The 138,496-nt window shown below is 55.6% G+C and overlaps 4 protein-coding genes across 6 annotated transcripts; 2 read left to right on the forward strand and 2 right to left on the reverse strand.

Annotated features, from left to right (window-relative positions):
• Positions 1-228: 228 nt before the first annotated feature.
• XRN2 (5'-3' exoribonuclease 2) lies at positions 229-32,683 on the forward strand. Of its 2 annotated transcripts, XM_039569262.1 has the most exons (31): positions 280-368; positions 961-2,544; positions 4,615-4,742; positions 4,832-4,943; positions 5,227-5,338; positions 6,091-6,149; positions 6,229-6,318; positions 7,303-7,375; positions 7,468-7,518; positions 7,676-7,833; positions 8,223-8,297; positions 8,390-8,523; positions 8,610-8,667; positions 8,757-8,864; positions 9,517-9,561; positions 9,849-9,980; positions 10,994-11,112; positions 13,289-13,424; positions 14,976-15,083; positions 15,170-15,259; positions 15,741-15,813; positions 16,592-16,675; positions 17,275-17,372; positions 17,457-17,536; positions 18,670-18,726; positions 19,281-19,349; positions 19,449-19,583; positions 20,423-20,550; positions 24,163-24,223; positions 28,588-28,726; positions 31,911-32,683. In XM_039569262.1, the coding sequence occupies exons 3-31, from the start codon at positions 4,702-4,704 to the stop codon at positions 31,971-31,973; spliced, it is 2,688 nt and encodes an 895-aa protein (XP_039425196.1). In that variant the 5' UTR covers positions 280-368; positions 961-2,544; positions 4,615-4,701; the 3' UTR covers positions 31,974-32,683. The 2 variants fall into 2 exon arrangements, with proteins under 2 accessions (XP_039425195.1, XP_039425196.1); XM_039569261.1 differs by lacking the exon at positions 961-2,544 and having other exon boundaries at positions 229-368.
• A 2,492-nt stretch (positions 32,684-35,175) lies between these two features.
• Positions 35,176-36,309, reverse strand: NKX2-4 (NK2 homeobox 4). The gene is given in 4 exon segments (XM_039570024.1): positions 35,176-35,254; positions 35,256-35,314; positions 35,348-35,835; positions 35,940-36,309. Coding segments are annotated over 4 exon segments (996 nt in total).
• A 19,075-nt stretch (positions 36,310-55,384) lies between these two features.
• NKX2-2 (NK2 homeobox 2) lies at positions 55,385-63,231 on the reverse strand. 2 transcript variants are annotated; one of them, XM_039570102.1, is made up of 3 exons: positions 62,910-63,231; positions 56,595-57,365; positions 55,385-56,230 (listed from the first exon to the last, which is right to left on the reverse strand). In XM_039570102.1, exons 2-3 carry the CDS (start codon positions 56,848-56,850, stop codon positions 55,671-55,673), a joined length of 816 nt encoding a protein of 271 aa, XP_039426036.1. In that variant the 5' UTR covers positions 56,851-57,365; positions 62,910-63,231; the 3' UTR covers positions 55,385-55,670. The 2 variants fall into 2 exon arrangements, with proteins under 2 accessions (XP_039426036.1, XP_039426037.1); XM_039570103.1 differs by lacking the exon at positions 62,910-63,231 and having other exon boundaries at positions 55,385-55,819; positions 55,922-56,230; positions 56,595-57,534.
• Positions 63,232-89,731: 26,500 nt separating this feature from the next.
• Positions 89,732-95,459, forward strand: PAX1 (paired box 1). The gene is given in 6 exon segments (XM_039567968.1): positions 89,732-89,792; positions 90,578-90,976; positions 90,979-91,182; positions 92,455-92,600; positions 92,791-93,004; positions 94,870-95,459. Coding segments are annotated over 6 exon segments (1,059 nt in total). The 5' UTR covers positions 89,732-89,788; the 3' UTR covers positions 94,962-95,459.
• Positions 95,460-138,496: the final 43,037 nt, after the last annotated feature.

Here is a 138,496-nt window from a genome sequence, read left to right on the forward strand (position 1 = left end):
GTGCCCTCAGGCTTTGCTTTTTCCCTCTGGGTGTCCCTTTCGTGCCCCAGGAGCTGCCCAGACACGTTTTGGGGGGAGCCGTCCCCTCACGCCCCCCGCTTCCCCTCAGGCCGCCATTGCCGTGCCCTCAGCCCACACCTAAGATGGCGCCGGCGGCGCCGCGGGCGCGCGCCCCACGTGACCGCGCGTCCCGCCCCCGCCCCTTCCCGGCGTGCCCCGCGCCGCCCCCCGACCCCGGAAGTGCCGCCGGTGCCGCCGGTCCCGCTCGCCGCGGCCCGTCCCGGTCCCGCGCCATGGGGGTCCCGGCCTTCTTCCGCTGGCTCAGCCGCAAGTACCCCTCCATCATCGTCAACTGCGTCGAGGAGAAGGTGAGCCGGCCGCCCGGCACGGCACGGGCCCGCCGGCGGCCGCCCCGGGGCTCGGCGGGGCGGGCGCGGGGGGTCGGGGCCGGTTGGGCCGCAGCGGTGCAGCCCCCGGTGCTGAGTCCCCGCCGGGCCCCCGGGGGCTCCCCCGGGGCTTTTCCAGGGCGGCTCGGTGGGTGGGCGGGCGGGCTGGGGCTTTGTTTGGGTGTTGTTTGGGGTTTGGGGAGGTTTGGGCTCTCGGAGTTCTTCTCCGGAGCTGTAATCCCGGTGGAAGCGGCCGCTGTGCGGGAGGAGTTATCCCAGCCCCTCGCTCCTTCCCGCTGGCGCGCGTGAGCGCTCCTGGGAGGAATGCGCACGTGGAGGAAGTGGGAATGGGCGCTCGGAGCGGGAACCGGGCTTCTCCTCCACTTTCCCCCTCTCCAGCCGCTTCGCTGCAATTCCAGCCCTTCCCGGCTCTGCCTTCCTGCGACTTCGGGCCGGAAAAGTGGGATTCGTGGCGTTGGTGAAGCTTGAGTAGGGAACGGGGGGGGGTGCTTTTTGCTGTTTCCTCTCTGTCTCTCACAGTCCCTGCTTTTCCACAACTTTTTTTGGGAATCAGAAGCCGCAGCAAGCTTCGGGAGCGCAGCTGCCTGTCTTGGAACGAGTGAGAAAACGCCAAGGAAGTGGTTTAAAGCAGCCTGAGGGTCTGGAAGCTCCTCAGCCTCCCTGTTTCCAGGCGGATCCTGCTCCAGGGATGGGCAGCACAAGGAGGCAGGGCGGGAAGGGGACTTTGGAGGGGGAGCTGAGCTGTGCCTTGGAGCTGCAGGGGGTTCTTGGGATACCCACAGGCGCTTCCCTGCTTCCTCGGGCTCTCAGCCTCCTGACTCTTGCGTAATCCCCACAGCCGCGTCATTTGCGGGTCTTACTCGTTGTTCTGCAGCTCCCTGCTTTTCCCTGGGGCTTTATTGTTTGGAGAACCGCCCCAAGCCTGGAATGTCACGCTGCATCCGAGCAGGTGCTGGCGCTCTGTAACCTGGAGCAGCCTCAGGGCAGGGTTTGTCTCGTTGCTGGTGTGTTCTAGCCCAGGATAAACATCTCCTGGCCGGACAGGGAGCTGATTGTTCCAAAGGCATCCTCTGAAACCTGGCTTGCCGTAGCAGCAGGAGGAGGTTTCGGTGAAGGCTGTGGCACAGCTTTGCTGCAGGGTCCCACAGGTGCCTTTCCAGGCAGTATTGCAGCTGAGATGATGTTCGTTTACGTGGGTTTTTGTGGGCTGGTTCCTTCAGGCACATCCCTGCAGCCGCGGGAGTGTTGTGCCATCCTGTGGGACGCGGTGGGAGGGGACAGGGAGGATGGCAGCAGGGGGGTCTCCCTTGGATTTACTGTGCCCTGAGCATGGCAAGTTCTCCTCCTCAGGGCTAACTCGGGGTGTTTCTGAGAAGGCAAGCTCTGGAGTTCCTGCTTCCCAAACTGCTCCTCCAAATAATTTGTGTTCTCTTTTGTTGGGTTGTACCGGCTGCATTCTGCCCTTCCCGAACACTGCTTTGCAGAGTTCAGAGCTTGTGCCAGGGCTTCTGCCTCTCTGCTCCTCCTTCCAAGGTGTGCCTCCCCTTGGGGAAACGCCTGGAAAGGAGATGAAGTGTGGGAGCTTCACGGTGGAGGAGATGGGGGAAAAGAGGGCAAAGGGATGGAATTCCATGTGGAGGCTGCGGAGGTGCCCGGCCTGCCTGCAGCAGGATGTTCAGCTCTGTGCTTCCCCAGGGCGCTGCCGTGCTTCGGGTTCAGGCAGTGAAACAGAGGAGGTTTGGCTAAAATTGTCAGTTGCTCTTGTGGTTTTATTGCAGCTGTGATTTCAGCCCCTCTCAGCAAGCTGGGAGGTTTATCTTACCTGTCCCTGCAAGAAGTGAATTTTTAATGGGGGATAATTAAGATCTAAGAATCTGTCTGGAAATTTTTATAGAAAAAGGAGGAGGTTGTGGGCTTTACAGTTTTTTCCCTTAATGCTGAGCGCCAGCAGCGCTGGCTCTGCTGGTCTCTGCACCAGACTCCTGGGTTGTGTCATCCCTGCTGTGAGCTGTCCTGAGGCTCTGGGAAGCCCCGGTGCAGGGGCTGTGGTGGTGATCCAGCTGTTCCTGGATAAAACCCTTCCAGACCTGTCACCTGAGAGCAGCCAGCATTTAAGCAGCAGTTACATCCGTAACAGGTCAGGGCAGTTTCCTCTGAGAGCAGATTTGCCCTTTTCGGCACATTTATGAGTGTTTAGATTTATCTCCCTGTAACCGAAGCTACTCTCACGTTTAGGCCAAACAAAGGTTTGTGTAGCCCTGGTTTTACTGATGGTGTGTCCCCTTTTTTTCGGTCTTTGGTAACTGAGCTTGTAGCAGCCGAAGTTCTTTGTTAAAATAAATGGGGGGACACAACCAATTCCTTGGGTTCGATTTGCCGCCAGTGAAGCGGCAGCTGCTGCTGTCCTCATCCACGTTGCCTTGTTCCAACTCAAGAGCACGTTGCAATTACAGCCAGGACAGCACACGGATAAATCGCATTCATTAACATTTTTTTATATTCAAATCTGGTCATAAATCTGAGAGTGGACTAGGACAGCAGGGAGAAGCTGTAGTTTGTCTTACTGTAGATGAATTTAAGCTTCTCTCACGATGTCATCAGCTCCGTGTGTGTTTTAGGATTGCTGTAAATCTCTCTAATCAGAAATTTTGTATCTATCTTTGTAGCTTGTCTCTTTGAAATATTGAAAAGTTGATCCTTGTTCTCTTACCTTGCTAGATTAATCAGATTTAAGAAAAAGAAATAATCTTCTTCTTAAGCTGAGCAGGAAGAATGAGAGGAAGATCTTGAAGATAATAAAAAATCCAGGAGAGAATATTCTTAACCAAATGGACAGGAATTAATAAAGCTGCAACTAAAGTATCACGTTTGAAGATCTGTTTTCAATGGTTTCAATAGAGGCCGTGGATGAGAAGCGAACAGTTTAGTTATATCACAAGAGATATCGCTGCCAGATGCTTCAGCCTTCCAGCAGGCTGCTGCATGAAAACCCCCACGGGTTTGTGAAGGGGGGCTCGTTTCCTGCCTCCCGGGGCTGCCATTCCTTCCAAATCCCCTTTAGCTCGGGGGAGAGCGTGGGGGGGGCATGCAGGAGACCCTGGGGGGTGGCCTGCAGTAAGGTACAATGTTTGCACCCAACACTTAGTTTCTGCTAAAACCACACCATCTGAGAGTGTGTGTGTGTGTCCAGAGAGCTCAGCAGAGGGAGCAAACAGTGCTCGGGGATGTCATCTGCCAGCATAACTGGGCCAAATATAAATACCAGAGAAAGGCTTTGGAGGGTTTAATTTTGGCCTTTTAAGAGGGGGATAAGCTCAGCCAGTCCTGCTGCTGCTTTAAGCAGGAAAATTGTCCAAAGTTGACAGCATGATCTGTAAGTTTTGGGGTTTTTTTCCTTCTGAATCCATGTTAGAGATGTGGGGAACTCACTCAGTGAGTAGCAGGCAGTCTGCAGACAGAAGTTCAGGGAAGTGCTTGATGTTGGCTCAGCAGCAGCTTCCAAGCTCCATGTGATGGGAGAACCGGCGGTATCCCGGTTTTCCCTGTCCCGTGCAATCCTGGGACCATAGCCTTCACCTCAGAACACGCCACTCATTTTTAAACTTGGCTTTATGCCCAGCTGCTCAAGAGCACACTTTGTTCCACCTTTGTGGTGTGTTATGACCCGTTCCAGCCAGAATTCCTCTGAAAACCATCAGGCTTTTCCTTGCTCGGCTCCTGTCACTTCCACACTGTTGGGATTTAATCCGGTATGTTACAGGTGTGGCTGGTGGTGTTGCCTTGGAAGGGAGAATCAGAGTGTTGCTAACTGCCTTTTAACCAAACTAACCACAAAACCCAGCCACAAACCCAACAGCAGCAAAGGCCCAGACAAAACAAACCTGAAGTTAGGGTGAGGAAACAAAAGTGACCGTGGTTGTTGGGGGGTGTTGAAGGATCCACTGCTGAAATAGTTCAGACACGCGGGTGGCTCCGGGTGGTTTGGGAGGAAGGAATACCGAGGGACACGGGAACTTCTCTCGTCAGCAGTGCTTTGTGGTTGAAAGCAGCTGTAGGAAGCGGTGCTGTTTAACAGTGAAGAGTTCCAGGTGATGTGGCTGCTCACCGCGATCTTTTCCTTCTGCGGCCGAAGTAGGATTTTGTGAACCTGTGTGTGAATAGCTGCTGGTTATTTGTGCTGAAATCCTTGTCCTGACTGCGTCCCCAGGCCAAAGAGTGCAATGGTGTCAAGGTCCCCATCGACACGAGCAAAGCCAACCCCAACGAGGTGGAGTTCGACAACCTCTACCTGGACATGAACGGCATCATTCACCCCTGCACGCACCCAGAGGACAAGTAAGGCGCTTTGTGGGGCTCTTCACAGGTAACGCCTGCCTTCACTGGTGGCGTTTCAGGGGTTAAATCGAGTTTGCTCTGTGTTTTAGGCCGGCGCCCAAAAACGAAGATGAGATGATGGTGGCGATTTTTGAGTACATCGACAGGATCTTCAACATTGTGAGACCCAGGAGACTCCTTTACATGGCCATAGATGGAGTGGTGAGTATGGACACCTTCAGTTCCCAGCTGTAGAATCCTCGTCTCCCCTCAGTACGGCAGAGTCGTGGAGCAGCTTGTGCTGGAGGGGACCTTAAAGATCGCCTGGTTCCGCGTGGGCACGGGCGCCTTCCACCGGCACAGGTTGCTCCGTCCAGCCTGGCCTTCAGTAGGTCTGATGAGAAATCACCTCTGTCAATAACTTGTAGCCTGAAGCAGCTCTCAGGACAGGAGACATTGTCCGGGTGTCCCAGGTGACCCGAGGTTTTCCATACTTTTCTTTCAGGCTCCACGTGCCAAAATGAATCAACAGCGGTCCAGGAGATTCAGAGCCTCAAAGGAGGGCATGGAAGCTGCTGAGGAGAAGCAAAAAATCCGACAAGAAATTCTGGCCAAAGGTAGGGCAGTGACCTTCTCAGGGGCTCTCCCACGAGAAGCACCTTGTTTGATCGCCGCGGCAAGGTTTCGAACGGGGCTGCGCGTGTGCGTTGCCGGGAAAAGGGGAGAACAAGCCCGGGGAAGGCTGGATCTGTGTTTTCCAAAGTTAAGAACTGAGACAAAACAAAATGTCATCTTTTTCTTCTTCGGTCTCCTGCCTGAAATGAGTTTGTGTTGAGTGCTCTTAATTCCTTTTGAAAATAGATTGAACAGAAGAGCGGGGATAAATGCAGTGGGAAACAACCGAAACCCTTATGGAAGGAAGTACACGTTTGTAGGGCTTGATGAAAGGAGGATTGAGGCTTAAAAGCAGGGATCGGATGGAAGTACTCCCGCACAGGGTTAATGAGCTGCCAGCAAGGGGAGTTACTTGACAGTGGAAGCTCTAAATTCACTGAGGAAACAGAAGTCAGAGCAACTTTGAGGGTGGTGGTGACACAGCTGGAGTGAGAGGGGAGTGTGCTGCTGCTGTCTGGGCTTTGAAATCACTTTGCTGAAGTAACAACGTTCGTAAACGTGGTAACACCTGTAGGGTGGAGGAGATAGTACAGTGGTAAGAGCTGGTTTCGTTTTGTTTTGTGGGAATTTTATTAAACAGACTGGTTTCAGTGAGTTAATTATTCCCAGGGGAGCTGTCTGGGTTTCCTCATGCAAAAATGTTGGCAAGGGTCCATCTGGACGTAACTCAAAAACTCTGTTTCTGTTGCTCCAGGTGGCTTTCTGCCTCCAGAGGAGGTGAAGGAGAGGTTTGACAGCAACTGTATCACCCCGGTGAGTGGCCTGGCCCTGTAGCCAGCGGTTGCCAGGGGCTGAATGAAGGTTTAATTTCTTCCCTCCCAACCCTTTTTAGGGAACCGAGTTTATGGACAATCTCGCTAAATGCCTCCGCTATTACATCGCCGACCGCCTGAACAGCGACCCGGGCTGGAAGAACCTGACAGTAAGTTCTCCACTTTCACCCTTGAGGGAAATGAAGGAGCTCTTTGGGATCCAGCTGAAGAGCAGTAGAAATTGGACAGGTTTGTCTCTTGGCCTGGCTCCGAGCTGTTACTGACAGCAGGCTGATCTGCACGTCCTGCTGGGACTTTGGAGGTCCATTTCGTGCTGATAGCTCCATCTCCCAGCACCATTTGCTGTGATTTCACTGAAGGGCCAAGGTGTGCTGCTGAAAGCCACAATTTCCCCTCATGGGAGACAGGGCTTGAGGAATACTTTTTCGGCTGTCAGGGAAAGTGTGAAGATACATTGTAGTTGTGTTTTTGGCGCTGTTTTCTCTTTTCTAGTTGCTCCCTCAGCACGGCTGCGTTTTCTCTGTGGCTCTAATGGCGGGCAGTGAAAACAACACACGCCAGCTTTCTGGGCTTGGAGATTCTCCCCTCTTCTTGCCCAACCGCTGCACTCCCCCGGTTCTGTGCACACAAGGAGCAGAGCAGGCAGGAAATGCAGCTGCCTGTGTTATTTTGGCATGAGCTGACCATTCAAGTGCTCTAATGTGAGGGGCGGTTGGCTCTGCTCGATTCCCCCCATCAGATGGGGGTTTGTGGACACTAATGCTCGTCAGGATGGCAGGGAGAGGACGGGGTGACGAGGTCATGTTCCAGTGCATCAGTGAGCTGAATCTGCGAGTTCTGCAGTGCTCGTTTCGTTGCCCTGATGGTTTATCAGGACACGTCCAAGGTGACGTGATTGTTTCAGTGGAATTTGAATCAACGTCAGCTTCAGCCTGGAACTGCCAGAGGAAAGTGAGGGTCTCTTCACTGGTTCCATGCTTGTAAAATAATTTCATCCTAAGTCACGTTATTTTAGTTGAGGCCACAAATTAGAGTTTCAGGTATTCATGAGTCAGGTGCTGCGTTCAGTGCATACGTTACTGGTTTTTTCCTGCGGCATCATTAGTTGCTGACGTGGTTTGGATGTTTTTCAGGTTATTTTGTCGGACGCCAGTGCTCCTGGTGAAGGGGAACATAAAATCATGGATTACATCAGGAGGCAAAGAGGTAAAATTCCAATTAATGTGGACATTTTAAGGTGCGGTCAGTAAGAACTCACTTTGCACGACTTTGACAAAATGCAATTTTCTTTTGTGCAGCACAACCAAACCACGACCCGAACACTCACCACTGTCTGTGTGGGGCTGACGGTGAGTTCCCTCTTGCTTTTGTGGTTTCTGGGTGATCACATCAACGTCTTGGTTGAGGCAGAACCTACTTTGCTTGTAAACTTTTTTCTAAAAAAAGCCCCAAAACTCAATGATGTTTATCCTTCATCACGTTTTATTCTTCTCTCTTGCTCGGTAGCTGATCTGATCATGCTTGGCTTAGCTACACACGAACCAAACTTCACCATCATTAGGGAAGAGTTCAAACCAAATAAACCCAAGCCATGTGCTCTCTGTAACCAGATGGGGCATGAGGTTAAGGATTGCCAAGGTCTGCCCAGAGAAAAACAAGGAAAGGTAAGAATTTTGCTGTTTCTAGGATTTTTTTAATCTGTAGTGTAGAAGGCGATCCTCAAATCGTTCTTGCTGTTGATTTTGGCTGAAGCGTGGTGCGAATTGTTATTGGGAATACCTGGCTTTCCTCTTGGAAGTAAAAACACAAAAGTATCGTGCCAAACCTGACACCCTCCCTTGTGGTGTTTTGTCGTTCGGGGGTTTTCCCACCGAATGAGAAACAAGGATCAAGAACTAAACGTAGGTGCAGAGCAGCAAGGTGCACGCTTGGCACAAGGGCTTGGGAGCCGGTTCTTGGATCCCTGTTAACCCCTCTCTCAGCAGGCCGTGAAAGTGGGGCTGGAGAAGCTCTGGGATGCGCTGGGATCTAACGCGAGTCCCCTCTGTTTTAGCACGATCAGTTCGCCGACACCCTGCCGATGTCGGAACAGGAATTCATCTTCATCCGCCTGTGTGTCCTGCGAGAGGTGAGGTGCAGCAGCCGCTTGCTGTGAATGCCACTTCAGACCCTGGGCTGCGTTTCCTAAGCTCCTTTCTCCTGTGTGCGTGTGTGTTGCAGTATTTGGAGAGAGAGCTCACGATGGCCAGCTTGCCTTTCACCTTTGATTTTGAAAGGAGTGTTGATGACTGGGTCTTCATGTGCTTCTTTGTGGGGAACGACTTCCTCCCTCATCTGCCATCTCTGGAGATCAGGTACATGAGAATGTGTTTTCTTTCCCTGCAAGAACGGCTCCTGTGCTTTTAACTGGCGCCAGTCTCACCCTGTGGTTTGTGTTTAGGGAGGGAGCGATCGATCGCTTGGTTAACATCTATAAAAACGTGGTGCACAAAACCGGGGTGAGAGTCCTTCCTCTTCCTTTAAAAATACCCGCCTGTGTGCTGCAGAGCGGGCTTGTTTCTCACCTCTGTTGTTCTCTGACCTGCAGGGCTACCTCACTGAAAGTGGGTTTGTGAACCTGCAGCGGGTCCAGATGATCATGCTGGCTGTTGGGGAGGTTGAAGACAGTATTTTCAAAAAGAGGAAAGACGACGATGTAATTATTTTGTTGCTGCTCTTACGTTCTTGGAGTTCGGTTTTAATCGCTTACTGTTAGCCAAAGACACTCCTTTAAGAGAATAAGGAGAAAAAAAAAACAAAGCCAGGTTTTGTATTTTCTTTGTTATAATCGCTGGTGAATTCTTCCATGCTCAAAAAATAATCTTGTGCTTCCAGCTGAGCTTCTTTTCCTGGAAATGCCAGTTTGACGTTCAGGTTTTCAGTTGGCCCAGGAATCACAGAATGAAAAAAACCTTTTCTCGAGTTCTCTTTCCCTGTTTCTGAGACTTTAATGTGTCTTTGACACTTTCTTTGGGCAGCTCTGCACTGCAGGCAAGGAGTCTGTGTCCTTTCACACTGCTGTCAGCCCCGAGTAAGGCTACAGCTAAATTTAGCAGATGGTTTAAGCCATTACCAGAGCTCTGGGGCTTTGAGTTCCCAGCTGGTTTTTTTCCCCCATAGATTTTCAGGGTAGGGTTAGGAAATTCCATCCCATTTCTGTTGGGTTTACAGACACAAGAATTGACCCATGTCTCGTTCAGAACATTCCCTGAAAACCTTGTGGCGTGGTCAGTTGAGGATTATAAGGAAACCATTTTCCAAGGAATTTGTGTCCTTGACTGACTTTATTTCACTTTGTGTTTGTTTAGGATAACTTTAAAAGACGGCAGAAAGAGAAAAGGAAAAGATTGAAGGTAAGTGAACTCCTTACCCAGTGCAGAAACTAGCAAGAATTAAAATGTCTACTTTTGTTTCTGGAGGTTGGAACTGCAGGTGTGATCATGGTGTCTTCTGGCCTGCGTGTGAAGTTTAAAAATTTTAAATTACGTTGAGTTTTTTTTTCTATTTGGATATTTTAAGAATGGGCCCTTGTGTATTCAGTTCCACATAATGTTAGTCTGACAGTTGTGGGAGAGCATCACCTCAGTGCTGGGGAGATCACACAGCTCTTTCAGCAGCCTTGTGTGTGTTTATCTTGCAGAGGGATCAGCCTTCCTTTATTCCTGGTGGCCAGTTTTCCCCTCAAGCCCTGGGAAATCGATCCAGCCCGCAGGCAATCAGTAACCCTCGACAAGCTGCCTTTGAGATGAGGATGCATGACAGGCAGAACTCTGTGAGTACATGTTCAGAGGTGTTGGCACAGAGAAAGGAAATACTCCAGGCACCTTTTTCTCTGCCCCATCAGGTTTTCTTGAAAAGCTGACACCTAAAACATTATTCTTCGAGGAAGTGGCTTTTAATGACTGATTTTTCTAAGCCTGCTTGAATAAAATTGTCTTCTTCATTCCTGCTTGGAATGATGCTTTTCCCTGGGGAAAGGAGAGACTCGGATGAAATTTTGGGCAAGGTGGTGTTAGTGAGGGAAGACAGAGAAGAAGTGCTCTGCTAGAAGTCCTGTTCACTTTAAATAACAATTACGACAAATATTTTCTTTCTGGGTAGAGACCTTCATCCAAGCAGCAACCAAATTAAAAGTTCTTTTCATCACAAAGATGTCTGTTCTGTCTCTGAAGTCAAAGTACAATGTGCTTTTCCAAAGTATAATTTGTGCTGCTCTTCCCTTTTAATCCCGAAACGTTTTTTGCGCCTGAGTCACGCAAATTAGTTCCCTTATGGAATGGGAGACGTTTCTTTTAGGCCCTAATATTAAAATAGGTAAATCTGAGAGGTGTTTAAAAGACCAGCTGTGAAGGAACTCAGAGTATTTCTGGCAGTTCTGAGCACCTTAGAAGCACCTTTTTTTTTTTTTTCACTAGTACTGCAAAAGGAAGTTGTAGCGGAAGCTGCAGCGGTGCTCCAAAATCGGAATGTATCCGAAATGGCATTTTTAAATCAGTTCATACTGTGTTGTTTACTGCATCCTTTTCTCTCTCCAAGCCAGTGGCATCTTTGCCTCTGTGCATCAGTGCCTGCCTTTTAACAGGGATGAGTTTTTCCCTTTTGCTCCTTGACTCGATGGGTTAAGGGGTTGTGCAGCCTTTGCCTGGAGTTTTTTTGGAGCTGAAGAGAAGGCCCGTGATTATCACAGAGCTGTTAATTTTAACTTGAATTTTAAAAGCCTCATAAATCCTCCTCTCCTCTCCCCGCCCCCCTCCCCCTATTTATCTGTAATAATTCTGACCCTAGACAACTTCAGCATCTCCAAACACCAGCCTGACTCCTGATGGCAGCCCGTCCCTGGGAGGAGGAATTAAGCGGAAATCTGAGGATAGCGACAGTGAACCTGAGCCAGAGGATAATATCAGGTGAGGCCATTTTTTGTAGCACTTTGTTAGCAAATTGCTGAGATAGATGCAGCCTAATTAATGCCATTTAGCTCAGTGCAGCAGTGCCTTTGGATGCTTTCCTATGATCTTTTTATCCAGCAGTAATTAATGTGGAGGGTGAGAATATCCAGTAAATTCCGGTGAGATGGGTGAGCTCCGGCTGTTAAACCCAAGTATCCAGATTAGTATGCGTGCAGGTTTGCAGCCTCCAAGCCACTGCTCCCTCCGAGACTGAGCTTGGCGAGACATTCCCTGATTATGTGAGCGGAATGCCGCTGTTCCCTGGAATCTGGCAGCTGCTTAACCCGCGCATCTCGGACTGCTCGCGTGGGCAGCAGCGTTTGTCCTCACTTCCAGTGGTCTCCTCCATCTCTGGTTTGCAGCAGGCCCGGGTTTGTCTCTGAGTTCTTGCACCGTCTTAGGAAGGCTGAGCCTGGGATGGTCGAGACAGGAATTTTCTGAGCATTAAGTACCAGTGAGCCTGCACTGGTGAAGGGTTTCAGTGAAGCTCTTGCTGTTTGAGTCGAGGGTGAAGGCCCTTGCAGCTGTTCCTGAGAAATGCAGCCACGGGGATTTGGTGTCTGTGCAGTCAGGCCCTGGGTGGACGTGGGAAAACACCCAGGGTTGTTTCCTTGTGGAGTTCTGGTCACAGTCACCACAATGTGTTTGTGACATGTGGCCCATCAGCTTTGCCAATATCACAATTCTAGCTCTCATTCTTATTTTCTTTCCCATGTGTCTGTATCTGAGGGGACTGATTTTTTTTTTTTTTTAATCAAGCAAGCAGAATTTTTATATAAAATCAGGATAACTGTTAATATTCCTTTCCGTCTGAGCGTCAGCAGAGGGTCTGAAAGAAGCTTGAACAGTGTGAATGAACTGTGGTGCTTTACGAGCAGCAGTGGTTCTGACAGGGTTGGTATTGCCAAGGAAGAGGATGTGCTACATTCAACCACAGTTCTTTAAGCTCTTGTAGCTCAGAATATTTTTCATGTCCTTTTCTGAGTGGAAGCTAATTCTATGCTTGGCATTGTAAATAAAAAGAACTGCATAGATGTCCTAGATACGGCCAGGCTGTTTGTGAAAATATGTTCTGTGTTTAGAATGACTTTGAAACCAGAACAAATTGTTGCAGTCGGCTGCAGATGGGTTTTATGTCACAGGAAGGTTTTTTGAATTTATGCGAGTGTCTGTCTGCCAGGCAGCTCAGAGCCCGCAGATGTTCTTGACTGCATCCCTCAAGCCTTCGGTGCCAGGAGCTCTGTCCTTGCTCACCTGCTTCTCTGGAAGCCTTGAAAACATCTCTTGGCTTCTCTGCCTGCCCATCAGTGTGAATCATCTTGGAAGGGTTTACAAAGGGTCCCTGTCCTGAGCAACTGTCTCAAGACAGAAGCGAGGGAAGATCCTCTTCGCAGAGCCAAGGGGATGCGCATCCTGTAAGGAAGCATGAGTAGCTCCTGGCTCTCTCCTGCAGCTCCACACACAGGAGTTAGGACTCTGGGAGAGTCTGACCAGTGCCAGCTTGAGGTGACCTCTTGGAGTTGTTTGGAACAGAAGCCTGTTTAAGAAAACAAATCGTTATTAAGGGATTATGTGGTTTCACCAGTTTGGTTCTTTGCTGACGTGATACAGCAGAGCTGCAGGGTGCAGGTGCCCCTGTGTGAACGAGGAACAAGTGTTTGTTCTCCCTGCCCCATCTGTGGACAGACGTGAGGGGGAGCTGTGTGAAGGAAGGACGAGCCGTGGCCGAGGTGGCTGCTGTGATCCCAGCGTCCATCTCTGGCCTGAGAGACTGAAAATGCTGGGCGAAAGGGAGCTCATCTGATGTGAGGCAGCAAGCACAGGGCGCTGAGCTGCAGAAGTGCCTCTGGTAGTCACAGCTTGTCCAAGCAGCAGCAGAACACGGACATTATTATTACTGATTTGCTTGCCTTTGTATTTGGAGTAGCGGGAAAACACTGTCAGTTCTGCCAACAGTCACATTTTATTCTGTTGCTGCTGAGCATCACTTTTTCTGCATTCATTCAAACTGTATACAAATGGCAACTGAAGTAGCAAGGGGCTTGGTCTTACACTGTAATTCAGACCTGCAGATGTGCATCTGTTAAGGTGTCCATCCATGGAAACGTGTTATCCGTGCCTGGTTGTGTTGCAGGTTGTGGGAAACCGGTTGGAAGCAGCGCTACTACAAAAACAAATTCGACGTGGACGCGTCAGATGAGAAATTCCGTCGCAAGGTTGTGCAGTCCTACGTGGAAGGGCTTTGCTGGGTTCTCAGATACTACTATCAGGTACCCCAGAGATTGTTGTCTGATTTTGTTTCGGTCTTGGAAAAGCCGTGGGGTTTTGTTGGAGATGTGAAATAAATGTGTGCCCAATTCTGTTTGACTCTGGAGGTTCGAATGCAGTTTCACCGTCCCTGGAGCTGCTGAAGGAGCAGCTGGACGTGGCACACACTGCTCTGATCTGGTTGACAGAGTGGTGATTGGTCACAGGTTGGACTCTGGTCTCAGAGTCTCTCTTTTCCAGCCTCGATGGTTCTGGGATTCAGGTTCTCCCATCAAGTGCCCCACCACTTGTTGGTGCAGCAAGAACTGCTGCTGTTTTCCCTTTCCCAGAAACAGTGACATTGCAGGTGACTAAATGAGGGAACAAAGGACAAAGCCTGTGAAATGTGAAATGCCAGTAAGAATTTGCAAGGGACAGAGTTGTCAGTCTCCTTCGTGGATTGTAATGCTGTTCCATGAAGTGTGTTGCGACTGAAGTAATCTGGATCCGATTTAAATCTTTTGATAATTGAGATGTCAGATTGGCAAGAGATTAGTGGGCCGTGGTGGGGTTTTGTCGCACTGATGGCTAATAAGGAGCTCCGTGCCCTGAAGGCAGAGTCAGTCAGATTGGCTGTGTGACCTGGGAGCACAATGTGCTCCAGCCTGTGCAGTTTGTCTGTCTCAGCAGGAACTCGGAGCTTCCGCATGGGGCTGTGTTAGGAAGCCACTGGGCTGGGGGAGCTCCAAAATAGGGTTGCTCGAGGGTCTTTGTTTGGCTTTTTTTCTTTTCACCACAGTAAAAACTGACTCCAGTAACTGCTGCTGGCTGTCTGTAAAAGTTGTGCCAGAATACATCACGTGCCTTTCCATTCCTACAGAAAGCTGATGATGCAGGGCATGTCCCACTAGTGGGAACATCTGTTTGGAGAGGGGGGAGAAAAAAGGGGAAAAAAGAATGAAAGCAATCCACCTGGCTTTTGAAACATTTGGAGTCTGTCTGAAGGACTGCAGCGAATAATTATAGGCGCTGTAATTTTGTACCAAAAATATCACTGCAGGAGCCTCGTTGACATTTAATTGTTCAGAACTGGAAGTCAGAATAGTAGTGGGCTTTTGTTTCAAGTGGTGCTGCTAAGAAAAATAGCTGAGGAGGTGAAAGCTTGACTTAGACCTCCTGGAGCCACGTTTCCTTTACGAGGTGCATGGTGTTCTGGTGTGTTCTGAGTTTGCTTGATTTTCTCCTTCCTGAGGACACGCTGTGTATTCCCCACTGCTCAAGGCAGGAGAACAGAAGGGGAAGAGCAGAGTGCTGCTCCAAGTGTGTGCTAGTGCTGGTCCTGGGGAGGGAAGCACCAGTTAGAACCAGGATGCTTTTCAGCCTGCGGCAGATGCTGGGTGTCTCTGCTCCCCCACGCCGCCCCGGGTTAGCAGCGGGATTTTGCTGGGTGCTGCAAGCTGGGTGCTGCCAGGACAGTACTGCTCCCTGCCCTTTGGTCATGTTTGGTGACCGGCCTGCATGGTTTGAATTTGCTGCTGTGCCTGATTTTGTGTCTTCTCCCCTCCCTGCCCCAGGGCTGTGCATCCTGGAACTGGTATTACCCTTTCCACTACGCTCCCTTTGCCTCGGACTTCGAGGGAATTGCAGACATGCCCTCAGATTTTGAGAAGGGCTCCAAACCGGTAGGGCTCTTGGTTTATCCGTTCGTTCACTGCTGATTTACCCTCCCATTAGAAGTGTCCCACATCTGCTTGTCTGCTTTCAACAGTTCAAGCCTCTTGAACAGCTGATGGGGGTGTTCCCGGCCGCCAGTGGGAATTTTCTGCCGCCGACGTGGAGGAAGCTCATGACAGACCCGGTGAGAATCCATCTTGTATTCCTATCTGGAAGCTCAGGTCATCTTGCACTGGTGTGAATGTGGCCTGCTGCTTTTCACTTCAGGCAGAGAAAATGCTGCAGACCGGGAGGGCAGGGGTTTGGTAGGTGGCAGTGGTTCTTCAGAAATCCTTAGAAGTGATTTCTTGGAATTCAGATGACATTTCCCAGCTCTCTTACACTTCAGATGGTCTCGTTTCTCACAGAAACCTTCCAAAACTTAGTTGGGGAGCACATAACTTATCCTAATTAGCTCTCCTCCTTATCCTAATTATTCTCTCCTCCCTAATTCCTTATTTTAAATCTCTGAGTAACGCAAATGCCCATCCTCCTCGCTTTGGGCTTAGATGGCACTTAATGAAAGACGTTTCTGTTATCAGAGATCTTTGTGTTTGGCACCACGTGACATTCTGAACCCATGCCAGAGTTGGCTTTAAAGGTGATTTTTGCTTTCTCAACTCTAGGAATCAAGCATCATTGACTTCTACCCTGAAGATTTTGCTATCGATTTGAATGGGAAGAAGTACGCTTGGCAAGGTGAAATTTCAGCTCTTTTTTTTTTTTTTTAATTCTTAGACATTAGTCTTAAAAACCTTTAAAAATAAAGAGAAATTGGAAAATCATCTCAATGAGAAAACACTGCAGCGAGTCACAAAGGTAACTTTTGTTACTTGTTGTGGGGACAAGCATTTTACAGCAGGTGTATTTTGGAAAAAGAAAAAAATCAGCGTTAAGAGCAAATTACAGTTCGGTACCTGGTTTTGGAGTTTGGCAATGATTATTGGTAATTTCTGCAGTTATTCTAGATTTGTTAATTTGTCCTGAACTAGATTAATCATTCTTCTGTTTTCAGGAGCCTCAGTGTGTAATTGTCTTTTGTCTCCTTTGCATTTAATTAATGGATCTTGTTCTGCTCAATCAGTGGCTCATTAGTACTGTGCCAAAAATGCTTTGAGGAATATAGAAATATTTTGGAGCACACAAGGAATGGAGAAAAGAATTACAGCATCTATGCAGCTTTTCCTTTCTTTAGAGAAGGTTAATTTTCAAGGTCTGCCAGATTCTCTGGCTGGGTGTCATTTACACTGCAGGTAAAATGTTAGGTTTTCAGTTTGAGGGCAACAGGTTTTTTGTGAATAAAGGCACAGAAAGATCTGATTTCTGAAGCAAAAATGCAATTTGAATCAGAATCACTCTGCTGTAGCTGTTTCTTGGCTCAGGAAACCTACCAGAGTGCGCCATCCTGGTGTCTGTTTTTGGGGTTCTTCTGGGTTTTTCCAACAAGCATGAGAGAACACTGGTTTGGTTTTCCCAGGTGTGGCGTTGTTGCCCTTTGTGGACGAGCGGCGCCTCAGAGCTGCTCTGGAGGAAGTGTACCCTGACCTCACTCCTGAAGAGAGTAAGAATTGGGGTGCTTTGTTAAAGAACTGGGGTGCTTTGTTGAAGCATTGGGGTGTTTTGTTGAAGCATTGGGGTGTTTCGTTGCCACCTATGTATTTCACCCTAAATGAACAAGGTGCACTCGATGTTTGGTTGGGACTCTTCCTCATGGGTGCTGCTGGTAGTTGGAGGGATCCTCAGTGGATTTGCTTTTGTAACTCTGGTTCAGCTTATAAAGGCCAGCATTTGTTTCTCTGTGTGCAGAAATAACATCTGGTTCTTGGGGGTAAACTGTGGGAGATGTGTGGGGTTTGGGGGGCTGGGTTTTGTCGGTTCTGTCTGTATCTGCAGTGTTCCTCTGTTCTAAACTCAGCATTTCCCCACTGAACACAAGATTCCTATTATTTTACTGCCTGCCAGCTGTCCTTGTGACCAGGCACGTCCCGCTCTGGGCAGACATTGTCTTTCCTACACTCTCAAGGAGCATTCAAGGCTTCCTCCTAAATCACAGTGAAACTCTGCTTTTGTGGAGGTGTCACCAGCGCAGTGGTTGCTGGTTTGCTGCGTTCCTTCTTTCCTTCCCTCTGAACTCCTGCCCCATGCCCATCATTTTTCCAGGCAGAAGGAACAGCCTTGGCGGTGACGTTCTCTTTGTTGGGAAGCACCATCCGCTCTGTGACTTCATTGTGGAACAGTACAAGACCAAAAACACAGAGGTGGGTTGCACTTGTTGCTGGGTGGAAATGGTCAGGTGGGAGGGGTGGTGAAGTGCTTCAGCTGGAGAACTCCCTTCTCCGCAGGCAGTGGATATCCCGCCGGAGCTGTGCCACGGGATCCAGGGAAAGCTCACGCTGAACGACAACGCCGTCCTCCCGGATCAGTGAGTGTGGCCTGCGGGGTGGGTTCCTGCTGCTCAAGGACCTGGCCTGCACTTAGGGCCGTAGAAATATTTGTGTGCCCACGAGGGGTGAATGAAAGCTCCTGCCGAGGCCGCGTGCGTAGTTCCAAGGGTTCACAGCAGGCCTGCGTTACCTCCAGCATGGGGGAGACCCCCAGCAAAACAGTGAAACTCTCCTTCTACGATCCCATTCTTTTAACCTCACAACTCGGCTTTTAAAGCAGCCCCAGATGTCTTTTGAACACGCCAGTGCATTTGTTTATTTGCTGAGGAGTCTTTGTTTGTCGTTTTGCCAGTGGAAGGCAGATTTTTCGGTGTTTAGTTATTGTTTTAATGTGGTAAACAAGGCCTGGGTAATAAAAGTAGTAGTGCTCTGTGGCCTTGTTCATGTTTTGGCTTCTCTGCTTTTGTGTGGATGCTCATGTGGGCTGATGTGACTCCCCGTTAGTGCACATTGCCTAAAAACCCCAAAACTCTGCTTTTTATATGCCAACCTGCATTACGTGAGAGAAAAATCCAGGTAGTGATAGCTTAGATATATTTTGTCCGTGTCAGTTTAGGCTGTAGCACTAAAATCAGGGCTGTTCCCAGCTGCACGTACGAAGAATACCCATATTTTTAGTTTTCTAGAGAATGCATCCAGTTTGAGGAATGATCAGTGTAACCTTCACCTTGTAGGGCACACACTCGTTTCTCTGACCGTGCCCAGAGGCACAAGCAGCTGTTCAGTGCCTCGTTTTTGTTAAGTGCACAAACACTGGCTTGGTCAGACAGAAAATGTACCCCAGGTCCCACTAATAGGCATTTCTCTGTTCTTGTCATGGTTGTGAAAGAATACCAGCGAGTCAGAGTTGTTCTTGGAGGGAACAGGAACAAGAAACCTCTTCTGGCATTGCCTTCCCTAGACAGACCCTAGAGAATCCCCACACAGCAGCTGCGAAACAAGCGGCATCACGGAACAAGGATTCAGTCGCTCCGGTGCTTGCAGAAGCACTTGGTTTAGGGGAAGGGCGAGTTAACTTTGGAATAAGTGTTTTGCAGGCTCAGTTGGCAGAGCAGCAGATGGTGAGAAATGCGTTACATGGTGTTCTGACAGAGGTTTTTCTCTTGGCCAGGGTGGTGGAGTCTCCTGTTCCCATGCTGCGGGACCTTACGCAGAACTCTGCAGTCAGGTCAGTAAACTCTGGGCTTTGATGTGAGGGTGCACAGCATGCAGCACTCAGAGCCCTGAAAACCTGTGTCATTTTTATCTCCAGAGGCACGGCTTGGTTCAAGCAGAATGGCCGTGCAGAGGCGGTAAGAAATGCTGAGTCGTGCCATGTCAGGACGCTGTAGGAAGGATGTCCTAAATGGGGGTGTTGTTACTGGCAGTGATGAGTTAAAGGAAGGGTTCAGCTGTTCCATCTGCCACTGTCAGGAGGCTGGAATTGTTCTGTGCTTCTCCCTGCCTCTCTGTCCCCAGGATTTTTCTCCCTGTCTTTGGAGATGGTATATGAGCAGTCAGGATGCTGCTCTTCATCTTAGGCTGAACTTTCCAGGGAGCCATTACTCTCTTTCCTTGTAGCCTCGTTCTTTCTTGGTCCTGGAAACCATGAATTCCAGCTGGAAGAGTGAGGTTATTCTGCTCATCTCTTTGCTTCTAGCTTTCCTGGTGATAAAGCAGCGATTACTGTTTCACTTTGTCCTTGTTATCCAGTGAACCTAACCCTCAAATACTTTCTTCTAGCATCTCCTTCAAAGACCCACAGTTTGCTGAAGACTTTGTTTTCAAGGCTACCGTGTTACCTGGGGCAAAGTAAGTGTCAGCTGCCAGCTTTCGAGTCATTCCAGTCTGATTTATTGCTCTGACTGTTTGCTCCTGGTGAGTGCTTATGGAACTGTTGTTATTGTTAAGGAAACCTGCTCCCGTTCTGAAGCCAGGAGACTGGGAAAAAACCAACAGTGATGGCAGGCCTTGGAGGCCGCAGCTTGGCTTCAACAGGGACAGGAAACCAGTGCACTTGGACCAGTCGGCGTTCAGAACCTTGGGGTAAGGCTGTGGGGTGACCGCTGCCTTGCTGGGGGGACTGCCCTCCTCGTTCCTTTTTAAATTCAAGCAGGAAAGGGACGGGCCTGGAGTGTCCGAGCTTAGGTGCTGGTTTTTCCATGTTGGACGCCTCAGGGTGGGATATTTGAATTCAGTATTGGTGAAAACTGAAGGGTTTTGCAGGAATGCCTTGCTTGCTTCTTGATATTTCCCCCCCGCCCCCTAAATATTTCTAGCTCACTTTCCTGCTGTTTTAGGTTTTTAAAGCTTGTCTGATGAATACTTCCTAGAGGGTACAATGAGGATATTGTGCACAAATGATAATTAAGACTGTTAATGAAGACAGGAATGTCTTTTATGCTTTTAAAAACGAAGAAGCTTCAGAAATGAAATGGGTTTCCAGACCGGAGAGTGCAAGGAGCCGTGCATTTATCAGAGCCAGAGAAGGGAATGTTTTAAAGGAGACTGTAATACTGGCAAATAAAGTTAGACTCTGGAGTGTCTCCTTAGGAAGAGAAAATACCTTCTTCATCTTATGCCTCTGGAGGAGCTGCAAGAAGGAAAAGCACCTCCTTTTAGGAAGGAGAAGTGGGGCTGTCCTGGGGCTGCACTTGAGAACCCTCTTGCACGTCACAGTCACAATAAAAGGCACAGCTGTGGCGTTGGAAACCCAAGCATTTCCCTGGGAGCAGCTCCCAAGGCCTGTGTGTGTTGGGACGCGCCTGGGCCCCGATCCACTGGTGCATCCCTGGGCCGTGGGATGGGCTGGGAGGCAGCTGTGCTGGGAGATGGAATCACCACGGCATCCTGACCTGCTCCCTTGCCATTTCTTCCCCTGACAGCCACACGATGCCGAGGGACCGGGGCATGCCAGGCATGTATCCCAACGCCGTGCCGCTCGGAGCTTACGGCAGCCCCTACGCCAGGCCCCTCATGGGCGGGCAGCAGCAGATCCCCAAACTGCTCTCAAGTAAGTGGGCTCTGCTTCCTGCTTCTCACAGCTGGGTTGGTCTAAACGTGATCTATATGTATTTCACTTATTTATCTGTGGTTCAATACGCCGTGGAGAGGAGGACATGGGGAATGGGAAGGCAGAACCGCCAGTCAGGCATTGCAGTTTCAAATTCATCTCCAAAAAGAGAGTATTTATGTGGGTTTGGGGAGGTTTTGAGGAGCTCAGCAGTCCCCGTGCTGCTGTTCCTGCCGAGTCCTGGTGCGCTGTGGGAAACGCTCCAAACTGCTCTGTCTGTCCCACATCCCTGGAGCCGATCCTGCCCGCGAGGCGCTTCCCGAGCTCTCGTCCCCGTGGCTCCTGAGCCCCTTGTGCTGAACAGGCAGCACTCTGCAGGCAAATGCCCCCCAGTGCCATTGTCTGGCTCAAACTGAGGAGGTTCGGAGCCGCTGGTGGATGAGAAACCCCAGTCCATCTGGTGGCCTCGGAAGACTGTCAGGTGGCTTTCCTTGGCGCACGCCTCCTTCCCCTTCAGAGCGCCGCAGCCGTGTTCTGCAGGTGTGCCTGGCAAACCTCAGAGCAATTGTTTGGGCTCTTCTTCCCTCCTCGTTGTGCTGCTTTTTCCACGGGGCAGAGGTTGCTGTCCTGCTGTTGTCTGGAGCAGCAGGGAGAGGAGCCAGGTGGAGCCGCCTCACGGAGGCTCCTTCACCGCACAGGGCCGCGCTCCCCGGAGCCGCTTCCCGGCGCGCTGCTTGCAGGGACACCGCAGCGCTGCACGCTGCAGACGTGCTCTCTGCCACTTCACTGGGTTGTGTTCCTCCTCCTCTTCTGCTGAGACGCCGAGCTGTCCCAGGAGACTGGACTTACACTCTAATTAACTTCTCATTTGCGTGGACTGCCGTGTGAAATCTTTGCAACTGATTACGGCAGAGCTTGACACAGAATTTGGAGATTCTTTCAGTGCCTCATTACTTGAGGCTGAGAACAGCTCATGTCCATCAGGAGGATGGATCCAACTGCCTGAGGGCTGCGTAGCTCCCTAGAGCCATTCCCCAAACCCATCCTGCTGCCTGGCGGGAGGGTCAGGCCCCAGCCCGGCCCAACTGGGACTGTCAGTGCCGAGTGAACCACATGTGCCTCAGCTCCTCTTTTACCAGGCAGAGTCAGACCTGCTTAAACCCGTGTTAGGAGAACACCTCCAGGTGGCACGGCCCCAGATTTCTGCTGGGATCAGCCTTTTGGATGTTCACCTGCCTCAAGACTGTAACACATCCTGGGTTACGGTTTGCATGGGTCTGGTGCCCAGCAGGCCTGTGAAGGTGAGGAGTGTCAGCAACTCCCCAAACCTGGCTGCAGGGAGGCTCTTGCTGAGTGGGAGCGGTCTGCCTGCGCAGGTGTGTTTGGGAATTCACAAGCACTTGGGCCGGTTTCCCCCTGACAGCATTCTGCCTGGACCCCAAAGGTGTTCCTAGGTCTGGCAGGACAGCCTGTTGTCTTTTGCAGTCCCCCCCGTTCAGCCTCCAAGTGTCTCCATCAAAGCACAGGCACCTTCAGCTAGAAAATCGAGTTAGAAGAAACGGGAAGGCCTCTTGGATAGCACAGTCTCCTGTGTCCGAGTTGTGTTCATCAGCTGTACCGTTGCCAGAGAGCCGCTGTTGTGGCGTGGCTGGACTGGGAAGCATCCGGAGCCCACACATCCCCGAAAAACCACAGCTGATGTGGTCAAAATCCCCCACGTTCAGTGGCACTGACGCAGAGCAACTTTCCCCGGGGCGTGTGGTATTTTTCTACGCACGCTGCGGTGAAATCAGCCTCCGGAAGGGCGACGCGGTCAGGCCAGGAGCCACCTCCTCCTCGGGAGCCGGCTGGGGGTGTTCCTCGCCGGTGCTCCCTGATTTGCCTTGGACATGCCAATTTTCAGCTGATGAATAATTGTCTGCGCTGATAACTTGGGGAGTCAAGTGTGGGGTGGCAGCGCTCTGGGAATGGCGGGTTTGGCTCCTGCAGCACAGGACATCTGATTTATGACTCGCGTGGCAGGCAGTAAACTTGTCAATTAGCTGCGTTGGAAAAGTGGTTTTGATTAGTGCAATCAGTAAACACGAAATCTCCTCTTTGATTGCCACCCTGATTAGATAAATTGTTGCTTGAGGAGCTGCTGGAGGAGGCAGTTTCTTTGGCCTTATAGCTCTAGGAAATGCCTATGTTTTGCAGCCTAAAGAAAATGTTAATTGTCATTCCTTCTCCCACTTTGTACCTTTCTGAAGTGCAATTCACCGCTCCAGACTCTCTCCCTCCAAGGTTGTTCTGTCAGCCGCACAAATGAATAGTAATAAGGGGGCTTTAAATGTTTTGATGATGTTTCCACGAAGCCTTGCTTAAACTGAGCTGCAGAAAGGTGTGGTTACAGCAGGAGAGCTGGGCCCTTGCTCGCATGGAGAGGGAGGGTCTGGAAGCAGGATGCTGCCTGTGTTTCCGTGCTGCTGCTGCCTGTGAAACTTGGAAATTATCAGAAACAGAGTGTGTCCGTGTGCCGGCCATTATCCAGCTGCTGGAACCAGCTGTTGGAATTAGGTCACACTTGAAGGCCATTGAAAGGCATCAAAGGTGTCAGTGAAACTGGAGCTTTTGATTGACGCTGGCCCCGAGTGCTGGGGGCTGCCTGGGTGCTATTGAGGAGCTGCTGCTTTTATCCTGTTTGCTGACCAGGTTATTTAGAAGGACAACAAGCGTTTAATTGCGGGCCCTGTTAAAGCAATGTTGGTCCTGCCTCGCCTTTGTGCAGGGCTGGTTTGGGTGGCACAAACAATGGACGAGTGGGTGGTCTCCCGCACGCCAGCGCTGGGGCTCTGGCCAAGGTTTTACCCAGAAAGGCTTAATTCAGTCTGATTCCATTATCTGAGACATCATTAATAGGTTTTTATTAGGGTATTATCACTGGCCACGTTAACTTTTAAATGCACCTTTACTATCTCTGGTGATAATGTATTTATATTTCATTTTAATGAATTCTTTGTCTTTTGCATCCTAAGTAGAACTGTACTTACTTAAACTGTGAGTAAGGCAGAACCGCCGACGTTATTCCATGCTCTGGCCATTGTTTTACTTGCCTTTATGGAATAATTCAGCCCAGTCAGAGGGAAACCGGCCCGCCTGTGTTTTGGCTTTGACATCGTTGTTGGTCACAAACACTTGTCCAGGGGCGACACAGTGCTGGGTGCGTATTTTTAATGTACCGATGAACGCACTGCTGAGAGATACAGATATTAAATGGAGTTGTTAGGGTGACAGACAAGGTTTTGCATCTTCAAAAACTCAAGAGGAGGCACCTGGGCAGCATCTAAGCTCTAACCAACGCTAGCTCTGGCAATTAAAATTTGTAATTCTCTATTATGAAGCTTATTGGACGTGCTAAAGCTGAAAAAGTTGCCTTTTCTCGGCGGGCAGCAGGACTCTGTCCAAGGCAGCAGCAGGAAGCCGTGACTTGGGGCGTGTTTGCGCTTGCACGTCCAGTCTGAGCTCTCCTGTTCTGGCTTCCCAACAGCAGCTCTGGGGCACGCAGAGGAGCGGGGCACGGCTCTTGAGCTGTTCTTGCTCTCTCTTATTTGGCCGTCTCGTTTCGCCCTCCAGATCTTCGACCCCAGGAGTCCTGGCGAGGTCCCACGCCCTTGTTCCAGCAGACGCCGCAAAGGTAAGGCAGGAGGGACGGGAAACGTGCCCAGGAGGGTGGATTGGGCTCTGCCAGCCTTGCCAGTGTTTGGTTTTCCCTCCTTTGTTTGGAATATTGTGGTTTAAAATTGTGGAAATGATGCTGCGCGGCAGGTTTTTTGAGTTAATTAATGTCCGTGATTTATTGATGTTTTGAGAGCCCACTCCGTGGTGTTCACCCTTTAAAAGGCTCGAGTACTTCGTATTAAAAAAGATGAGGGAAAAACACTTTCCATTAAAACTCGGGCTTCAAAATTAACTTTACTGTTGGTGCTTTGGTACCGTTCTTGGTTCTTTGGCCTTTATCTTATTGAAGCTTTTGAGGTACTATGAAATTGAACACAGAGAGCTTAAAACTGCATTAGATTTTGGACAGGCTAAACAAATTTCTTTTTAGGAGGGCTGTGGAGCTTAATGAGGCATAACTAATGGTGTTCCACTTTTATCATTCCTGTGCCGCAGCCGCAGCATTAGCACAGACCAGCCATTGATTCTTGCTACAAACCTCTTGAAGTCCTAATCAGCTTCTTTGGTACAAGTTTTTCAGGCCTGACAAGCCCATTGTAGGGCAGTGTCACTGTAGGTCAGTAGTTATTAGTTGCCACTGAAAACAGTTTCTTTAACTACTTAAGGCTGAACTGAATTAAATGCAGAAGGGACTCGGGGAAGGATTATGGAATCTGCAGCCCAATAAGTGCCATCGAATAGAAGGAATGTGACATGGTTTGATAATCAGGGATGTTTTACATGTGTCCCCTCATTGATGGCTTGTGTGTGTCCTTCGGTGGGGTGGGCTCAATAAACCCGGGCTACCTGTGGCAGCCATGAATAATGACATTTATTTTTATGGTTATGGAGGAGGGAGGGAGGGAGGCAGGGAGAGAAGTTTCTGCTCTGAGGCGCAGCCTTTCTCCCTTGGGTTTATTTGCAAATGTTTCGCCATTGAAAATACGGGCTTTGGGGGAATTTAGCGAGCTCTCCACAGTCACTTTCCATGGCAACCATCTTGATCCCCACTGAAGTAAGCCTGGCTCCCTTGTCCTGTGCCTCATCCGTGTGGAAGATTGTAAGGCAAGATGCATTCATAATGCAAACTTCAATATTGCTTGGACCATGGGAGTTGCCACTCCCACCCCTTAATTAAAGCCAATTTATATACTTTTATTTGTGAAGGACTGCTGCAGGTCTGTCACTTGTCACCGCCTTCTCTTTGTTACACCGTGGAGGGTTTATGAAAAGCTCTGCCAGCACTGGGGATAAGTAGTTTTGCCGTGTTCTTGGAAGGTTTTGGATTTGGGGAGCAGATCAAACGTGCTTAGAGCTGATGCTGAGCCTCTGTACAGAGGCAAGCGCAGAGACTTAAGCAGAAGGTTAAACACAGAGACACTTGGTGCAGGAAAAAACGTCTGAACCTGTTGAAGGCATTTTGAGCTTCCCGTTCGTTCCCTGGGAGCTGCTGGTTCCCCAAACTGCTGCTCCCCCTCTTGCTGCTGCAGCTCCAGGAGCAGTAGGTACCACAGGGGGAGAGCAGCCAGGGATTTCTGCTCAGGGAAGGGACTGACTGAGGGAGAGGCCAGCCCTGCTCCAGCCCCGGCAGACGGAGGGGCTTGGCAGGGCGCTGGGATATCCCAGATTCACCACATCAGCGAGGGATAAGCAAGGAGCCCTGTCCCCCTGCCAGGAAGGCTCGGAGCCTTTGTGCTGCTTCAGGGATGGAGTGGTGCAGCAGGGGCTAAACCAGCTCTTCCTTCCCAGGCCTGGGGGGGAACAGCCGGGAGTGTAAAGCTGCTTCTCCGTAATCCAGCCAATCCTGTCTCCTGTGGAGGGTTTCTTGCTTTTAAATCTAGTGGTGCACCTTGGTGTGCAGCAGGGAAAGTGAATTTTGAGGTCCCTCCCCACTGTCCTGACGTTCCTGGGCACTGCAGAGATCCTTTCCTGCTCTCGAGCCAGTCCAGAGTTTACAGAGAGAGATTTGCCAGTGGAAACGTGTCATCTGGTAAAGCAAACCCTTTTGCTTAACCTGTTCATAGAGGAGACGTCCAAAGTGGCTGAGGCACGAAGACGGGAATGTTCTTCTGTGTAAATTCTCCTGAATTTAGCTGACCTGGCTGAATGTGTGTGAGTTACCTGACTCTGTGGGTAACTGTGCCAGTGTGAGCTCCTGGGGTGTTCCAAGTGGCACAGTTCCTTTTTTTTGTACAGATCTCCACCTGAGGGTGGTTTAAATCGCCAATCAGTGGTGATTCAAATCACCTGAGGGTGATTCACAGCAAATGATGTTAGTGATATTAATGGTGTTGTGTTCGATTTGTTAAATGTCTCAAATTTTCACTAAGCAGCACTTTAAAAGTTGAAAACTCCGTGCCAAATAAATATCAATGTCAAATGAAATTTGTGCCAAGCTTCCCCATTCCAGGCGTGGAGGAAGTGCTGACCTGTGACCCTCAGTCATATTTATCACCAGCACTTGTTGTAGAGGCAGAATGATTGTTAGTGAAAGCCCCAGAGCTGGGGCTATATAGGTAATTCCCAGTAGTTTTCCTTATGGCTGAGCAGTGTGTTTTTCCTGGAGACTCTGCTGTTTTCTAGGAATCATGTGGGGAAAAAAGTTAGTACTCAAAACACTTAATGAAAAGGAGCAAGTATGAACAAAGTGTGAGCTTAGTTCATTCCACGTATGGACTTGGGAGATCGATTTTGAGTGTTCAGCGTGAAGTGCTCTTAGCTGTAACTACAGCATTGCCCCTTCTGGGGAGGGTCTGGGGAACGTCGTGCACTTCTGGAGTGGAGAGCAGAGCACAGAGCCCGCTGTCACCGCTTAGCTTTTGTGCACGTCCATTTTGATCAGGTGGGAAAGTGCTTTTCCAAACAGGAAAGGAGTTACTTGTTTCCAGAGTTCGGCAGGGGTTCCTTCTGCAGGTCCTGCCGTGCCCAGGTGGAGCGGCTGTCTTTGCAGGCTGTGCTGTGGCACCACAATGCCTTCGCATCCAAAATGCCCGTTTTCGTCCATTTCATCGTCCGCCCGCCCGTCTTGATTCCAGCTCAGCCTCTGCTCCAGCTGCTGGGACGTGTGTTTAAAGGCCTTCCCCTCCCAGCACCTCTCCCTCGGCTCTCACAGCTCCGCTTGCCCCGCTGTAGTGCCGCTGGCTGGGAATCCTGGCCAGGAGAGCCGGGACACCTCCTCGCGCTGATGGGGTGTTTGGTGGGAGTCTGGCTGCCTCGGTAGAGAGTCTCCAGGGCTGAAACCCAGCACAGCTGGCCAGAGGCTCTCTGGAGAGGCACAGAGTGATGTGCAGTGCAGCAGGTAAACCTGGAATGCAGGGCTCGCCATCCCAAATCTGGGATGCAGAGCCTCTGCTCTCTGCTGTCCCCATATCCCTCCAGGCTGGCCCTGCTCTGCTCATCAGAGTCCCTCTTCAGCAGGGCTCAGGAAAGATTAACTGTCTCCACTCTCTGTGTTTTTTCCCTCACAACATCATATTGTCCTGCAGGACCCACCTGCTCCGGATCCTTTAAGGAATTGTCCCTCCCCCGTGCTCAGCTGTAACAACCAGGTCACGGCCGCAGCATTTCCCTAAATATTTTGAATCAAACAGCATTGGACGTGTTCTACCTGTCGCTTTCTAATTGTCATGTTGGAAGGGGCACTCGAAGGAAATGAAAGCATTTCTTGCTGTGGGTGATCCAGGATGGCAAACTGGGCCATAATGGATGTCGGATCCGCGTTCCCATATAAACTGTACACCAAATGTCAGTCAGCCCGTGCCAATTAGTGCTTATGTTGCTAGGTCACCGTGGTCAATTGAAAACAGCATCAATAGAACTTGAAAAGGTTTCTTCCCGATCAGACCTCCTGACATATTGAGCAGAATAATGGATGGGAAAAAGCAGCCAAGGCCCCTACCCTAGATTCCGAACGCTCGCCGTAAGAATTCATTTGCAACCTGCAATTAACTGGGAAGAATGGACTCCCAGAAAGAGTCTGGGCGTTCAGAGAAGAAAGCCCCCGGCTCCCGTGTGTGGCACATGTTTACTCCTGGGGTGCTGGGGAGCCTTTGGGATCGGCAAATCCGCCCCTGGGATGAAAGGTGCACGGAAGCCTTCCAGGGAATTGGAAAATTCTGCTGCGTGCGGTGCAGCGGCAGTGCAGCTTTCAAGCTGTGACGAAGGAGAAGCGGTCGGCAAAGCGGCCTTTAGGGGGATGTGGGAAGATACTCCCTGCTCCCGGTTTCCCTCTGGCCCGTGGCCGTCCGTGCTCGGCTCTGAGACAGATCCCGGCCTGGGTCTGTGCTGTGGGACTCTCTCCAGGAGCCACGTTCACACTGTGGTGTTTCTTTCCTTGCTCAGGGCTGCCGGAGCCGCTCCTCTCCTTGCCTGGAACCGCATGCTGCAATCCCCAAACCAGTTCCAGCCGGCCCAGTACCAGGGGCTGGGACCCATGGGATACCCACAGCGACCCGAGGATCGCATGGACAGGGGCAGACAGGTAGGAAAACAGGGCCCCACTGGGTGCACTGCGTCCTCCTTCCAGGAAGGGCTTCCTTCTCCTGTGGCTGTGGAGAAGGGAGCGTGGCATGGCAAGGCGCTCCTGGGCTGGTTTTAGTGTCACTGTGTCACCACACACACGGATGGGGGACTTCCCAGCCTTGTCCAGCCCCTCTGGATGTACCCCTGGCGCAAGGCCCGTGCCGAGACTGCACCACCAGTGTTCATTAGCACCCATCAAACGTGGTCCCAGGTCACACACTTCCTGCAGCCTGAGGCAAGTATTCCCACCGGCCTTCCTTTCCCATAAGGAAGTCTGCCCACTGTACCTCTGGGGTTCTCCCTGGTGTGTTCAAAATGTACATCCTTACAGCTTCCCAAATTTCTCCCCTCAAGTGCTTACTGGCTTTCTCTGAGCCGAAAAAAGTACTTAATGCAAGTGTTGGATTTTCGTAGCCAGAGGAATAAACACGTGGAAATAGCTCTGTGTGGTTAAAAAGGAAACAAGCGAGCGTGAGGGGAGAGCCTCATCCAACATTACAGGTGACTTGGTCAGCAGTTTGTGAGAATGCCACAGAGTGAAAGTGCGGCTGGAAAGCAGCAGGTGACTTTGCCTAGGGAGTTTCTGCGGGGGTGCGATGCCAGTAAAACACAAATTGTGTATCCTGTCGTACCAGACTGCCAGGTGCTCACGCTGCTAAATGCTCATTTAAAATAAATTCCGGATACCTAGGTTGAACTCCTAGTTCTGCTGCTGTTTGGGGAAGTCAGGACTGTGGGAGGGTTACCAGGGAGGAGGAGGATGGTGCCAGCCCCATTGCCCCATCCTTTGTCTGCAAAGGAAGGCACAAACCGTTGGAAATGTGCCTTCTGCTGGGGCCTGATTCAGCTCAGGACAAGGCACTTTTTAGTCACTCCTACTTGGAATTTTCTTCCTCCCAGCCATGTGTTACATGGCGCAGCACCAGTACAGACCCTGCCAGCGCTGGTTTTGGCTGCAGGCAGAGCTCAACAACGTGGGTTACAATCACAGGGAAATAACGGGGCCTGACCCTTGGCCCAGCCGGTGGAGCTCTAAAATACATTTTAAAGTTGGGTGAGGTGCATTGATAGGGTCAGATTTCAGAAATCTTTCATTTTGTGCTGCACACGTTCACCCAAAACCGCAGAGCCAGAGGAATAAATGCCTGATTGCACTAATCCAGGCTGCCGTGCTCCTGGGGAGAAATCGGGGGAGGATCTTTGTGCCGCTGGAGCCTGGGCAGAGTTTAATTAGTCTGGGAAATGGACACTTGATAAAGTCTGTCTGCCGGGGCACACCCTGCTCTGCCTTCATCCCAGGCAGGGTGCACTTGCTAAAGGAATCTGTGCTTAGAGCAGTTCATTGCCAGCCTTAAATCCTGGTGCCCAACAGCTGGAATTGTGAGGGGGAGCAGGAACAGTCTCCCCGCAGGGCTTGCCCTGGGGGCACAGGGAGGGTGTCCCTGTTAGTTCCCGCTTGGAAAGCTGCCCGGGAGCCTTGTGGACATCCACAGCCTGGGGCACGCTGTGGGCTTGCCCGGAACAGAATTGCCCCGGTGGTGGCCTGGACCCACCTGCGGGTGCAGGAGGCACTGAAACCCACCGGTGACAACCCTTTTATTTTTGTTCACCTGCATGAAGAGTTCACGATCAAAGACCAGTCTTTTGGCTCCAGTGACTCTGCTTCCCTAAAAAAATTCCCTTTGCAGTTGTGCTGTTTATCTCCCTGTTAATTTTAAATCTTCGTTGCCGTGCTCTGTTGTTGTTATTTTTAAATGAACTTTCAGATGTCATCATTTCCTCCAGGCTGGAGTGAAATGAGAAGGTACCTGAAAGGGTTTAGGGTGCCAACCTAATCATTGAATCCGGCCTTGCTGCCTGAAAATTTCAAAGCTTTAAAGCCTTGAAAAGGGATTCAAGTGGAAGTGGTGACACGTAGCAGCATAAATAATTATCTTTGGGCCCTTTCACCTCTGAATTCTTTTTTTACAGCATACAGAACATGGTCTGAAAGAGGTTAATAAACGTGCTGCCGCAGAGTGCTCACAAAATTAATGCAGCTGCCATGGATCTGGGGGGCTCCCCGGGAGCAGGGCTTTGCTGCCTCCCAGCTCTCCCAGAGAACCAAAGAATAAACTTGCTGGGCTGCTGCAGGTGTTGGGCAGTTGTGTCCCAGCCTGGAGCAACACACAGCGGAGCGTCCAGAGCTCGCGCAGGCCTCCGCTCTGTCCTTCCCTGCTGCTGGTGTGGAAGGGTTTTTTAAGGGATATGCAGCCAACTTGTTTCCTTTTTTAACTGGGCAACCAAACCTGGAAACAAACCTTCCCTGCATGGCCAGGCTGCAGGAGGCTCCCTGGCAGGTCAGCCGGCCAGCTCCGTGGTTTCTGTGGTTATCTCGGCTGCCGCGGGCTGGATAAAGGTGGATTTCTCTTTAAAAGAAAGGAAAGGAAGCCCCTTTTTCCCTCCACACCAAAAAAAACCCCGAGTAAAGAGCAAACCAAGCCCATAGCTGGTGTTGGTGCACCACCTTTAATTAACTTGCTGGTCTCTGCAATGTACCAGGTTTGGAAATCATTTTACGTGCTTTGGGGGGGGGGGGGGGGCTCTGAAATTTTCCAATGGATTTCTTCACCGAATACTTGATGTACCAAATGGCTGGATTAAAGTGCAAATACACAGCTAACTTGGGAGTCGTTTCCAAGGTGGGATTTGGGTCTCTTTGGCCTCTTATGGAAGCGAAGGAGCGCTGGAAAACGCCGCTTCTGCAACAAATGCAGCTTTGGTTTTCCCTTGGAGCACTTCTGTGTGAAAGTACTGAGCGTGAGCTGCCCCACGTAGCGCTGTCTGTCCCCGGCTCCAGCACTTGTCCCTTTGCTGCAGACAGAGCGCAGCAGAGGTGCCACAGGTGGTGGCTGGGGGTGGATTTGTTCGGGACTCCGGAGCCGCTGCTGCGCAGCTCCTCTCTGCTCCAGGGCTTCCAGCCCCAGCCCGTGTTCTCGGGAGACTCCGCGGCCGGATGAGGGATGCTCAGCGCTGCCCCTGGCACCCCTCCGTGCGGAGGATGTTTGGTCCCCGTTCCGTGTGGCGCCTCGAGCTCGCCCCACTTGTTTACTTGTGCTGCTAATCCCAAAAATAAACGCTTGCTTTTGTTTGTTTGTTTGCAGGCGTACGGCCCCGGGAGGCCCTACCCGCTCCCACCTCCCGCAGGAAGGTACAGCTGGAATTAGCTCCTGCCTCCTGGGTATTTTTTTAAAAAACATGGAAAACATCCGAATCTTCTTGCTTTTGTTCTTTCTATTATTTGTGGGGCGAGGGGGGAAAAAAACCTAAGTCGTTGAGCGCCATCCCTGTAGTTTTTAAACCGATGCCTGTTTTAAATGTGCCCATTTCTTACGGATGATTTTTTGGGAGGGACGGGAAAGAGCGGACTGCCGTGGGGCGAGGTGGGAGCGCTGTGTTTGTCCTCCCTACCACGGACCCAAGCTGTGCCGAGCGCTGCCTGCCACTCTGAGCTCCAGACGTCCTCTACTCCGCACACAAGAGCCTGAAAACAGAGCCGGAGTTGGAAAGAATGCCCAGAAATGGGATTTTATGAACTCCCGGGGCAGACCCAGCAGGCAGCCGGCGGCGCTGAAAGGCACGGCCCTCGCTGCTCCTTGTCAGATGCTTCCTTCAGTTCCCCGCAGAGAAGGGGTTTTTCGGACTCTGAAGTAAAACATTTCAACTTCTCCAGCACGTGCCTGTTCCTGGCGTGGGTTTTGTCGTGGCATAACCAGGCGGCGGCCGTGGATTTGTCTATTTGGTACCTAATTTAAAATAGCTGCGAAGGGCAGAGGTTCCAGTCGTTTTTAGCACTCTTTCCAGGGGTTTTCTGTGTGAGTGTACCAAATCAGTAAATATTTTTATTTGCTTTATAAAGTGGCTTTTGAAATTCTGAGCGGTGGCGCGTGGTTGATTTCCAACCCCCTGCAAAGCCTGTTCCTATCTTTTACCTGCGTGCACACATTCCTGTTGATTCCTTGGAAAATAATTCCACCCAGCCTCTACCCCAGCACTTAAAATCACTATTTGGTAATTAAAAAAAAAAAAAAAAAAAAAAGAGGAGAGCATCCAGGTCAGCTTTCCCTTTGGACTTTTTCCATTAAATCCAGGAACTGTGTAAATCAGTAAAGTTCCCGGCCCCGCTCTCACCCTGACTCCTCCTCGGTGCAGGACTCGGTGCTCCCTTCCTTCCAAACGCCCAGGTGTTAATCACCAGCAGCGAGGGAGAAGCCAGACAGCCCCGCGCATAACCTCGGGAGGAAGAAATCATCAACCTGGATTCGTTATTTTCAAGTGATTGAGGGTGGAGCAGAATCCTTCATTGTGATGCAGCGTTCCCGGGGCTGGGAGCCGCCGGCCTTCTCCCTCGGCCGGGAAAAGGCTGGGGGCTCAAAAAGAGCCAATTTGCTTTTTCCAGCAGGGCAAAACCAGCAGCGAGGGTGAGTTCTCACGGGGAATGGGCTGGAGGAAGGAGTGGGGTGGGCCGGCTGCGTTCCGAAGGCAGATGGACCCGCGGTGCCGGTGGCTTTGTCCCTCGCTCCCCTTTTTTGGGGCGTGAAAACAAGTCTGGATAAACATTTTGGGGGGGCTGCTGTGGGAAAGGCTCATCCCTGCGGGCTGCCCTTTGCCCCGCCCTTCACTCCCTTGCGGTCCGACCCCGAGTGGAGCCAGCCTCGGCCCTGGGAGCTGCGCTGCCCGCTCGGACCCTTGAAGCGATGCCGGAGCAGCACGCTGGCTCCGTTCCCTCGGCTCCGTGGGGATGCAGGGCTGGGATGCAGGACCTGAGCGGGGAGCACCACCCCCGCCGCCCTGGGGCTCTGCTCGGGGCCTGGGGGTCACCCTGGGACAGCGTCCCTGTGGAGCTCCTGAGGCTGCTGCAGGTACGGTTTTGTTTTTCCCAAGCTGGAGCTGAGCCTGACGTATCCCCTTGGATCTAACAGAGTTGGAGGGGGAAACCGCTCACCAGGCCGGGCTCAGCCCCACCCCAGCCGCTTCCCGTGGGAGCCAGCAGGGAGAAATTCTCCCTCATGGAAAGGGCAGGCAGCCGTGGGGGTCCCCGTGTGGCACCTGCCGGGAGGGGAAGGAGGTATCTGCCGAGAGCGGTGGGGACCCCCTTCCCCTCCAGGCCCCCGCATGGGGCTCGGGAAGGGCTCTGGGAGCGGGTCCGTGGTCTCCCAGAGCCCCAAATCCCGATTTTCCCGCCTCAGAATTGTTCCCTCGCAGCACAGCCGGGAGCGGAGCAGGGCCCGGTGCTGCCCGGGAGCCGCTGGGGAGCCCCGCCGGGGCTGGGGTTCAGCGGGTCCCCCAAGGATGGGGGAGCCTGGCAGAGGCGGCGGAGGGGGGGCGCGGAATTAAATGCTTGGCAGCCGAAAGGCCGGCGGAGAAAAGGGGATTTTGAGGTTGTCCCTCGGTCCGTGCACCGAGAACGAAGCAGCCGACTCGTGAGAACAAGGCTTCCTTTTATTGTTTAAAATAAAATTAAAATAAAAAATAAAAATAAAAGAAGGAAAAATTGCCGGAAAGTCCCGAGGAGCGTTTCCCGACGTGCGGGATTTCCTCGGGAAGCGGCGCGGGGATAAACCCCGCTCCGGCGCGGCGCATCCTCCGGCCCCGGCCGCTGCGGGGCCCGATCCCGGCGGGAAGCGGGGTCCAGCCCCGGGAATCCCCGGGCTCCGCTCGCCTCCGCAGGTCTCCGAGCTCGTCGGGAGCCGAGCCAAGGGCCGGGGGCCGCGGCGGCTCCGCGCGCCCCGTCCGCACACGGACGTTCAGTAACTGAGCGGTGTTTAATAACAACAAGGAGAAAAAGGGAGTTTTTCCCCTTAAATCCGAGCACCGGCGCCCCGGCGCTCTCCTGCCACGGCTCCCGCCTCGAGCTGTGACCCAGTTTACCTCCGAGGGGGATAAGAAGGGAATGGCACTTGGGGGCACCCCCCCGGAATTAATTCTGCCGAGATGAGTGGCGCTTCGGAAGGTTTATTGCGGCGCTGCGCGGGGCTGCCGCGGCACACGCCGGGGCTCCCGGGCTCCGCTGCCGCCGGGGAGCGGGGCCGGGCCGGAGCGGAGCCCCCGCGCTGCCCCCGGCCCGTCGGGAGGAGCCCTGGGCGGACGGGACCCGGCGGCGCGGACACGCGCGCACACCAACACCCTCACACACGTTCGCGCTCGCACGCACGCACTCGGCGCTGCCGTCGGGGCCGCTTGTCCAAAAACCGGAGAGACTTAAAAAAAAAAACCCGAAGGGAGGCCGGGAGGGGACCGAGGGCGGGGCGGCCGTCGGCGATCCCCGCGGGCACCGGGCCGGGCCGGGGCGGCCGTCGGGGCTGGGAGCGTCCGGTGCCGGAGGAGCGGGGCTGTCGTGGCGGCGGGGGGACACACGGGACGCACCGATTACCACGTCCTGCCGTAGAGCAGGTTGGGGCTGACCATGCCGCCGTTGTAGTCGACGCCGGCCGAGTCCAGGGGGCCAGGGGGCCACGGGGCCGTGCAGCGCCGGCGGGCTGGGCGACAGCTCCTCCAGGTCGGCCGCCTGCCCCAGCGAGCCGGGGTGCGGGTGCCCGGCGGGCGCGGCGGCGGGGGGCGCGGGGGCGGCCTGCCCGGGGCCCGGGGTGCCGCTGCCCGGCGGCGGGCAGGGTTTGCCGTCCTTCACCAGCACCGGCACGGCCACGCGGCGCGGCGAGGGCTGCTGGCACAGCCCGCCGCCGCCTCCGCCGCCGCCGCCGCCGCCGTCGGGGTGCAACTGCTGGGCGGCCGCCTTGTCCTTGGCCTGGCGCTTCATTTTGTAGCGGTGGTTCTGGAACCAGATCTTCACCTGCGTGGGGGTGAGGTGGATGAGGCTGGCCAGGTGCTCCCGCTCCGGCGCCGACAGGTACTTCTGCTGCTTGAAGCGCCGCTCCAGCTCGTAGACCTGCGCCTGCGAGAAGAGCACCCTCCTCTTCCTCCGCGGCGCCGCGTGCAGCGGCACGATGCCCTTGGCGCCCTCGGCGATGCCGCTCAGGCCGCCCATCCCGGCCACGTTCATCCCCGCCGACGGGCCCATGAACCTGGAGACTGAGCGGGACGGGCGGCTCAGCGCCGGCGGCCGCCCCGTCGGGGCCGCGGCTCTCCCCCCGCCCGGCCGCCCCCTCCGCCGCGCCCCCCGCGCCCGCACTTACTGCTGGAGTAGCGGGGGTCGCCGCCGGGCCCGTACCAGCCGCCGCCCGCCGCCGCGCCGCCCCGCATCCCCTCGGGGTAGGCGGGCAGCTCGCCCACGTTGCCCAGCCCGCCGTTGCAGTAGCCCCCGACGGCGCCGTGCGGGAACTGCGAGACGCCGTGGGGCATGTGGTAGGCGGCCGCGCCCGCGGGGACGTGCTGCGGGACGGCGGCGGCGGCGGCGGCGGGCACGGGCGCCTGGCGGTACGGCCCGAGGGGCGCGCCCAGCCCGCCCGCCCCGTCCATGCCGCCGAACTTCTTGTAGCTCTCCTCCATCGGGCTGAGGATGTCGGTGACCGAGAAGGGCGTCGTGTGCTTGGGGCTCAGCGACATGGCGCGGCGGGGCGGGACGCGACGGGGCGGGCCGGGCCGGGCGCTGCCGCCGGCACCGCCGAGCCGTCCGCGGCGGCGGCCACCAGCCCCGGGCGCCGGTAGCTCGCCGGTTCTTTTAGCCCGGCGCCGGGTTACGCCAGACGCGGGGGGGCGGAGCGGCGGCGGGCGGCCCCGGCCCCTCCCCGCCTCCCGCCGCCCCCCGGCCCCCTCCTCCCGGCCATTGTCCTGCGCCCGTCCGACGGCTCTTAAGCCCGGCCACCCCGGGGGCAGCGCCGGAGCGGCTCCGAGCGGCCCCGGCCCCGCCGCCCTCGCCCGTAAGTACCTGCCCGTTCCCCCGATCCCCTCCCCACGGTGCGCGGCGACCCCCGGGCAGAGCGTCCCGGGGCAGCGCGGCGGCCCCGGCCCCGACGGCAGGAGCCGGGCAGCCCTCTCCGCTCTCCGGGCCGGGCCCCGGGGCTGCGCCGCTCCCTCCCGGCCCCGGCCCCTCGGAGCCGCCGCCGCGGGGTGCGGGGCCGGCGGGGACCCCCGCGACACCGGGGCCACTTTAGGGCCGGTGCTTCGTTTGCGGTTGTGTTTCGGGGCTTTCTGCGGTCGTTCGTCGTTCGCTCGTTGGTTTTGGCACAACGAAAGGCTCCCCGGGGAGCGGCCGCGGGGCTCCTGCCCCGGGACCCCGCGCCCGTCGGGGGCAGCGCCTGCGGGGCTCCGGCCCGGCCGCGGGGCCGCTCCCGGGGCCGCGGGAGCTGAGCGGGGTCTCCGCCGGGCTGAGAGGCCGGGGCGCTGCCAGACGCCGCGGCCGAAGCTGCCCCCGGCTCCCCGGGCCGGGCACCGCCGCGACGGGGCGGGCGGAGCCTGTGCTCGGGGAGATGCGCTGGGTGCGCAGCCGGCCGCGCCCGGGCCGCGCGGGGGATCCCGCGGGGCTGCGCCTTCCCCAGGAATTGATAAAACTCTAGGTGCGTTCGGTGAGCGGCACCCGCGCCTCCCCGCAGAGCGGGCAGCCGTTCCCGGGCTGCTCCCGGTGTTTGCTCCCCCGTTTTGCTGAGGCCCGTTTTGGGGAGCTGGGCTATCCCTCACCCTCCGGGCTGGTCCCTTCCCTTCTCAAACCCCATCTTTTCCCTGATCTCTTCGGTTCTTTCTGGGGGCAGGGCACGTGCAGCTCTGTGGTGATTGTTAAAAATAGGATATGAAAGATCAGAGCGAGCACAATTTTGCGTTTCAAAGTTTGTGCTCCCCGCTGAAACTCTGAGAGCCCGGCGAGGCTCAGGAGTTAAACGGGTCCCGAATCCCCACGCACTGCCATCCGAATCCCCCCTTTCCGCCAGTTCTGTTCAGCTGCAACCTTCCCACCGTTCGGGCAGAATTCCCGGCACCTCCATCCCTTTTCCCGGCACCGCTTTTCCCCTCCCCTGCTCCAAAAAAAAAAAAAAAAAAAAAAAAAAGCCCGTCTCCATCCCTGTGGGAGCAGCACGGGTGGGGACACCGCTGCCCCTCAGGGCACTCCGGGGAGGGACACAGCTCTGTGCCCGGGGTCGGGCCCCCAGCACAGCCCCCGGTGCCCATGGATGGATGTCTGGATGGATGGGCAGAGCGTGGTGTCCCTGCTTCCCGCCGGGAAGGGAGAGGCCGCTCCTGGTGCTGTAGGGATGATTCCCTGCAAGCCCCTGGGGCAGTCTGGGATCTCACCGAGGCTTCGGTGCTGCTTTGGGGACAAACCAGACAGAGTTAGGCAAAGGGCTGAGAGGGACTGGTCCTGTTCGCGTCAGACCGGCCCTGTAAGCCGGGATTTGGGCATGTGGCACAAGCGGAAGGGTTTGTAGGGGTTCAGGTGCAGCACCAGAGCCTGCGGCCTCTGCTCACACCCCAGGACGCTGCGCTGGGCACCTGGGGCACAGGGAGCAGAATCCAGCAAGTGTGCACCGGGACAGCAGCCCGGGAAGGGGGAGCCGGGGGAAAAGGACCCCGAACGCCACGGCTGCCCCAGACTCCTGCTGGAGGAGCGATGTGGAGCTTCCCTGCCGACGCGGCTGGGGCAGGCTCTTGAGGGCTGGGGCAGGTCTGGGGGCTGAGCCAGGTCCCTGCCCACTGGGACACCGCTCACCCCTACCCTGGGCGCAGAGGCATCCCTGCATCCCTGCCTGAGCCCAAGGGGAAGCACAGCCCGAGGGGAGCTGGTAGAAATGCAGCCAGCAAAACCCCTCATGGCCATTTTGCACCGAAAACACCCCAGAATTCTCCCCACATCGGGAATGTGATGTTCGGGATAAAAAGTGTCGCATAAAAGCATCCCCTCGTTTTGTTGGTGGGTGTAAAGAAGATCCTTTTGATGAGGCAGATGTCTGACCAAAAAAAAAAAAAAAAAAAAAAAAGAGAAAGAAAAAAGAAAAAGCCCAATTTGAAACCCTCGTCGCTTATAGAATGTTTTTCTGATTTAACCCTCCATCACCTGGAGGTTCTGTGCAAAACAGGAATTCTTCCTTCCCTGTCCTGGGAAGATCAAGCTGCGGATTCCAAGTGAAGTAGTTTAAAAGCAAATTAAAAAAAAAAAAAAAAAAAAGAACAAAAAGACGTAGGAAAGGCAGCAGCAAAGCGCCAAGGAGCCAAACCCCTGGGTTTTAATTTCTGGGGGGTGATTTTCCCCCGCTCCCTGATTACCCTCATTCCGCAGAAGGCCGCCCGGCTCGCGGGCCGTGCAGATGTTATTTCCAGGAGTGCAGATGTCATTTCCCAGCCCGGCTTGTCTCCCTGATCATAATGACACATTTGGGGCCCATTTCCACACGCGACTTGTCCTTCGCCGCGCCAGCCCGCGCCGGTGGCGGCGGCGGCGGTGTTGACCCCGGTGAGCCACAATTGACACGGAGACGGAGGCTGATATTTTTTGGGGGGGGCGGGAGGGGCGTTTTTCAATAACCCGGTATAAATGCTCATTTATTTCTGGCCCCGAAAGCGATGGTTTCCTCGAAACGCTCGGCGGCAGGCTCTGCGGCGGCAGCTCGCCTCGATTCGGCTCTCACCGATAATTTGCGGAGATTAAAAGGGGCTCGGGAGCGGAGGCTTAAGGAATTGCTTTCCAAAGACGTCGCGAGATTGGAAAAGGAACCCGGGGTTTCCAGCGCACTCTAAAACCATTTCCACGCAAAGCCCGGAATTAGGAGTCTGAAGTGGCACTGAATGGGCTGGTCACAGGCGAGGCGAGGAATTAACCCGGCGCGGGGACACCGCCGCCGCCTCTCCCCCGCCAGGGGAAATCGAGCCCTTCCCGAGGAGCTGCGGGCTGGGATGCCCGGCAGGAATGCCCGGCGGGAATGCCCTGCGGGAGTGGCCGGTGGGAGTGCCCGGCAGGAGTGCCCGGCGGTGGCGCGGCCGCGCCAGGAGAGCTTGGGGCAGGTTTGGGGGGGTTGCCTACCCTAAAGTCAGGTTTAGGGAGGTGTTATCTCCCTCTTATCTCCCTGTCCGCCCTCAGGGTCCCCTGCCCCTCTTTCCCTGGTGATGACTGTCATGACATAATGTTTATCCTTGTCCTGCAGGTTTTCCTTACGCTGCTTTTTGGGATAACTCCCTCCCCCCCCACCCCCCCAATAAAGATATTTGTCGGGTGTCACGCACCCTTCCCGGGAATTCCTGCTTGCCGGATGGACGTGTTTTCCCGTGGGGCTCGGGGGGCGGAGCGGGGACAAGCCAGCTTTCCCCCTGCCTGGGGAAGGGGACGTTTCCAGCTGCTGAGCCCCCAGGTAAGCGTCCTGTGTCCTCAGACCCAGCCGGGAGAAGTTGCTGGGATGGGAGCCAGCGCGGGCAGCAGGAAGGCAGAATATCCCAGAGCTGCTGTTAAGGTTTCCCTAAGTATTGAGGCGGCAGAAAATACACTCCTGTGGCATCTCCTCCAGCTTTTCCTCGGATAAGGGAGCCCAAATATTTCTCTGGCACCGCAGCACTCCGCGCCTGGATCCCTGATCCCTGCCTGCTCCCGGCTGGCAGTGGCGTGTGCCGCCAGCTGCTTTGTGCTGGGCCCACTGCCCCCCTCCCTTTGTTGGGGCCGCGTTTTTCCACGTTGTTTTCCCGGTTTAATTTGTGGGAATAGCAAGGCCAGCTTTCCCTGTCGCTGCGGCGTGGGCAAGGGAACGCTGGGAAAACCTGGGCTCCTGAGTTATTCCCAGGTTCACATTCCCTCCAGGTGCTGCTCCTGCCTCTGGAATGGGAGCCCGTCCGCACGGCACGCAGACGTTTTCCCATGGGGTGTACCTGGCCTGGGCTGCGCTCGGCGTGGGCAGAGGGATCACCGTGGAGTTCCCGCCTGGTTCGGGGTGGAAGGCACCTAAAGGATGCCGGCACCGGATTAGGTTGCCAGGGCTCCGTCCAACCTGGTGTGGAGCACTTCCAGGGTTATCCGAGGTTTCCTGGCAGAGCTGGATTCACGCGAAGCCCCCAGACAAGCACAGGGGTTTTCCTGGGAAAGAGGGAAACTAAAAAGATGGAGAAACCTCCATTTGGGTGAGGTTCAGACACAGTGTGAGGAAGTCATGAAGTAGAGAGACTTCCCGAAGGATAATCTCCGCGACCTTTGAAGTCAGAGCAATGCTCTGCGTACAGTCAGGAGTAACCTCAGCGACTCGGGGCCCTGGAGCACCAAAGTGGGGAGGAATCCCCTCTTTTGGAGGAAAAATCCGTCCCTCCTTTCTGTGCAACCCTGGGCAGCAGGGTTGTGTCTGATGGCTGCAGGACCCGACAGGGGAACAGGGAGTGTGTCACTTCCCAGGGATATGGAGAGCCAGGGGAGGTAGTCCGGTGGTGCAGTTGGGGGTGTGAAATGGGGATCAGCTGGGATTTAGGGATGTTTATCCCCCCGCCAGTGGCAGCTGAGGAGCAGCTTCAGGGCTTGCTCCCTGTCCCTGGAGCAGGAGGAGCCAGAGCCCAGACATGGCAGAGGTGGGATAAACCCAGGATAAACCTGTGGGAGCTGAGGTTCTGCTGTGGGATCGTCCCGAGACAGGGCCTGGCCAAGGGCCCCTCATGCTCCTGGACTTCTCCAGCCCTCCCAGAGCATCCACAGGCAGATGTCGACTCCTCCTGGCCCTGCCGGGTCCGGCCAGCAGCTCCAGTCCGTGCAGGGCTGGGAAAAACGGGGTGGGCATCCTTGAAATGTGACGGAGGGACCCGGGGAGCTGCAGCGCAGCATCCTGTGGTTTGTGGGACGGCCTGGTGTGGAGGCGATCCAGATCCCGGGTGGGGGATGGCCGGAGCTGGGAATAACAAGACCGGGTCAGGAGGAGTCGGTTAAAGCGAATTTATGAAGGATGTGACCCAGAGGGAGACGAGTGGTTCTGCTCTCAAACGAGCTCGCGGCGGTGGGAGGCACCTCCCAGGCTGCCTCCCCAGAAATCCCTGTCGCTGTAGCCACCTTTGCCCGGATCCAAAGCTGCTCCACAGGGAAAGTCCCTCTGGGCCGTGGCAGACAGGATGGGTGTCCTGCTGATGCCTTCCCAGTGCCAGGAACTGGCCGCTCCATCCCGTGCAGAACTCCGCGTTGCGCGGTCCCTCGCGACTGATGGACATAACCGAGCCCACCAAGTTTTGGGGCTCTCGCCTGCAGGAGTCAGGGAGAATCCCTGGAAACATCCCGTTGCTGAAGTACTGGAACGCGGCCCTCCTGGAAAAGCAGCGGAGAAGTTTCCCGCTCCGAACAAAGCCCCCGAGCAGATGTTGGAAAGGTGCTGGCCTCTTCCAGATGCTGTTAATGCAAGACTTCTCTAGGTTAAAGAAAGAGGAAGCTGAAGTTAAGGACCTTCTCCCGCCTGCCGCGCGTTTTCTCCTGCTCAAGGCCATCCCTCTTCCCACAGCCCGGGCTCCTGCTCCGGCTCATTGTTCGCTGCCGGCGCTGCCGTGCCGGCGCTGACCCGCCGGTGTCACGGCTCCCCGGCGCTGTTTGTCACCATGGAGTTGGCTCTGCGGGGCAGGAGCGGCGCTCCGATCGCCCACACCGGGCTCAGGCAGCGGCGCTGCCTTCCCCGCCCGGCACAGCCCGGCGCTGGCTCCGGGGCCATCCCGAATGGATGCAGGGCTGTGGGCCTTCGTCCCTCGCTGTGCTCTTTCTCTCCTGAAGGTCTCCCGCGGGCGGACGGGGAAGGGAGTGGGAGCTGAGGGAGCCGAGGATGGGAGGAGGCACGGATGCCTTTAAGTCGTCCCTCTTATTTTCCTGCAGGAATCTGCCCCGCTCCGGAGGCAGGGTTTGAGGTGTCCCGTGGGGAGCTGTCCCCTGCTGGGCTCCAGGTGTGCGGGATACAATTCCCAGTGCCCGCCAGCGCTGGGAACGTCTGCTCAGGGAACCAGGGTGGGGCCGAGAGTTTTCTCGGGGAGTTCTCGGGGTTTGGCTCTTGCCAGGAGCCAGCCTTGACGGTTTTGTTTGGTTTGTTCTTAATTTGTGTGGCAGGGCTGGTGCTGGGCTTGCCCCAGGCCCGACCCCTGCTCTGCCTGCCTCGGTGCAGGGGGAAGCTGGCGACTCCGTGCTGCTGGGCCCCTTTTCCACCCCCGGGGAAGGAATTGCTGCCCGTGGGAGGCGAGCGACAGCTCCGGGTCTCTGTGCCAAGCACACCCCTGTCCCCGCCGCGAGGGCGGTGTGGGAGGGGCCGGGAGCGGCCTCGTGGCCACCGGCGGGGTCATCCTCACCAAAACCACGCCAGCGGAAGGTGCCGACGGATGGGGAGCGCTGGGATGGATGTTGTCCCTGGAAAAGAGCAGGGCCTTGGGGCTGGGCGCTCCCCGCGGCGGGACGGGGACGATCCCGGCCTGGCGCGGGCTTGTCCCTGCCCAGCTCCACAGGGGGACGCGACGGGCTACTCCTCATTTCTCCGGGATTCCAGCTGAGCTTCCCGCAGCCTGGGGCTCTGTGGTGTGGATCCCAGAACCACCGAGGCTGGAAAATCCCTCCCAGCCCATCGAGTCCAAGCTGTGCCCGGTCCCACCTCGTCCCCAGCCCGGAGCACTGAGCGCCACCTCCAGCCCTTCCTGGGACACTCCAGGCATGGGGACTCCAAACCTCCCCGGGCACTTCCAAAGGGCCTGACCGCCCTTTCCATGAAGGCATTCCCGCTGCTGCCCAGGCCGGGTGTCCCCCAGTGCCTGGCCCACGGAATGCCCGCGCCCCGCCCCGCTGGAATACCGGCGGCACCTCGGCCGTGCTCGTTCTGGCGTTAAACCGCTAATTAATTATGACATTTGTGCTGCCGCTGCCTCGTTCTGCGCCGCGGCTCTGCAGAGCCCGGCAGGCAGTTAATTAGCTCTCTCTATGCAAAGGATACTGGGGAGAAATAATTGCTTGAGGGATCGTCATGGCCTTCCCTCGGCAAGGCCCTACCTACGAGCCTGCCGGAGCCGCGCTCCGAGAGGTGCCTCTGTCAAAGGGCAATCCTCTGGAAGAGAGATTTGAAGGAAAAGGTTATCTGGGAGATGGCGGCTCGCCGGGTGTTATTTAGTGCTCCTAAGTCCAAGGGAAATCAATTATCTAAACAACTCCCGTCGGGGAATGGGTTTCTTTATTCTTTTCTAAATACGTGCTCATCTTTGCCTGCGCGGGGATGTGTGCAGCCAGCGGGCCTGAGAGCGAGGGAGGAGCCCCGGCCTCCCGCGGCCGCTGCCTGGCCAAGCCCAGGGGCTTCCCCACCTCCCCGGCCACAGACCTGCCAAACCCTTCCAGGGCCTTCACTGGAAGCGCTCCCGGGGTGGTGCTTATGGTGCCTTGCACCTGTGGGCAGATCTCGGTGCTTTTGGGGGGGGCATTTGTCCCCAGGGCCCCCCTCGGAGGGTTTGGCAGCTCATCCCCCTGGAGCAGGACCCCGGGGAAGCTGCTCCTCTGCTTTCCCCACGTTTGCTACTGCTGGAACAAGGGGCTCGTTCAGGTGCCTTCAATCCCGAACCATTCCACGGTTCTAATCCAGGTTTGGTTTTTTTTCCCCAGCACACCAGGCACTGCTCTCCCCATTTTGTGGCTTCTCTGACAAGGATGGGCCCGTGACCAGTGCGGGCTCGTCAGGATGAAAGGCGGGTTTTTATCTGGGGGCCGACAGAGGCGACGAGGACACCGGGATAATGAAAGTGGTGTTTGTGCCTGCGGGGATAAACAGGAATTTTCTTAGCCAGATTGGAACCTCCGGCAGGTAACCTGCCCCCCGCTCCCCCTGCGAGGAAGTTGTTTTATTAGCAGACAGTTCCACGGTGAGGCTGCCACAGGAGCGGTGCGGTAATGGAGTTGACATCTATATAATGGAGTTGACATTTTATTCAAAAGGGAGAAGAAAAAGCCTTTAACAAACAGGGGTCCCCCCCTCCCCCTGCCTTTCTTCCCGTGCTTCGCTGCCATCGATCGCGTCGAGCCGCACAAACTTTGAGCGGCCGCCCGTGCTGGCAATTTAATAAAATTCCGTGCAGCGGTGGGTGCTTCAGGGACGGGGGGATAATCAGCCTGCTGGGAACCTCAACTTGGCTGAGGAATCAAGGCAGGGCCTTTGTTCGGCAGCGGAGCGCCACGATCCGAGCCGGCTGCTGGCAGCACGCACGTGGCAACGCCACACGCTGGGTCCCAGCGGGCGCTGGATGCTTCTGGGATCGGGATCTCTTCCTGGAGGTTGGGGATTGCTGTCCAGACCACCTCGGGGACGGACGGCTGCTGCTGCCGCAAGTTCTGGGGTGGTTTGGGTTGGAAAGGAAACCCCTCTCATGCCATCAGGGTCCATCAGGGCAGGTTTGGGACAGGAGGGACAAACAGGCCCAGCTGGGCTCGCGGAGGCGACGGAAGAGGCCAGAACCAGGGGCCCAGAAGGATCCCTGAGGGAAAACACCAGCTCCCAGCTCCCAAAGTGCTCCGGGGAAGGAGAACATTCTTGATTAGCTCAAGTCGAAAGTCCCTTGGTGGCACCTTCCCCCAGTGTGTGATTTCAGTCACACGTCTCCTCTTCCCCCTCCTGACGGCCCGGTTGCTGCAGCCCGGTTGACATTTGTGTTCCTGATGTAATAACCAGGTGCTAAAACACCGAGATTACACTTGGATCAACACATTTGGTTCTTAAACCCCGAAAGTAATTATCTTTTCTCATCTACAGTGGATGGAAATATTATTCCGTTAAGCGGCTCCGAGCGGTGTCACCATTGCCATGGCTCCGTGGATCCTAACCTCAGGTTTTCCCCCCCTGGCTGGAAACTTTCTGGGGAGCTCTGGGTGATCCTGGAGAGTTTGCAGGTGGGAACTGCCTCAAGTAGAATGAACGTGTTCAAAACCGGGCCTTGAGCATCTCCAGGGATGGACACCTGCAAAAATCACCGTTAAATTCGTCTGGGTTTTCCTTGCAGGAAAACATGTTGCTGGAGCCCGAGCCAGTGAGCGCTCTCCATCTCCCGGTGCAGCTGGCTCGGATCCCTGCAGAGCAGGGCCGCACCCAGGGCCGCTCGGGCACCCTTTGGAAGGCATTCCCGGGGAGGAAATTGATCGGGAAGTCAGGAGCGGCTTCAGCTCGGGGCTGGGAACCCTTGGGAGAGCTCTGGCCACAATTAAGTGCCTAATGAGGAGAGAGCGGTGATTTCCCAAGTGCAGAGCCACAGATGGGAAGGGAAGGCGTCTCTGTGGCAATTCAGATCCGTCCTGCTCGGAGCCTGGGAATGGCCTCGTGGAGTGACTTCTGTTGCACCGTGGATGCTGGGAATTGTCAGGAACACAAACCTCGGTTCCTCAGGCGCCGCTCAAGGAGTAAGACTGCTCCTCCCGTGCCTCCGTGGCTCACTGCATCCTCTCCTGCTGGCACTGCTGTCCCCCCTTTGGAATAACAGTTGAAATTGTCTCTTCCCCAGGTGCTGGCTGGAGACCCCACGCGAGTGTTCCAAGGACAAGAGGCTTTCCAGGCAGTTTTCTGGACGCAGAGCCGCCTGAGGAAGGTGCTGGTCCCCCGGGAGGCTGCTCTGGGGCGCCTGCCCTGCTGCTCTGTGTTGTTTTGTGTTCCTCCTCTGTGCCTCTGTGGGTGTGGGCTGGACCGATGTTCTCTCTGCTCCCGTTTTTCCCTCCCCGGGAGCCGCTCCATGCCCGAGCTGGGCCAAACCCGGCTCCCTGTGTGCCTTCTCTGCTCTCACCCTCCCTAACCCCAGAGTTTCCAGGGCAGATCTGGGAGGCACTTGGTGCCCTCTCCGCCCGTTTCCCCCTCGGTTACAGACGACGCTGTCCAGGTTTGCTGGTGGTGTTTTTCTGTTTCACCGCCTCTGCGGCCTCTCGGAACTCCTTGTTCCACCTCCAAACGCTGATGAACACGGAGCCTGTCACCGCCAGCCTGGCTTATCCTCCTTGGAGCACCTGAGTCAGAGCCTCCTGAGGGCGCTGGGAGTTCTTCCAGTGGATCTCGACTCGGGGCTCCTCCAGGCTGGCGCTGGCTTTGATGGGCTCGGAGGGTGGCACAGGCGGCACAATGGGATCCTTGTTCCTCTCGAGCTGTACCGAGATGCTGAAGTCATCCCAAACAAACGCAGGTGGAACCCTTGTCGTTGTAGGGTGGTGTCTGAAGGGGCACAGGCACAGCTCTGACTGCGATTGCCTCCTGAGCGTGGGCGGCTCAGGAGGCGGAGGGAGCCTGGAGTGGTGGGAGTTATTCCTTGAAATCCGGTGATACGGACAAACGACGTGTCCGAGCAGGTAGCCGGGATAGTTCTAGAGATTTGGGAGCACCGCCGCGGTGTCCATCCCCGAAGGTCCCTAAGGCAGCCGCTGGAGGAGTCGAGGGTGGCTTTTCCCCGCTGCTGCCTCCCCCGCTGCAGCCAGGCGGGGCGGATTGAATCTCTCCTCGCACACGGCCGAGCCAGAACAAGCATCGTGCCGTGGCTGAGCGGCAGCCCAGACAGAGGCGGGCGTCCCGCGGGCCGAGGCAGGAAGCCTCGGGCTGCAGACCCCGAGGCGCGCTAATTTAATTTGATTGTGTGTTTGATGGCTGACTGCAGCGGCCGTGAGGCGCTGACGGCGAGGAGAAAAGCTGCTGCTTGACCTTAAAACCGAGCCGGGGAGAGCAGAGGCCGAGTATTTAGGGGCATCGCTGCTGCTCGCACGGGGCACGGGAGAGGTCCCAGCTATCCCTGCTGGTGGCCGGGGGCAGGACACGTGTGGAATTCTCCCTGCCTGGTGATTAATGGTTGTCACCAGCTAGGGAGCAGGGGAGCAGCAAAGCTCCTCAGCTCCCCCGTGGCTGAGCTGGAGCGGGAAAACCCCACGCCCAGGTAGGTGCTGCTCCCTCAGGGTGTGAGCAGAGCCTGGCTTTGGGACAACGGGGTGGAGTTAAACAGGGATTGCCCCCGGATTCCCGCTCGAACCCCGGCACACTGGCAGCAGTGTGCTAATTCATCGTTTTCTTTATGCCAGTGGTAAAACCCCGACGATGTGTCCGGCCAGACGGCTTCAGGCACGCCGCCGAGCTGATTTATCCCTTTACAGGTGCCGGGGGATCCGGGAGAAAACCCCCACATTTTCCAAAGTCAGAGTCTCCCAAAGGCAAACGAGGTGAGTCGGTGCCCCTGGATCAGCTGGAGGGCCCCCCCCCCCCCCCCCCCCACACCCACCAGGATGGACGGATGGACCGATGTGTTCCAGAGGGGCTTTGGACGGGCCAGATTCCAGGCAGGTTTCTGTCAGGCGGGACCTGACACAGCGCTGGGGCTGCTCTTCCACAGCCAGGCGTTTATTATTGGTTTGTCACTCGTGGGTTGCAAACCCTGGGCTCGAGAGGAAGGGAGGAGAATAAAAATTTGTCCTGAGTGCCCTGGACTGCACCGGGGCAAAATGAGTTCTGGTAGTCCCATTCCTCTGACTTTATAGGTGCACTGCGTGATCCATTTAGTGATTTATTTGTCCCAAGACTTTTTATGTGAAGGGAGTTTGGAGTTCCTGTGTGTGGGATGCTCCAGGATGCCCCAGGAAGGGATTGGGCGTGCACTGAGTGACCATGGCTCCTCCTCTCCCTCCCTCCCTCCCTCCTCACCACAATCAGCTCGGCTTTGCTCTTGGATGGCTCTGGGCTGAGTTTTATTTTCGCCTCTTCCAGAAACCCTCAAGAGAACCAAACTACAAAAAACTGGGGATGTTTCCAGTGCCTGTTCTCCCGGTAACGCGGAGTTTTAAGTGGCCTCGCTTGAGAGGCATCGATCTCTGTGCTGCCTGAACCCCTCAGCAAACAGCGGCCACCCCAAGTCACCGCTAACACCGGCACCGAATTCCCTTTTGTCCGGGGTTCTCATCCAGCTGTTCCCTAACTCTGAGAGGGACGTGGAAGGCGAGTCCTGCCTTCATCCCTCGCTCCCGCGGGCCAGGAGGCAGTTCTGCCCTTTAAGGCCTTTGGGTATTTGGTGTGTTTAGGACTTGCAGGAGGGGTTTCCATCCTGGCTGCGGTGTGGCGGGAGGAGCTGGGTAAGATGCCCGGCACCGCCAGCACTTCCCACAGGTGTGGAAATCCACGGATCTAGCACAGACGAGAGCACACGGATTGGGACGGTCCCGATGGACGAGCACCCGCGGGGCCGCGGATCCGTGAGGGTGGAGCGGGCAGCAGGGAATTCCCGACACCGTCCCCTGGGAGGAGCTGAGGCGGCACGAGGGAGGGCTGGGGTGGTGGCCTCTGCGTCTGGGGGTTACGTCCGAAATCACTGCCGAGCCCTTCCCTTCCTCACCTGTGACGGGGCTGGTGCGCAGCCAGGGCCTCTCTGCCTGCTGGGGGAGTCCCAAACCCCTCTGGATGCACGCAGGGCAGCATCTCCTGCCTTAGGGCAGAGCAAGGCCAGCTTAGGAGCCACTGGGTTAGTCCTGGGATCCTCCATGGGCCGTGCCCCACACCTGCCTCAGCCACGGGGCCCCGAACCCCTTTAGCTGGGTTGCAGTGGGATTTTGGGAACACGCCTGGGGAAAGAACCTCAGGGGTCGCCTCCCCGCAGCTCTGTCTGAAATGGTTCAGGCTGATCCCTGCCAGGCCCTCGGAATTCATCACATTCCTGCTCCAAAGGGGAGGAGCAGGATGAGCAGAGCCCTGGGCCTGGGCTGCTGCAGCCCCGGGGAGCGCCTGCCCTCCGCAGGGGCTGCACGAGGGAGGGTTGGGAGCTTGGGTTACCTGTGGTGCCCAGAGCTCCCCCGTGGTGTGGCAGAGGACGGAGACGCATCCCGAAGATATGAGGGGTTTAAGGCCATTTGCACCGAAAGTTCACCACTCGGTCTGATTTTGGGTTATCCTGAGTGGTGCTTTATCCCCTTGAGGAGTCAGTGACTTTTTGTGGGACAACTCTGACTGAAGAGGGGGGAAATAATGACGGGATAACAGCCGGGAAGTTCCACGATGGGGGGAAATCTTCCAGGGACTTTTGTTTTTGGACTCTGGCATAACCAGAGATGAACTCTTTTCCTCCAGGCCCCTCTCCCCTGCAGGGTGTGTGCGTGGGGCGGGAGGAGCAGCTCCATCCCTGCACGTCCAGAGACACAACCACTTCTTAGAGCTGTTTTATTTTCCCTGGAGCTGTTGAGCCTGCTCGGCCAGACCCGACAGAGCGATTCGACACAATTTATTTCTTGTGGTTTTTATCTCGTGGAGAACTTTCCCCCCGGACTGGGGCTAAATCCCACGGAACGCAGCAGATCCCGAGGCGGGAGCAAGGCACTCTGCTTGTCCAAGCGAACCTGGAGCTACTCCAGGCAGGTTTGTCTGAGCTCCAGGATGTTTCCAGCAGATCTGGGATGTTTCATACCAAGAGCACGGACGCCACTCCCCGTGGTTAAATCCCAAATACACCCGTGGAACTCGGGGGCACTGCAGGAACCCCACTCAAACTGCCCAAAGCTTTGTACGACCCAATAAAATACGTTCAGATTTTGATTTTTGTGGCTGGTGAGACTTGCGGGGCCTGCGGGGTTCTCTGAGCCTGCTGGCTGTTTAAATTTCGGGGAGGGAGAGGAGGTGGCGACAACCTGCACCAGCCACGGGCAGGAGAGGGAAAGAGGCAAAGAGGGAGAGAGGGAGAGAGGGAGAGGGGAACGGAGGGAGGCTGCTGCCTGCAGGGGCCGCGGGGGAGCTCAAGGGAGGGGTCTCTCCCGCGTCTCTCTCATCGGAGAGTTCCCGATTCTCTACGTAATTAACCGCTGATTACCGGTACCGTGCGAAATGCCGCAAATTCGCCAGCACCGAGTTAAACCCAAAATTCCCTGAGGCGTCCCCTGGTGAGGGAGAAGCACAGGTACCCCGTGCCGTGCCCAGGTGCCTCGTTCCCTCTGGGTGTGCAGGCTGCACCGTCCCCAGTGTCCCCAGTGTCCCCAGTGTCCCCGGTGTCCCCGGTGTCCCCGGTGTCCCCGGTGTCCCCAGTGCAGGGAGGCAGCTGCCACCGCCCCTGTGGCTCCCTGTGGGGCGGGAGCGCCGGGAGGAGGCCGTGGCTGCGCTGCCCCATCCTCTCCAGCCCTCCGGAATCCCACGCTGTCCTCGCCGCCGGTTTGGTTGTTCTCCCGGTGTGGAAAAGACAACTGAGCACCAAACCCTGCCCGGGCTCTGGGGACGCCCTGTTTGCCCCAAAGGCGGGGTCCTGGGGCTTGGGGGGCTGCCGGGGGCAGGAGGGGTGGCACGAGTCCCTGCTGCCGCCGTGTCCTGCCCCCCGCGGGGATCAGGGGCCAGATCTCGTCACGCCCCGAGCTCCGCGCTGGATTTCAAAGCGATGCCCCCGGACCCGCCGGTTTAGGGCCGAGGCCGCTCCTCCCGCAGCGGGGCCAGGAGGCGCTGGGGGGGAGCGGGGGGGGCTGTCCCCTGCCCCCCGGGGCTCTCCCCATCCCTGTCCCGGCGCGTCCCCCCTCTCCGTGTCGGGACCCCCGGGGGCGGGCCCGACGGCGCGTCCCTTATCCGGCAGCGCCGCCGCGCGGCCATCCCGGCGGGGCAGGGGGGCGGGGAGGGGTGGTGGATTTGGGGACAGGGTCCCCAGAGCCTCGGGGCTCCCCCCCTCTGCCATGCCCGGGGGCGCGGAGGGGCAGCGCAGCCTCCGGCCCGTCCAGCGCCGGGCTCCGCGGGGCTCTGCTGCCTCCCCGCGGCCGCTCCGCGGGCTCGGGGGGCCGCGGAAAACACGGCCCTCGGTAGGAAAACCAACCCCATCGCCTTGTGTAGAGCGAAAAACCCCTCCGGGGGTGCTTTTCGGGGAGGTCGGGGGTCGCTGTTTGCGGGGCAGCCCGCGCCCAGGGTCGCGTCTCGCCGCTCCAGCGCCGTCGCGGGGCTCCCCCCGCAGCCCTTCCGCCCCCGCCGGCTCCTTAATGAACCCCGCCGAGGATTGCCCTCGTGCTCGGTAAATATTGGCTCAGCTTCCCCTTGAGCGGCTCCTCGAGCAGCCCCGAAAAACCCACAGCGCTGCCGCCTAAGCCCTACGGTCAACAGGGGACGGGGGGAAGCCACCGCCGGGCTCGGGGGCTCCCGCCCCGCGCGGGGGCCCCGCGGCGTCCCGGAGATCCGGCCGGGCGAGAAAACCGGGAGAGGGGGGGAAAGGAAAGGGAGCGCGGCCTGAAGCTCGGGCTGGGCTCCCACCGCCCGCGGCTGCCCCGGATCGCGACCCGCGGGCCGTGTGGCGACCCAACCCCGTCCCGGCGGCCGAGAGGGGCTGCCCGGGGGCCGGGGGCTCTCCGGGGCTGCGGGGGGGGGGGCGGAGGGGCCGGACCCCCCCGGGGAGCCTCGTCCGGGACCCCGGAGCCGCTGCGGGCACCGCAAGGATCCCGCGCAGCGCTGCGCGGCCCCCGCCCCGCCTGGGGCGCGGAGGGTGCCCGGGCTGCGGGCTGCTCCCCGCGCTCTTCCTCCTTGCCCCGCTATTTCCTTTCCCCCCGTTATTTTTCTTTTTCTGCCTTCTCAGGTTCTTTTTTCTTCCTTCGTGTTTTCTTCTTTTGTTTTGTTACCTTTTTCTTTTTCCTCTCTTCTTTTTTTGTTTCTTTTCTTTTTCGTTATCTCTTTTTCCTTTTCCCTTTAATTTTTCTATTTCATTTCCCCTTTTCTTTTTCTTTTTTCCCCTATCCATCTTTTTTTTCCATTTTAAATTTCTTCTTTCTCTCTTCATTTTCACCCCCGTTTTCGTTATTTCCCCCCCTTTTCTTTCCTTTTTTTTTTTTTAGTTAATTAATTTATCCCCCCTATTTTTTTTTTTCCCCCTTTTAAATTTCTCTCCCTCCCTCTCCCTCCCTCTCTCCCTCCCTCCCTCCCTCGGCCGGCCCGCCTTGCACAACCAGGAGCGCGGACAAGAAAGGGCCGTTTCTCCGGGGGGCAGCGGGACGTGCCAGCCGGGCTGGCGGTACGGCCGGGCCGCGCAGGGAGGCGGCAGCTGCAGCCCAGCCCGCCCTCAATGCAGCCTTGTTCTGCCCCGGCCTCCGCGCCGCAGCGCGGCCGCGCAGCGCAGCTCCGCGGGCTCCTGCGGGGGGACGCGCTCGGGGCTTTTAGTGCGGGGGGGGAGGATTTCCTGTGAAATGAGAGAGAAACTTGTCAGCAGGGACGGGAGAAGAGGAGAGTCTCTGTTGGCCTTCAAAGGGAGAGCAGAGAGGGAGGGGAAGAGAGCGGGATTCTTTTTCCTTGCGCCCCCTCTTTCTTTCCCCCCCCCCTTTTTTTTTTCTTTTTTTTTTTCTTTTTTTTTTTTTTTTTTTTTCCAGAATAGATATAGCACGAATTTTTAATTCGCCTGCCTTTCACGGACAACAATGCTGGGTTTGAAAGCTGGGCACAATTTGGGTTTTGTGAGGGGTCCCCGGCCCAGCTGGCCATATGGGATACAACATGTAGAACATGCCGAACAATGAGCGCGAGTGACAGCCCGAACAAAACGCGGAGGACACCGCTCCCTGACTCCGCGCTCCGCATCAATGCCGAGCCCCAAAAACAGCCACGGCCGAGGCAGGGAAGGCGCAGGGAGGGCGTCCCCCCCTCCCGGACCGTCTCTCCCGGTTTTTTGCCGGCTCCTTTGGCTCCTTTGGCCGCGGCTCGTTAATATGCACGCCTCTAACATGCTCACCTCCCTGCCTCCCCCATTGTGCTGCTCTCTGAAGTCTACTGTATATTGTGCAAAGATAGACTGGCCCGGCGGCACGGCAGATATAAGGCCACGGGGGTTAGGGCCACACAAATGGTTTGATAGACTCGGCACAGCCCGAGGGGAAGGGAAAAAAAAAAAAAAAAAGACAGAAAAAAAAGAAAGTAAAAAAAACCAGAAAAGGAATTGGGAGGAAACAAATTTAAATTAAAAAAAAAAAAAAAAACAAGTAAGAAGAAAAAAGAAGTGACAATTTTCCGTCTCTCCGCTCCTGGCTCGCACGCCGGGCTTGGAGAAGGGAAAACCGGCGCTCGTCCCTGCGTTGCCCTCGGGTCCGGGACAGCAGCGGAGCTTCCCAGCGTTCGGAAGCGGAACGGCCGCGGCTGCTCCTCCGCTGCGCGGAGCCTCGGTGGTTTGCGGAAAGAAGGCGGGGGAAGGAGGGACGGGAGAGGAGGAGAGGGGAGGAAAGAAGTGCGAAAAAGATAAAAAAGCCCCAGCCGAGGCTGCGCGGGGATCCGCGGCCGACGGAGGATGCGCTGGGGCGGAGGGGCGCGCCGGGCTCGGCGGGGCCCGGGAAGAGGTTGATGTTGTTGGAGCGCCGGGATTTGGCAGGATCGGGATGCGGCGGGGCCGGGAGCGACCGTCTCTTTGGCATTGAACTGCCCCGTCCCCGCCGGGCTCAGCCCCGCGGGACGGGGCGGGCGCTGCCCCGGCCCCGCCGCTCCGGACAAAGGCTGTTTGGATTTGTTTTCGTTTTTTGAAGCATCTCGAGCAGCCTAAAAGCCGCAGGGGCGGGCGAAGGAGCCACTGCTCTGCAGAACCCGCTCCGAGCCGGGGCTGCCCCTGCCCGGTCCCGGCCGGGCCCGCTGCCGGTCCCCGTTCCACCCGGCAGAGTCGCCCAGCCCCGCCTCGCCTCTCTCTTGTCCCCTGTCCCTCGTCCTCCGTTTTTTTTTTGAGGGGGACGGGGTGTCTCCCGGTGTTAACCCTTTCCCCCGCCCTGCCTGAGCCGCCGGCGCATCCCCGAGGGCTGACGGCGAAGTTTCCGCTGTGCCTGCCGTTCGCAGGGCCCCCAGCCCGGGGAGGGGGCACGGCGGCGATGCCGGTACCCAGATCTCCGCAGCGCTGCGGTGTAGAAAAGCGCACTCCCAGACAGAAAGCAGGGAAACAGAAATTCCCCCCGCTCCAGTTTGCCGCCGGCGGGATGGAGCCGACCGCTCCCACCAAAAAAATAAAGCCGTTTTCCCCCGAAGGAGAAAGAAAGAAGTCCGGCGGGTGGAAGGGGGTGCGCGGGGCCCTGCTCGGCCGTGTCACCCCCGCGGGGCTGCGCCGGGGGATGCCGAGAGGCGGCCGCGACGAGAAGTCGCACAAAACCCTTCCGTCGTTGTTATCGCTTCCTTCTCTACTATTTTTCCTCGAAAGGCAGCTTTGAAAAAAAATTTAGATTCGTATTAAATGGCGGGGCGGGGTGGCACGGGGAGCCGCTCTGCGGGCGGGCTGGGTTTCAGCGTGCGCGGGGCTCCTTCCTCCGCTCGGGAATAGTTGAGGCGGCCCCCAAACCGGAGAAGAGAGAGCGGAGCGCCCGGGCCGCGGCTCGCGGCAGCGACAGCGACCGCGACAAGGTGTAAAAACACCCCCGCTGGCGGCTGTCGGGGCCGCAAACCGCGCTCGAAGGGCCGCGCTGGAGCTCCCCTTTTGGGGTGCCCCGCGCGGCGGCCGCGCCCCCGTTCCTCACAAAATCACAGGAGCAGCGGGGGGGGGGTTTTATTCTTTATTTTTTTCCCTTTTTTTTTTTTTTTTTTTGTTGTTGTTGTTGTAATTCTGACGATCTTCCCTCCCCCCCTTTCCCTTTTTCCTCTTTTATTTTAATTGTAGGTAGACAGGACCACTCTGAATGGCGCAAAAAATTTCTGTAAACAATGACGCACAAAAAACACCTCCCCTCCCTTACCCCCCGCCTCCCTCCCGAAATGAAACCGAACCCCCCCCCCCAAAAAAAAAAAATGGAGGGGAAAAGAAACGGCAGAGGGAAAAAAAAACCAAAACCAAACCATAATAATAATAATAATAGCAATAATAATAATAATAGCAATAATAATAATAATAATAGCGTTTCCCTCTCCATTCCTTCCCCCGCAGTTTCGATTTTTTGTTTGTTTGCTTGTTTATTTTCGGAGCATCAGTCTGTCTCCTCCTCTCTCTCTCTCTCTCTTTCTCTCTGTCTCTGTCTGTCTGTCTCTCATCCTCTGTTTGTTATCTCAGGGTTTTCCTCCGTTTTTGGGGCGTGCGCGCGTGCGGGGGGCGCGTGTGCGGGGTGTGCCGCGCTGCCCGGCGGCCCTCACTCACCAAGTCCATTGCTGCGCCGGTACCAAGTGGTGCGCTGTGGGGTACTGGGGGCTGCCGGCCGCGCTGTACTGCGCGTTGTACTGCATGTGCTGCAGGGACTGCGCGCTGTACGCCGAGAACGGGATGCCCGTCTGGAAAGTCGCGGCTGCCAAGTCCTGAGCTTTGAGCGTGTGGCAGGGCTTGCCGTCCCTGACTAAGACCGGCACGGCCACCCGCCGCGGGGAGGGGAGAGGAGTCACTTCCATACCTTTCTCGGCCCGCGCCCGCTTCATCTTGTAGCGGTGGTTCTGGAACCAGATCTTCACCTGCGTGGGGGTGAGGCGGATCAGGCTGGCCAGGTGCTCCCGCTCCGGCGCCGACAGGTACCGCTGCTGCCGGAACCGCCGCTCCAGCTCGTAGGTCTGCGCCTTGGAGAAGAGCACCCTCCTCTTCCTCTTCTTGCCCGCGTCCCCGCCGCCCGCCGCTTCCTTCTCGTTGTCGGGCGACTCGTCGGCCGACGGCTCCGGGGACTTGGCCGAGGGGTCCTGGCCGCCGCCGCCGGCCGCCAGCCCGTGCACTGCGGACAAGCCGTGCCCGGTCAGCGGGGGGACGGGCCGGGCCGGGGGGTGCCCCTCCGCCGGCCCCCGCATCCCTCCCGCCGGCCCCCGCATCGCCCTCCCGCCGCCCGGCCGTGTCGGGATGGAGGCCAGCCGTGCAGAGAGGCAACCCCCCCCAATCCATCCATCCGTCCATCCATCCATCCGTCCATCCGTCCGTCCATCCATCCACGGCCCCCAGCTCCCGCCCCGCCGCCGGGGGCAGCTGGAAGCGGCGCTGCCCCGTTCCCGGCCGGGACGAGCCGCAAGGCCCCCGCCCCCCATACCCCGTGTCCACCCCCCCATCGCCCCCGGTCCCCGCTGCCCCGTCCCCCCGGCACTCACGGGAGTACTGGATGCCCTCGGCGCTCGCCAGCCAGCGCGTGTACGGATTATCGCTGTTATCGTAGAAAGGGCCCTTCAAAGGCAGCGTCGGAACAGTGTCCAAGGGGGTTTGTCCCAAAACTCCCGCTTTCCTGGGCGGCTCGGGCGCCTCGCTCTCCTCCTCGCCGCCCTCCGCCGAGCCGTCCTCATCGTTGGTGTCGGGGAGGTCCAAAATGTCCTTCACCGAGAAGCCCGTCTTTGTGTTGGTCAGAGACATGTTCCGGCCAAATTCCGGCTGGGAAAGTTGGAGCCGCAGCTTGGCCGAGCCGCCGGGTCACGGCTGGGCACGCACACGCCGAGCGGCGACAACGACACCGCGCAGGGACACGGGGAGCAAGGAGGGGGCGGGGGGGGGGACACGGCACGCGTGGAGGAGGGAAAAAAAAGTAGAATAAGAATATGGATTTATAGAAAAATAAGCGGCGGGGGTTGTGCGGGAGAAGCGGCCGCAGCGACGGGTCTCTGGTTGTTCTGCCACGGGGGAAAATTCCGAGAGCGGGAGTAGCAGCTGGTTTCGGGAATAGTTTGTAACTCCAGGGAAAAAGGGGGAAGAGACGCCAAAGGAAAAAAAAAAAAAAAAAAAAAAAGGGAAAAAAAAGAAAGAAAAAAAAAAAAAAAAAAAGATCACTTCTGGATCTTGTTCAGCCGCGCCGAACCCGCGCCTGCCGCTGGAAAATCCCGAGCCATTGCTGGAGCGAGGAGTCCATATAAGGCTGGTCCCCACACATGAACCTGCCGAGAGGAGCGAGAAAAAAAACCTACATTAAACCCAGGAAAGGTTGGCCACGTGTGGGCGGGTCTTGGAAGTCAAGTGGATGAAGACAGTGTTTGCAGATGTGAAATTGCGGGTTTTGGGCGAGCTCCGAGCTTCCACCATTGGTGATGAGTGGTATAACGTGTCAGTTAATTACCGGCGCGGGGAGGGCCCTCGGCGCGGGGGGGGCGTGTGGCGGCGCCGGGGGGGAGGGAGGAAGGGAAGGAGGGAGGGAGGGAGGGAGGGAGGGAGAGAGGGAAGGAGGGAGGGGGCGACTTCCCAGCTTTTTTTAAGGGCACTATTTACATACAAAGAGCTCCGCACCAGCCCGGCGCTCCGCACGCCCCAAAGTGCGTTTTCCACCCGTGTTTTCCTCCGGGCGAGGGGAGAGAGGGAAAAAAAAATTAGAGCAATAATAATCATAATAATAATTCGGGAGGGGGGCCTGTGGCCGCAGCTCCGCAGCCGCGCAGCCCGCGCGGGACCGAGGCGGCTCAGATGGCAAGAGCCCAACTTATCTAACCCGCCTAGGTCAATATTTTGGTTGGGGCTTAGGGATGAGCGCTGGAAATTAAACAGCGAGTAATTGATTCTAGTTTGCTCCCAAATTAAGCGAACTGGCAAAACGCGATCGCCAGGCGCGACCCGGCGAGATCCGGGCGGTGATTATTGGGGACGGGGCGGGGGCTGGGGGGGAAGTGTGTGCTTATTTGAAGAGGTCTCATTGATTTTGCCACCTTCTTCCAGGGGAATGAATCCAGCCCGTTGGGATCACTCGATGGGCTGCAGCCCGATGGAGTCGTACAGGACTGAATTCTCTTTTTTTTCCTTTTCTATCTTTTTTTTTTTTTTTCTTTCTTTCTTTCTTTCTTTTTCAGGACCTGGGGAAGGATGGAGAGGGGCAAAGAAGGGGGTCCTTCCCTAGGCAAGGCCGGCCCCCCAGGTGTCACCATGCTCGCACACACCCCGCGGAGCCCGCAGCATTCCCGGCCGCGGGTGCGGCCCTGGGGGCTCCCCCTGCCCGGCGCGGGATGCAGAAACCTCCCCCCAGCTTCTCTCTGTCTGCCACCAACTTTGATTTTCATTTCCTTTCTCCCTTCCTTCCTCCTGCTCCCTGCACCCGCCCAGGAGCCTCGGCCGTGCGCACCCTCACGGGGCAGGGCCCGGACCGTCTTCCTTTCCCCCTTCTTTCCTTCCTTCCCCTTCCATCTCTTTCCCTCTCCCGTCCCTTTTCTTTTTCTCTAATTTTCCATCCCTCTGCCTTTCCCGAGCCCTTCCCGGGCCGGGCCGGAGCGCGGGGGTGACGAAGATGCGCGGGGGTGACCGAGATGCGCGGGGCGACGCGGGCCGCGGGGTTTGTGCAATCTGGGAAGGGGCTTCCCCCCAGCGCCCTCATTTCTGGGCGACAAAAGTTGCCCGAGTTTCCCTCCCCGCGTGGTGGGGGGAAGGAGCCGCAACGCCGCGGGCCGCGCTGGGGAGACGCCGCCTCAGCCTTCCTCCTCCGCGCCCGGCCATGGATCCGCACCTTCCCCTCGTCTCCCTCGCCGCTCCCCCCACTTTTGCTGCCCCAGCCCCCAGCCTGCCTCCCATAAAGTATGTGATGTGGCTGACAATGCCCAGGGATTTTTCCCCCCCCCCCCTTTTTTTTTTTAAGCGAGCCCCTGCGCGCATCCTGGGTGGTCGGCCCCGCGCAAACACAAATACAACCCGACGGCTAAGCTGGGGACAATGTCCGCAATGTAGACAAATGTCCGGCTCCTGTTGGAACCCTTTGTCTCGGCGCAGTTTTTGCATTTATTTCAGTGGCGAAATAATACGTGATTGACGCCCTCTTTCAGCGCGCCCTAACTGTTGGGAATAAATCTGAGGTTGTTCCTAGTTGTCATGGTATTCAACCGCGCTCAATGGCTATCTCTTCATCCATTGCGGAGCCCTCCTCGATATCGAGGGAACCCCTTCGGCCCGGCCCCCTCCCGCTCCTCTGCCGGGCACCGCCGATTCCCACTCAGTCTTGGGGTTACCCACGGATTTACGCGGCCCCCCGGCTCGGATGGGGGTTTTATTACGCCGAAGGGGAAAAAAGAGCGAGGAGAGCGGCGATAATCGGGACAGTGGCGGGACGGAGGACCCTGACAGAAGCCGAGCCCGGGGAGGGAAGGGCAGAGCACCCCCGGGGCAGCCAACGCGGGCCGGGCCCCGCGGGGCGGGCCGGGGTTTATTAATAGTAATAATAATAATAATAATAATGATGATGATGATGAACACTCCCGAACCTGAACCCATGCACAAACCCCACGCCACGGGCAGAGCGTCCCTCTCGGCGTGGGGCTCTCGGGAGGAGGCCGGACACAGCCCCGGGGGTCGCGGCCCCCTCCCCACGCGCGGACCTCGCTGGGCTCCGCGGGGGCGGCCCGGGACGCCGTGACGTCACCGGCGGGCGGTGACGTCAGAGCCGCGCGGGCCCTCGGACGCCAGGAGGGGTCGCGGGGCCGGGACGCTGCCCCGCACCGGGGTCGCGCTGCGCGGGGGCAAAACCCGACGGCAGCGCCGCGGCTGTCGCGACAGGGCCTCGGCCCCCCCCCGGCCGGTCCCACGCGTGGCGGGGAAGCTCCGGCCCTGGGACAGGCGGTGACAAGGCCGGGGGGGCCGCGGCCCTCCCGCCCCGGCCCCCGGAGCCGCGGCGCGTGTGGCGGGGCCGAGCGGCGGCCGTGGGGGACGAGCGGCTCTGCCCGCGGGGCCCGATCCCTCCCTGCCCGCCTTCACGGGGGGCTCCCCCCCGCCCCTCGCCCGCGGGCTTAGAGCTGGCTCCTCTGTTTTCTAGGAGCGGGGAAGGGGCAGGAGAGGGGACAGGAGAGGGGGCGAGGCCTCCCGAGCCGCTCGCCGCAGTCCCGCGTGGGCCCGGCCGCCGCGGATCCCGGCGGGCAGAGCGGGCTCCCGCCGCGCCGCAGGCGGCCCCTGGGGCTGCTTTTGGGCGGCTTCCTCGCCTTTCTGGCTCCCGGCCGCGGCCCGAGGGTCCCGCTCCCCCGCACGGCGCAGGGGACCCCCTCTGCTCTAAGCCGGCGGCTCCCCGGGTCCGCTCCCTTCTCCGCCGAGCGGATCCTACGCGTGTATCACATACGGCGCAGTATAACTGTGCTGCTACCGAGTGTAATAATGCACATTATAGAGAGAAATGCGGGAAACCGCGCTGGGCAGGAGCCTGCCGCTCTCCCTCCCCTCCCTGCCCGCTCCGAGCTCGTCTCCATTGCCATTCCCACCGCCGCTCCCGACAAGTGGATCAATTTATCGTCTGATGGAGCCAAAGATGCCAGATATTGTTTTCCCTTCGCTCCAGCCCGCAGACAAACAAACGGAGCGGGGCTGCACCTTGCCGCTCGGCCCGGATTAGCGGAGCCCGCACAAAGCCTTTGTTAGGGGACAGGTTGATTTTATCTCCCAGAATGAGATCCACTTGGAACGAACGGGGAAAGGGAAGAGCAGCCCGTGTCCTGGTAACTGTCACGAGGAGTCTCACCTCGGGAGCATCCCTGTAAGTAACACCCTCTTTGTTTTAAAGTGCGGCGGAGGGAAGGACAGCGGCCACATGAAAGGGGACAGCTCTTCCCGGCCGGAAAAATCAAAATCGAAATTTTAAAAATCGGAGTGAAACGATAGCAGTGAAAGAACCCCTCCGGCCCCAAGAGCCGCGCACGGAGGGGTTCAAATCGCATTTTCCAGCGCTGGAGAGAACACTCTGCGGCTCGGCGGCGACTCCGGCTCGGAAGGGACCGGCCACGCCAGGCCGTGGGCACGGAGCCCACGCCACGGGATCGCCTCGCACACCGGCAGCCCGGCCAGGGAGCGAGTGAGAGAGAAAAAAAGAAACAAACAAAAAAACCTATTTCCTAAAATCGAGGGTAGCCACCAGAGCCTCCCGAACCCTCCGGCGCTTGCAGGAACTTAATTGTAACGGAGTTTCTGCGGGCTGAAATTCCCGGCTCGTTTCCTGGCTGGAAAAAATGGCATTGGCAAAGGCGTTAAGGATGTTCTGGGGGGAAAGAAAAGGAAAAAAAAAAAGGGGGGGGGGAAGGGGGAGAAAAAGGGGAAGATCGCCCCGCACGCGGGAAGGGAGTCAGCAGCAGCATTCCCAATGGAAGCTTCAGGGAAAGCCCCCACCGCCCCCCAAAATCCCGGCGCCGGCCTGCCTTTCTCCATCGGACAATTAATTCTTCTCCAGGACATAGGAATCTAAATGAGCTTCCCTATTCTCACGATTGCTCTATCTCCTTCCCCCCGACGCTTCAAAGGCGGAGAAATCCTTCCAATTCACCGATATTCCTTATAAATCTGTAGATGTGGATCTGCCCCGCAGCCAGGCTCCCGAGGTGGCGAATTGTCATAGAAATTGGGATTTCCTCCCGCCTCCCCCCCCCCCCACTCCCTGGGGGCCGGCGGGGTTATGGCAGAGCCGGAGGGCACATGTTAGGGCTTTGATAAATGCACTTTAATGAGATTTTGGAAATTATTGCCCACAGCGATGGAGGCAGTGGGCTCCGGGCACAAAGCCGGGAGCCCGCAGCCCCCCGACCCACATTTCGTCTTATTTAATTCCCCCCCGCCCCTGCGCTCGGGGGGAGCCGTAAGCCCGGCCCGGGGCTCCCTTCCCCTTTCCAGTCTATCCTAAACCGGTTTATTGGCCGGACGGACGGGGGTCCCCCCCGCCCGAAGCCCCCCGGCTCTGCCCGACCCGTCTCTATTGATTAAACGTGTCCCGACGAGATTAAGCTTTGTCAGAAATGATTTTTTTCTCCTCGGCAAGGAAACCCCGGCCCGCTCGCCCCGGAGCGAAGGGAGTGCGGCGGCGGGATTTACTCTCTTATCTGGATCCGCTTCCCGCACCCGCCCGCGCTCCGCGGAGGTCTCCGCGCCCCGGTCACCGCCGGGTGCGTGTCGGGGCTGGGGGGTGCGGGGACCCTCCGGGGCGCCCCGCGCGGGGCGGGGGGAATCAGCGCTGGCTGGGGACGGGTCCAGCCGCGTGGGCTCGGCTCCAGCAGCCGGGGCCGAGCCAGGGGTACACGCGTGGCACGGGCAGGGAAGGGAAGGGGTGAAGGAGGAGGGGGCCACGCCGGGGCCGGGGCCGTTCCCGGTCATTCCCGGTCCTCTGGCGGACTCTGCCGTCGCAGCCGAGAAGTGTCCCGCGGCCGGGGCAGGGGGGAGCGCCCCGGGCTGCCCCTCCCCGCGCTGCCCCGGCCCCGCGCCCACCCGCGCCCGCGGCGGTGGCCGTGGCGGTGTCTCAGCCGCGCCGTCGGGGCCGGGGCCGCGTCCCCTCGGCGCTCCGCACCAGCTCCTACCCGCGCGGACCCCTCCCCAAAGCCCCTTCCCACCTGCTGCTCCCGCCCTCGGTGCCCCCTCTGTCCCCTGCGCCCCGGGGCCCACCCGGCCGGGGGCTCCAGCTGGGGTCCCCCCGCTGCCTCTCGGGGCTCACCCGCGCAGGTCCCGACGCGGGGGGTTTGGGGGGGGCCTCGCCGCCCCCCGGGGCTCACCTGGGCGGGGGTCCCTCGGCGGCGGTGTCCCCCCGCCGTCCCCGGGGAGTCACCTGGGCAGGGGTCCCCGCGCGGGAGGGTCCCCCCGCCGCCTCCCGGGGCTCACCTGGCCGGGGGTCCCGAGGGGGCCGGGGGGGTCCCTAGGCGGGGGGGCTCCGGCGGCGGCCCCCCGCCTCCCGCATTGTCTCCGCCGTGTGCCGGGGCCGCTGCTCGTCCCTCCGGCCTCACATCCCCCGCGCCGCTCGCTGCCCTCCCCGGCGGCTGCCGCCGGGAGGAACACCGGCCATACGCTCCGCGGCCATAAATTGGGAAGAAGCGCAAACACGCCGGTTCCTGGGTGGCTCTTTTAAGGCTGAGCCGGCCCCTCTCTCCCCCCGGGGGGCAGAGCCCTCCCCCCGGCCCCCCTTCCCCAAAGGAGCCGCTGGCTGCGGCCCCCGCCGGCCCCCCCGCGCCCACCGCCCCGCCGCTGCGCACCCCCCGCCCGGGCCGGGCCGGGCCGGCCCCGCTGGCCGTGCGCGGATGGCTCGGTAGCCAGGGCGCCGCACAGCCCAGCCGCCAGATGTGGCACGTTATTGATGGGGGAGGCTCGTTTACATTAGATACGCGGCTGATCCGGCCGCTGATAGCGCCGGTGTGCGGGAGATTAGAGCTGCGCTGCCGCGGCCGCCCCCAGCCGCCTCCCCTGCCCCCCTTCTTTGGGGTCCTTTTTTGGGTTTCAACATCAATTTTTTAAAAATCGTTGCGAAGAAAAGGGGGATGGAGTTGGTGACGGAGGCTGGTGCTGCCCAGCTTCCCTGAAGCCAGGGATGAAGAGCGGTCGTGGAATCCTGGGGTATCCTGAGTTGGGGCTCATCGAGTCCGACTCCCGGACAGCCCCAGAAATCACCCCACGTGCCTGAGAGCGTTTTCCAAGCATCCTGAGCTCGGTGCCGCGGCCGCTTCCCAGGCTCCTTGCCGCAGAAGGTATGATCCCACCGTGATTCCAGAGAGGACGGAGAGCTCCCAGCCGGCCGGAAGGGCTTCCTGGGCATCCCACGTCCCTTCCAAAGGGTTCCTGGGTGACGCACAAAAGGCGGGGGGGGCACCAGCAGTGGCACCAGCGGCGGGCAGAGGGAAGGCGACAGAACCCCTGCTCCATCCCACCCGAGCCGGATCCCCACCCCGCCCCCCCAGCACCTGCCCCGCTCCTGGAAAGACCTTGGAGTCCCGTGTGAAAGTCGCAGGGGCCGGGGACAGATAGGGCTCAGTGAAATCCCCCGGTCACAGGCAGAGCTGCCCGCAGATAAAGTGATTGATCCCCACCCCGGTCAATAAAGAGCTTGTTCCAGGCAATTAATAACTTCGCCAAGCTTGTTTTGTTGGACAAAGTGCCCCGATTGCTGGGCGAGGGAGTGAAACCGGGGGGGGTGGGGGGGAGAAAATAATCCCGCGGTTTTACGTCGCCCACAATAAAATACCCATCAAATGACCGTGATTTACAGACATATTTATTTGCATGAAGAAGCCTCATTTGCGTAAATCTGCAAAGTCTTTGCTCTCGCAGCATGGAATTCCGGGTGGATGCCCAGGACATGTCTCTGTCTCTCTCTCTCCATCCCTAGGGAACGCTGCACAGAGGGATTGCAGCTCTGCGAGGGTGGTAATAAACCAGCTCCAGCTCCTGCCTCCCCACATCCGGGAAGGAGGGGAAGTGCAGGAAAAGGCAAGGGAGCAAGAGCTGCCTTTGGGGCCCCACAGGTGCTCCTTGGGACAGCTGTCTGTGCTGAGAAGCCCGGGCCGTGCTGGAAACCGGTTCCTATTTTATGAACAAAACCTCCGTATTTTTACGAATTAACCCGTTTTCTTTTGTTATTTTTACTAGGAGGGCGTTTCGGCGCCCGATGCGCGGATCCCGCCATCCCCCAGAAGCGCTGGACCCAAACCGGCAGGCCCAGGGATGGAGAGTGAAGCGGGTTTCACTCAGCCTTGGAGAGTCAGTCCTTCCTGCTCCCCAAACACCCCGTGTGGAATCTCCTGGAGGGGCTGGCTTTGAGGCGCAAGGTCCGGACCCCAGGCTGGGGAGGTTGGGATCGGCTCCGCCTCGTGGCAGGGCGGTCATTCCCAAGTTTTTGCAGTCACTCGAGCTGGCACCTCTTTGTGTCCTGGGATTGGGAGAGGCCTGGGAGCTCTGGGCTTGGAATGCCCAGGTGAGGAGAGACACCCCCCCAAAACTCCCTGGCTGCAGGGACAGGCTCCCACCCGCCATCCACAGCCCCCTCCCAGGAGTGAGGGAATCCAGAGCTTGAGAAGGCGGCACCAGGACCTGGCAGGGCTTGGGAAGAGCAGGAGCTGGGACCTCTGGGCTGAGGTCCTCATTCCAGCCTGGCTTGCAGAGGGAATTAAACAGGTGCCCAGTCCCCCACAGCAGGGAGTGTGAGGGAGGAGGTGGGAGTGGGACGAGGGGCTGGGAAGGCACCCCCACACCCCACTTTATGACCCCGCTCTGTGTTTGAGGAGCCCAAGCCCCGTCCCTGCCCAGGCCGGGCACACACCTGGGGGTGACAGATGGCCACGGGCTGTCCCCGGGCTGAGCACACAGCGCAACCTGCTGCAGTTCCAGCACCTGGAACAGGGCAGGGAAGGAGGCAACCTGTGCAGAGGGAGATGGGAATCGCCCCGTCCAGCCGGGTTTCGGTTGGAAGCAGGCACCCGCTCCTCGTTTTGTAAAATACGGAATTCAATTTCACCTCATTTCTCCTCATTCTGCTCTTTTCCTGGGTGTTGCCCTGGGACGGAGCAGGAGCAGGTGCTGGTGGGAGCTGCTGTGGGGACACAGCAGCCCCAGGCTGTGGCACCGGCTCGGACAGCCCATGGGAGTGGTGTGGGCTGCTGGGGGCCCTGTGACAACAGCACTTTTGGGGACACCGTGGCCTTGTCTTGTTTCACCTGCCTGGGACATCTCCCAGCATCCCAAGTGGAGGTCCATGTTCCTGGGGAAGCAAAGGGAGGGGGAGGATGTCCTGGTGACACCAACGACCGATTTTCTCCTCCCCTCCTCACTGTCTCCACAGCCAGCCTTGGTCCCTCCATGCGTACCCAACTTTTCGCGTGGAATTCGCCGCTCGCTGCAGCGTTGGGCTCGGAATCCCTCTGGAAGTTGCTCTGGGTGGATTTCGCTCCCAGCAGCCTTCCGTGGAAAGCACCTGCTCCGACTCCCCCACGTCCACCCGCACTTACGGATGCCGACTTTTGCCCGGGGCGCTTGGCCCAACTCCTCAAATCTCGCAGGTGAAGCGGATTCCCTGGTGGGAAAAACCAAGCAGGTTGGGAAAGAAAAAAAGGCAACCCAAGTGACAGTGACGCCGTAAACCCTGGGAGCGACGCGGAGCCACCGGCGAGGCGCAGATAAAGGAAGCGCTCACGCCGTATCGCGGGCGCCCCATCAATCACGCGTCCGTCTCCCGGCGCCCGGACCCCGGGAGCGGTGGGAATGAGCGGTGGATCACTGTCAGCCGAGATCAGCCAGGCTGCGGTGGAACGCTGCTGACACCGCGGCATGGCATCGGCCCCGTCCGGCGGCTTCCTGGGAAGGGAGCAGGCAGGGTTGGAGCCGGTGCTGTCCCCGGTGGAGACAGGGCCACGGGGAGGGGCTAGGATGGATATGAGGGTGGTCAGGAACCGGAGCAGGCTCCCCAGGGAATGGGCACGGCTCCAGCCCAACTCAGGGATGCTCCAGGTGGGAGTGTCAGGGCATCTGTGCAGGGCTGGGAGTGGGAACGGATGACGCCGGTGGGTCCTCCCAGCTCAGGGTATTCCATGGTTCTGTGACACTCTGGGAGATCAGGGTGCTGCTTGGCTCATCTTCCGTCTGGACTTGCCCATCACTGAAGGCTTCCACATGGAAATCCTTGGTGGGAGCAGTGGCAGGAATTCCCTGCGCGCCACAGCAGATCCCAGCGGGAGCAGGCCAGCACTGCCACGTGCTCCAAGGACACTCCTGGGAAGACCCTGCCACATCCCCAGTGACAGCGTGGCAGAGACGCTGCAGGGGCTCCTCAAAGCTGGGCTGGGAGGGCCTCATTCCTTCCCAGGTTCTTCCACTGCTGTGGGAATTATGGGTGGTAGGAAAAGGGGAGCCCCGGTGGAACAGGGCAGCTCTTCTGGGGTGGGAGGAGGGATGAAATCTGTCCCTGGGGTCCCTGTGCCTCGGAGCCCAAGCCTGAGGGAAATCCCTGCCCCAGCTGTTCTGCCAGGAAAAGGAGAACCTGAGGAGGAGGAGGAGGAGGGAAGCAGCCAGGTCTGCCGCTGAGGAATAGGAACAGGACATCCACTTGTGGGAGACACCTGGGGAAGGCACGGAGAGCCAGGGGGCTCTGAGCAGGACCTGGCGCACTCAGGACGACCTGGGAGCACAGTGCCGGAGGTTTCCCTCATCCCTGACCCAGGGGCAAGACCCTCCCTTGCCCCCTGGCCACCCCGTGCCCCCTGAGGGGCTCACGAGCCCAGCCTGGGCCCGGCTCAGGTTTGGTGCCTCCCCCAGCAGCTGCCGGCAGCAGAAGGTGAGGAGGCAGAGGTGGCGGAGCTGTTACACATTAACCGGGACAGCGGCTGCTCCTTCCTCCTCTGTCCTGGAACCATCCCCGGCCCCGGGCTGCCCTGGCTAATGTGTAATCCCAGAGCTCGCTGCTCCTTCCCACCAGGATGTCCCAGTAGCTAGGCTGGCCCGGGGAGCTGCGGCGCGCAGCGGAGAGTATTTGATGTTCTCGGGTTTTATGGATAAATGTTTTTCCAGCGCCCCTGAACGCTTCCTTGTGGGCACAGAGCAGCCCGAGGGACAAAAGCACCGAGCCCAGCTTGCGCAGAGGCCGTTTTCCCGCTGAAACCTGCTCGTTTTTCTGGGAATGGCGGGAACTGGGCTGCTGGAGCTCGCGCTGCTCCCTCGGGATGCTCGCTCAGCTCGGGGTGTTGGGCGGTTGCTGCTCACCCACACGCTGCGGCACAGCCCTGCCGCAGGAGTAGCTGAAAACCACCTGGACCGGCTCCTCTCCTTGGAGAAACTCGGACTTTTGGGGCTGTGGAGGTGCCCTTAGGGATTTGCACCTCTTTTCACCCCCTCAGACTTGAAATCCTGGGATCCAAGCCCAGGGAGGAGTGGGGATGGGATCCTGCAGTCCTGGCAAGAGAAACGTGCCGGTTTTGACTGCTTTCCTCCACCTTTTTTTTTCTTCCTTTTAAAATAAATTTCGTATTCTGTTTGATAATGCCCGCCAAGGGTTTGTTTTCCCCTCTCGGCACTGCCAAGCAAACTCTTTTGCCGGGGAGATAGCGCTGCACAGCCCGTTTGTTGCACCAGTAGGTCACATTCGTGCTAAACAGGATGCCGAATGCCACCTCCGATCCAAAGTTTTCCATCAAAGGCGAAGACCTGAGTCAAGTAATGAATATCAGGAGGGTTCTGCTCTTCAAAGGCAGAGAAAAATTGATTCTTTTTGAGATAAAACTCGCTGTTTAAAAAAAAAAAAAGATTGGAAGTGAAGCTAGATTTCCTTGTCGCCAATGTTATCCACAGCAGTAGCAGGGTCTGGTTTCCTCCCCACCGGCAGGCTGGGAGCTCACAAAACCCCAATTTGAGTGAGAGACAGAGGAGAAATTGCCTGGATTTGGGATTTCCCAGGCCTTTGAGGGCCTTGGAAATGCTCCTGGCTGGGAGTGTGGAGGGGCTGGTTCTTGGCTTTGCTGAGAGGGGAGCGGCGATGGCAAACCTGGCTCCATCCCCAGGGATCTGCTGGAGACTTTGGGGGGAGCAGGGAATTCCATCAGCCTTCAGCTGCTGTGCAGGCAAAGCAAGGCAGGAGGGAGGCCTCAAAAATGAGGAAAATACACGGAAAAGAGGGGGAAGAGAACAACCAGCACCCTGTGAGCGGCATGAGAGATACCCCTGGATCCCTGTGAGTGTCCGAGGCCGGCTTGGACTTGGCTTGGGAGCAGCCCGGGGCAGTGGAGGGTGTCCCATGGCACGGGGTGGCACTGGACGAGATTTAAAGGCCTTTCCAATCCAAACCCCTCTGGGATGATTCCTTGAACTCTGCTCCAGGCCAGGCTTTTCCAGGGAGCGGGGGTGAGCAGGTGAGCTGCTGCAGCTCCTGGCTGGGGGTTAGCTGGGTGCTGAACGCCTGACCTCTGCTGGGCCGAAGGTGATTACTGGGCTGCGCTGGAGGCAGGAGATTCCTGGGCTTCTCCTCACTGTCCTGAAGCCATCTGGGATTTTCCCCCTCCACACCCCAATGCGGTGGAAGGAAACCGAAGGAGCCTGGAGCGCCCGTCGTGCTCCGCCTCTGTAACCTCGGTGGCGATTTCCCGAGCCTCTCTCCCCTTTCACGCCCCACATCTCGTGCTGAACAACTCCTCGGGCTCGGTAATTTCAGGATCAACGAGGGCACTGGCAGTGGGGAGCAGATGACACAGTGGGGAGAGGAGCGCGCAGCCCCAGCTTCGTTCTGTGGCGGGTGTGTGCATCCCTGATCCAAATTAACGCCGGGATCAACTTTCTCCCCGGCTCCTTGGGCTCGGCTTTGCGCCAAAGGCAGAGGCTGGGCCGCGGTGAGTAACTGAGAGCACCCGGAGCTCCACGTGGCCGCAGGGGGGAAAGGGCAGGCTCGCTGGGAAAGGGGGAGGCTGGGGAAGCAGGAGAAGGGGCTGGGCTAAAGCCAGGTTCCCTGCTCCCAGCAGGATGGAGCTGCTGGATGCTTCCACTGGGAGCGGAGGGAGGTCTGTGGATGCGGAATCTTGGTCTTCCTTGGATACAGAGCTGCTCCAAGATCAGGGAGGCTCAAGGGGGTGTTTTATGCCCAGTGGGGACACCCTGTGGGATACAGGTGCTCGCTCTCCACCCTCCCGCCTTGTCCCTGAACCAGCAAACAGGACGAGGATCGTTATTTGTAAAAAAATAACCCAAAAAGCCCCTGAGGAACCTCAGCAGAGGCATCGCCCTCAGGGGTCACAGCCCAGGCTCGCCTTGGGTCGCCGTGCTTGTGGTTTTTTGTGTTTCCAGTGCTCAGAGCTGCTCCTGAGGCACAGCCACCCCAAACCGGCCCTGAAACCCCCACATTTTGGGGGCTGCAGCCCGGGCTGTTGCTCCCCACCCTCTGCCCCCCCTGGGGAGGTGTCACTCAGGTGAGCAGCAGGGTTAGGAGCAGCATCCCAGGGCTCCTCTCGTCACCCCGCAGGCCGCGGGGCTGCTTGTTATTCACCGAGGCAGGAGCCTGTCTGCAGCCAGGCGAGCCCGAGCAGGAGCTGGCAGCTCGATGGGAGAGGTTCAGCGGCTCCTTCCTCACGTGCTGGCCACCTGGAATATTCTCCTCGAACTTCCCGCCCTGGCTCCCGAAGCCCCGCGTTATCTTCCTGAAGGACACCCGAGGCTGATTTTATTCAGCACGGAGTGGATTCTGGGGCCGTCCGCAGGAGAATAAACGCGGAGACTTCGGCAGCCGAGGATGTGGCAGCACACCGCGGCGCCTCGCTGAGTACGCGGCGAGTCCTCCCTCAACTTCAGCGAAGTGAAGAGCTTGAAATAAATCTCGTCAGCACGCCAAAACAAAAAAAAAGAAGAAAAAAAGAAGAAAAAGAGGAAAAAGTGAAGCGAGCGCTTTACCGGGGTGTCAGGGTGTCAAGCGACGCGGCGTTTCGGAATCCTGCTGGATTTGGCCCCTGTGGCACGGCCAGGGAAGTGCTGGTGGGATGAGGGAGCTGCTGGGTGCTGGTGCTCCCGCTGGTGAGCAGTGAGCAGTCCAGGGTGTCCCTCGGATTCCTCTGGAGGCCGGGAATTTCTGTGTGGTTGGAGTGGTTTGGGAAAAGGAGTTGGTTTGGGTTTTCTTCCTGGAGGCAGATGCACGATGATGATGCTCCCAAATGATCCAGCGGGAAGTGTTTTCCCTGGTGCTGGGGGGGGTGGGATGGTGACCGGCAGAGCCGCCCACGGGTGGATGCTGGCACACGGTGGCCAGAGGCCGCTGTGGGTCACCCGCTGGTGGCACTGGAGCTTCCACCAGCTGGAAGGATGGCTGGAAAACTCGGGATGAGCTCCAGCTCCGGCGGGATGAATGAGCTGGGGCTGGAGGAGCCCACGGCAGGCACAAAGCGGCGGCTCCTTTGTGCCTGCCCGGCTCGGAGCTCTCGGCATCCGCCGCGGGCTGAAGTGGCTCTTGGGCTGTTTAAAGGTTGAGTGCTGCTGCTCCGAGCGACGCGAGGCAGATTCGGTTAAATAAACACGGCAGCTTAGAGAGAAATTGAAGGTGACGCGCAGAGCTGGAGCGGAATTTAATGTTGGCAGCCGCCTTCCGGCGCGGCTCTCCACCCGCATCCCTCTGGAATGGGCTGGAACACGTTCCCTGGAATGCTGGGGAGGGGGAGCCCGGCGCTCGGAGGGACCGGGAAGCCGCTCCAGGGGACCTGTGCTGGTGTTGCTGGTAATTCCTGTGCGTTTTCGCATTTTGGGAGGAGGCCGCGCTGCCCCCCCGGGCCCGGTCGCGCTGCAGAGCCCTAAAGAAGCCATCCTGTCCCTCAATCGTGCTGCTTCAGCGCCCGGCAGATCGTCCGGGGGTCATTCCAGCGGGATCCATCCTCGCCCCCCATGAACGGGTGCTGTCCCGGGGTTGTGTTTGTTTGGGCCGTGATGAGGACAGGGCTTTTCTCGGGGGCTGGGTCCCGGTCTGCGGTTTGCTCGGGGTGTGGAGCAGATCTCCCTCCTGCTCCCTGCCCCGGGAGCACATGGAAGCAGGGAGAGGAGAATCCCAAAGGATGAACCAGAAGCTTGCCTCCCTCTGCAGCGCTTCCCCGCCTCTGGCCCAGGTGAAAAATCCCACTGGGTTTTCCTGGGGGGAGAACTTTCCAACCCCGATAATTGGTGGTGTGGAAGCAGAATTGCCTCTCTGCTCAGAGGTACAGCCCTGGTGCAGCCTGCTCTGTGCAGTGGCCGGGTGCCGGCGGAATTCCGTGGTGGGATTCTCCGGAGTACAGCACAGGGCAGGGATAACGCAGGGAACGGCTGAGGGAGCCTGCTCTCATTCCTTAAGCGCCATGAATGCCCTGCCTGAGGAAGTGTGGGCACAGATCTCGGCCCTTCAGGTGCCTTGGGCGGGAAAACGGAGTTTCGGTCAATCCCAGATTCCCGGAATGACTGCAGTGCAGGGAAAGGGAAGTTTTCATGGAAGTTTTGGGCTTTCCTTCCATCTAGAGCTCATGGATCGCTCCTGCCTGGTGCGTGCTGCTCCTCGGAGCAAAGCCCAGGGCTCTGCTGCTCATTGCCTTGTGCCAGTGCCTGCCGCTGATGGATTCTGTGTTTTCCAAGCCTCGGGAGTTCTGGTGCGCGGGGAAGGAAGGACCCGCAGGATTCCCTGTCTTGGGAGGGGCGGAGCTGGGGAATCTCTCGGTAACAGTGTCACTAAAAATCCCATTGAAGGAAAAGGCTCGGAGCACCCTGGCACGGTGGAACTGCGGCAGGGGACAGGAGGAACGAGATGAGCTTTAAGCTCCCTTCCAACCCGAACCCTTCCGGGATTCCGTGCCAGGGAGAGGTTTTGGCGCACGGAAAGCGGGCCAGGGCTGGAATTGCTTTGGAAACGCGGCAGCAGAGGGTGGGTGGGACAAGGAGCGGAAGGAAACGTGCAGGAAGAGGGCCGGGGGGCCTCGGGATAACCACACCACGGAGGCGATGCTGCCACACCTGATCTGTCCCTGGTTTGCGACCCCACCCGTGGCACAGAGGGGACAGCAAAGCCCCGTGTGCCTCAGCCCCGCTGCCCCCTCATCCTGGCCACACCCGCGCCCCCCCGTCCCCCTCGGCGTGGCCGGGGGCTCCGCACGAGGGCTCTGGCTGCGGGGCCGCGGATGTCGCGATCTGCGCTGACACCGTGTGGCCGCTCCCCGCATCTCGCCCCGGCGCCCGGCGAAGCGGATTTCAGCCCAAACAGCCCCGGAACGTCCCCCGGAGCCACCTCCGAGCGCAGGCAAGCGTCACCCTGCGGAGGCAGGAGATGGCCCTTGTCCCGCTGCCCTGCCGGCCTCGCGCCTGGATCCCTGCATCCCCCCAAACGGGCCGGATTTGGGGCGCTTCCAGTGGCTCCAAATGAGCTGGATTCAGGACTTTTCGCGTGGTTTTAAACTCAGCTTGGTTTAAAACGAAACAGGGTAAATTTAGGTAACACACCAGAAGGGATTTTGACCGTGGGATTAGTGAGGCCCTGGCACAGGGTGCCCAGAGCAGCTGCGGCTGCCCCATGATCCCTGGAAGTGTCCAGGGCCAGGCTGGAGCACCCTGGGATAGAGGAAGGTGTCCCTGCCCGCGGCAGGGGGGGTGGAAAGAAGATGAGCTGCTGCAAAGGTCCCTTGCGTCCCAAATCGTTCCGTGATTCCCCAGAAAGGCCTGCCTGGCCCTCGTCCCGCTGCTCCAGGATATTTCCAGTTCCCCCCGTTCCTGACAGGCAGCTGATGTGGGGAGGACAAGGACCTTTTACCTCCCCTTTGGGCAAGCACGAGGCTCTGGAGAGGAGCCTCGGAATTCAGGGACTCTCGGAAACAGCCCTTTCTCCTCAGCCTTTTCCAGCCGCCGGGATTTGGCAGGGAGGAGCCCGGCTCTGCCCGTTTGGGGGCAGGGCCGCGGATTTTGGGATGCAGGTGGATGGGGCTGGGGGCTGGAGACAGGCAGGGCTGGAAAAGCAGGTTATTTCTGATTTCTCCAGCACAACCCCACGGACACAGGCAGGGAGCTCTTTGCCCAGCGCTCCCAAGCGGGGCAGAATTTTGGGATAAACCTCCCCTGGCCACGCCGGGAGCCCCGGGGGCGCTCGCTGCGCCCGGAGGGTGCCCGTCCCCTGCGGGCCCCGGGGCAGGCGCGGAGCGGAGCCGAAGGAAGGCTTGGCGCTCAGGGAATAGCCCCAACAATGGACAATGGGGCCATTTAAGGGACAACAAACAAGTTTCTGCCCTGGGAGTTGGTCCCGTCGGAGTCACGGGGTGAGGCAGGGCATGAATGGGGGCTTGACTCGAGGGCGCCGGGCTTTGCCCCACCGCGGCCGCCGCGGATGCTCGCGCGTTTATTCCTTGTCACAGGATCAGGGCCGGAGGAAGAGCGGGGACAAAAGCAGCGCCTTCGCTGTCCAAAAAAAAAAAACCAACAAAAAAACACCCCAGCACAAAACCGAAAAAAAAAACCCCAAAAAACCAAACCAAACAAAAAACCAAAGAAAACCACAGAAAATAACCAAACCAAAAAACCCCCCAAACAACAACAACAACAACAAAAGAGAAGGAAGGAAGGGAGAGAAAGGGATTTCAAATGGGAAAATATGAATATTCCAGGACTGAACCTCTCCCAGCGAGGCTGGCTTGGAGCTGGAGAGCTGGGGAAGCGCCTTTTCCGGGGAATTCAGGGCTCGGAGGGGACGTGGTAGGGTTGGGAAGCTGAAATCTGTGCCCTGTGGATTGGGGGGGTGTCCGTATCCAGCGCACCTCTGGGTCAGGAGCCTTTGGCTGGAGCAAATCCTGTGGGGAAAGGGGCTGCAAGGGCAGAAAGTTTGGGATGAAACAGCTGCAGGATCTCCTGCTGCCTCCCTGGGCTCTGCCTCCAGCCCAGCTGGGGTTCGGTAGCAGCTCTGGGCAGGAGCCCTAACGAGGTGACAGGAAGACGGATCCTGCTGGAAACGGGGAACACGAGGGAAAGATCGCTTCCTCCCGAATTCCAGGCCTGGCTGCCAGATGGAGCAGGCCCTCGCTCTCCCTGGGAGCACAGCAGGGTGCTCGGGTGAGAGGTGCTGGGGCTCCCGGGCTCCGCCCTGCCGCATTCCCCGGGAACGAGCTGCGAGACTTGGAGAGCCCGCAGGAAAGTTAAAGGGGTTTGTTCCTGCAGTTCGGGAAGCTCAAAATAGAAATAATGCCGGAGGAATAAATAAAGACACCCAACCGGCCAAGCCAAAACTGAGCGAGAGCAGCACTGGGAGGGGAGAGTGGGGGGAAATGTGCTGGACTGGGATGTGCCGCCGGCCCTGCTTCCTCTGGGATTTGGCTTTTTAAGGATTCCAGTCCGGGGTGCTGTAGGCCCGAGGCTGATCCCACAAGCGGCTGCTTCTATCCAAGGGAATCAGCACTGGGAAAGCCTTTGGTGTCCGTGAGCCCCACAGCCCACCTCCCCCCCCCCCGCTTTGGGATCTGCGCGTGACGCTGCCACGAGATGGGCCTGGACACCAGCGGGACAATCCGGGGATGCCGCCAGCCCTGGAGCTGCTCCTCCCGCAGCTGCTCCGTGCGGGCGAGAGGTTAATGAGCGCAATTAACAGCGAACGCTCTAATTGCAGCCGTTCAGAGGGAGACTTTCCGAGCATTGGTTGTGCCCGGCGTGCTCCGGCGCCTGTCCCTTCATTAATGGGAATCGAGCTGTAATTAGTCGCTGCCTTATCCCGGCGCTGCCAGGAGGCCTCGGGGATGCGGCATTCCAGGCTGAGGGGTCCCTGGTGGATCCTGCCCTTCCCTCCTCACCTGAGTGAGGCGGAGTTTGGGGTGACTGAAGTAATTTTGAGGTAAAATCGACGGGTTTGGGAGGGAAATCTGCTCCAAGCAAGGTTTGTGGGCACCCACAGCGCACAAAGCCTTGACATCGCTCTGGAGCAGCAATTCCATCAGGGATATTGGGATGCAGCTCTCTTCCAGGCGGAATTAGTGCCCGCGTTGTCCAGGGTGGCACCGCGACACTGCCCCAGAGCTCCAGCCCCGCTCCGGGTGGCACCATTCCTCCAGGTTTATCTCCCCCATGGATCCGAAGCTTTTCCCAATCCATATCAAAGCCCTTCCTTCCCGTGCATCCCACATGAATAATGGATGCTGGTGCAGCTTCCCATAAATCATCGCCGTTCCCTGTGCCACGGCTGCTTCGAGCGCAGACATCTGCATTTCAGACCACGGGGAACATGGAGAATCCATCTTTTCCCTTCTTCCTGGTGGGATCGCGGGCTCGGTGCCCCCAAGGGAAGGGTGACTTCAACCCCATCCTTGGTTTCTGAGGCCGGAGAATGTGCGCTCCTGGCTTTTCCGCGTTGCTGGGACACATCCCGGGGCTGCTGCTCTGGGAGCTTTTTCCATGCGCAGCCGACACCCATGGTGTTCCTGGAAAGGCCTCGGGAGCTGGGAAGCTCTTTACACCCCAATGGAATTTAGGGATTGGAGGGAGGTTGGAGCTGGGTGGTTCCCGGCCTGGGAAGGGGTCGGTAGAGGCCCAAGCCACGCTTCCCTCCTTCCTTGTGGATCCATCCCTCACCGTTGGGAGCAGCTGATCCCTCCCGCCAGCCAGGGCACACCCACCCACACCCCGATCTGCCTTGCAGAACAGATTTTCCAGGGAAAAGCCACAGCATTCCCTTTCCAGCCCATCCTTTGGGGGTCTACAGAGCGCGCCTTCCTTTCCCCGCCGGCGCATGCGTGGGTTCGAGGGATTCTCCCGCTCTTCCCTTTCGCCTCGGCTTGTCTTTTATCAGAAATCGTTCGGAAACTTCTTCTCTTTTTCTGTAATTTATGGGCTTTTATTGCAGCGCCGGCACCGCGCCGAGGAGGCCGCTCTGAAGTGTTCTCGAGGCTCCCATTGTCCCTTATCGCGGGATTGTATCTCGCCGCAATCCATCCGCAGCCATCCTTCGGAGGCGCGGGGCTCTCGCGCGAGGCCGCTTTCATCCAGGCGCTGACAGCTCTTGAACGCTTCATTACTCGGTGGTGGGGCCGGGAATTGTGATCATTAGGCGATTTTTCCAGCCCTAATCTGATTTTATAAACTGTTTCCTTCCAGTGTCTCCAGGCGGCAAACACTAAATGCATCTGTCTGCCGAGATCCTGGCCGATAGCCGCCGCAGGAAAACCCACTCTGGACATCTCGGGGAGGGAGCAGCCCGGATGTTTGTCCTATATTCCCACATCCAGGGGTTATTTAGGCTGGAATTCGCCCGGCAAAAATTCCCCACTCTTAACTCGTGCACAGCTGCGGCCCCTCAGGTGCATTTCGGGTTTGGTGGAGTGGCATTTGCACAGTTAAAAAGGGGGAAAAGAGCGGGAAGGTGGAGATGTGTTTCCACATCCCACAGATGTGTTTCCGAGTGGGTTTTTTGGGAATGAGTGTCCCCTTTCCCCTCACAGCCACCTACATAGTGTGGGATCCCCAACGGAGATGATGTTTCCTATTTAAAAACTTTGGTTTTTTTCCTTTGTAACGATGGAAAACCCAACCTCCACGGTTCCTTTCCCCTCAGAAACTTGGGAGGGGCAGCCAAGCTGCTGGGACGGGGCTGGATCAAGCCAACGTGCCCCTTCGTTAATTCCCTGCTCCTGGAATGTGTGGGACCAGGGGATCCATCAGGATTCCAGCCCTCCCGGCCCAATTTTGGGGTGGAAAGGTCACTGAACCCCAACGTGGCTCCGTCACCTGCTGGGTTTGTGGCAGGGACATCAGGCTGGAGCCTCCCAGGGGTGACCCTTTCCCCGTTTTTTATAGAACCAGCCCAAATTCGCTCAGAGCTGGGCAGGGTGGGGAGGCTCCCTGGCACAGCCTCTCCTGCCCATCCCAGGGATAAGGAGAGCTCCAGAGGTCCCAACCCCATCCCTATGCCCTCCTGTTCTGCTGTGGTTGTGTCTGCACACATCCCACTCCCCCTTCCAGAGGCGAGAAGAGTGAGGGGGATCCCGGGAAAGCAGAGTTTGGATCCCCAGGCTGCTTTTTAACCCCATATTTACTTCTAGAGGCAGCACTGGGATTAAACAAGGAGCGCGCTGTGTCCATCCCCTCCTCCTTTGCCAGGAGGGGAAGCACGCCCCGCTCCTCCGGCCCCCGTGGAAGGGAGGGAATGCTGGAAATCCGAGTGAAACTCCCCTTTTCCTCTCCCTTTGCCACAAAAGCTGGGCCGGGATGCTCCAGCCCAGCAGAGGGAGGCGGGCAGGAGGGGAGCGGGAAGGAAGGAGGTTTGATGTCTCACTTAGCCCGGCCGCCGCCAGCCCGCAGTGACAGGATCCAATAAAACCGTGTTGATCCAAAGCTTAGTCCGTGGAGCCGCTAATCCCGGGGCAGATGGCAAACAGATAACGGGGACACTCCAATTTCCCCCGCTTTGCTCGGGAAGAGGGAGGCAGATAAGGCAGCGCAGGGTAAACACCCGTTGCTGCTGCCAACACGGGAGCAAATCCCGCTCCTCTGGAAGGGTTGGAGCGGCATTTCCCTGCGCGGGGCCGAGCTGGGAGCTCGGCGGTGTCACGGCTCCATCGCGGGCGCCGGGAATGCCGTGGGAAGAGGGAGATTGCCATCTCCCGGCGCGTGGAGATGCTGCAGCGCTGCTGGGAGCGGCCTGGCCGGGCTCGCATCCCGTGGGAGCACCCACACCCCACCCTCCGTGCTCTGGGAAGCTCCAGTCCCCTCCCGGGTCTGTTTGTTTTCCCCCCACCGCCAGCTGCTGTCCCTGGGGGGTGCTGTGCAGGGAGAGGGAGGAGATGGAGCCGGATGGAGACATGGATTCCATGAAATGGAGCTCTGGGAAGGCCTTGGAGCGGGAGCATCCCTCAGGGGGCACAGCGGGATGGGGCTGCTCCTCGCGGGATGGAGATCTGGGATCCGGAGCAGTCCCTGAGCTGCTGGAAAATGCCCTGCCTGTCCCTTGCTCCACGGTGACCGTCCCCACGGCTGTCCCCGTCCCTCTCCCTCGGAGGGGACGCGGATGGGACAGTGGGGCAGAGCCGAGCATCCAGGTGGATCCAGGAACGCCGAGCTCTGGCCTTGGACGCTGCACCACGGATTTATCCCAGCTCGGGCAGGGCAAATATTTGACGAGCCGCGCTTGTGTGTGTCGGCAGGGACACGGGGACACAGCCGGGATGTCCCCGGGGCTGGGACCTGTCACTTCCCACGGCTTTAACACTTCCCGAGCTTTGCCACGCCGGGATCCGGGCAGGAAGGCCAGGCCGGGCAGGGCTGAGGGTCCCCGAGGGTCCCCGCTCTGGGTTTTGGTGGCACCAGCTGGGAAAGGGGCACCCAAAGGTGTCCTGAGGGCTGGGGCAGGGAATGCCTGGGGCAGGGAATGCCTGAGGAGGGCCCCTTGGCGACAGCTCCGCCGGCTGTCCCCTCCCGAGCTTTTCCCGCTGGGATGAGAGGATCCCCGGTAGCTCTGGGAAGCGGCACTAGAGGGAGCCTCCAGGCTGGCAGCTCATTCCTGCCTCTTCTCCCGGTTTCCCCCCCGCCTCTTTTCCCACTCCCGGGGACTTCCCAGTCGAGGATTCTGACACCTGAGCCGTCCAGGCACATCCTGCCTCCCATTGGAGCCATCCCAAAGCTTCTTCCCAGAAAACCCGCGCAGCCCTGAGCTTCTTTTCCCCTCCAAAACTATCTTTTGAGGAAAATTTACTTTCCTCCCTTAGTTTAAAAACCTAAATCTTTGCTGAAAATGCACGGCTGGGGGGGGGGCAGCGCTGACGATCCATCGATGCTTCTAATTTTTCCAAAGAAACCCCTGTGAATTTCATCGCCATTCCCAAATTTCAGGTCTTTACATCTCCAAGAACGACGGCTGATAGGATAAAGGTGCCTCTTTCACCTCTGCTGGGCCGTTTTTCCTTAAATCCAGTAACACCTAAAAAAAAAAAAAATCCCAAAAAACCTTTAAAGTAAAAACCTGTATTTTTACACCTGTAAATATGGATATTTAAAAATTTTAAATACAAAATTTGCATTTAAATTTTAGGTGTTTAAATTACATTTAAATGCAATTTTTTGTTGTTTGTTGGGGTTTTTTTCCCGGAGACTTTTAAAGAAATAAACAACTTTTCCTGCTCATGCTCGAGGCCGGCTTGGACGGGGCTCGGAGCAACCTGGGATCATGGAAGGTGCCCCTGCCCATGGAATGGGGATGAGCTTTAAAACCCCTTCCCACCCAAGCTGTTCTGGGATTCTTTGCAGATTATTCTCCGTGTCCTGCTGAATCCAAGGAGCATTTTAGGAATTTAAAGGTATATAACGTCAGGAACACCCTTATGGAGCAGCTCCAGCTCTCCCACACCTTCCGAGGGTCCTGTCGCCAGGAATTTTCACAGGCACACGGCGAGATGCCCTTCCGCACAGGGCATCCGGGTGGGATTTTTCCATGGAAAGGGCCGGGCTCCTCTTGCAGCAGCACTTGTGGCACAACCGGTTCCCCTGGGCGCCGAGATTGGCATCAAGTTTGAAGTTCGGGCGCTGTTGACAGAGACTCTGTCAACACAAAGGTGTTGAAGGACGGGATATTTGTGGAAGAAGTCACCGGGAGGTGAAAGATATCCCCTTCAGGGGGCCTCGTCCTGCTCGGCAGGTCCTGGCTCGCCGGGATTTTCCAGGAGAAGCCAGAGGCAGGGATGTGGTGGCTCCATCTCCTCCCGGGCCAGCGCGGCTGTGCTAACATCCACCCGGGGATGGAGCGGAACCAGAGCCCTCAGAGAGCGGATCCATGCTGGAAAACGGCCTTGGAGGCTCCACCAGAGGGTGTTTGGGAACCAGACATCCTAAATTAGGGATAGGGAATTGTGGCTCAGCTCAGTGTGGAGATACCACAGGGGCTGGTGGAAAGGGGGATTCCCTGTGTTCTCTCTGGCTCTTTTTCCTTCCCCCCGTTCCAAATACATTATCCGGGAAATTTGCTCACCCTTCCCGGGCTCACCATCCCTCTTTTCCTGCCTCTGGAAGGGCTGTGGGAAGCACCCACAGGCAGGATGCTGGCCGAAGCCTCTCCAAAGAAAATCCCTCTGGACAGAGAGATAAGCAGCTCTGGAGCCTTCTTCCACGTGCTGGTGGCTCCCAGAGGGAGCCCCTTCCTTGGGATAGGGACACAGCTTGGGGTGCTGTCCCACTGGGAGGAAATGGAGATTTTGGGGGTTGAGACTGGCCAGGGGATGGTGAAGAGGGTGGGCACAGAGCCATGGGGGCCAGAATGAGGGATGGATGGATGGATGGATGGATGGACGGATAGGGAGGGATGGAGGGATGGAGGGATGGATAGGGAGGGATGAATGGATGGATGAATGGAGGGATGGAGGGATGGAGGGATGGATAGGGAGGGATGAATGGATGGATGAATGGAGGGATGGATGGATGGATAGATGGAGGGATGGATAGGGAGGGATGGATGGAGGGATGAATGGAGGGATGGATGGATGGATGGATGGAGGGATGGATGGATAGGGGGGGATGGATGGATGGATGGATGGATGGAGGGATGGATGGATGGATGGAGGGATGGATGGATGGGGGGGATGGATGGATGGATGGATGGATGGATAGATGGATGGATGGATGGAGGGATGGATGGAGAGGGAGGGATGGATGGATGGATGGATGGATGGATGGATGGAGGGATGGATGGGGACGGATGGATGGATGGAGGGATGGATGGATGGATGGAGGGATGGATGGATGGATGGAGAGGGAGGGATGGATGGATGGAGGGAGGGATGGAAGGAGGGATGGATGGATGGATGGATGGATGGAGGGATGGATGTCCCCTGCCACTCTCAGTCCCCTGGAAAGCTGCAGGAGCCACTCAGACTTTCAATGGAGATGGGAAGGAATCCCAGAGGATTTGAACCACAGGGCTTTTTGAGGAAAACCAACCCTGCTCAGGTTTGTTGGAGGCTTTGTCCATCCCAGGGTGAGGAATTTTCTGCAGGGGAGCAGATCCCGTGGGGATCCCCGGCTCTGGGCCTCCTCTCCATGCTGCTGCTCGGGGGCTGGGCAGAAGGAAGGAACTGGAGGTGTTTTCTCTCTCGGTCACTGGAGCAGAGACAATCCCGGGGCGTTGTGTCCTGCTGAGATAAGGATCAGGCAGCCGCTGTTCTCACCTCAGCCACACCGGGATCGGGTAACCCGGCACAAACGTGGCTTTCAGGCTTTCCTGGGCTCCTCCTTCCTCCAGGTGCCTCCTTTAACTTCCTTCTCTCCTTACTTCTCCCCCCCCTCCCAGTTTTCTGCCAGGATTCTGGGGGAGGATGGCCGCGGCCCCATGGAGCAGCACCCCCTCATCCCACAGCTCCTTCCCGGGCAGGCTGAGCCCTGCCACTCCCATTTCCCAGTCCCGCATATCCCACTTAACCCAGTGCGTTTCCTCTCCATCTCACGTCGTCCCCGCAGCAGCCAGGCCTGACCCTCATCTTGTCTAAGCAGGGCAAGAACCCCATTAAAAACCCCCCAAACCTCCAGGCAGCTGCGAGGAGCGCCGGGGCTGCTCCACGGGGTTGGAGTTTTCCCAGGGATTCACTGGCTGCCATCCCACCGTGCCCCTAATTGCATTGTTTCTGCTGATCCACAAGGAAATTATTTATGGGCACCAGGAGCCTGCCCGGCTTCCAGAGCCTTTCAACTTTACAGGAGTTTTCCATGGCCTTGTTTGCAGGTCCGGGTTATTTTTACCCCACAATTAGTGGGGGTTGCTTTCCCTCCCTCCCTCCCTCCCTCCCTGGCGGGAGGGTTGGGTCTCTCCCTCTCTCCCGGCGGGATGGGATGGGATGGAGAGGAGAGGGGCCAGCTTTGGCCTCAGCTCGTTTCTCCCCGCTCCCCGCAGAAGCAGATCCCATTTTTCCTCTGCTCTCCCAGCCCTTGGCACGGCTGATGGATTCCCATCCCCCCTCTCGGAGCGGGGTTCCCAACAGGCACGTCCGTGCCCAAAGCAAACAATCCCCCCGGAATGGTGCTGGAAAGGCACATCCCAACCCCAAGCCTCCATTCCCCGGGAGCAGGAGCTGCTGGAGCGGGGGCTCCATCTCCTCTGGCTCCTTTCTAACGGGAACTTGACACCCAAAGTGATTCCACGCCGGGAAATTTGCTCCGAGACGTGGAACTGCCCGGGACAGACCCCACCGCCAGCAGCTTTCCTTCCCATCAGGGGAGTCTCTCCAGGCCGGGCTCTGCTCCCCTTTAGGATCCTCCTGTCCCCCAACCCCTTTTCCAGGCCGCGGGAATGGCTGGGTACCCTCGGGAGGAGGGAACGCGGCCTCATCCCGGTCGCCTCCCGCCTGGAAGTTGTTTTCCGTGCTCGCACGTCGGCGGGTTCGGGCACACAGAGGGTTTTTTCGGGAAGGGAGCAGCCTGTGTGGCGGGAATGAACCATCTGAGGCTGCTTTGCGCGGCCCTTGGAGCGGGGCCAGGAGCGCAGGCAGGGAAAACGCTGGGAGCCTGCTTTAATTTAGTGGTGTTGAAGTGTTCGGCTGCAATTAAGCAGCTGCAAATTAAACAGAACCAGTCATTAGGGCTGGTGGGACAAGCCCGGCAGACCAGAGGAGATAAATTATTTCCAATGGGGAATGCCAGAGCCGGGATCGGGAGTGGGGATGGTTGCCCTTTTTAGCCGTCGTCTCCTGGTTTCAGGCAGAGGAATTTCATCCCGGGGAAATGAATCCCCGCGGGTGTTGGATCTCGGGGCAGGTAAGGAGAGGGAGAAGGGACGCTCCTGTGCTCTCCCAGTCCCTCCGTCCCAGGGAATTCCTTCCTCTCCCTGCCTGAGCCGGGTTTTAGCTCCCAGCGTTATTCCCTGCTGTTGACGCTCCCTTTCCCTGGATCCAGCTCCTCCCTCACGGAGGGATCCGGCTCCTGTGGGACCAGCGTCGGGTCACTCCCGGGTTTGTTCTGGGGGACAATGACCCGACCCAGGCCGTGTCCTGGGGGAATTCCTGCAGCCCCTGGGCTGCTTTGGAGGAAGGATTTGGGGCAGGAATTGGTGCCTGGATGGAATGAAGGTGGAGAGGGGGAAGAGCGGGATTTTGGGCTGGGAATCCCCCACCTCCCGTGGGGAAATCACGGCTGAGAGGGGAAGGATGGGGCAGGCTCTCCAAAAACTGCAGGCTGGGTTTATCCATGGTGTTTATCTGGATAATTCCTGGATGTCAGCGCTCCCAGGCAACGCAGGGGGTCCACCTGGATCCCTAAAACTCCCAGCATCCTGCAGGATTCTCCTCCAAGCCCAGAGCCAGGTAAGCCCAGAAATGCTCTGTTAAATCCCTCACCTGCCAGCAGGAGCAAGAGTTACTTAAGCCTGGCCTTAAAGTCAAGCCCGGATTTTTAAGTGCATTCCTGGGATCTGTTGACGTGAGTGGGAAGCGTCTCCCTCGGCTGCAGCGGGATTTTGCCGGCCCGAAATGGAGTCCAGATCTCCCGAAATAAATACCCCCTGCTCCGGAGCCGCGGAACCACACGGAGCCCCGGGAACGCTCGCTCCCAGAAAAGGATCCAGCCCATTCATCTGCCCGCATCATGTGTGTTAAATTCTCCCGACATCTCCCAGAATTCCAGGAAATAAATGGAAACCAGTGCCCGGGGAGCGGTGCCCCGGGATGAGTGGCAGGAGCATTGTTTGTGCGCAGCCTTCCCGAAGGGAGCTCCCCCATTTCCCTCTTGCTGGGACAAGATGTGAAGTTTCGTTCCCATTTTACCCCAATTACCGGCCTGGAATTCTGGCACGGAGCCCTCCTGATAACTCCAATATCCCGGGTGCTTTCCCTACGGGAGCAGAGCTGGGTTTAGGGGGGGGGGAATTCCGCTGTGTTCCCAGTCCATGCTCCCCACCCCGTTCCAAGGCTCCATCCCACCGCTGCTCTCCCAGGAGATCGACACCATTCACCTGATGGAAAACCATTTGAGCTTTTCCCAAATGAAATTTTCCAGCCACTTTCTCTTATCTGGGAAAAAACAAGCAAACAAACCCAAGTCTGAAACCCCAAATCTTTCTCAGCTCGGATTATTTTCGCTCAACCCCACACACCTGAAAAAAAACAAAAAACCCAAAAACAAACAACACCAAAAAACAAACCGGGAAAATCCCATTTTTCTCCAAAGAGGTTTTTCGCTCCTGGAGAAATCAGTGACAACAAGTTATAAGGCTATAAATAATCGTCTTCTGGTTTATTTGGACGGTCTCCTGCGGATTCAGGGAGGCAGAGCAGGGAGGAAAAGTTCTTTTTTATCCCAGTCATCTTTAATTTTGAGGGCCTCGTGCAAGGAGGAGCTGCCAGGCAGGAGTGGGGAGCAGAGGGAGAAGGACTTCTGGGATGAAGGAATCGGGCGGAGAGGACAAGGCAGCTCTTCGCAGCTTTAAATCCCGTTTTACACCCCCTGTTCCCACAGGGGGAGAAATAAGCGGAGTTTTGCTGGGCTTATTCGGGGAGGGGGAGGGGGGAGGAGGGGTTTACGATGGTTGTAGCGTTCTGTGCTGCTCCCCTCGCCCCGCATTCTCACACCGAGCCGAGTTTCTGCGGGGAAATGAGCCCTGAAAAGAGTTCACCCGCCTCGAAATGGCTCCAAACCCTCGGGAAATCCTCCGCAGCCGCACCGCGGAGCTCCGGGATGGCTGGAAGGGCACCCTGGGCACAGCCCTGGGCTGGTGCCCTGGCCAGGGGCTCTGGAGTGTGGCACCAGCGGGAAGAGCTGAGGAGGGGACCTTGGAAAATCCAGGACTACCAAATCCAGTTTTTATATGTTCAGTACTACCAAATCCAGTATTTGTTTGTACGTTCAGCACTGTCAAATTCAGCACTACTGAATTCATATTCAGCCCAACAAAACGTTGGATAAAATCCCTTTCCACCATCAAGGCCAAAGGATCTTGAGGAAAACTATCGGGGGGAGGGAGGTTTCAGGTGTTTTCTTCCTCCCTTTTCTGGCCGAGCAGCAGGGCAGGTTCAGAGCCATCCCTGGGGAAAACAATTAACCCCGCTTTGCAGGCCACCCTCGTGTACATCCCGCCCTTCCTCCAACAAGACCCGCTCAACGAGACGAGAAGATCCTGCACCAGACGGTGCCGGATGGATCCGTGCCCTAAAGCCTGACTCCAGCATTACCAAATCCCACGGGATCTGCTCCCAACTCTTTTCCCGGAGGAGCAGATTCCCTGCTCTTCCCCGCTCCCCGGACGCCCCGTGCCAAGGCCAGCGAGCTCGCGGTGCTATTCCAGCCTCGCCGAGGTGGCCGGGAGCAGGGATCCGTCCCGCCAGGACAACACCGGGGAGGAACGGCTTCAGGAGCCCCCCGGCCCCAGCACATGCGGGGTTTGTTTGCAGAGCTGGGCCGGGGCCCGGGAGCCGATCCCGCCTGGATTTACACCCAGGCCAAGGCTTCAGCGTGGGCTCAGCCTTAAGCGGGACCTTAATCCCAAGGGAAGTGTTTGGGAGGGGGTTCCGTTTCTCTTTCGGAGCGCTGCGGGAGCCAGGGAATATTCCCCAGGGAGAGAGAGAGCTGCCAGCGCCAGGCTCCGTGGTCCCGGGGGGCTTTTCCGGCCCCAAGGATTCCGTGATTCCGTGATCCCGGGGCATCTGAGGAGGAGACGAGGGCTCCATGCGGGACGGAGCCGCTCGTGTCTCACGGCGCCTCCCGCTCCCGCCAGAGGCTCGAGCCCTGCGCGCTCCCAGCGCCCCTGGACGAGCTCCGGTTTTCCCGGGAATGCCGGCAGGGAGAGGCAGGAGCCTGGCGCTGTCCTGCGGCCACATTCCGTGCGGGATCCCGGCTCTCCAAGCCCTTTCCAGAGGCGGAGGCTGCTCCTGCCGGCCGGCCCCTCCTCGCACGCGGCTCCCAGATGTCCCGAGCAGGATTTGCAGGGAATAACCTCCGATCCCCCCTCCTTCCAGCCCCAGGCTCCGCCGTTAACCGGGATTTTTCCCAAAATACTCGGCGTTTTTAAATACCACCCCCTGGGAGGGAAAGGCGATCCCTGGGCGCGGGCACCTCCAGAGCCGCGGGATGAGGCTGGAGCTGCGCATCCCCGCGCTCCGCTCGGGGCATGGAACGGGATCCCAAAGCCACCGGAACGATTCCCAGGCGGAAAAGGAGGAGAAAATCCCGATAAAGAGAAAAGCAGGAGGGCTGCACGCGGTTTATTGCGGATTTTCATCGCTCCGTGTTGCCCTTGCACCGGCAACGTCTCCCACCAGGAATTTCGTATTTAAAGGATCCGCGATCCCGCTCTCGTTTTCACGTTGGGAATCTCCGATCGCGGAACTTACAGTGTGGTTTTTTTTTTTTTTTTTTTTTGGGGGGGGGGGGGGGGGGGGGAGAAAATAAAAATCCCAACGGGAAAACTCCCCGGGGGTTCGGTGTGGTTTTAATCCGGGGGGGGGGAGGGGGTTTTACGGAGGAAAATCGCTTTTGACAAATATTATTGTAAATTATTGAACATGTGGCCTTGACAGAGGTGCTCGGAGGGAGCTTCGGAGAAGGATTTTATTCTGCTGAGCCCTCAAACGCCCTTCCTCAGCAAGCGGGAAGATGTTCTGGGATCATCCAACTCCTTGCTTTTGGGCAAAAGGCTGGAGAAAAAAATCCCGTTGGAATTGATTTTGTGATTAATTCAGGCTTAGGCACCCAGACAGAATTGCACTTACTGGGCGTTTTCGGAGTGCCTGATCCCACAGGATTCTCCAGTTTGGATTGATCCCGATGGAAAAGGAGCTGCATGAACTTCTGGAATAGCCGCAGTATTCCTGAATCAGTAATTAATAACAACAACAACAACAACAATAATAACAACAATAGGATGGCAGTATTAGATAATAATATAACAATATGATATGTTATTGTTATTATACAATAATTTAACAGCACCATCTAATAAAATATGATGTTATTTAATTATTTTATAATAAATAATTGGGAATAAATCCTGGCGAAACACCCGGGAATCCCTACTCTTAACTATCCTAACCTCCAGCTGCTGCAGCAGAGGAACATCCTCGACATTCCTATCCCACATCCTTGTTATTTCTATCCGATATTCCTGATATTTCTATTCTTAAATTAAAAAACAAAAAGCCTCCAGAGCTCCCTGCGCCGCTGGATTTCACTCAGCAAAATTAACGATGTAAAATCGCGCCTCTGTCACCCGAGGCTCTGCCCGGCATAAAAACACCCGCAAAATTCCGGCAGCTTTGGCACAAACAGGGAAAATAGGGTTTTTAAAAGACTTTTCCACGCCGGATCGTGTTCAAGCGTGGAAAGAGGGGCTGGAGAAGGGAAAGAGGAGCCGGAGCAGACGGAAACCATCACGGGCAGGGCAGGGCAGGGCAGGGAATGGCCCGGGGGGGCAGGTTTGGGGTCCGGGCAGCGCCCGGTGCTGCTGCTGGAGCTCCGCAGGGAGCGGGACAGGGAGCAAATTAATTGGGATGTTCCTGCCACATCTCACCTGAGCGGCCGCGCCTTTCCTTTTCTTCCTTTTCCTCCCTTTCTTTTCCCTTTCCTTTCAATAATTTTCTATTTCCATGTCTTTTTCCTTAGTTCTTTTACTTTATCCCAATTTTAAAAAATTATTATTTTATTTTCTCTTTTTATTCCCCGCCTCCGTTTTCCTTCACCTTCTATCTCTCTTCCCTTCTTACCTTTTTTCCTGCGTCGCTTCCTCCTTATTTTGATTCCCCTCCTTCTCCTAATTCCCTTCCTTCGTTTCCTCTCCGTTATTCCTCTCCCTCTTCGTTCCCTTTCCGTTTCCCTCTGCTCCCTTTCCATCCCCGCTGTATCCAGGCGCACATTCCCGCGGGGGCCGCATCCCGGTGGTGTCCCCCGGGTGCGGCGACGCGGGTGGGATCCGGGGAGCAGGTGGAGGATCTTTTCCTACCGGGATCTTTTCCTCCGAAAAGCCTCATCCCCAGGGAGAGGGGGATGCTCCAGCGCCGCGGCTCCTCCGGGGGAAAAAGGCTCCTCCGCCGGCTGCAGGGGACCCCCAGACCTCCCAGAAAACCCATCCCGAGGGATCCGCGGGGCTGGGAGAGCCGCACCTGCCTTCCCCGGCCGCTTCTCGATCGCCGCCTCCCCGCGGGCTGCGGCGGCCGCTCCCCGGGCTGAGCGCGGCGAACTCATCGCGCCGGGGCTGCCACGGGGTGGGCACCGCGGGCGGGGGGCACCCGCGGGACCCCCAGCCCTGGGCGAGGCTCAGCCCCCGTTTAATCGATCCGCTCCCTTTCCCCGGGGCTTCCTCCAGCGCTCGGGCCCCCGCTTGGATTCGGTGCCACGGCTCGGGCCCGGGGCTGCCCTTCGTGCCCCCCGCCCGCGCTGGGGGACACGGCGGTGACCGGCCCTGTCCGTCCCCCCCCCCCCCGCGAGTCCCCCGCTTAAAAAGCCCCCCAAGGAGGGGTCTTTCCACACGCTGCTCCCCCCCCGAGCCCCCCACCCTTCCAGCCTTTTGCGGGAAACACTCACGGTCTTCCCACCGAGCTCTCCATGAGGGGGGGGCAAAAAATCCCGGGAATCCCGCGGCCACTCGTCCCATCCGCGTTTGACAGGGCTGCTCTCGGGCGCGACTTTTTGGGGCCGAAACAGACGGATTTGGTGGCCGGTGGCCGGGCAGCTGCGCGGCCGCGGGGGAGCCCCCCCGGGCAGGGCTCCGCGCCCCCCGAAACGCGCCCGTCCCGTCCCGCAGCCCCCGGCAAAGCCCCTGCCCGCGGGTCCCGGGGGGCCGGAGGCGGGGCAGGTGCGTGTCCCTGTCCCGCGGGGGAGCTGCCCGGGGGGGACCCGGGGACCCGCGGGGAGGGGGCGATGGGACCCCCGCGCTGTCCCCGCCGTGCCCTCCCGCGGCCCGGGGGGTGCCTGGAGGGGGGGCCCGGCGGCGGCGGGGCCCCGAGGGGGCGGGCAGAGGGGGGCGGCCCCCCCGGCCCCGCCGGCCGCGGCCATTTAGGAGCGGGCGGGAGCCAATGGGCGGCGGCGCCGCCGCCGTGACGGCCGCGATTGACGTGATTCCCACGTCAAATTGATCCCGAAGAGCGGCGGGGGCTCCCCGCGAGCGGGGCTCGCTCCCGGCGCCGCCAGGACCCCCGGCCCCGCCGGTCCCCGCGCTCTCTATGCCGGGGCTGCGGAGCGGCCGCCCGGCGCTGCCCCCTCCCCGCGCCGGGCCATGGGTGAGTGCGGCCGGCCCCGGACGGGCTCCGGGACGGCTCCGGGACGCGGAGCGGGGCGCCGGGAAGGGGCAGGAGGCGGCCGGGGGTGCCGGGGTGCCGAGCCCGGCCGGGAGGGCTCCGGGCTGCCCCGTGCTCCCCGCGCCTCCCTTCGCTTTCGCTCCGCTCTCTCCCTGCGGCTCCTTCTCCGGTTCCCGTTCTTTCGCCTCCGCTCTGTCTTTTGTCCTACTCTCCTTTTTTCCTGTTCTCTTTTTCCCCCTCCTTGTTCCTGACTTTTCTTTTTCTCTCATTCTTTCCCCGTCTTTCCTCGCCCTTCTTTTTTCGCTGTCACTTTTATCTCTTTTTTTTCCCCGTCTCTGTTTCTCCTTCCTCTTTCCTCTTTTTTTCTCCTGCCCCTTCTCCCTTCCCGCGGGCTTTTTTCTCTCTCTTTCTCGCTTCCCCTCTCATTCTCGTTTTGCTTTTCCTTTTCCCCTTCCTTTTCTCCCCTTCGTTTTTCTTTCTTCCCTTCCACACCCCCCCCCCCGTTTCTGTCCTTTCATTTTCTTCCCTTCCTTTTCTTTTCTTCTCCTTTTTGCTCCTTCCCCCGCCCCCCTTCCTTTTTTCGTGCCCCGCTTCTCCCCTTCCCTTTTCCCCTTTCCCTTTCTCCCCTCTTTTCCCTCTCCCCCTGCCCGCCGCAGCGCCATCCCCATCCCGCGGGCCACCGCCGCCGCTCCCGCGCCGTCCCGATCCGTGCCGTTCCATGCCCGCCCGTGCCGCGCCGTGCCATCCCGTGCCCTCCCGCCCCGCAGAGCACACGTACGGCGAGGTGAACCAGCTGGGCGGCGTGTTCGTGAACGGGCGCCCGCTGCCCAACGCCATCCGCCTGCGCATCGTGGAGCTGGCGCAGCTCGGCATCCGGCCCTGCGACATCAGCCGCCAGCTCCGCGTGTCGCACGGCTGCGTCAGCAAGATCCTGGCCCGCTACCACGAGACGGGCTCCATCCTGCCCGGGGCCATCGGCGGCAGCAAGCCGCGGGTCACCACGCCGGCCGTGGTCAAGCACATCCGCGACTACAAGCAGGGCGACCCCGGCATCTTCGCCTGGGAGATCCGCGACCGCCTGCTGGCCGACGGCGTGTGCGACAAGTACAACGTGCCCTCGGTCAGCTCCATCAGCCGCATCCTGCGCAACAAGATCGGCCCGCTGGCCCCCGCCGGCCGCCGCCGGCCGCGCTGCCCTGCGCGCACATCTATCAGTACCCGTACCCGGCCGCCGCCGCTCCGCCGCCCGCCAAGGCCGCGGGACACCCCGCGGGACACCTCGGGGCCCCCCCCGTGGCCCTGCCCCGCTCGTGGCCCTCGGCGCACTCGGTCACCAACATCCTGGGCATCCGCACCTTCGTGGAGCAGGCGGGTGGGTACCGGCAACCCCGCTTTCCCCCTCCCCCTTTTTTGGGTTTTTTTTAGTCGGTTTTTTGGGTCGGTTTGGGTTGTTGTTTCTTTTTTTTTTCCTTCTTTTTTTTTTTTGTCTCTTTGTGTTGGCGGTTTTTTGTTCGGCTGGGTTGGTTTTTTGTCTGTTTGTTTGTTTGGAGGGTTTTGTTGGTTTCGGGCTTTTTATTTGTTTCGGGGGTTTAGTTTGTTTCGTGCTTTTCGGCTCGTTTGGGGATTTTTTTCTTTTTTCGCCTTTTTATTTGTTTCGTGCCTCTTCGCTCGTTTCGTGCCTTTTTGCGTCTTTCCTGCTTTTTTATTGGTTTCAGCTCCTTAGTTTATTTCGGTTTGGTTTTTTTTTTTTTCTGATTGTTTCTTTCGTTTTTTGCTGTTTCAAATCTTTTTGTTTATTTCGTGTGTTTTCCTATTATTCCCCCCCCGCCGCCCCCTTTTCCCCCTTTTTTTCTCCCAAGGGCCTCCCCCCCGCTCCACCAGCCCGTCGGGGCGGCGGGGCCAGATGCGGCCTCGGCTCAGCCACATCTTGAACTTTTTATGAAAAATGTGGAAAATATTTTCCTAGGGGATGATAGATTGCCGACCGCAAATTCGGAGCCCTGAATTTCGCTCCGCAAAGGGGGATTTAAAAAAAAAAAAAAAAAAAATATATATATATAAAAGTGTATGGAAAGGGTGGAGGAAAGAGGGAAAAATAAGAGGAGAGGAAAAAACCAGAGGGAAAAGGGAAGAGGAGGCAGCTCGGATCCGGCCTCCTGGATTCTCCCGAGGAATTTGGGAATTCTGGGGAGCGGCGGCAGCGCCAAGCTCGAGCCCCGGCGGCTCCAGGGGGGGGACAAGCGGGCCGTGGCAGGGGGTGCGGGTCCTTTTATCCTTCCAAGAGCCCGAGTAAATCAACCGCGCGCGTTTCCCCCCCGCGCAATCATTTATCCTTAAAATTCCGATGTCACTTCCCTAAATCCCCTCCGTCAGGAGAGAAATTGGGGCCCCTAAATTATCGGGGATTGGGAATTGCGAGAGGGAGGAGGGAGACGGCGAGGGGGGCTTGTGGGGGGCCAACCCTCTCCCCGGGCTGTGATCCCGAATTTCGGGATGCTGCAGGGAACGCGGATTCCTGTGCCCCCAGTCCGCGGGTTTTACACAACCGGGCGTTTGGAAAAGCGGGAATTCCCTCTGTTTCACCCCAAAAGCTGCTCGGACGGGCCGGGCGCGGGGCGTTCGGGGCTGACGCTTTGTTCCCCAGGGGCTCTGGCTGGCACCGAGGGGGCCGCGTACCCCACGAAAATGGAGGAGTGGCCCAGCGTGAACAGGAGCGGATTCCCCGGGCCGGGCCAGGCGGTCAACGGGCTCGACAAGGCTGCCATGGACGGCGACATCAAATACCCGCAGGTGAGGGCTGGGGACACGAGGGGACAGGGAGGCGACAGGAGCGGGGCTGGAATGGGGCAGGGGAGGACAAGGCAGGGGGGCAGGGAGGTGGGAAAAGAGGTGGGAGGAGAGGACAGGGAGCCCCGTCCGCCCCCGAGCGCGACCCCCCGCGCCGGGCGGGCTTTTCTGAGCCCCCTGTCCCTGTCCCCAGCCCGGCGCGGGGCTCTCGTCCATGGGCACTTTCCTGCCGGCCTGCGCCTACCCCCCCTCCAGCCAGCCCGGCGTCTACGGCGGCTCCCCCGGCGCCTACATCGCCCCGGGCCCCCCCTGGCAGCCGCAGGGGACCCCCCTGGGCCACCACGGCCACGGCGTGACCGTCCCCGGCGGCGACCTGGCCATGGCCTTCAAGCAGCCCGGCAGGGAAGGTGAGCGGGGACAGCGCGGGACAGGGCCGGGAGGGAACCCCAGCCTCCGGAGGGGCTGCCCCGCTGCGGGTCTGAATGATCCACCCCATTCCCCCATCCGGCGCTGCCGTGGATCCCCGCCCGTTCTAAGCTGGAATTTCCCTCCTCGCTCGCTGGGAATCGCCAGGGGATGGGGAAGATTCCCGCGCTGTTCATCCCCCGGGAATGAGGTGGGACAGGGCAGGAGCCTTTCCCCGTGTGTCTCCCCCTCCCCCCTCCACCCCCCCCCCTCCCCCAGATTAACACCGGGAGCCTTGGAATGACGCGGAAAGGCAGGAGTTGTGCCCGGGAATCATTAACTCCTAGTGATTACCTACTAATTATTAACTGCCGGCAATTATTTAACGATTTGTTCATAGTTATTAGTTATCATAATTAACTGTTATTTTATTTAATTGGTTCCCGCCATTATGAATGAATTATTTCCCGCCGGGAGTCCCACGGGAGCAATTTGGGGCTGTCAAAGGGGCGTTGCTTTTATCTCCTGTTAATTATTTCGCCTCATTAATAGAGCTCGATTCCCTCGTTCTAAAAATCCCGATTTTCCCGCCCTGGCTATAAAATCCCCGCCGAAATTTCCGTCATTTCCCCCGCGGCATTTCACTTTCTGTTATTTTAATTAATTTGCAGTTAATCCGTCCTTTTTTTTTTTTTTTTTTAATGTTGTTTTTTCCGGGGTTTAAAATTTTTGTTTGGTTGTTTTCCTGTTTTGTTTATTTTTAATTATTTTACCATTTCTGACCTGCTGCGAGGTGTAAGGTCGGCTGTGCCGGGGAGGAGCGACTGAGAGTGAAAACAGAGAAATTAAATTTATTATTTAAAGGTTAAAAAAAAAAAAAAAGAGAGAGAGAAAGGAAAGGGAGAGAAGTAAGGAAAAAATAATGAAAAAAAAAAAAAAACCAAACCAAAAACGAGAAAGAAGGAAAGGAAAAAAAAAAAATAGGATATAAAACGACCGGAGCCACCTTCGCATACTTAATGTATTTTCGAGATATTTAAAATTATGTTGAGCCTGATTTTCTGATTTCCCAATTCTTAAGCTGTTTTGTCCCCAGACTTTCTCTAAACCTTTGTGTATTTTTGATTTTTGGTGGGGTTTCTTTGCTTTGTTTGCGTGGGGTTTTAAACCGATTTTTATTTTTCTCCTTTAAAGCTTTTTTTTTAAAAAAAAAAATCCCTTTTTTTTTTTCTTTTGGATCAGTGTTCTGGTTCTGCCACTTATCTGGGACGAGGGAAATATTGGATTATCCGACGAAAGAGCTGGAGGAGGAAGGGTGGGCTGGGCTGGGGTTACCTGCGGCGAGTGGGAAAAGTGGGAAAAGGATGGAAAGAAGGAAGGAAAACCAGCCAAACCCAGCCAGGCAGTTCCAGCCCTTTCCCGATTTCCTGGCTTTTCCCTGAAAACTCTCCCTGCCCATCCCAGTGTCTCCAGCAGCCCCGGGATGAACATCCCGGTCCCCGAAGGTGGAGTTCCCGAGGGCTGAGCTGGGCTGGGATGGTGCTCAGCAGGAATTTCATCGCCCCTGGAACGGTGGCGCGGTCCTGTCCCCTCCTGCTCCCCGGCACCGTCCCCTCCCGGGCCACCCCAGATTTTAGGAATTTTTAGGGATGTGTTCTGTACGTGGCTGGAGCTGGTCGGGGCCACCTGTCCGGGTAGCCCCATGTCCCTGGCAGCGCCACCAGCGCTGTCCCTGTCACTGGGGGGGACACGCCCGCTGTTGGGGGGACCCCGAGCGGCTCTGGGGGCGGTTTTTGGGGTGTCCCCGTGCTCGCAGTCCCTCCATCCCCTGCCTGGTCTGTCCTTCTCCCTCTCCCCCTCCCTGCAGGGCTGGACAGAAAACCCCCGAGCCCCGCGGGGAAAGCTCCGGAGCCCCTGAGCGCCATCCATGGAATCTCCATCCCGACCTCCTCGTCCTAGAGCCGCCGAGCAGCTGCCCAGGGACTCCTGGGATCTTGGGATCAGCTCCTGCAGCCCGGCGTGGGGACAAGGGGCCAGCCCGGGCGGTGACAGGTGACTTTGTGCCACGGCAAATCCCCGGCAGGACATTCCCGGAGGGACGCTTCGCCTCCATTGGATCGGGATGACGGAAGACACTCGAGCCTTCCTTCTTCTTTATTTTATTTTATTTTATTTTATTTTATTTTATTTTATTTTATTCGCCCCCTCCCCCCCTGCTTTCAGTTTTTCCTTCTTTCCCAAATTCCCGAGGACTGTTGGATGCGGCGATTCCCTCCGTCCGCAGGCGCTGCCGGGAGCATTCCCGGCTCTGTCCCAGCCCGGGGGAGCAATTCCTGGCTTCCCCATGGAGCACCCGTGCCGGAGCCCCTTTTCCAGCCCCTTTCCGGCGCCTCTGCCCCGGGACGGAAATGGACCAGGACTTTTTATGGGATATTTTTCTGATAAGGAACCTTAATAAAAAGTGACAACCGCGGGCACGCTGCGGTGGCCCCCCGTCCCTCAGGGCGAGCCCCATCCCTTCTCCAGGGCTCTCCGGGAGCGGGAGGACGCGCTGGGATCCGTCGGAATCGCTGCCAGCCCCGTGCGAGTGCACCGCAGCCCCGCTCCCTGCGCTTCTTCCCGGGATTCTCCCGCGCTCCCGGGGCTCCGTGGCCACCTCCCTCCCACCTCAGCTGGCCCCGGGGGGCTGCCCAGTCCGGCCCCCTCCCCCAAGGGCACTGTCCCCGTGTCCCCCCCGGCCCGGGCAGCCAGCTGGGACGCGTTCCAGGATGGGGTTTCGCATTCCCTGGCTCCTCCAGCCGCTGCCGCTGCTGGCGTCGGTCCCTTCATTGTGTGGGAAGGGGCAGGTCGGGAATATCCTGGCGGGGAGAAAACACGCCGGGACTTCTGCGGAGAGGGCGGCTCGGTGGGAGGGAGGGAGGGAGGGAGAGGAGGGAGGGAGGGAGAGAGATGCCAGACGCATCCCACCCGGGGAAAGGATTCTGTCTCCAACCTCGGCGTGGCAAAACTCGGTCCTGCCTCTGCTTAAGCCGGGCTTTGATTCCCGCTGCAGAGCTCGGCAGGGAGAGCGGGGAATTTCAAGGAGGCGGGAGCACGGTCCCAGGGCAGGATCTGCAGCCCGGCTGCGGCTGAGTGGGTGTTAGGGGTGTGAGGATGGGGGAGCCACCTGAAGGCGAGGAGGAGCAGCCCCGGCCCGTCTCCTGCAGGGCTTATCCATTAAAAGCCGCGTTCCAGCGTGGGGAAGAGCAGCTTTGGGAATGATGAGGGGCAGCAGAACCCTGAAAATGTGGCGCTTGCAGCGTGCCGGTTCTCGCTGGGACCCCTCCTTCCTGCATTCCAGACAGGGATATCCCTGAGGATATGGGATGGGGGCTCTGAGACGAGTAAGGCTGGAGTCAGACCCTTCCCATTCCATTCCTGCCGGGATGGTGCACGAGCACCTGAGCTATTCCCTTCCAAGACTGCCGAGGACCCGCCAAAACCCCGACAAACCGGCTGGATGCTGAGAGTCCCCCACAGCCCCAGGGCAAAGGCGGCCATTCCCGGGCACTCCCGGGGCAGGGTGATTAAAAATTCCATTGCCAGGATTTCCAGCGGAGGAGGGATTCTCTCATTAAACACCCCCAAAATATTTCCCCGTGCCCAGCGGAATTCCCGGGACAGGCAGAGCCACCAAAAACCCCAGCCCGGTGGCCCCAAACCGGCTGGCACCTGTCGGGGGGTGCAGGACATCGTGGCTTGGGGTCCCCAGGGAGGAGGGATGAGGAGAAGCTTTGCTAGGTTGGAAAACCCCGTCGGGACCTGTATTCCCACGGGCGCACAGGGAAAACCCCTGGGGGAATTCAGTGCCCACCTCAGCTGGGAGCAGAGACCCCGAAAAATCCCCCAAATAAATAAAACCGGGTTCTTAGGCAGGGCGAGGTGAGGCGCTGCTCTGCCTCGCCACAAACCAGGCAGCCTGACAGAATCCAGGGAAAACCGGACTTGATGGGGGAAGAACTTTTGGAACCGATGGGAGCGAGGCGAGGGGGTGGAAACGATCGGCTCTGACGCTTCTGCAGCCGCGCTCCTGTCAAAACCCATCCCGTCCCTCGGAACGCGGCGACTCCGAGGGAATGGGGTTCCCGTGCCGGAAAAAAACGGGGCTGGAACTCCATCAGCTCTACGTGCCCCAGGTATCTCTAGCACCCTTTGGAGAGCACGGAGCGGGATGGGAAATGTTACTGGAGACTCGCCGGTGGAGCCCGGATTGATTTTCTTCCCGGCGTGTTTGGGATCCTAAGGATTTGAAGCCATCCCTCTGCTGTAGGAACGGGCTGGGGGGAGCGGGGCTCGCAGATGTTTGGCACCAGAGCAGGATCGGCTCTCCCCGGGATCCCAGCGCTCCTCGCTCCGGGTTGCGGCCGGAGACGCGGGAAGGGGCTGGAGGGGGGGATCCCCTCGGAGCTCAGGGATGGCCCGGGGAAGATCCAGGCTCATCATCCTGTGGGTGATCCCAGGATCCCAAAGGCTGGGCCCTCACATGCCTGGGCTGGAAAAGAGCGGATCTAAAATTCCCCGAATCGGATCGGTGTCAATCCTTTGGGCTCTTTGGAGCTAAATCCTCCTCCTTCTCGTGCAGGAACTCGGGAAAATCCGTGCCCAGCTCTCCGGAGAAGCTGCAAATCCCCACCTCGTTCGCAGGGTTATAAACCTGCCCACAACTCCTTAAGTTGCGCTTGGAAACGGGAATTTGATTCCCAGCTCCCTCAGGCACTTCATAACGTTCCCTCTTAATGGAGAGTTTTTCATTTTCGGGGAACCCAGCAGGTTTTTACCACTGGAAACCTTCCCCAAAACTTTTCCTCGCCGCTGCCAGCCCACGGCCCGGGAAAATCCCACCTCATTTCCCAGTGAGAGGCTGGAGAAGGGGCTTTTATTCCCTGGAGCTGCCGGGAGAGGTTTGGAACAGGAAGGTTTCGAGGGAAAGCATCAAGGATCGGTCTGGGACGCATGGGATCAGCCATTCCCGGGGATTGAGCGGCCGTGGAGGAGTTTTGACAGAACTCTCTGTAATTTGTAGAAAACTGGGGATGATGAATGGCTGGAAAAAATTCCCCGAGCCCCAGTTAGAGTTTCACTCCACCACCGAGCAGCTCTGTGGGTTCGGGGCTCCTGGCAGAAGCTTCCGATGGATTTTGGAGGAATTTTTTGGGAAGGAAGATCAACGGCAGGGCTGACAAACCTTTTCTTCCTTGTTATTACTGATAGGAATTTAATCATTCCCGTGGGGAAAACCTCCCTCCTCCTTCCCACCCCTCCTCCTGCAGCAGGAATATGAAATTCCCTTTAATCCCGAAGTTATATGGACCTGGCAAGGACCAGCGAAGCTTTTGCTCCCGGAGATAGCCCCGTTCTGGCACCGTGATCCCAGAAAATGATGTCATGCGGGATTTCTGTGCCAGAGTTTTCCCTTTCTTCTTTGGATTTTGCGGCGATGTCAAAGTTCCTCTCCGGAGCAGGTCTGGTTTTAATATTCCGTATTTACGTTTTTCATTTCGGGGCTGGCTGGAGCCTCCGCCCGTCCCAGCCTCGCGGGTGCCGCCGGAAGGAGCGAGGAAGAGGAGCTGGGATGGATTGGTGGGCACCGCTGGATTCCCAAACCTTGGGAGGCAGCCCTAAAAGAGTCCCTGCTTATTTCTCAGGAGCTGCAATTCCCTCTGCTGCACCCTGCCGCTGCTCCTGTGCCCCTTCCCACAGGGAACACCTCCCTTTGCCAGGAAGGAGCTCGGAGCTGATCCCAAACCTCATGAATCCATGAAAAATCCCTGGGAAGCGCAAGGCCCAAGGTCCCAGAGTACCCATGTCCTGTGGGATTAGAGAGGAGCAGAGTTTCCCAAAGATTTTCCTGATCTCAGGAGGAGACCGGAGTCTCATGGAGATGGATCCACATCCCTTGGGCTGCTCGGTGCTCCCATGGGATAAAGTGGGAATAAATCAGGCAGCTTTGGCCAATCCCAGTTGCCCGAACCTTTTCCTGCAGGAACACTCTGGAGCCAGCAGTGAATTTGTCCTTGGGCTCCCTGGGATTGCCAGAGCCATATTTTAAAGTTGGGAATGGTTGTCAGCAGGCTCCAGGCACGGCCCCCAGAGCTGGTGACTCAAATGTGACAGGAGGTGAGGTCAGGTTGCGGATGAGGCCGCTCCAAAGCCTCTCCCGGAAAACCAGGGATTTGGGGAAAGGGATGAAATGTGCCGAAAGAAAATCCCACCAAAGTGCTGGAAACCTGCTGGAAAGGGAGAACAAAATTCCCTCTGTCAGGAGCTCCATTGCTCTCAGAGTCAGCCGGTGAGCTCTGAAGCCAACGCTCCACCAGCAGCAAAGGGCCCTGTGTCCGTGGGGCTTGGAAGTAGGTCCAGCTTGGATCCTGGGTGAATGCCATCCTGCCAGGACAGCCTGGAGACCTGAAGGGGGAGGTGAGAAATGGCCAAGGAAGCCCATGGAAGGATGGTCAGAATTCCCCGAGTTTCACCTGCTGGGTCAATCCCAAGATGCTTCCAAGGAGTTTTGCAGCTCCAGGAACTTCCCTGCCTCGTGGACATTCCCTTTCCTTCGTTCCACCTTGGATGAGGCAGGGCCACTTGGCTCTATCCAGCCTGGGAATCACCTCCAGGAAAAACTCCATGCCAGAACGAGCTCCCAGAGCCAGAACTGCCAAACTCCATCTTGCTCCGGGATTAAATTCCCTCCCGTCTCCCAAGCAATAACAAAACACCAACGTTACGGAAAAGCTGTCAGGAATCCCATTGTTTTCCAAACACCACAGACCCCTCTCCATTTCAAGGAACGAGCAGGATTGCTTTTGGGGCTGGAAGGACTGAGTAAGCACCAAGATTCCCAAGCAGAACTCCGCTGTCCGAGGGAACAGGGGAGCAGCTGTGGGATAGGAGTGTACCCTGAACGCGGAATTTTAACTCCAAAGAAACCCCAACCCCAAAAAGAGTTAAAGGAACAGCAAACATTTCATCCCGCCTAATGTGAGGTTGGAAAGGGACCGGCTTTTAAGGGAATTGCCCATAACCACAACAATATTTGGGGGCTGAGCAGGGCCTAGATTGGGTGCAGATGTTCCGCTGGCATTCGCATGCATCCCGAAGGAAAAAAATCCCCTTTTTTCCTGGAGTGCCCGGCGCTCTGGAGTCGCTCGAGCTTTACAAACGGATTATGAACACCAATTACCTGCTCTGCCGTAAGGCTGGGCCCACTCTTGGGCCGAGCTTTACAAAGCCCAGGCTCAGGCCTGGCCCGGCTCCTGCTCCTCATCCAGACGTTTTTTAGGAGCAGAATGTGCTGATTTATCCAAATCCCAATTCCTCCGTTAACCCTCCCGCTCCCGTTCCAAGCATCCCAGGCCAGCTGAGGCTGGAATATTTCTGGGGGTTCCCTGTCCTTTTTCCTGCTCCCATTCCAAGCATCCCAGGCCAGCTGAGGCTGGAATATCTTGGGGGATTCTCTGGGCTTTCGTTGCTGTGGAGGAAGGAGGCTGCCTTAACTCTTCCCTTTGCCTTCTCCCATTGATTTTTCCATGGAATTCCCGGGGGCTCAAACTCCGGACGAGGCAAAGAGGGTTGGGGGTCACCTTGACAGCACCAATGTTGTTTCAAACGGGTTGTTTCAAATACTCCCATTCCAAGGCTTTTTCCTGTTATTCCTGCAGGGAATAATGCTGGAGTAATGCAATCCAGAGGAAATATTCCCATTTAAACAGAGCCCGGGCTTTGGGAATGAAGGACCCAGCAAAGATTGGGAAAATCCAGCTCGAGGAACCCTTTTATGGGAGGCATTCTGCAGGGAATGGCTTTGGAGCGGGAGAGGGATTTCTCACTCTATCCACAGTATTAATTCCAAGGGCTGGGAGTGGATTGGAGCCTGGAATGTGCTTCCCAGGTTAATAAATCTCCACAGGTTTATTGCTCGGGATAAAGCCCATTTTCCTCAGCAAATAACCAGGATCATTCGGGGTTAGAGCCATTCCTCAGGAAACGCTTCATAACCAACGTTTTTATGGGTATCCGAGGAAATTCCTGCTCCAAGGAACATGGGCCCGTAACTTTTATCTGCCTTTAAAACAAAATCTGTTATCTTTTACGGCCACTTCCAGAGAGTCCCACTATCACTTTCTATAAAATTCAACAACATTCCTCCTCCAGCCTGGAAAATCAAGACCAGAGCTGGGGGAAAAGTGAAAACGCCTTTTTTTTTTTCGGGAACATTTTAGGAATTTCGGAGCTGTTTCTATTTCAAAGCCTCTGCGCCCGGCTGGGGCCTGGCAGAGCCCCCTCAGACGCTGCTGCCGATTCCTCCAGAATTGCTTCAAAATGGTTTTGGAGGATGAGCTTTCCACAATGTCCTCAGACTCAATCACAATCCTGCTTTTCTTGCTGTGTGCAAAGTTCCGAACAAAAGCATTTTCACCTGGGACCGTGTTCCAGGTGAATCCACGGATCCTTCCCTTAATCATCCCCTCGGTTCTTTGCACAATCCCTGCTGATCCCTCAGGTTTGTGGTGGGATTCAGCCTTGGATCATTCCCGTCACAGGTTTCCTGCTTTTTGGGGAATTTTTGCCAAGAAATTACTCCCTTCTCCAATGCCACCACAAACCAGTGACTTTCTCCCTCTTTTTTCCCCTCACCCCCCCGTTTTTTGGAATAGAAAGAGCCTGATATCCCATTCCCACACAGCTCTGAGCACGGCAGGGATCCCGCTCTCCTCCGGAGCCATTTCTCCATAGCCATTAGCCAATCCTTCACGGAACCACCCCATAAATAAGCAGCCATGGGGAGGGCCCGGGAGCTCATTAAATCCATGGAAGTTTCCTCCGGGAAGCCAGGATTTTACTCTAGTCCTTTGAAAATCTTCAGGAATGGCTCGGGATGGGACACAATTAACAGGAAAGCTCCCGAAATATTCATTTTCCTTGTTGCAATTATCCCACCCAGCCGGAGCCTGGGCCAGCACCCACCAGAGAGAATGGATTGGATCCCTCAGGAATGGGAAGAGGGATTGGAGCCCCGTGTTTGTTTTTTCAGGCAGAGGTTCAGGGAGTGCTTCCCAAAATCAGCCTCGGGGAGGGGGAGACTCCCACAAACCTCCCCTGCTCCATGGAAAGGGCTGGAATGGAAGGGCTGCTCCCTCTCCAAGCAATGCTTCCCCCCAAAAATATGGAACGCTGAGCAAGGATAAAAAAATCCAGGCAGTTATTGACGGGAATGAGGATTATTTGTAGGAAAGATTAATCCTTGATTCACTTCGTCCTCCAAAGGTCGCTGCAACCTCCGGAACATCCCGCAAAACCTCGGACTCATCGCTATTGGAAGTGATGGTTCAATATTCCACAGAAAAGATGGAGCCTCCGAGAAAGAGATTGGGGTGGGGGGGGAAGTTTTATGGAATTGTAAAAAATGCGGCGTTTCCCCAGCCAGGAGTGCGATTTATGGAGTGAAAGGCGGGATAGATGGGAAATAGGTCATTGATAAATCAGGAACCAGCTCAGGCAGGACATGGAAAAATGCTTAAGTGGGATGAATTTTCCCAAATTAAGACAGGCTCTTAAATTTCCTTGGATCCTGGTTAATAAAACTGATATGCTGGATATTCCAGGGGGGATGGATTCCCAAGCGGAACGCGCTCCATCCGCTGGAAAATCTGGTGGGAGACAGCTCCAGGGTCCTCAGCCTTCCACAGGGAGAGGTCAACCTTCCATATAGATAGGCCCTGAGCCCTGGAATTCTCTGCCTGATGGGAAATGAGGGATCCAAAGCACCAGAATGTGCCCGCAGATCCCAGAGATTTCCTGGATTTTCTTCCCTCCAGAGTGGGGCAATCAGGGAATGTTGAGGATGAGAAGGGGGTATGGATGGGAAGATGGGATGGTGATGGTCCATCACAAGATGGTGATGGTCCATCACAAGACCCTGAAGGAATTCTGGCTAATCCCTGGAATCATGTGGGAAATTTGCATTAACATGCCCAGGTGCTTGCGGAAGCCCTTCATCCAAAAACGCTGGGAAAAGGCAACGGAATTCCAGTTGTCTTAACTGGCAACATCCCAGTTCATATTTTAACTGGTGTCATCCCAGAATTTATTTTAATAGGGATATATATTAACCAGGAATAAAATCAGATTATATTTAAATGTTAATTAATTCATTCATTAATCCAACGTAATTTAACATTTTCCATCATTTTTGGTATGATTGATTTAAGCATTACTGGGGTATTGACTCACCTGCTCCGACTCTTCCCTACGATCTTCCCACTTGGAAGGGAAAAAACATGCCGGGAAAATGGGGAAATGCTTCCTAAAGCTTCCTGGGACCAAAACTGGGATGGGCCGTGCATTCCCGGATTCCAAGGTGTCCCAGGAGCACTGGAGTTAATTAAAGCACCTGGAAGGAGCTTAAAATCCCTTGAAACCCTGGGAAATGCCAACAAGAAGTGCTGGGAGGAGCTGGGATTCGTTATCTCCCGGGATTAAATTCCCCCATTGATCCACATGGGAGCACGGTCGGGATAATCCCTGAATCCCGGAGGGGATAATCCCTGAATCCCGGACCGGTGACACAGGGGCGGAGCTGCCCTTTTAGGGAAGGATGGTTTTCCGCAGGAAACGTTGCCGGCAAAGGGAGCTCGGGAATCACACTTCGGTTGAGGTGCGCCACTTCCCGCCTGGAATGACGCGGATTCCCGGGAATGGCGGTACCTCCGATCACCACAACGGTGTGCAGGGAATCCCAAAACCAGGGAACGGGAAGGACCTTAAAGCTCTTCCCATTCCATCCCACCACGGACACCTCCCACTGTCCCAGGCTGCTCCAAGCCCCAACATCCAACCCAGCCTCAGACACTTCCAGGGATCCAGGGGCAGCCACAGCTGCTCTGGGAATTCCATTCCAGTCCCTCCCCACCTTCCCGGGGAAGGATTTTTCCTTAATATCCCATCAAACCCTGTGTCAAGTCCCCTGCCTCTCCACTTCTGTGTGTTGTCCCATCATCCAAGAGGGCTCCTCTCCGCCTCCCCATTCCCATCCCAAGGAAGGGACACCGGGATCTCCAGCCACCACAAAGGCTTTGGAAAAGCTGAGCCCATAATGGAAATTTTTGGCCAAAAAACCCCAGCCCATGTGGAATCCCAGCGCTTTTTGGGGAAAATCTCCAACCCCAACTGTGTCACTTTGGGTCAACCTGAACCATCCCGAGGGCTTCGTTTGGTTTTCCCGGATAATTGAACTCTTTTGTCCCTTAATTTGGGTCAAACCGGGAATAAACAAACGCTTTTGGGAACAAAAGGTTCTGCTTGAGAAATGTCAAATGTTTCACCGAGCCTGCAGTGAAATGTTTTGACATTCCCTCCAAAAAAGAAAGGGAAAATCCGTGCTTTTCCCGAGCTGGAATCAATAGCTGCGTTTGACCCCAAAGTGTGAAGAGTTTTTCTTTTCTTCTGCAATCCTGTTTTTTAACGGAATTGCTTTCTGTGGCCAAAGGAAAAATACCCTAAGCCGAAGGGTGCTTCTCCTCCAGAATCCCTGCAGGATTCCAGGTGGGATCTCACCAGAATTCCCCCTCCCCTGCTGCGGGATCAGCCCGGGACTGGGGGATTTCTGAGCTGCCAAAAAAAGCGGCCCGTTGGCGACACATTCCCATCTTTTTTTTCCCCTCTCCCTGATTTTTTTCCCTGTGCTTGACAAATGGACAGAAACCCCTGGATGAAAGAGAAGGACAGAGGGAGAGAAGGGAAAACAAGGAGAGCTTTAAGGATAACAAACAGAATAAACCTCATCAGGAAATAATCAAAGGGAATGTCCCTTGTTCCAGATGCTGGAATGTTTGGCAAATCCCATGGGAAGGGAAAGGTATCCTGGACTGAGTTGCCTCCCTCGGGATGCTGGAGCTTTCCAAGCTGCAGAGGTGGATTTGGGGCTGGAAAACCCTGCAGGCTCAGAAAGCTGGGAGGCAATTCCCGGTGATTTGGGATATTATCCTGGATCCCAGTGTTTTGCCAGGTACAGCCACAGCAGGTGGGGCTGAGGATGATGATGGGTGTTTTCCTCCCCAGAAAACCCGGATTCAGCCCTTTTCCCTGGAAAACCCTGCTGTGAAGGAGCACCCCCCCCATTCCCAGCCATCCCAGTCTCCCCAGAAAAGCCGGGAGTGTTAATTGGATTTTTCCAAAACTTCATTTTTCCCGACCATGACATCATTTCCTCGCTGCTTTCAGCAGACGGATCCAACAAATGTTTCCTATTTTTCCTCAGGATTCAATCCCGAGATGGGCTCCGGCCTTGGCAGGAATTGAAATTTATGGCATTTAGGGACATTTATTTTCATTTCCAAGGAAAGGCCGAGCTGCACAAACATTTTTCATCCCATTTTTTTCACTCCGCGCGCCGCTTTTCCCTGCCGTAGGAATTATGAGACGTCTGCTTCCAGAGCCAGGGGAAAAAGGGGGAAAAAAAAAAATCCCCTGTTTTTTCAGGGGGAAATGTGTACAATTAATATCAGTTTACACATCTGGAATAACATCAAACATCTGCATCCCAGGGATTCCTCGGGACATAAATCCTGGAAGGGCCATAAAGAGTTGTTTAAGGACCTTGTAACAGCTTTCGTTAAGGAATATTATCCAATATGAAAGATTTGTGGGAGTAAGAGCTCTGGAAGCGCTGCCGGAGCTTCCTTCACCCAGGAAGCAAATCTTCCCAATAAAAACGAAGAAGCTGGAGCAGATTCTTGGCCAGTTCCAATGAAGAGCGGCGGCTCCAGTTTATCCGAGCTGGATAAGCTCTGGAAGAGTTGCTGGTGAAGGAACGTCTAAGCAGGGCTGAAAATCCCAGGATGAAAAAGCAGGAGGTGCTCTTCAATCCCAGAGAAAACACCTGGAAGTGTTCCAGGCCAGGTTGGATGGGGCTCGGAGCAACCTGGGATAGTGGAAGGTGAAACCGGGTGGGATTTAAGGTCCTTTCCAACCCCAACCATTCTGGAATGCTGGGATTGCAACCCCTCCGCGCTGGGAATTCCCATCTCCAGCCAAGGGATTTCCCTCCCCAGCCCCTCCAACCCGGGGCTCTAATCCCACCTCAATTCCTGAGGCTCCAGGCCATCAAATCTGGGATTTACCTTCCGAGGAAAAGCAACTGAAAGCGCTCTCAGGAATCCCCCTGTGTTCCACAGGGTTTATTTCCCTCTTTCCTCCCTCGCAGGATTCGGCTCCCTGAAGGAAGGGGGGTAGGAATTTCAGTGCCAATAAAGTTTTACATCCTTTCCCTAGTATCTACTTTTTTTAACTTGGATTTTGTTTTCCAGCCATGGGGTACCTGACCCTGCAGGGGCGTAAAGGATTTACTGGCAAGTGTTTGGGATGGGGGAAGAAATTCCCCCCTTTTGCCTCCTCGTAAAAGTTTTAATAAAATCAAATTATGGAGCATTTAGAGGGAAACCGATCTTTAATTTTACTGGAATACCGGAATATTGCCAAGCTGGCTCAGCATCTCCAGGAATCAAGGAGTGAGCAGGGGAATAAATGGGTTCAGCCAGGCTGGATTCCCGAATATCCCACTGCCCTGGGGGAGGATGGGAATGCCAGCCCCATCCTGAGCAGGAGCCAGGGAAAGCCTGGGCTGGAGACTGGGATCCGCCAGGGAAAGCTCCTGCCCCTCACCCCCTTCCCATCGTCCGTGTGCCAGCTGTCCAGGGATCAGTATTCCTGGGAGTTGTGCTCCAGAGTTGCCCATCCAAAGTATCTCTGGATTCCTGATCCCTCTCATGGTCCTGGTGGAAGACCAGCATCTCCCAAGGATGATCCCAGCTGCCCTATGGAATCACCCGTCTTTCCCAAATAATTCATGCTGAGCCAAAGCCAGGTGACATCCAGATGATCGTGGGAATGAGGGGCTGGAATTTTCAGCCGCAGGCAGGAAAAGGTGGATAGCTGAGGGGATGGATGGTGGGGAGTAAATCCACCCGGGACAGGGAGATTTTATTCCTCTTTCCTTTAACAGAGAATTCAGGGATTGGGATTCAGGCATTGCAAGGAAGCTCTGCTGCAGAGCCAGGGCTGAGAAGAGTTCCAAGGTATCCCGGAAAAAGGAGGTTCTCTCTTCCAGCCGGGAGAGGAGGCAGAACTCCTGTCAGCAACCACATGGATGGAGAAGATCCAGTGGCAGCTCCAGGCAGGTGGAGACAGGATCGTGGAATCATGGAATGGGTTGGACTGGAAAGGACTTAAAGCCCATCTCACCCCAGTCCTGGCCACGAGAAGATATTCCCATCATCCCACAGTTCTGGGACAGCAGGAATTGGGAATAACCCCCAAACCAAGCACCGCCCGTGGGTGCTTCAGCCTTCCAACCCAAATTCCTTCAGCCATGAAAAAGGGAAAAGCTGATCTGCCTCCTGTTTCCAATCACAGCCTGTTTTGGTTTGGGAAATCCCGGCAAAAGCCATTCCTTATTTATGGACTGCAAACAACTCGCTTGTGTTATGGTCCCGAAGTCATTAGGCATCACATTGGATATTCAGATGGATTAATTCCATATAGTCCGTGTATTCCATAAATACTAGGGGGGTAGCAGAGGGGCCCAACTCCAGGCTGCCTTTGCAGATACTGGCTGCAGATAATCCAAGCTTTTTTTGATTAAAAGGGAGGAGAATTTGAATAGGAATGCATTGTTTGGAATCCATTTCCATCGGGCTCCGGAAGAATTCCTGCTCGGAGATAGATGTGGTTCCACTTAACAGGCGAGGGATTAAAAAAAGCCCCGGGGTTGGGGCTAATTCCTGTCATTATGTATTTTTGGGGAGTATAAATGGATTCGGTGTAATAGGGCTGATTGGAAAATGACCTGGTTGGGATGGGAAAAGGAAAGGGGCTGTTGGAAAACTGTTGGGATTCCGTGGGATGCTGAGGGGCCGCCTCAATCCAAACGCTGATTGGAAAATTGTGGCTTTTCGCAGGCGGGCATTTGACCCATTAAAAGTGGATTGGTTTAATTCCCGATGTTTTCCTCGCGCTGGAATAGCATGAAATGAGCATGTGTCGGGCATTACTCGGGATAAACACGGGGAAAAGGGAGCAGGGGAGGGAAGCAGCGCCTCTAATTGGGAAAAGAAGCCGGAATAACCCAAAGTGATTCCACGTCACACTGGTGGCACCGGGAGGAGGATCCGGCCCCCGGAATGTGGCGATGGAAAAAATCTCGGCTTTATGAGCTCAGCCCATCCAAGAATTGTTCCGCAGGGACCGGGCAGAATGGCTTTGTCTGGCCCGCATTTGCGTTATCCCGGGGACAGGGATCCTCCGGCTTCCCTCAGAGGACTTTTCCACATTCTAATTGTTCGGAAATTGTTCATAAAATTAAGGAGCTTGGAAGCGAACGAGGGAAGCCGGGCGGAGGCGCTCCATGGAAAGAGCCGCGGCCATATGGAATGAGTTAGGCGGGGAAGGCAGCGAGGAGCACAAATGAGTTCAAGAGACATCCCGATTTATTTCTGGAGAAGGGAAAGGCACCGGGAGCATGGAGAGAAGCGGGAGCTGGCTTTAGCAGGGGTTTAGGAAAGGAAGGGAAGCTTGGAGCGAGGACATTTACAGGGAGGGCACTTGGAGGATGTTGTTCCAAGGATTTCATTGCCTTTTGTAGTGTGGGACGATCCCCGAAGCACAGAACTCCAGGGAAAATTCAGCTGGAAAAACGCTTTATCCACTGGCAGCACGGCTTTTATCCTGCTCCTCTCCCAGCCTTATCCAGCCCCATGGCCAGGCGCAAATTCTGGGAATTCCCAGCTTGCCACAAAAACCTTCACACTGAGGACTGGGGCATCTCCAGCCATTCCCGGTGTCCAGGAGGCCACTTCCAGTGCGGTGGGAGCTTCCAAAGAAATCCCTGCCACTCTCCCTCCTTGGAGAACGGTGGCACCGGGAAAAAGGGGGAAAGGGGCTGGAGGTATCCCAAAATCCCTGGATTGAGTCCAGCGTCCCGCAGGGACCTGCGATGGCTCTGCGGGGGCATCTGGTGGCCAAAAGATTCCCAGGGATTCACCTGGCAGCGGCTCCTCCCGACAGGGCTTGGGAATCCTGAAGGATGGAGTGGGAACAGAATTCCAGCACGTGGGAAGGGATTTATCCCGACCTCAGGAGAAGGCACTGTTGGAATGGTTAACGGGAATACAGAGGGGATCACGGCATCTCCTGAAAATCGGGATGCGTTGGAGCTGCATTAAAGTGGGAGCTGATGCTGCTCCAGGCACTTCCCAGCTTCCAGCCCCATTCCCAAACTGGCCCGTTCCCACTTAGATTCCTCACAAAGTGGAGTAACTGAGGATTTGCAGCCCTTCCAGGTGAATTTGAGTGAATTCCGCTCCCTCCGAAAGTTGCCCGCAATCCCCTTGGAAGGAATCCTAAAAAAATCAAGCAATGACACCTTAAGCTTTAAAATCCTTGGAATGATTTCCTCCCAAGCCTTTCTCCAAACAGCTTAACCTCCCGTTGGAAATGGGAGCCACTGTTTACTCGGGTAAATAAAGCATTTTCCATGGATCTCCCGGCAAACAGATTAAAGGATTACGCTAAAGACCTTTCCAAATTTTCCTATCGGGGTCCCGGAATCTCCGTGTTTGATCGCGACCCTGCTGCCAGGGTGGAAGGGCATTGTTTTCCCATCAGGTGCATCCTAAAAAAGGAGATTTTTAAAGGATTTATTTAGTTTATCCTTCCTGTTCCCCCTTCACACAACATTCAGAGCACGAACGGGACTGAGCCACGAAGAATTCCCGTTAAAATTCCCAGTCTGGGAAGAATTTATTGGATTTCTAATAATAAATAGAACATTAATAAAGCAGAGGAATAAATTTCCCTCCCTGTCAGGGGCGTTTTGGCACTTGGTAATTTGGGTCCATAAATGGCTTTCCAAATGATTAATGGGATGTGGACGTGGAGAAATATTCCTTGGATTTCCAGGAGCCGGGATATTGATGTTGTGGCGTTTGAAGGGCTCCATCCCGAGGAGGGATTGTCCCATTTATAACCCCTCCAGCCGGGAATGAAAGGGCTTTGATGTAAAATATTCCTTAAATGCTCTCCTGGATGGAAAAGCAGCGTTTTCCCCTCATTTCTGGCTGCAGAATTCCTCCCTGGAGCTGTTGGAATGGTGGTTTCTGGAATGGGCAGAGGAGGAATCTGGATACCAGTGGCTTGGTTTATCTCGGTATTTTAGGATTTGCAGCATTCCCAATAACTTCGGCTTCCTTTGGAGTAGAGGGAGATTCCAAACAGCTGGGTTCAGCTGGATTTAGCTGTCGGATTATGGAGCTGCGGCTGCCGCATCCCTGGAATTCTTCAAGGCCAGGTTGGATGCGGCTTGGAGCAACCCGGGATAGTAGAAGGCGTATGGGATTTAAAGTGCCTTCCATCCCAAACATTCCTTAGATTCTAGGATTCCCTGCCTTTTGGAAATAGCCAAAAGGAAAAAAAAAAAAAAAAAGCATGGACAGAGCAGGGAATGGGGATGGAAAGCCTGGAATGCTGACCTGGAGCAGCTCCATCACAAAACCAATAGGAATATTGGGATGCAATGGTTTGAAAGGAGCCATTCCCACTCCTATCCAGGATTTCCATGAGCAAATTAAAGCCAGGGCATATCCCAAATTATCTGGGATAAACCAGAAGGAGAAAAAAAAGATGGGAGAAAAGGATGTCCATGTTTGGATGGAGTGAAATTCCTCAGTTCACCCCTAATGACACCAGGCTGGTGCCCAGCTCCACACTTTTCCAGGATCCACACGGAATTCCCCCAAAACCGTCCTAATCAGTGGGTTTTCCTCCAGCTCCAGAGATTTTCCAGGCCTGAAATCAATCACCCCTGGGAACGCTCCTCCCTGAGGGCCCTTTCCATATTTTATTCATTATGGACTATATTTATGAATAAAAATATATTTTTATTTCATAAGATTACATTTTCCCTGTATAAAATAACAGGATTAAATCCCCAATGGACCAGATTTTCCATTAAAACTCCCTCCGTTTTCCTGGGTGAAATTATCCCAGCCCAAGATATCTCCCAGAGAAATTTTTATCCTTTAAAATTGATTTAAAAAAATAATTAAAAAAAAAAGAAAGCTTTGGAGCGTGCAAAACCTGCCCTGAAAATAATCAGCTTTTAAGTGGCGTTGGAAGCAGCCCCTAAATCCACGGGAGACAGGATTTTTATTGGAATTTGGATAAAAAGATGGAATGGTTTTTAATCTACGGGAGGTTAAAGTCGCCATCTGAAGTTGGTTTGGGGTTTTTTTTTTTTTCATATCCCAGGTTTGTTTTTTTTTTTCCCCCTCTTTAAACAGATCCCGCTCATTTAAAAATTCATAAATAAGGGAAGGTCGTCAGAGCCCACTCCATAAAATATTTGGGTCACCTTCCAGGGAGCTGCCGGAGCCTTTTCCAGGGTTTTTTGGGCAATATTTTACAGGGCTGTCAGCCTTATTACGGAATGATGGCCACTGGAATTCCTTCGTCCATAAATTCCCCTCGCCATGGACATTTCCACCTTCATTAGGAGGAGAAGAAGGAACCGCAGAGGCTTTTGATGAACTGAGGCTGAAGGGGGAAAATTCCAGCAGGGCCGGGTTTGGGATGGTTCGATCCCAGATATTCCAAGCTGGAGAAGCTCAAAGCGTTTGGAAATTTATTGGTCAGGTATTCCAGGGATTTTAGGCTGGATTAAAGCCTGGAGCAAGTCAGGGCTGGGCAGTGCTGGGGAAGTCAGCGGAGCCGCTCCGATTTACAGTCCCAGGACAATATTCCAGAGGGCTAGATATCCATGAGCATCTATCCATATATCCATGGATTTAGGATGACGTTTTGGCATCTTGGGCATTTAAGGCCCGACAGTAAAAAGAATGGAAAAGGAAACCCCAGAAATTCCAAACTCACAGAATTATCCCTAAAATCCAACACCGTCCACTTTTCCCAGGGAGCAAAGAGCCTGAAATTTGAAGAGCTCCCAAATACAAAGCAGGATATCTTGGAGAAGCTGGAATTCCACGGATTATTCCAATTGGCTGTGCCAAAAATAAAGTGCCCTCCTGTGCTCCATCTGTGCTCCCGTTTGGCTGGAATCCCACAGCCTGGAGAATCCAACCAAGTGCCCTCTGAATAATTATTTTAAAGTCCATTATTCCAGGTTTTAAAGATAATTTGGAGAAGTTCAGGAGGGGAAGCCTCTGGCAGAGGATGAAAAGCTGGAGGCGGGATGGAAGAGGAGCTGTTATTGCTGGAAAACCAAGGAAAACAAACAATGAAATTCCCACAAAAATAAGTGATGACATTTGCATCCATCACTGGGAATTTGGCCACGGAACGTGTGGCTCTGCTCCAGCCCAGAGCGTGCTCGGGAAGGATGGAGTCCACGATTGGGAAGGATGGAATCCATGGCTCGGGAAGGATGGAGTCCATAGCTTGAGGAGGATGGAATCCTTGGCTCGGGAAGGCTGGGATCCATGGCTGGGGAAGGATGGAGTCCCTGGCTTGGGAAGGATGGAATCCAGGGCTTGGGAAGGATGGAATCCAGACACCTTGGAGGGACCAGGAAGGAACAGGCTGAGCCCCAGATCCCTGTCCTGCTCCATGGAAGGAATAAACCTGGATTAAACTTCCAGGGATGTGAGTGGTGGATGCAGAAATCCCTGGAACTGTTCCAGGACAGGTTGGATAGGGCTTGGAACAACCTGGGATAGTGGAAGTGTCCCTGCTTCCATGGATATGGAATGGGATGGTCCTGAAGGGCCCTTCCAACCCAATCCCAACCTGTGCCAGTGTCTCACGGATGATGGAGAGGGATTCATCCCTAGGGAATGGGGGTTGGAGCTGGGATACATCCAGCCACTTGTCGCTAATTCCTTCCACCGGTGACAGAGGCAAGAATTCCCAGGAAGGGGCTCTGCGGTGGGGCTGGATGAGGAGACCTCTCCACACCCTTTCCAGTCCGATTTGTCAGGGATGCCTCCCGCGCGGAGAGCCAACCTTCTGGAATGTTTGGATAACTCCACAATTCCCCGCCTTGGCAGCCGTTCCCGACTGAAACACCGACAGCTGGATCCCATTTCGCCGGGCTGGGAAGAGGAGAGAGAGGTCGGAAGATGGATGGACGTGAAAGTTGGGATGAAACGAGTCGTTGGAATCGATCGGGAATCGGCCGGAGCTGAATTAAAGTCACTTAAAGCTGATTTAAGGGAGCCGCAGGAACATTCCTGATTTAAGGTCCTGCCTCCAGAGCGGGCTGGATGAGGGACTGGGTTTGTCAAAGCCGAGCCCTTCCAGCCACAATATTCTGGGATTTACGGAGGCACAGGGAAAGCTCTGGGTGCATTTGTAACCACCCACCCCAATCCAGGCCATTCCAATGATCCTGAGGGCCAGACAGGATAATTGGAGCATTCCAGCATTCCAGGAGAAAAATACCCTATTTACTGCCCGGTTTTCCCACTCTTCCTGAAGTTTTCACGCTCCTGCGGATCCTTCAAGTCCTGCTTAAGCTGCAGCTCCAAATCTTCCAAGTCCCACTGGCTACAGATGGAAAAGAGGATTTTCTGTCCTAATTCCCTTGGAAAAGCCATCCCTTCTATCCAAGGGATCACCAAACCACTGGGATTTTCCCCAGTTAGACTGGGATATTTGGGTGACATCCAGAGGCAAGGGATACCTTTGGATCTCTTGCACATCCCAGGGAGCCACCGTTCCAAAGGGAAAAAAACCCAGGGATGAAGTGTTGAGACAGGGGAGGGAATTCATCCTTTGCAAGGGGTTTTTAGGGATTTCGGTTTTTTGGGAATAACTTTTGGGTTGTGTTTTGGAACAGGTTCCCAGAGAAGCTGTGGATGTCCCATGCCTGGGAATGTCCAAGGCCAGGCAGGGCAGGGCTTGGAACAACGTGGGACAGTGGAAGGTGTCAGGGTTGGAATGGGATGGGATTTAAGGTGCCTTCCAACCCAAACCAGTCTGGAACTCCATTATTCAAATCCTCCAGTTTGCCACTAAATCCCTAAATTCCCACGGAAATTCCCCCCATCCTACACCCAGAGCCCTCCATGTGCCTCACACTCCGGGAAACCACTTCCATGCCCTGCTCATTCCCAGAAACCTTCTCCATGTTTCCAGGCACCGTCTACCTCGGGATCAGCCCTGGGACCATGTGTCTGGAATATTTCATCACTCCGGCACAGCTGAAAGCACTCGGTGTTCCCTAGGATTGTCCTTGGAATTGCAGCCTGGGAGGGAACGGCAGTTTGGAGGGAAAGGGATCCCACTGCCGGGGGTTTTACCCTTTGGATCCATTTCGGGAAGATGCTCCACTGTTTTCTGGGATGACTCATCTCCGTGGCTGGTTGGATACAAGCATCCTTCTGGTGTCGGATGCCTGATATTCCCGGCACGGTAATTCCCAGGAATGTCACCGTCCTACGGCTCCAGCCTAGAGGACCATGCCCTCGGATGGTTTCCTGACATCTTGGGATGTACTCCAGCTTTTTTATGCATTTTGTTTATTCTCACTCATTGTCCAGCTACCAAATAATTTAAAAATATTCCCAGGCCTCATCTTAATCCATAAGAAATCCCATCCCACATTCCCTCATCCCTGTGATGCCCAGCATGCCACAACCCACCCTCCTGGCCACACTCCAAGGTGAGGGGCATCCCAAAGGGAATTCACCCCCTCCCGACCATGGATTTAAACTTCCAGAGCAGCAAATCCCTCTCTTTTTCCCTATTTTCCACTGCCCCGCCAGGAATATCCCCAGTCCCACTCAGTGCTGTCAGCACAGTGAACACTCCCGGTGGGATGGAAACGCCGCTCCCATGCCATGTCCCAGGCAGCTCCCGATTCCCTGGATACCCCGGGAAGGTTCATTAAAGCCGTCTCTGCTTTCCCCTTGTCCCCGTGTCTGTCTCCTGGAAAAGGGCAGGGAAAATCTGTTCCCTTTCCAGACCACACAAGTGCAAAAAGGGGCTGGAAAACAACTCCCTCTGCCCTCTGCCTCCATTTTAACAGCTCTCCAAGGAAAAAAGGTCAGGAGTTCACGGATGGCAGGAAAGACCTACTGGGGACTCGGCTTATCCCAAACATTCACTGCCCCATTCCCGAATTATAACAACCTCCAACAGGTTGAGCTTTCCCCCCTCGGAGCTGGATGAGTTTTCCATCTGGGATGTATTTTTAGTGCCTGGAACTGTCCTCTCCCCGCTCCCAACATGTGTCGGGAGCTGCTCCGCGCTCCCGGATCCCGATAATTATTTTAGCGGCTGTTTGGGAGCACCGGGAAGCCTTGTCGGTTCAGCCCAAATTGATCCCGGTCAATCAAACGCCTGGAACAGGCTGTGGATAAATCCATGATTTCATCACCTCCAGCCCGCCGACCCCCAGGAACGGGAGTGATCTCACTCCACGCGTTGATGTGTCCCGGGAATAAATGAGCTCCCGAGCCGTGCCTCTGGAATAAAAGAAAACAATCGGAATGTGCAGGAAGGAAAACACTGCCCGTGGCGAGCTCTGCTCCCCCGAACCCACGGCTCGGCTGCTTCGGCCATAAATTATCCCTAATAAATCTCCTTGGATGTTTAATGCCATCGGTCCCCTGCCAAAAGCAGGGATTCGGGAACGGGCTGGACGAGGGGCTGAAATTCCTTGGGAATGTGGAAGCCTTTATTTGTTTTCCTTCCAGGCCTTTTAAATATCCCTACGCCATCCCTCAAGCAGATGTCCAGGGAGAGGCTCCTGACCCATTTAAACCTTTTTTTTTTTTTTTTTTTTGTGGAATAAAGTCCACTTTGGGCTTGGATTTGCTGGCCAGCACCTGGCAAAACTCGGGAATGGGAACGGGGAGCTTTAATGGCTCCGGGGTGTGACTTTTAACGGCCACGCCGAGGAAACGAAGATAAATTAAAGCCTAATTGGGGCCGTTAACGGCTTTCCCAGCCCGCACATCTGGAGCCCAGGAGAATCCTTGGAAAAACGTTACACTCAGCTCCTGTTGCACAGCCTGGCCACCTCCAGACTCGTTCCACGCTTTTTTTAGGGATAAAAATCCATCTTTCAGTGTCCAAAGCCAACATGAGGATGGAGGTTTCGGTTTTAATCCTTGGCAGACCTGCAGCTTTACAGAAACTATCCCAAATCCACCCAACAGTCCCAAATTCCCCTTTCCCAAACTTCCAAGCTGCCCCAGCACGGAAAGGCCACACGAAGACACTTCCCACTCCTGAGGCTGGGAATGGAAGAGTAATTCCAATAAATAAATGAATACAGGGAAGTGCTTACAAATATTAGTTGAGCCCTGCTTAGTGTTTCCCACCATAAAATCCCAGTCCCCAGAAAACCAGTGGATAAAAGCTCCTGTGTTATGTCCAGGAATGGACACATCCCTCTTTTCAAGCCAGTCATGGATCTAGCCTGGAATTATCCGGTGGAATTGCTGCAGAATTCTGGGATGCTGCTGCAAATCCATCCATAACCTTGGATCCATCCCCTCCAAGTTGGATTCCTGGCACAGGTGGATGAGAACAGCCCAAATCCTTAAGATTGCAAGGAAAAAGCAGAGCCTTGTAGGATGGGAAATGGGAATAAAAATCTGGGAAAGGAATAAAAGCCAGGGAAAGTCACCTTCCAAAGCCTCTCCAGACATCTTAATTAATTAATGGATGAGTTAGTCAATTAATATTCCCTCACCCTCTTTATTCTCCGGTGGTTTTGGGGCGCCACGGCAAATAAATCCAAGGAAATATCCGGTTCTTGGGAAGCAAAACAGGGCAGCAAAGGATAAACGGGAGCATCTCTGACACTCTGCCAGAGTGGGAAAATTTAGGGACTTTTAGGCCAGGAAATGGAGTTTAGGATAAAATTTGGGATAAGCCCAGTGGACTTATTCCTAGGGCTTGGGATTTGCTCCTCCAAAAGCAATTCTTGGGAAAAGGGAAGATTTTTCTCCATCTCCTCTTACTGCCTCCAGCTCCAAGGACCAAATCTGGACCCTTCAGCATTCCCGAAATTTTTCCGAACTTCCAGAGCCACCAAAAAAATCACAAACCGAGGTTTTGCAGTCCTGTAGTCCATGATTCCTAACAAGAACCCTGGAGAAAAGCCGTGGATTTCCCGGTTCCTCCCCTGCGTTCCTGGCAGGTTTGGGAATGTTCTGTACTTTTGGGACCACGTCCAGATTAGTTGTGTTGAAATGGAGGAGAACAGGGATTCATCCCAAAACGTGGGGATGGGGAGGAGCAATCCAGGTCTGTCCTTGTTTTTCCTCACTAAACAAAGGACGTGGAGGGGCTGGAGCATGTCCTGGGAAAGGAAAGGAGCTGGGAAGGGGCTGGAGCACCAGGAGGGAGCTGGGAACGCTCAACCTGGAGAAAAGGAGGCTCCAGAGGGACATTCCCACTTCCCACAATCCAGGTGCAGCCAGGTGGGATCAGAATCTGCTCCCAGGGAATAACGGGACAGGAGGGAACAGCCTCAAGTTGCTCCAAGGAAGCTTCAGGTTGGATATTGGGAAAAATTCCTCCAAAAAATTGTCCAGCCCTGGATGTGGCACTTGGGAATGTGATTCCAAGATTCTCCCACCTCATGCCATGGGAATCTTCTCAGCAAACCCAGGCACACCCCAGCTGCCGGAAAATCCGGGAAGAGCTCCAGGCCCCGCTCCCTCATCCCACAGAATTCCTGGCTGGCTCCGTTTGGGGTTAAGGATTGTTGGTTTAGCCCTGGCAGCCCCAGGAGTTCCAAAAGCATCGGCTGCATCCAAGGAAAACACAAGGCAAGCTTGGAATCCAGGCAAGCACAACACTAAAAATAGCAAATCCTGGACCCTTCTCACTCCTCTTCCCATCTTTTATTCGGGGTCTCCAAGTTTTTCCCTCCAGTGCCACATCCCGGGGGTTTGATGCTGTTCAAACTGGTTGTGTGCAAAAACATGGCCCAAAATCCAGGGACGTGACCCAAAATCCAGGGATTTAATCCAAAACCCACCCAAGGAATTTGCTAAAGTGGCCAAAGCTGGGACTGGGACATTCCCAGGAGCGCTCCAGCACGGGAAGGGGGTGGATTTGTGGGATCGGTGTTTGCACTGGTCTGGGTAATCCCAGTATTCCTGGAAGAGCATCCCAAGAGTCAGGGATGCTGCAGACATCCCCATGGAGCACCGCCACAACTCCCTGTGTCCCTGCTCCATGGAATCTCATGGATGGACCCAGCAAACAGGGACCAATACCCAGCTCCCGGGTGACTCAGGGATCCATCCCTGTCAGCCTTCCAGGCTCCTCCACCTGCAGCTCCTGATGGAATGTGAGCCTTTGAAACAGGCACTGGGACACATCCCGCGCTTCCCGAGAAAATAGGATGGAAGGAATGCGGGAATGAGATATTCCTTGGCTCTGCACTCCCACCTTCCCTCTAAATAACACCTGCTTCCCAGACAAACACAAATCCCTTGGCACGTGGATATTCTTGGGATGGATATCCATCATCCCTCGGAGCCAGGGAAAAGCTCCGGCATCCTTTGGCACTGGCATTCCACAGCTGTGCTCCCCTGCTTCCATCCCATGCCGTTGGATCAGGGTCTGTCTTTCCAGCTCCATGGAAAGAACCCTTGGAGAGGTGGCAAATGCCAGCCAGAGTCTGGGAAGAAGAACGCCGGAGGGAAAACTCGGAAGGGACGTTAAAGATCCTCTCGTTCCAAGCCCTGCCATGGACAGGGGCACATTCCACCACCCCAGGTTTTTCCAAGCCCTGTCCCACCTGGAATTGGGCACTTTCAGGGATGGGGCATCCACAGCTTTTCCAGGGCCTCTCCACCCTGACAGGGAAGAATTCCTTCCCCCTATCCAATTTATTGGATATTTATTGGAACGAGTTAATATTTAATTCTGGCTACGGAAAATCTCAGCCCTTCCCTTCCTCCTTGATCCATCCATTGGTGCTCCCAAATTTTTATGGACAGCAGCCAGGCAAAGGCACCTGCCTGGAATCCTGAGAAACCTCTCCGACAAGGAAAGATCAAAGGCTCCATTTCCCCCCAGAATATTGGGCTCCGCGTGCCAGAGGCGGGAGAGGACGGATTTACAAGGAAAAGGATGAACTCCAGCCAGTGGATTAATGCAGCACTCAATTCCAATGAAATCCCAGAGCGGGAGCCGACACATTCGGGATCACACGTTCGGGAGGGGCAGGAGAAACTGTCAGAAGGAACATCCCGGGAAAACAACGGTGACATGGAAGAATTTGGGAATAGGACCGAAACAAGCTTGATGAGGTGTTCTTTGAGCTGTTCCTTGGGAATTTTTATCTGCTCCCAAAGATCTCGGGGAATTCTGGGCTCTGCTCCCCATTTTTCCCGAGTTTTCATTTAAAGGGATCCATCTGGAATGGCGTCCCTTGACCTCGGCACGGCCCGAGGCCAAGCATAGCCCATTCTCCAGCAAAAATCCAATTTTCGAGGAAAATTCCAATTTATTTCCATCCAGATGTTTTATCCTCATTGTCCTTCGAGCAATTCCCTTTTCAGTCATAAAAATTCCAGGAAAATCCAATGAAACCATGCAGGATTTCTTCCCAAATCCCAAGTTTTGTAGCTGAGGCATCCCAAACCTTTTTCCTTTTCAAGGCACTGGGATTATTTTGTCTTTAAATTCCTTAAAAAACCCCAGACATTCCTAAAATTGGGGTTTTAATCCAGCCTATCCTGGGGTTCAGGAAGGACCAAAGATGGCCCATCCCTGGAATGTTCCAGGCCAGGTTGGAGCAACCTGGAATGGTGGAAGGTGTCCTTGCCCATGGAATGGGATGAGCTTTAAGATTCCTTCCAACCCAAACCATTCCAGGATCCCAAGATTTTCCCCAACTTCTCCATCAGTTCTGGGGTAAACCAAAAGCCTCCAGGGGGACACAGCAGGGAGGCAGAGTTTGGATTCGGGAGTGGTTTTTAGTGGGAATGCTCTAAAAAATCCCAAATCCCTGAATCCAGAAGGATCCACCCTCCTCCCTCCCAAATTTTCATCCCTAATCCAGCTTTTTCCATCCTTTATGGAGTTAAGGAGCGCTTTGCCCGTTGGGAGCATTTCTGGAGTGACTGAACATTCCAGCTTCCCACCAGATTTTGTGAAGCTCGGGAGAAGGAGGAAAGCCAAGGGCTCGGCAGGGACACAACCCCGGGAATGCTGGGACTGAGGAGACTGAGATTGATTTACACCCTGCCAGGACCCATTCCAGCTCCGGGAGATCCAGGAGGAGCCGTAAATCAGGGAAAAGCCGGGCACAGCCACCCTCCAGAGTCTGGCACCTGAGAATTCCAAAGGCAGGAAAAACCCCGAGCCCTCACTGCAGTGCTAGGAGCTCGAGGCTGCTCCTGGAGCCAATATAAATCAGTTTTCCCTGCCTCGCTCCAGACAAAATTCCAGCTGCTAGCTTGTTTGGATTTGGATTCCCCCTCCTTCTCCTTATTTTTCCAGCCAAGGCACCCGGAATGAAAAACAGAGCCCGATGTGCCATGGCAGAGCTTCCAGGCATTGCTGCCAGGCAAAGGAAAAGTCCTGGGAATAACCCCCCTTGGATCCCTGGCCCAGGGTGGCAGCGCAATCCCAGATTTTGCTGCAAGGCGAGGAAAAGCCCGTCCCAAACAAAGCCGGGATGGATGCATCCCCCATCCCATTTCCTGTAGCGTGGCAGAATCTCAAATCCCAAAAATCCCATGGAACCAAAGCCACACCAAGGAAACAGGGAAATGGGACAACCTGGATTCTCCTCTGATCCCAGGTGATTTTAACTCTCTGGATTAAACACACCCGGATATCAAAGCTTGGGAAAAGGCAATTTAACACTCAGATTTCCAATGGATATTCCTGTCCCCAGCTGATGGATGCGGCACCCATTCCCTGTCTTGTATCCCTGATCATTCCCAGTTGGGAAAAACCAAACCGTTCTGAGCGCAGTTTTTTTCAGGAAAGGGGAATATTTACACCTGCATAAATATGGTCATAACACCTGAAAGCAAGGAAAAATCCGGCTTTTTTTAGTGAGATCCAACAGTCCCAGAAGGGAATCAAACAGCCTTGGAATACAGGTTGGAATCCCAAGGGCAGGGGGAATTTAGGGAGGTGGTGGATGCCTGGAAAAGGGGGAAATCCCATCAAATCCCAGTTTGGAGTTGCCATTCCAGCTGAAAACAAACCCCACTCCCCCCTGCTTTTCCAGCCTCCAGGATCCCAGAAAACTGGAGTAGCTTGGGATAAATCTGTTGTAGCCGAGCGAAAAGGGAAGGAATTCCTTTTCCTCACGAAAAAAGGGAAAAGTTCGGCTCGGGGAAACGTCGAATAAAACTAGGAATTGTTCTGCATTATCTGCAGCATTCCTCCTTTTCCCACCCCGTTCTCCCTTGATTCCTACAGCAACAGCGGAATTCCCACCGCCCATTGGGGGCATCTGAACTGGAAATCATTACCTGGGATTTCGGGAATATTGGGTGAGGGGAAGGAAAAGCTGCCACGGCTTCCTTAGGCGGGGATTTCGGGATGTGTTCTGCATTTTCCCGATTTTCCACACTTTCCTCTGGTCTCCACTTGGGACAGGGGGGAGCACTCCAGAGGCACTGGGAATGGCAAATCCGGAGTGGCAAATCCGGAGTGGGCATGAAAGCGGAGGCACTTAGGAGCTGGGGAATTTCTTTTCTTATAAATCCCAAATTCTGGGAGCCTGATCCTTAAATCCCGGCGCTCCAAGGGGATGGAACGGGGACATCTGGGACAGCTGGAATCCCAACACTGGGATATCCTACGGCTGGGGGTGGAATGGGGACCAACACCTGGATCCAGGATTTTGGGGCTCCTTCGGATGCTCAAGCAGAGACCACTTGGTTATTCCCAGAATTCCCCCTCCAAATCCTCGGACACCTCCAGGGATGAGGACTCCAAACCCATTCCAGTGTTTTTTCTATCCCTCAGCTCCAGGGTTAAAACGATTCCCGGGATTTTATTTCACTGCAATCCCAACGCTTGGCTGGGCTTTTCCTTGGCTTTTTTCCTGCTTCTTTTTTTTTTTTTTTTTTAATCCAACTGACTGAAAAACCCGGAGAGAAATAAATAACATTCCAAGGCCATCCATCAGCCAGGAATGAGTTCCCTGGAACTCCGATTCCTGCCGGTGGCCGAGGGAAATCAGCGCTTCCCATCAATCCCAAAGTCCATTTTTCAGCTTTAATGAAGACGTCGTTTTCATGGAAGCGGAGGGAACATAAACAACCCGAGCCACGGAAAATGAGGAATGAACTGCCTGGAAAACCTGGAGCTCGTTTGGACTTCTCCAGCTGAACAGGGCCAGAGGCTCCCGAGTTTTTTCGGCTGTGGTTGGGCGTCAGGAAGGTAAAAAAAACACCAGGGAATTTTAGAAATAGAGCTCAGAATGAGCTCCAGGAGCATTTTCCATTGGTTTTCTCCCACTGGATTTGGGAATTAATTGGCCGGGTGGGCAGGGGGCACGGGCACCCACAGAAATCCTTGGAAAGGGAGGGACAGTCCCAGAATTAGGGAACTGTTCAGGTGGGAAAAGCCCTCTGGGATCAGAGCCCAACCTTTTGCCCAATTCCCACATCCAGACACTCCCTGGACACCTCCAGGGAAGGGGACCCATCCCATTCCAATGCTTTACCATCCTTTCCATGAAAAAATTCCTCCTGAATCCAACCCAACCCTCCCCTGGCACAGGCCTGAGGCGTTTTCCTCTCATCCTGCCACTTTTTCCCTGGAAGCAGAGAGACCTTATGGATCTGCTCCTGGATGGATGGAAAACACTCCAAGGGAAGCCATTCCACACTTTTCCTTCCTTCCAGCTGAGGAGCTGAGAATCCCGTGGGATCCCAGCTTGGGAAAGCATTCCCACTGCACTGCGGTAGCACAACCCCAAAAGTCCATCATTCCCAGGAAAAAAACCCCAAAATCACCTCAAACATGGAAGCGAAGCTGCCCTGAGATTTCTCGGACAAAGGATTCACCATTCCAAGAATTCCTTGCTTATTTCCTTCACCTAATCCTCAAAGGATTAGTGGGAAGGTCACAAAAAAATCCACACCTGGGAATTTTGGGGCTTGGAATTCTTGGATTCCCACCCAACTCCTCCATGGAAAATGGGAATGTGGCTGCCAGAACTTTGTCCAATGTAATTCCCACCATCTTGAACTGGAGGTGGAAAAAAATAAGGAAAAGTATAAGTGGGATACGCAAAATTCCCTAAATTTGGATTGGGATGGGTTTGGTGCCACCCAAGCCAGGAATTCCCGGGAAAAACCTGGAGCTGCCAGTGCTGGTGGGAATGATTTGCGGCAGCTTGGATTCCACGCGGCTCCCACACACTTCCAAGGATTCCCGAATCCTCAGATTACTGCCAGGCGTGGGAGCCTTGCCTTTGAATACAGGGCTTGCTGGAAATAACTGGGATTGGGAGCTCCTAATCCCGGGAGCTGCAGCCCGGAGAGGTCCGTGGGGTCTGGAAGCACCGGAGCCGGAATTCCAAGCCAGGCAGAGCTGTGCTTTCCATCCGGATGCTCCTCATCCTTCTTTTCCCAATCAATTTGTGCATAGAATTCCAGCAGGATCCTGGATCTCCATCGGTGCTTCCCTATTCCCCCTCCTGCCAAGAATTCCAGCTAATTTCGTTTGTCTCTCTTCCCAGTCTCGCTTTTCCCGGCTCCCGGGAGCATTCCCGAGGCAAATATTCCTTCCTGGAAAGCCTCAACCATCCAGGGATTTCACTGCTCCTGTTGGGAAGCTTCATCTCATCCCACGGGAAAAATAATCCCACATTTTCCCTCTCCCGATGGGAGAAAAACGACGGCACAAAGATATTTTTGGGACGACTTTGCCATCCAAGCCTCTTCCCATCCCCGGAATTCCCATCCCTGGACGGGGCTTAGAGCAACCTGGGATCGTGGGAGGTGTCCCTGCCCACCCTCACGGGATGGTCCTTAGGATTCCTGTGCTGGGAATCAGCTCCCTGTGTTGGAATACCAGGAAATAAATGCTGAGGACTGGGAGGAAAAAGTTCCCGGTGCTGCATCGGCCTCCGGAGCAGGAGGAGGAAGGTGTGGAAAATTCAGGAGCTGCTTTATGGCTTCGCACCTCGTAAATGCGGCCGCCGGGAATTTTACGGGAGCCGTGGGGGTTCTGTTCCCTGGGAAAAGGGAATTCCAGACCCACGGTGCTCCGGTGCCTTCCCAGTGCAGGATTATTCCAGGGAATCACGGGAATCAAAGAGAAAAATCTGGGTTTTTAACTGATTGGGGGAAACTGGAGTGATTTGGGTTGGGAGGGATCTTAAAGATCACGGAATTCCAAGCATTCCGTGGTTCTTCTGCACTCCTGGCGGGCAGAGCTGTGGAATAAGGGATTCCCTAAGGATAGATCCAGGATGTTCCTGGTGCACCTCAGCCATGTCCAGGCGCTTTCCCGGGATCCCCCTTCCCATTATTCCTTCCTCCCATGCTGGGATCCATCGGAATGTCCCTTTCCAGCGCTGTTCAATCCCAGAAATCCTGTGAACCCACCATCCCGGAGCACCCCTTCCCTGCCCATCCCGAGGGAAAGGCGGACCCAGCCTGGATCCATCCAAGTGGACTTTCCCACCATGCCCTCCCTTCCCTCCCTTTGCTTTTCCATCTCCAACAGGATTTTGGGGAAGAACTGGGATGCTGATGAGTGGGACAGATTAATTAAGTCAAGAAAACACGGGACTCAGCCAAAAAAATTCCCAAATATCCAATTTTAATCCCTGGAAATGAACCACCAGCACCTTCTCCTCCCTTCCCATCTCCCGGGGTTTTGTCCATCACTTCCAACATCTTTTATCCAATTTTTTTCCCCTGCTGTGTTTTTCCAGCAGGGGAAAAAAATTAGGTTTTTTTTTCCCTCAGCTTTTTTAATTCCAACCTAGAAAATTCGGGATGACCTCACTTGCCCAGGAATGTTGTTGTTACCCTTGGAAAAGCTCCTTGCCTGGAGTTGTATATTTGCCTTGGCTACACCCGGCTCGGATCCGACTCGGAATTCCAACCCTCCCAAACGTTCCCGAGCCAGATCCGTCTCCCAGGCATGCCATATATCTCCTGCTTTTCCAAACAGAGATGGATTTCTCCCGGATTTGTTTGGTAAATCCCGGCCCACATTCCCAGCTGGAGCTGTCGGAGTTCCTACTGTTTGCTCCGTGTTGGTGGCCAAGCCTTAATCACCCAGCGCTTCCCGGGAGGCCATAAATCCCGGGAATGAGCCGGCCTTTGTGCGGGATTTGGACAGGGCTGAATTTCGGGATTGTTTGCAGAGGGCCGGGAAAAGCAGAGCCGGGATTTACGATCCTCCGGGGTTGGAGGCTTCCAGCATTCCCGGCCGTGTGAAAACAGATGGATGCACAGAGACTCCGGCACATCCCGCTGGACCTGGAATCCCCAGCGCTGCTTCCAAATGGGAGCCAGATGCCTGGAGAGGTCTTCATTATCCAGCCTTCCCACTTTTCCTTCAGGATTCATCCAGAAGGATTGCCCTTTGAAGGGATCATCCCATTCCAACCCTCCGGGACACTTGGGAATGAGCTCGGAACAGCCCCAGCCCTGCCCATCCCACCCCGATCCCTCCCTTACCCAAAGGGGGCTTTCCTGGTGGATCCCCGGGATATGCAAAGGGATGCACCCAGGTGCTTCCGGAGTCAAACCCCGCTCCCGCTTTTCCCTGGCAAATGGGATCAAGGTGCCTGGAACAGGTGCTTGGAGCCTCCCAGATTTCCTCGTGCCGCCGGAAAACCGGGAACATTTTTGATTGTTGCTGCCAGCAATAAAATCTGGAGGATTTGAACCAACGAATCCCAAGTTTCAGCCCAGCCCTTGGAGCAAAGTGTACCTTCCCAAGGCTGGGAATTCCGCGTTAGGAATTCTTTTAGGGAGCAATGGGTGCCAGAGGCTGCGGCACCCTCTGGGATGTGGCTTTGCTGCCGCAGGAGCAGCATCCCTCCAATCCATCTGGATTTCCTCAATATCCAGGAATAACAGAATTAGGATATTAAAGCCAAGCATTCCAGCCGGATTTAATATTTTAAAGTATCCAGCGATTTCACTGCTCCTGTTGGGAAGCTCCATCTCATCCCAAGGGAAAAAATAATCCCACATTTCCCTCTCCTGATGGGAGAGAACCGACGGCACAAAGCATTTTTTTGGGATAACTTTCCCCATCCTGGGAAAAACGGGACTCCCCTCCAGAAGTGGGAATTCCCCGGGAATGTTTTCTGGCCTCTTAGGAGGAGGATTGGGCATCTCCAGAGCACCCCAAGATGGCGGCGCGCTTTGGCTTTGGGAACTCCCTTTCCTTTTTGGGGGGCTTTTTGGCTTCAGGCTTTTCGGAGAGGCGGCTTTTGGGGGGCGGAGGGGCTTCTGGGTCTTGTGCCTTTGGCTTTTTTGGGGACTGGCTTTTGGGCTGGCTGCTTTTGGAGACGGAGCTGCTTTTTTTAGGACTGCGCTGTTGCCCCCGAGGCTTGGCCAGCAGCAGCGCTCTGGGGCAGCTCGGGACTTCCCTGGGAAACATTTCGCCCCTGTATCTGGAGCGTGTAGCTCCCGCGGTGATTCGAGCTGCATCCTCTCAAGGAATGCTCTGGGGCATTTTGGAGGATTTTTACGGGGTGTGGCCCTCGCTGGGAAGTGCTGCGAGCTGTGTCCTCCCGGGGAGAGCTTTTGGGGGCTTTTAGGGTGGGACCCTGCTCGGGGAAGCTGTTCCACCCCTTCTGTGGCAGTGTGCCAAGACAGAATGTGTGAAAAGGTGTGGCCCTGCCGCAAAGCGGCACCTCGGCTGTGTTTTCCGGGCGCTGCTTAGTGCTGAAACACGAGCCCAAAGGCCTGCTTGTGCTGTGGCGGCAGGGCGGCGCGGAGGCCCGTCCTTCCCGCCGTCTCGCCTTCCGGCACAGCTTCAGAGCTCCAGGCGCTCCGTGCCAGGGCTGGAGGCGGCTGGGGAGCACCGGCACGCCGCTCGAGGCGACACAGACCGGGGCAGAGGTCGAGGGCGGAGAGGCGCACAATGGCGGCAGCGCTGCGCGGCGTGGTGGCCGGCGGCGCGCCCCGATGGCGTCATCGCGCAGCGCCGCCGCTTGGCTTGGCGGGCTTGGCGCTGCTGCGGGCTCTCCCTCTTCCGGGGCGTGCGGGAGCGGCGGGTCGGTCAGGGGTCGGTCTTTCTGCTGCCGCTCTCTCTCTCTCTTCCGGGTTCTGCGAGGGCGGCGGCGCTGCCCGATGGCGTCATCACGCAGCGCCGCGGCGGGGCTCGGCCTTGCTGCTGCGGGCTCTCTCTCTCTTCCGGGTTCTAGGGGAGCGGCGGCGCTGGCAGATGACGCCATCGGGGCGCGCCGGTGGCCGCCACGCGCCGCGGAGCTGCGGCGCGCCGCCATTGACCGCTGAGGCGCTGCCTTCGACAGCTCCGGGGCTGGGAAGGGAATTCCGCCGGAGCGGAAGATGTCTTTGGTGTTTCCTCAAGCGGGGGACACGGTTCCTGTGGTCCCGGTGTTTCCCTGGCCAGCGGAGAGCGCCGGGCACCGCGGGCTTTGCCTCAGAGAGCTGCGCATTGGGCGCTCTCCCCTCTCTCTCTCTTCTCCCGCCATCCCTTTCCCATTTTCCTTCTTTTCCAGCCCTCTTTCCTCTGGGCAACTCGTTTTCCTTTTCCCTTCTGTTCCCAATAAAGGCTCCTCAGACACAACGTTGGCCCCGCGTGGCTGCATTTCGTTCCTGACCGTCCGCCCCAAAAGAACGCCTCGCTGTTTCCCTCAGCGGAACAGCTGGGAATGGGAATTCTCCCGGGCAGTTGCGTGGCAAAACGGCTTTGGAGTGACTTCTGTCTCTTCCCAGTCTTCCCGGGGGATTTGGAGCTGGATGTGAGGCTGCCGTAGGAAAAAATCCCAATCCAGGGGGATTTTCTGTCCCTCTGCTTCCTCGCCGTGGAAGAGACACAGAAATCCTGGAAAACGGAGGGGGGAAAAGGCGGGGAAAGGAGAAAGAGGGGGGGAAAGGTGGAAATCTCTTTAGGATTAAGAGTTCCTGGAAAGACGGAGTTTTGGCTGGGAACAACCTGGAAGCACCAGGTGGCATTGGAACTTTGGGGTTGTCCTGAGGGATAACACAAATCCCAAGGAATTCCCAACTGGTGGTTGGGGAATTACAGGAATGGAAAGCTCTGGCAGTCCTTAACTCGGATTTTCCAGCCGTTATTCCATGCAAATCCCACAAGACCCCTTCCCTCCATTTCTTTTCCCATCGGGTTTCCCGTTCCTGCAAGGCTGAGATAAAACCAATCCCAATTTCCTAAAATCCAGGGGATTTATAAATGGTTTAAAATGTCGCCAGGAAATTCCCAGATTTGGAGGGAATTCCAGCTTTCCTCATTCCCTGGGGGGGGAGAGGTTCCATGGAAGTGAAAGGAGCCATTCCCAGATCCCAAAATTATTAAAAACAAGGCTTTAAAATAAAAAATTATTTAAAAATTAAGAAATTAATAAAATATTGAAAATTATTAAATAATCATTGAGGGTGGGGAGCTCTGAAATTCCCACTGGGATTTATCCCAGCAGTCCCAGAAAGGGAATTTTAGCTCCTACCTGGATGCAAATTTTAATAATGTGGGCAAAACAGGAATTAATTTAAAAATTAGGAATAAATTAATAATACGGCTCTTGGTCTAAATTAAATTGGGGCTTTTTTCTCTGACTAATTGAATTAATTAATTAAAATAATTAAATAATTTAATTAAATTAATTAATTAACCATGATTGAATTTATCACTTTTTAAATTTATATTATAAAAATAATAGATTTTACTACAACATAATTAATATCCAACAATTTAATAAAATATGCCTAATTAATACTTAAATGTAATTAAAATTAGATTAAATAAAACAAAATTTATTTAAAATGTAATTTAAATTTAATTTTATTTCAGCTTAAATTTAATGAAATTTAATTTAAATGAATTTCAACTTTAATTTCAATTTAATGTCAATTTAATTTAAAATTATTTCCCATTAATGTATGTTTAATTTATATTTAAATTTTATCTGAAGTTAATTTAAAATTATTTCAAATTAAATTCAAAGTTAATTTTATTTTTTTACTCCAATTTAAAATCATCAATATCCTTTAAAATCAAATTCCTCATTAATTATTTTTTAACTAATATTTCCTTATGTTTTTCCATTTTCCCACGTTTTAAAGGAATTTAAAGATTAACACCCTAAATAATTATTTTTAATTAATTTTCCTTATTTTATTCCGTTTTCCCATGTTTTAAAGCAATTGTAAGTCAAATCCCTTATTAATTATTTTATTAAATTAATATTTTATCCTCCTGGTTTTTAAGGGCTTTTAAGGGCAAACCCTTAAAATTCCAACTATTTCCTGATTTTCCTTATTTTTTCCCCTCTCCCTGCCCATTTTTCCCAGTGATTCCAAACCTTGGGATCCCTCTCCCTCAGCGATTCCAAGCCCCGGGCCCCTCTCCCTTTTCCCTTCTCCTTAACAAATCCTTTATCCAGACCCGCTGCTTCCTGAGGAAAAAAAAAAAAAAAGGATGGAAAAATAGAAATAATAGAATAATAATAGAATTCCCCTTTTCCTGTCAATAAAAGGCGAAGATGACCTTGGAATTTTGCGCCGGAATTATTGGAATATTCCACCTTTTACAAGCGCCTTTAAAATCCATCTTTAGGGTCGGGAGATTGGAACCAGCACTCAGGAATTGTTTTGGGGGGAATTATTGGAATTTTTATGATGAGAAATCAAATCCAGGTGGGTTCCTCCTCAGCCGCCCTCCAGATTTTAATAAAAAGGGAAAGTTCTGGCACATCCCGGACTCTTTTGGGGGGGATTTTTTCATTTCCAGCCGCTCTTTGGTCATGGATAGGACACAGCTTTATGGGGTTGTGCCAGGAATAGGATTGGGAGCGCACTTCCCTATGGATTCGGGAGCTTGGAGTTCGTCACCCTGACATCTGTGAGCTGGGTATCCAAAGGAAGTTTTGGAATCACCTGAAATCCCGCAGGAAAAGGCTATTCCAGGCTGGGAAAGAATATTCTCCTCAGGGAAATGATGTTCCAGGCTGGGAAGGAAAATTCCCCTCAGGAAAGGGATGTTCCAGTCCTAGCAGGAATATTCTCCTCAGGGAATGGATATTCCAGGCCATGAAGGAATTTTCTCCTCAGGGAATGGATATTCCAGGCCTAGAAGGCGCTGCCCTTCCCGAATCCCATTCCAGGGAGCAGGAGGATCCTGCCTGACATCCACAAAGGCACTGGGAACATCTGGAGGGAATCAAACCTCCACAAAATCCCTGTTCCCGGAGTCGCCATTCCCATAAAACCGATCCTCTGGGAGCCAGGTGAGATATCGGGGAGGTGTTCATGGATTCCTTTCCCTGCCTGCAGGAATGGGAATTCCAGGGGATATTTTTCCAGCCTGGGAAGGATGCGCTCCCTGGGTTCATCCCATTCCAGGCAAATCCCGGGATGGGCAGCACCTCCTGAATCCTGTGAAATGTTTCCCTTTTGCCTTGGGAATAGCAGGAGAAGAAGTCGATATCCAGCAGGAGTTAACAGAGGGAATTCAGGGATGATCCAGTGGCGCTGGAGCTCCGGAACTTCGGCAGCTCCACGGATCAGCTCCGTGAGTTTTCCTCACTGGATAAATCCGGAATTTCAAATGGAGCAAGAGGGGAAAACCCAGCCTGGAGCAGAGGGATTAGGGATAAGCAAAAGTTTATGGAATGATAGGACTCCAGGGCTCTTCCTTTGGGAATGCTGGGGAGATGGGAAAGCTGGGAAAGGCTTCTCCCTGTCCAGCTTTTTGTCCTTTGCAGGGATAAAAGGGATAATTTTGGGAAAATCTGTGTTCGACGGGATGAAAGCCCGCGAGGAATTCCGTGTTCCTGGGAAACACCCTGCCCCGAAGGAAAAAATTCCCCCCCCCGCGCTTTTTTTTTTTTTTTTTTTTTTAACTGAACTAAAACCCGACATTTTCAGAGAATTCCATGAAAAAGCCTAGGGAAAGACCCACAGAAAGTGGACGAGGAGTAAAGGGAAGACCAGGAATTCCTATTAGAGTGGCCACGGATTTCCACGACCTGGCCTAAATCCGGGAATTCCAGAATTTTTTACCTCGCCGGCAGGACCAGTCCTTTCCCGCCCTCAGCCACCTTTTTTCCCCCTTGGAATACCTCATCATTCCTGGGATTTGTGGCCGCTGCCCACCTTTATTCCCGGGCACAAATCCTGGGATGAAGCCGATCCAGAGGCGCCCTCCACCCCGAGCCGTCGCTCTGCCAGAAATTCGGGATTTCAAAAAGCCTGGAAAGGCGGGGGAGCGGGGGGGGAGGCAGCAGCGGCATTCCCGACTTCCACGGCTTTTCCAAAGGCAAAGGATGCCTTAGGCCGCCATCTAGTGACTTTTAGCGAGAGAGCACTTCCAGAGGGAGTTGCGGATGAGTTTGCTCACCCCAGATGTTGGAATTCCCCAAAAAAACATCGCCCAAAGCCGCCGAGGGAGCGGATCGCGGTCCATGGCCTCCCTCTATCCCGCTTCCTCCTCCTAAATCCCGGTTTCCCACTGAGTCTGGGCTCGGGATGAGCTCGGGAAGCCGAAGGATCTCCCGGTTTTCCTGAGAAACCTTGGAATGTCCCTCACGCCACCCATCCCTGTCCCCTCAGCCACGAATCCCTGGATGTGCTTCCCGCCGTTCCCGAACTCCCGGGACGTGGGAGAAAACAGCTGGAGGGAAAAAAAGGCCCAAAAACGAGAATAAAGATTTGGGATAGACTTTTCCTTTAGGAATCGCTTCCCTTTGTTGTTTTAGGAGCTCGGAATTCCGTGGCGCTGGGCACGACAGGCGCCGTTTGCATGATTTTTGGATGGGAATAACGTGGAAAGGAGCAGAGTGGGGAACGCTGGGGTTTTCCCGGGAGGCTCCCCCTGATCCCAAGGCAGCGGCACTCGGTTATTCCAAGGCGCCGCTGGATTCTGCCGCTCCATAAAGCGGCCTTTATTAAAATCCCGGAGTTTTCCGGGATTTATTTGGGACAGGGACGCGTGTCCCCAGCACCCCATAACTCCCGGCACCCTCCGCTCCCGGTGACAGCGCTGAGGGAAAGCGAATTCCTGAGTGGAATGCGCCTCATTCCAATGCTTTATGGGGCGCGGGTGACACGAGGGGTGACACGGGGGTGGCTGCGGCCGCGGGAATTTCCCTTCCCGGGATAATTAAATCCCGGGATCTGCTGTAATGAGGCTCATTAGGACGCCCCATTTAAAGCCCCATTTAAGCCAGGCTTCAAAAAATTCCTCCAAAAAAAAAAAAAAAAAAAAAAAAAAGCAGGAGCGGCTCCGGAGCCCCAATTAGAGGTGGCTGCTGATGGCCCTTCCCAAAAAGTGCAGGAATGCGTCTCCAAAGGCATCGGGAAAACAGCGGGAGTGGGGGGAAAACCAGGCAGAGCTCCCAAACACGGGAATGAGGAGCGGTGGGAATACGGGGAAGGGGCTGGAAGTTGACCAGGGGGATTCCAGCGGGATTCCAATTCCAGTTTGTCCCCAAAACACCGGGAATGGGCGGGATCGGGAGGAGCGGTGGGAATACAGGGAAGGAGCAGGGAGGGGGTGTTCGTTCCCTGGATTCTGGCTGGAAACTGCATGGATCCACACAGGATCCATCACTCCAAGAAGAATCCCATGGATCAAGCACGTCTCCCCCAAAAAAGGGCTGGAAAAAAAAGGAACCCAAAATATTCCACAAAAAAAAAACAAACAAAAAAAAAAAAACCGTATGGGATTATTCCCACATCGCCCCTGGCGCGGTTAAATCCAAACCCCTGGAATTTCCCTGCGCTCCCGTCGCCGGCGCTGGGATGCAGCAGGAGAACGATCCCAGTTTTTGCCAGGAAATTACGGCGGGATCGGGGAGCACCTGCTTTCCGCTGGCTAATAATTCCAGGCTCCCGCTGCTCCGTTTGCTCTCCCGCAAATGATTCCTTGTTCTCCGTTGACAAAGATAAATGGTGGGATTAAAATTTATTGGAGGAGTCCTGGCAAACAAGCGGGGAAAGGGGACGGATGGATGTTATTTCCCTCAGGCAGCGCAGCCCAGACAAACGGGATTAGCGGGAATTTGCTGTGGGAATTCGATGCGATCAGGAGCCATTAGCGGCGACGGCGTTGATGGAAATTGCCTTTTTTTTTTTTTTTTTTTTTTTTTTTTTCCAAAGGAAAATTCCGCTGGCTTTGGATACCTGGCCGAGGAGGGGTTGGTTTGGGCGAAAAGAAGGAAAATTAGGGATCGTCAGTTGGGGTGGGATAGGGAATGAGGTAGGGAGAAACAGTAAGGGAAGGAAATCACGGAATTATTTTGGAAAAAAATCCAGGATCGAATCCAAGCCGTGCCCGATCCCCACCAGAGCTCTGAGTACCACATCCAGGAATTCCCTGGACACCTCCAGGGATGGAGATCCATCCCATTCCAATGCCTGACCTCCCTTTCCGTGGGGAAATTCCTCCCGATGTCCAATCCCGGCCCACTTTGAAGCCGTTCCCTCCCATCCCATCCCATCCCATCCCATCCCATCCCATCCCATCCCATCCCATCCCATCCCTTACTCCGTGGGAGCAGATCCCGGTCCCACCTGGCTGCTCCCTCCTGGCAGGGAGGTGTGGGAAGTGGGAGTGTCCCTCTGGAGTCTCCTCTGCAGGCTGAGCCCCTTTCCCAGGTCTCTCCTGGTATTCCAGCTCCTTCCCAGCTCCATTCCCATCCCTTCCCAGATGATCCGAGTGGAGCTGCCTCCTTATCCCGCTCCATCCAAATGATTCCCACCCTTGACGGAGCCTTTGGATCTCAAATCCATGGAGTTCCGCAGGCACCGGGATGCTCCTGCGTGAACGACAATCCCTATCCCACTAAATCCTGCGGGAGAGGGGAGTGGGATCAGTGCGGACGCGGCTGTGAGATCCCGGGAATCATCCTCGGGATCTCCTCACATTCAGGTGGGGGTTTTTTGACAGCTTCCCAGGCTGTTATTCCAGGAATTGTTTTGGGACACCGGGATGGAGACGTGCGGATGTCGGGAGCACCTCTGGCCCTCTTTTCCAAAGACTCCCACTTTTCCTGCCCCTTAAGGAGGCACAACACTCGGTTTTTAAGGAATCCATGGTGGGTGTTCCGAAGAGTTTTCCCAGAGAATTCCATTCCCCCCATCCAGTGGGGAAACTGAGGCAGTGTTTTCCCGCTGGAATGCTTGGAGCAGGAGCGATGCCCCTTCCCAGAGGGGGGAAAATTGTGGATCTGCCCCAAAATCACCATGGAAGCGGACAAAAGTCGGGACAGAGGCTCCTGGAAATCCTTGGGATCGATCCGGGCGCCCCCCCGCCTCCCACCCCCGCCGCATCCCGGCACGCTCGGTATCAGCATCCCGCCTTCCCTGAGGGCTTGGAAAACAATCCTGGAAGTAATCCCTTTTGATCTGCTGCTAATCCTAGATAATTGCTTGCAGGCTTAATGGGAAAACGGCGTTTTCTTGGGAAGGGGGGAAGGCGGGGGGAGGGAATGGGGAAAAAGCGTGGATTGCGCTCCTGCTGGAGGTGCTTGTTGGAGCAGAGGGAGCTCCATTGTTCCCGGGAATGCGATGCCAGCAGGAATGACAGAGGCCGTGATCCCAAATTAAACCCGTCTGGCGCTGCCATCCCGCACATGGACACGGCATTCCCGTGAAAACAGCCTCTTCCTGAGGCGCTCCAAGCTGGGAAGAATTGGCTCTTTTAGGGAAAGCGGGATAGCGGCTGCACGGAATGCTGAGGGTTAGAGGGAGACGGGATAAATCCATGGATAAATAAACACATGGATGACACTCCCCACGCACACCTCGGGCTCGCCGTGTCCAAGAAATACCCCCCTTTCCCAGGATCCATGGATTTGGGATAGATCCAACCTCCTCAGGCACCGTGACCCCCCCTGCAAGGCCAATTCCGAGCCTGGAGCGCTCCATAAATCCCGAATCAGGAGGGCATTCCAAGCACAGTGGCACTTTACCGGGAAGGCTGCCTTTGGATGGGTCACGGTGCTCTCCCGGTGTTCCTCCGGAATCCTGGAATGCTGCTGACCGTGGCCATTCTTCCCGCTTCGCTTCCCAAATCCCAAACAATGCCTTTCCCATTGTTCATTAACCAAACATTCCCACTGGCAGCCGCCGGTGTTGGGATTTATGAGCAACAAGGAAGGTTGTGGCCGTTCCGAGGTGGCAAATCCAGGATTTTTCGTGGAATATCGGCTCTGCGAGGAAGAGCTGGTCTGGGGTGGATTCTTTAGGAAGTGAAATTCCCAGTTGAGGCTTGGAGGGGGTCGCAGAATTCCAGGATGGATTGGGTTGGAAGGCATCTTAAAGGGAATCTTATTCCAACCCCAACACCTTCCCCTACCCCAGATTTCTCCGACCCCACCCAACCTGGCCTTGGACATTCCAGGGATGGGGCAGCCACACTTTCCGTAGGGATGGATGGGTGAGAGATCCTAAAAAAAGTGGAATTCTATCGTGGAAAAGCAGTCGGAACCTTTGGATGTCAATCCCAAAGTGCTTCCAGCTCCTCTGGAAAACCGGAGCATTCCTGCTCTGCGACCCTTCGCCCACTGGAGGGAGCATCCGGCAAACCTTTGGATACTCGGGACCCGGGCTGGGAAAGGGTTGGAATTTAAGGAAGGCTGAGGAAAAGACCTCGCTGGATCCGAGGAATATTCAATCCATTAAAAACGGGAGAGAAATGCGATTTGTTTCATGCGGGGCTGGGATTTCACCCCTTTCCAAGGGTTTTCCAACCGGGAAAACTCTCAGCAGGGAAAATCCATGGAGTTTTCCCTTTATTTAGTGATAACTCGGTCATCAAGAGTTAATTAATTTTTAAATTAAGAGTTAGTTTAGTTAAAACTCAGCACTTTAAACAAATAAAATCCATGGAGAGAAAAGGAAATCCACTGAAATCCTGGGTGTCTCCAAGTGGGAATGGGAAAAATTCCAGTATTTTGCAGAGCCACACCTTAAAATCTGCTCCAGTTTTCCCCACGGGGAAGGGAAAAGAGGGAGACGAGGAGCAGCATTCCCTAGTTCCCACCCTGCCGCTCTCCAGGAACTCTTCTGCTGCTCCAGCGGCTCCCAAATTTATGGATCATCCTATAATGTGCACAGGGAAGAGGGAGCAGAGGGAAAAGTTTGGGAACAGTGACCAGGACCTTCATAAATAAAGAGCCTCCATTCCTCTTTTTTATCACTTTTATTGGGAGAGGAACATGGAATATCGGATCCTAAGGAAGTGGTGGGGATCCCCATCCGTCCAGCAGCATTCCATTATTTTTGGGATGGAATTCCAGCTTCCTTTGTCCATCCCACTTTCCTTTGGAGGTTTGGTTTTGGCTGTGGCCAAGCCAAGGGAAAAAAATTCCCCCCAACCTGCTTCAGCCATTATTAGAATTCCAAGGATTTGTGGTTTTCCAGAATAGTGGAATTGTGCCCTCCTGTCATTCCCTGACTCAGGGAAACATTCCCAATCCCAAAGAGGGGTTTTTTTGTGGTTGAAATATCCACGTTTGGATTTCTTTCTTTGGATTATTCCAGGTCACTTCTCCCTGGAGACAGTGCTGCCACCGGATCCAACTCCACTGACACCTTTCCAGGGAATTCATGGCACCGGGATCATGATCCCCAGGGCTGTATAAAGCGGGAATTCTAACACAGCCTGGTTTTATTTGGGATGGGGGATGTTGCCCCAATATCCCGGAAGTGCTTCTTCCCTGGGATTCGCTGGGGATGGAGCCAAGAGGGAATATGCTGGATCCATGAAATGCGCATTCCATGAAATCCGGCTGGAATTCCAGGCTTCCCTTCCCAACCCTCTCCCACTCCAGCCCCTCGCTGGGCTCAGAGTTTTGGAGGTGTCCAAGGGATTTCCAAGGGGATCTTTCCTTGATGGAATCCCCCAGGAAGTTTGGTTGCCAAGTCTGATCATGGATAAGGTTCCATTTTCCAAGGATGTGCCAGGAATTATAGAACCATTGGATAATCACTGGATGGGGCCTGGGGCAACCTGGATTAATGGAAGTGTCCCTGTCCATGGAAGAGGGTTGGAATGAGATGGGACTTAAGGTCCTTCCAACCCAAACCATTCCAGGATTTTATAGGGCATCTCCAACAGGAAGGGATCCTTAAGCATCATGGAGTCAGCTCCAAGGAGAATGGTTTCCACTGGATTTGCCTTTTCCATGACCAATCCCACTGGCTGGGATGAGGGAACCCCTTCCCAGCACCCCTCTTTTCCAAGGCTTTTCCCTGTGCAAGCCCAGCCGTGCCCCAGTGTTTTCCCAAGAGGCTCCACAAATATTGAACTCCAGCGAAAAGGAGGAATCCTGAAGTGGGCTGGGATGGCCGTGTTTGCCCAGAGGAGAGGCTGAAAGCCTCTGGAATGCTGTGATTGGATTCCCTGGGAGCTCCTCGGGAGCCGGGAAGGGATGGATAATGGCTCAGCAAACACAGAGAGCACTTGGCCGGGGAGATTCCTGGCTTGTCCCGGGAAACTGAAAGGACAGGGAAAGGTGAGGACCCCGCTCCGCTCTCCAAGGATTCCCTCTCGTCTGGAGGGGGTGGGAGCATTCCTGGCGGAATGAGCCGCTCCCGGCGGGATCTCCGGGGTGAATCCCGCCTGCTTCCGGGGAATTTTGGAATCCATCTCACCTGTGCCAAGGTTTTCCTGGGATGGCCCCCATGGTTCTCCCAGTTGGAGACTGGGAAAGGCACAGCCGGGGCCGGCACTTCCGCTCTCCACGCCCATGGCCCAGGGGACCAATTCCTGGAGTATGGAAGTGCATCCCGGCCCGGGGGATTCCCAGGCACACCAACCTTTGCCTAAAGGCACAATTCCAAAGGGTTTCCTTTCCTTCCCTTTCCTTTTCCTTTCCCTTTCCCTTTCCCTTTCCCTTTCCCTTTCCCTTTCCCTTCCCCTTCCCCTTCCCCTTTCCCTTTCCTTTCCCTTCCCTTTCCCTTTCCCTTCCCTTTCCCTTTCCCTTCCCTTTCCCTTCCCTTCCCTTTCCTTTCCCTTCCCTTCCCTTTCCTTTCCTTTCCTTTCGATAATAATAATAATTCCCTGCAATATTTCAGCCCAGGTTGCAAGCAGAAAAATATTAATAATAATTATTAAAACTATCAATAGCAGTTATTATTAGTAGTAGTAGTAATTATTAACAGTGACTACTAAGTTATTATCTATTATTATTATTACTATCTTATCGAATGTTTCCCTGCAATGTTTCAGCTCAGGTTGCAAGAAGAAAAGAAGAGACTATAACTAGTAATAATTATTAAGATACTAATAATTATTATCTAGAATGATTATTAATAATAATT

The sequence above is a fragment of the Corvus cornix genome, chromosome 3, assembly GCF_000738735.6.
Source record: "Corvus cornix cornix isolate S_Up_H32 chromosome 3, ASM73873v5, whole genome shotgun sequence".
NCBI classification, from domain to species: Eukaryota; Metazoa; Chordata; class Aves; order Passeriformes; family Corvidae; genus Corvus; species Corvus cornix.

What these genes read in the sequence shown, in the direction of transcription:
- NKX2-2 (XM_039570102.1), bottom strand. Translation starts at nt 56,850, where the DNA reads ATGTCTCTGACCAACACAAAGACGGGCTTCTCGGTGAAGGACATTTTG. An exon ending in CGAGGGCATCCAGTACTCCC is followed by an intron (nt 56,231 to 56,594) that starts GTGAGTGCCGGG and finishes GCTTGTCCGCAG; the next exon opens with TGCACGGGCTGGCGGCCGGC.
- XRN2 (XM_039569261.1), top strand. Translation starts at nt 294, where the DNA reads ATGGGGGTCCCGGCCTTCTTCCGCTGGCTCAGCCGCAAGTACCCCTCC. An exon ending in AGAAAAGGAAAAGATTGAAG is followed by an intron (nt 9,562 to 9,848) that starts GTAAGTGAACTC and finishes TTTATCTTGCAG; the next exon opens with AGGGATCAGCCTTCCTTTAT. An exon ending in GCATGGACAGGGGCAGACAG is followed by an intron (nt 28,727 to 31,910) that starts GTAGGAAAACAG and finishes GTTTGTTTGCAG; the next exon opens with GCGTACGGCCCCGGGAGGCC.